The sequence below is a fragment of the Salminus brasiliensis genome, chromosome 2 (assembly GCF_030463535.1).
Source record: "Salminus brasiliensis chromosome 2, fSalBra1.hap2, whole genome shotgun sequence".
Classification (NCBI taxonomy): Eukaryota; Metazoa; Chordata; class Actinopteri; order Characiformes; family Bryconidae; genus Salminus; species Salminus brasiliensis.
The window spans coordinates 35,269,802-35,406,104 of record NC_132879.1 but is presented as its reverse complement, the minus strand read 5'-3'; the positions used below and the strand labels follow the sequence as shown (position 1 = coordinate 35,406,104).

At 40.7% G+C, this 136,303-nt stretch overlaps 7 protein-coding genes across 7 annotated transcripts in view; 6 read left to right on the top strand and 1 right to left on the bottom strand.

The window, feature by feature from the left end:
• The first annotated feature begins 3,293 nt into the window (after nt 1–3,293).
• Nucleotides 3,294–7,511, top strand: dnajb9b (DnaJ heat shock protein family (Hsp40) member B9b). The gene is made up of 3 exons (XM_072673828.1): nt 3,294–3,368; nt 3,792–4,022; nt 5,018–7,511. Exons 2-3 carry the CDS (start codon nt 3,806–3,808, stop codon nt 5,434–5,436), a joined length of 636 nt encoding a protein of 211 aa, XP_072529929.1. The 5' UTR covers nt 3,294–3,368; nt 3,792–3,805; the 3' UTR covers nt 5,437–7,511.
• An 11,870-nt stretch (nt 7,512–19,381) lies between these two features.
• Nucleotides 19,382–21,705, top strand: spic (Spi-C transcription factor (Spi-1/PU.1 related)). Its single transcript, XM_072673431.1, has 5 exons — nt 19,382–19,426; nt 20,017–20,104; nt 20,548–20,675; nt 20,804–20,894; nt 21,221–21,705. Exons 1-5 carry the CDS (start codon nt 19,382–19,384, stop codon nt 21,703–21,705), a joined length of 837 nt encoding a protein of 278 aa, XP_072529532.1.
• A 1,064-nt stretch (nt 21,706–22,769) lies between these two features.
• Nucleotides 22,770–27,112, top strand: spi2 (Spi-2 proto-oncogene). Its single transcript, XM_072673430.1, has 5 exons — nt 22,770–22,781; nt 23,965–24,064; nt 25,310–25,410; nt 25,514–25,712; nt 26,796–27,112. Exons 1-5 carry the CDS (start codon nt 22,770–22,772, stop codon nt 27,110–27,112), a joined length of 729 nt encoding a protein of 242 aa, XP_072529531.1.
• An 8,360-nt stretch (nt 27,113–35,472) lies between these two features.
• On the top strand, nt 35,473–79,058 carry mybpc1 (myosin binding protein C1). Its single transcript, XM_072672497.1, has 34 exons — nt 35,473–35,497; nt 42,337–42,354; nt 45,493–45,561; nt 47,361–47,618; nt 49,580–49,663; nt 51,166–51,216; nt 51,899–51,940; nt 54,108–54,149; nt 54,935–55,045; nt 56,342–56,490; nt 56,576–56,693; nt 56,803–56,854; nt 57,559–57,615; nt 60,213–60,376; nt 60,525–60,657; nt 61,933–61,941; nt 63,109–63,233; nt 63,413–63,518; nt 63,643–63,809; nt 64,737–64,902; nt 65,331–65,437; nt 65,613–65,749; nt 65,901–66,060; nt 66,365–66,469; nt 66,978–67,166; nt 68,306–68,440; nt 68,665–68,832; nt 69,013–69,101; nt 69,196–69,391; nt 70,080–70,219; nt 70,326–70,485; nt 71,153–71,289; nt 73,165–73,351; nt 78,334–79,058. The coding sequence occupies exons 1-34, from the start codon at nt 35,476–35,478 to the stop codon at nt 78,441–78,443; spliced, it is 3,963 nt and encodes a 1,320-aa protein (XP_072528598.1). The 5' UTR covers nt 35,473–35,475; the 3' UTR covers nt 78,444–79,058.
• Nucleotides 79,059–79,972: 914 nt separating this feature from the next.
• Nucleotides 79,973–93,960, top strand: chpt1 (choline phosphotransferase 1). Its single transcript, XM_072673827.1, has 8 exons — nt 79,973–80,302; nt 86,782–86,929; nt 87,554–87,695; nt 88,446–88,530; nt 89,460–89,591; nt 89,770–89,928; nt 90,318–90,443; nt 92,568–93,960. Exons 1-8 carry the CDS (start codon nt 80,063–80,065, stop codon nt 92,682–92,684), a joined length of 1,149 nt encoding a protein of 382 aa, XP_072529928.1. The 5' UTR covers nt 79,973–80,062; the 3' UTR covers nt 92,685–93,960.
• Nucleotides 93,961–97,780: 3,820 nt separating this feature from the next.
• Nucleotides 97,781–125,814, bottom strand: gnptab (N-acetylglucosamine-1-phosphate transferase subunits alpha and beta). Its single transcript, XM_072672495.1, has 21 exons — nt 125,548–125,814; nt 124,363–124,448; nt 123,948–124,067; nt 122,123–122,173; nt 120,633–120,829; nt 119,278–119,342; nt 118,963–119,097; nt 114,110–114,271; nt 113,781–113,960; nt 110,996–111,166; nt 110,485–110,608; nt 110,073–110,285; nt 108,110–109,137; nt 107,043–107,242; nt 106,555–106,774; nt 106,136–106,249; nt 105,717–105,802; nt 105,535–105,633; nt 105,188–105,355; nt 102,174–102,264; nt 97,781–100,385 (listed from the first exon to the last, which is right to left on the bottom strand). Exons 1-21 carry the CDS (start codon nt 125,677–125,679, stop codon nt 100,314–100,316), a joined length of 3,714 nt encoding a protein of 1,237 aa, XP_072528596.1. The 5' UTR covers nt 125,680–125,814; the 3' UTR covers nt 97,781–100,313.
• A 7,232-nt stretch (nt 125,815–133,046) lies between these two features.
• Nucleotides 133,047–136,303, top strand: part of dram1 (DNA-damage regulated autophagy modulator 1) — an 8,755-nt gene continuing 5,498 nt past the window's right edge. Inside the window, exons 1-2 of the mRNA XM_072672492.1 lie at nt 133,047–133,442; nt 134,009–134,076. Of these exons, the coding sequence (XP_072528593.1) occupies nt 133,312–133,442; nt 134,009–134,076 (199 nt within the window). The 5' untranslated portion in view covers nt 133,047–133,311. The remainder of the gene's footprint in view (nt 133,443–134,008; nt 134,077–136,303) is intronic.

Genomic DNA, 136,303 nt, shown 5'->3' with positions numbered 1-136,303 from the left:
ATATTCGAGCTAATTTTAAGCGATCAGCAATATACAAACTGTACAGCGAATATGTACAACAGCACTTTTAGGATTTTCCAAATTTCTCATACTATATCGTGTGATACATATGTAATATGTCATTCTGACTATGGTAAAGTAAGTAACTCACTTTGGAACAAACCTGTACACATATCAAATAAATGATTAAAGTATTATAATAAATATTTATTTAGTTCCCAATAATGTCCAATATTAAAAACAAAGAACTTGATGGTATGTAATCATGTCACTCCCCAGTTCCCCAGTTTTTACACTCCATATATGGGTACTTCCAAACTGCTGCCAAACGAGTGAATGTTTTTTGTGATGTCACAACTAATACATTACATATACATATAGCTACATATATTTTTTAAAACTTACAACCCCCCCCCCCAAATACAACACAGAAAAGGAAAGCCAGTCAGAGCTCATATCAGTCCTAAAGGCATTAGTCTATGTTTTAATTCTAAGACAAAAAAGAGGCTCAGAAATGGCCATGTAAACATTTTGTTTCTGATAAAGAACATCACACATTAATATAATAATCACAGGCATTTCACAAAAATTCAATACAAGAAAAATGCAGGAAGTGGGACCTTTAAAAAGGCTGCTAGCACAATGATGCTGTATTCTGTAGTATTAGGTTATTCTGTATAAGGTCAAATAATATTCTGTGCTCAATCTGGGTTTAATTTTTTATCATAGTATTAACTCATAACACTCATAACATACCTGACATGACAGAATTCAGTCAATTAGCTAGATAACTTCTCAGCACAACTTTGGCCCCACAATACGTGTCTATTACATCGAGTTATGGCACTTTACCTTACCTGTCCCGGCACTGTTTTTACGTCAGAGGGTCTAGTCCCAGTTCAGAGTCAGCCCTGATTTAATACAGTTGAATGAATTCATCCACTAAGACTTTTTTTAATCTGTTGCTAGTGTTAGAGTCCTGAATTAATACTGTAATGTCGCGGGTCTTGAGACTTGAGTGAACACCCAGTTTTACATGCAGCCTAAGTGAAACTGAATTTGAGATATCGAGATAACTGTGACTCAGATATCAGACGAGTACCACCAGTCTGAGCTACTGCACGACGTGAAAACAACAGGAGAGAGAAATACTCACAGGCTTCTTATTCTACACATGATCCTGTATTGAGGAACGGCTGTTGGGCTGTTGTTGTTCCGCTGTTAATGTTGTAGTTTAATCAGACTCGCTGTTTCACTTTGTTTTTGTGTTGACAGGTTTCCTTGTTCTTGACAAAAACAACTTCCCCGGGGCCTACCAGCCAATAGGAACGCACAGTGGTGGTCACGTGGCGGGATGAGCTCACGCCAAGAGTAACTGGGCAGAGAGCGCACACTGCAGCTTCAGGGCCGCTGTTATTGGTCGTTATGCTGTTTATGATTTATGTATTATTTTACATTTTATATTTATGGATTTATACTTTATGAGTGAAAATATGAACTAGTTCTAAAAGTCATAACATTTAGATTTAGACAAAAGATTTACGTAAGTTTATGTACCATTTTAAGATTCACAATTTATTGTGTCCAAATAATAAAAGAAAAGCAGAAGTTTTCGTTTGGGGGATTTTTGCATATTTTTCCTTTCAATAGGCTTCTAGTTCTTGTCGTATTCTTGGGCCATCTTACAAACACTGTTCATTTTATTCAGTTGGATTGTTTACCAGTATTGTTTCCGTGACTGCGTGTGTATACATTGAATATTGAATCATCCTGTGCTTCACTACGTTGCGAATTGATAGCAATTGAGTTTAGTCTGATGTGTCAGTTTTAACAATCATTAATTAAATTCATAAAAGTGTACATGTGTATAGATAAGACATGAAGAATGACTTTACCATAGTGCCATCATGTGGACACCTGTGTGAAATGCTAACCCTTCATTTATTTGAGCAACAAGGGCGTCATTAGACACAATTTCTTGGTCCACGTGTCCTAGTAAAATGTTGCTGTGCCCCACTAAAATCACGGCGGTAAAAAGTAATGTTTATCTTAAACTGATGAAAAGAACTACAAGACACGCCACACAAAATCATTACAGATACTACATTTCCCATAATGCTCCACTGTCTTTCCACATACTTAAACAGCTAATGCTTCAGTCAGAGTCATTTTTTTTATTTTCGCAGTTATATCAGTAACGAACATTGTAGATATTTAAAATAGTAAATAATTTTAACCAAGCATATTTTTCGTCAATGCCACTGCTAACCGTATAATCACCAAAAATACATATTACACCACTGAAGCGTAAAGCTTTTATGCAGCGAGGAAAATATTTATTAATGTGCATGACAGTAAAATTACCAAATAATATATAATAATACTAATACTGATATTAATACTACTAATAATAATAATCACTAGTATTACTATCATGGCAAGTGGGGGTACAGCGCGTGCCCCCATTACAACGGGTAGTCTAGAAACTCGAGCAGCAAAAAGCTGCCCACCACTCCTTCATATTTAGCATTAATGGTAGCTAATACTTTTAGATTTTGGCAAACTCAGATTTGTATCAGTCCAAGTCCAGTGATTGTTAGCAATGTTAGTCCGGCATGTTCTGTTCTAAACTAAAGAGGCAAACATGTGATATGAACCATGGCAAATCTACTGCATCTGTGGTGAAGTAATACATCTTGTTAGTGTGATATTACGCTAAATTATCTCTATAAATTAGCTGTCACAAGTCTCCAGTTGTACAATTTAGCTAACCCACATTTGCTCTAATGAACGAAGGCTTATTCCTAAACTGTCTTTTGAACGTGTTTCCTCAACACTGCATGTTTTGGCTTGGGTACCGGGTCATCCTGTGATGTTAAATCGACAGCGGATCTGTCTCAAATCGAGTCCTTATTCCCTATGTAGTGAAGTTAACCAGGAAATGCCCTGTTCTGGCAGTGTACAGTTGTAGAGCGCGTCTCCTTAAAAAAAAAAACAGAGTCCGCCTTATAATATTTATGACAATATTACTGTCGTGTGACTAACGTGCCTTATGATGTACTATACATCTTATTTACAACAACACTGACACCTGAATGATAAGATCAGTTCAATGGGTGAGGCAGTGTGGGTCGGTTTGTGTCACAGCCAACATTTCCCCGGCGGCGCGAAAAGCACAGGCGCGCTCACGGCCTCAACCAATCACAGTGCAGCTCGTCACCTCTTCTGAGATGCGACCAATAGGATTACGCGTCGTGGTGCAGAAGTTTCGCAGCGTCACGCAGAGAATGTTGTTCGACCAAAAAAGTATCAGCTGTTCTGTCAACCGTCAGATGCAGCCGGAGGAGAGCGACCATACTTGCGCTTGGGTAAGTCTTAATAACCACCTTTTATATGTTGGGTCCGCCGTAACTACAGCGTTTGCTGTTCTTCTGTATATATACGTTATTTCAAAGTAAAAATAAACGCTAGCTATGTCATGAGAGAAAATCTAATCGTTGGTCCACCGACGCCTGACGTATTCGCTCTTGTTGTCATAGCTAGCTATAGCTCTCCTAGCTAAGCTACGAACAACGTTAGCGCCAGTTCTTGATTAACGGTTATTTCCTTAAACGTTTGTAACCGACAGCTCGAGCAGTAGTCTCTGTTTATTGAACCAAAACTCTGTGAGAAGTCTCTCTAAACAAACTGTCAAGCTGTCAGAGCAGACGCCACAGAGCAACTGCTCAAGAGCTTGGTTGAGAAAATGTGTGAATTGGTGTGAACAGCCGCTGTTTCCTTCCTGTCTACAGGACTGACCGCAGCCATGGCCACAGCTCAGTCCGTGTTTACTGTAGCTGTGTGCATTCTGATGATCACAGAGCTCATCCTGGCTGAGGAAGACTACTATGAGATCTTGGGAGTGCCCAAAGATGCCTCTGAACGTCAGATCAAGAAAGCCTTCCACAAATTGGCCATGAAGTACCACCCGGACAAGAACAAGAGCCCAGATGCAGAGGCAAAGTTCAGGGAGATTGCTGAAGGTACTCTCACTGCTCTGCTGGCATTACAGATGGTTACATGAGCGGCACAACCTGTGATTACTCACCACAAGAGCCACGTTTCTGATCCATAATTTGTTAGCTAGAGATTTTCAGTCACAGAGTGAAGTGAAGAAAAGCAGGAGACAGGAGAAACACTGATGGTTGTGAACGCATAGATTCTTAACCAATTCAAGCAGCGCATCTCACTCAAAGCTTGGATTACTACAGCCTTAAAAAATAAGAGTTCTTCGAGGGTTTAGTTTTTTAGGAAAGGCAGTGGTTTTATGTAGTAACCAGGACAACTCCAGGAGGATGCATTTGAATGCATGGTTCTTTGTATGTTTACATTGTTCTTGGTGGAAAGCCTCTAGTAAATGGTTGTTTATAGAAGACCCAAAAAGTAGACAGGATGTTGAAGAGAAACACTGTACCCTGTGGGATTGCCAGCAACCTGAGTCAAATTGTGAGCTCATTATCTCACATTAATTAAGCCTCCACAAACACTGCAAGCAGAACACTCTTACTGTCTCTCTATCTCACACACACACACACACACACCATTTGTCCACTGACAAACACCTTTTTTGAGTTAGACAAGACAATCATTCACCATTTGTGTTGGACACAGAAGGAATTTGGCCTCCGCCTTCATCCCATCCGCACAGTGAACACACATGCACTAGTGATCAAACACACACATTGACAGTGAGCACACGTGGCCAAAGCGGCACCCGGGGACCTAAGAATCCTATTAATTCTTCACAAAATATTAAAATTAAACTTGGGCAGGCTTCTCAACGTTATCTCCTCAGCTAATGTCAGAATGTATGCTGAATAAGGTGCCAAAAACGTAATGATAGCTAAGTTGTCAGACAGACACTGAGTAGATGAAGAGCACATCCTTCAGGAACTGAAGCACATGTGTAGGAGCAGGAAAACAAATCGACTACAGGAATGACTGATTCTTTTTTCATGTCCCTTGTTGTTTTCCTCAGCATATGAAACGCTGTCCGACAGCAAAAGGAGGCAAGAGTATGATCAGATGAGGAGTGGCCCTTTCAACAGAAAGAGCACAAAAGCCAGCGGCAGCCAGTTTCACCAACCCTTCAGCTTTAACTTTGAGGACATTTTCAGAGACTTTGATGTTTTTGGACAACCGGCACACTCCCAGCATAAGAGGCACTTTGAAAGTCACTTTCAGTCCCACGAGGAGGCACACAGAAGACACAGGAGGCACTTTCAGAGTTCTTTCGGCGGTGGCATGTTTGATGACATGTTTGCAGATATGTTCTCTTTCGACGGACACTCTGGTAACACTGGCAGTGGCTTTCAGGGTTCTGCCAGACAGCAGCACTGCAGGACAGTCACTCAGCGCAGGGGAAACATGGTGACCACATACACAGAGTGCTCCTGATCCAAACTCAGATTATGTTAACTGGGGAATTCCAGCAGTAATTTCATTTTGTATTTTTAATTTTGCACAATTCAGTTGCTGACATGTGGTTGAATGTCACATGGTGCAGTGTAGAGAAACTTCCCAGCTTGGATTTCATCACAGTGGTGGTGATTGGAACCAGAGGCCTGGTAAAAAAGGGGGTGAATCTACAGTCTTTTCTGACTTTTCTACATATAATGTCAGTGATGGTTAAATGAGTGTATTGCATGTACCTCTCCACCACTTATTAGTTAAACAAGAATAGGGCAGGAGTTTATCCCAGCACTACACTAATACAGTGTCTTGAGCATCTTGCAGTGTATTCTTAACCATTTCATGTAATAGCTTTTTGTGATGTAGCTTTAAACTCCTCTTCAGACATCTGGTTCCATTCATCACTATAGCGAAAAGTTAAGGCTCCGAAAGTTTCTCTTCAATGAACCTCTTCATGTCAAAACCACAAATTTGAAATTTTGGTGGAGTTCCCTTTTAATTAGAGCTTTGGTTTGATGTTAATTTAATTCCTTGCTGTTGCTCACTATGCCTTGATTTGAAACAGTATTGGTAACATTTATGAGAGTATTATACATAGTAATGCGGGTAATGCAACAAACACTTAGCCGAAGGGGTTACGTGCAGGGTTAAAGCTATTTACAGTAACTTGCAGCCCTTCAGTGTAGGTGTTGAGCATTTCATTTTAGTACAAGGTTAAAAGAATAGTTTAATTTAAAAGCATTTTCATGATTAAGGCATGGCTTCATATAGTTGTTTTAAAAAGCAAAATGCCTAGTGATGCAATACCACTTTTTTTTTTTTTTTTTTTTTTTAGATCATTCTGCCAATGTACTAAACTTTAATGATAGTTATCAGTATTTGAAAAGTTGCTATTTGAGTACATGTGAGGCCAGCGTATAGTAAATGCTTTCCTAGTTAAACTTTTCACTCTTTATCAATCATAACTCTTTTTTTTTTTTTTTTTTTTTGGTCATTGTTTTGTTGTTTGTTGCGCAGCGCTTTCAAAAGAGGAACTTGTTTACAGCGATCTGTCCAATAGATATGCCAGTTCCTGTATCTTCCCTCTTCCTTGCACAGTAGGGGCTCTGAGCAGCCCATGCTCTTCTCAGTTCAGGGGTGAGATGTAGTGGAGTGGAGTGGGGGCTACAAAACACACCTATATAGAAGCCAATCAGCCGGCATGTGCGTTTTGAGTCAACACTGTTTCTTTTCTGATGCAGGTAAATAATCAGAAATAATTGTTTGTGGTAATCAGCCACACCGCACATATGCGGCAGATAGCCTACGTTGGCCTACTGCACTTGAGGTTGAACCTGTCTCCTTTATGTTCCAGTTTTTCCAGGGTGGAGCTCTGGCCTGCTGAGCCATCACCAGCCATTATTCATTCTTCAGCTCCTAATTCTCAGACTGGGGGGAATCCCCCACGAGTGCAATAATTATCTGGAACTTCTTAGCTGCCTGGGAATCCTGTTTGTTAACATCAGTAATAATATATGACCTTTCCATACCCTCAGGCCTAACAGCAGCTTCCATGGGGGGGTTTTGGACAAGTACTGTATTTGCATTTGGTGGGAGGTGGAAAAAAAATTGCATAGTGTAATTAAACATGACTTGCTCTGACATGTGAAATTATTGAATTGAAAAATCTGTCATTCCTCTTGAAAATAGTGAAACGGGTTTATGTGGGTCACCACATGAATTGTGATGAAGCCTTCCATTTATATCAGCAATAGATGATGATGATGATGATGATGACAGTTTTTCACAGGATTACCCTCCTTTCTTTCTTTAGCTTCACCAACTGTTACCTCATGTCATAGCTTTGATGACGTACAGAATAATGTGCAATATTGGAACGAGCACTTCATGTGCTTGTTTGTTTGTTTGTTCGTTTGTTTGTTTTTGTTATGTCCTGTTAAAAAAACATGGTAATAATTTATGACCGTGCATGAATACCTTCTATACCTTCAGGGTTCCTGTGGGTGTATCGATCAAATACTCTTCTTTTGTTGCTTTGATTCCATTAAATATGCCCTGCATACAGATGTTTTGAGACTGTGTTCATGAGGTACTTTCAGACACCGAGCACATACACATACGGTAGCCTTGGCCGATTGGCATGTTCATTAGGTGTGGACAGATAAGCGTAGCTGTTAATAACATGAATGTGTCCATGGTTTTGGAGATTGTTGAGAGACTGGTACTTTGTGAAACACCACAATAGCCTGCTTTATGGTCTATCATGTCTGGTTGCCTTTTTTTCAGGCCAGGAGGCTGAGAAAAGAGAGCTACTCTGCTTGTCTAAAGCCTTCACTAGCGTTCACACTGTATGAACCAGGAGCAGAGCAGTACATGGTTAATGTAGGTGGTTATAATAATTATAGGCCTGATTTATGAAAGGCTGGCGAATATGAAGAAACCCAAGGAATAAGGCTTATTTACCATACATTTGAATATGAAATTTCCAGAATAGTTGAACGAGTGCATGAAGCCCAGTGTTCTTAAATGAAATGATGCAAAAAAAGAGACTTAAATAAGCTTAAATATATGAATTCTAAAATTGATCATTAATATATTCATTCATCTTCTTAGCCACTTCCTCCTGATCAAGGCCACAGTGGGTTCAGAGACTACCCAGGGTGATCACAGGATGCAAGGCCAGCAATTGTTTTTAGTTAATTAGAAATAAATATAAGCATTTATTATCATTTTCACTATACGTCAATATACCGATGTGGGGTTGGTCTGATTTGCTGGTGTATGCATTGTTTTCTAGCAGATATATAAGTTTTAGCTCACAGGTTACTGCGACTAATGCTATTACTGCTAAACTGTCACAATAAAAAACCTATACACTTGTTCAGCACAACACAGTGTCCAGCTGTCCGCTAATCATACAGCAGTGCTAGCTCGTCTAGCTACACTCTTAAAAATAAAGATGCTACAAATGTTTTTTGAGCCAAAATTGAGCGATTTCAAGATCACATCTCTAGTATAAACGTGTTTTTTATGGAACCAAAAGTGGTTCTTCTATGGTGTCGCTCAAAAAACACATGTACATGGATTCATGGTGAGTTTTATACCTTCAAATGTTCCTTTAAAGCTGAGGGGATATTTACTGATGGAAGGCAGAATTTACACTGGACAGTAATATTCTTTTCCTTTTTGCTTAAATTTTTTTTTTTTTTTAGCACAGCGCACATGGAAGGCAAGGCCAAGGTTCTCCACCGGGGGGCGTTATTTGTGTCATTAAATACAGAAAGAAAAAGTCACGACGAACAACAACAGTAGCTTCTCACAATCACTCGATTAGAAACAAACACGGTAAAATCAGTGATCCTGATTAGGCTGTAGTGTAATCCTGTTGGTAATCTCTCTGTTTTTAAAATGTACCTGTAATCCAATTACTCACTTTTTTTACTGTAACTGTAGGGTTTTTTTTTTTTGGTATCCTGATCAGCGTTCCATGTAAAGGTAAAGGTAATGGTGCACGTATTTGTCACTGTACAGTGTACACTGTGGTAGTGAACACACACACACACACACACTAGTGAACTAGGGGCAGTGAGTACACACACACCCAGAGCGGTGGGCAGCCAACTCCAGCGCCCGGGGAGCAGAGAGGGTAAAGGGCCTTGTTCAAGGGCCCAACAGTTGCAGCTTGCCAAGCCCGGGTTATCAATAGCCCGCGCTCTAACCGCTGAGCCACCACTGTATTACTTTACTAACCATCCCTGAAGGTACATGGTATGTAGTGCCATATAAAAAGTGTTATTCTAAAAAAATAATGCTGTATATTTATTCATATCAATTTTGGATATAGTGTTTTACAAAACTTTTCACTAAAAATATTTAAGTCTCTAATGTAAATTCTCGCAAAATTACAAAAATAATTATATATATATATATATGATAATTAAAGTGATGTTCAATGTGTTTTAGAACAAAATTTTATTTTTATTTATTTTTATTTCATTTTTATTGCATTTTAATTTTATGTGTGCTTAAAACATACACTTGTTGGGTCGTGAAATTAGTGAGCTTGTTCGAATTTAGTGGACCTATGATCTTGCTGAAAATTTGCCGTAAGGCTCTTTGGCCCGTGTATTAGTTAGAATATAGATATTTTAATCAACATTAGCAAGTAAAAAGCATAAATACATCTGTTATTTAAAATATAAGTATAGAAGTTCAGTCATCAAAAATTCTTGCTTTAAATGGTTCTTTGAATGAAGCCAATGAAGAACCACTTTTGATTCTATGACTACCCATGTTTGTAATAGAGATGTGTGTGTGTGTGAAGAACCTTTAAACTGGTGAAGAACCTTTACATCAAGTTTTTTAGACCTTTAAATCATTCTTCACCCTCTCTGTTCTCTATTTTGTCACTATTACACACCAAAAGTGGTTCTTTTATGGCATCATTTAAGGAACCATGTGAAGCCATTTTTCTTTTTAAGAGGGTAAATGAGGAAATCTGAGTTATAAACTAAAAATGAATGAAAGTGGAATAGAACTCGAAAAGGGTAAAGCACAGTTTTCCATAAAGATACACAAATGAGATATGCTTCCTCCATGGCGTCCTTCATCAACTGTAACGGCCCAGCCATAATCTCACCCACAAACTGTAAGCCATATGCAGTCAAAGGTATAATTTTTACTGGTAAAGCTAAAGCCCATTCACTGATACAGGCATGAGGTGTGCTGGGCACTTTGGGAACTTCTTGTATTTTCACAGGGCAGCAGTAAATAAAGAAGTTGAACATGGGGGTGTATTGTGGTTACACAGACCTTCCCACATTGGCTTTGGTATTAATAGGCCTTTTGAATAGAGCTCGCAAAGAAAGGGAAGGAAAGCGGTTCTTTGTTTGAGGAGATAAAATGCTCACTCCAGCCTGGCCTGGAAAATGTAAATACTTTTGGCAGGATGAAAGCCGCACACATACGCACACACACACACACACCCCACACATGTGTGTGTGAGCACTCACTCACATACAAAAACAACATACACAATCTGCAAATATGGATAATCGCTGTGAAATAGTACTCAATGCAAATGCGTGTCTGTAGGACAGGTGTTCAAGGAAAAAAACACAGAAAGGAAATGTAGCTGGCCGATAGTTGTTGGTGTATCTTTGCATTCTAGACCATAAATAAGTTTTTCATGGCAAAAAAAGAGGTTTGTGGTTCAAGGAATGATAATGCCTTTATTGTTACCTACGCCAAAGAACCACAACATTATTATCTCATACCAACGATGCATGTCAGGGTCTGGGATATACAGCTGTGCTTGAACAATTGTGAACCCTTTGAAATGTTTTATATTTCTGCAAAAATTGGACCTAAAACTCCTATGAGAAGGGAATCAAACACATATATAAATAAAAAACACATATGGAAATAATCACATAAATGAAAATATTATTATTTTGTGATTCAATATTAAATATCTGTAAGTTACCATTATCAGATCATTTGTAGGTCGGGTCATGTGTTTTCAATCAATGGAATGACAATCAGGTATAAGTGGGGGGCATGAACAAATTTCTGAGGCCCTCAGAAGGAGGGTTGTTGGGGCACATCAGGCTGGTAAAGGTTATAAAACCATCTCTAAAGAGTATGGACTCCACCTATCTACAGTCAGACAGACCATTCAAGACCATTATGACCCTCCCTGGAGTGGCTGACCAACAAAGATCACGCCAAGAGCACAGCATGTAACACTTTGCGGTAACTTCTAAGCAACTAAAGACCTCTCTCACATTGGCTAATTCTAATGTTCCTGAGGATCAGGAGAACACTGAACAGCAACGGTGTGCATGGCAGGGTTTCAAGGAGACAGCTGCTGCTCTCCAAAAAGAACACCAATCACACGGACAGCCCAGAAGGCTACTGGAATAATGTTTTGTGAACAGATGAGACCAAAATAAATCATTTTGGTTCACACAAAAAGTGTTATGTTTGCTGAAAGGAAAACACTGCATTCCAGCATAAAAGCCTTATCCCATCTGTAAAACACGGTGGTGGTAGTATCATGATTTGGGCCTCTTTTGCTGCATCTGGGCCAGAACAGCTTGTCATTATTGAAGGAACAATGAATTCTAAATTATTTCAGCAAATACTAAAAGAAAATGTCTGGGCATGAATCTGAATTTCAAGATAATGTGGGTCATGCAGCAAGACAATGACCCTAAGCACCCAAATTGTTCTATCAAAGAACAGTTAGAGAAGAGTTGAAAAGTTTGTGTTTTGGAATGGCCAAGTCAAAGTCCTGACCTTAGTCCAATGGAAACGCTGTGTAAGGATCTGAAGCAAGCAGTTAATTAGAGGAAACGCACACAAACGTTGCACAGTACGAGATGTTTTATACAGATGAATGGGCTAAAATCCCTCCAAGCTGATGTGCAGGACTAATCAACAGTTACCGGAAACATTTAGTTTAGGGACTCACACCATATACTGTTTATATACACAGGGCGGTCACACACTCACAGCACATATATGTAATACTGGATCATTTTCAAGTAAATATTTTTGTCTTGTTTGTTTGATTTGGTTCCCCTAATCCACTTTTAGGACTTTTAGAAAATTCTGATAATGTTTTAGGTCACATTTATGCAGAAATATACAAAATTCTAAAGAGTTTGCAAACTTTTAAGCACCACAGTATGTTAGATAGTACTTTTTGAGGACACTTCGACACTTTACCCATACACTTGGACACTTTATTATGCTAGTGCTATTAATTCATTCATGCTGCTACACTCATCTCATATTGTTATTACATTGGTGCTACTGTTTTTTTATTTCTCTGCTCTTCCATTTTTTTCCTATTTATGTCTATCCTTCTTATACTCTAGATTTTTAAAATTATTATTATTTTATTTATTCAGTAATTGCTCTTTGGGTGTAACTGAGACCTTGAGATCTTAATTTCATTCCACCCCATGTACCACATGTGATGTGAATAACAATAGTCTCCCTGAATCCTTAAAAAAAAATTAGGAAAGCGTAAAGACCTGAGTGACTTTGACAAGGCCCAAATTATTTTGGCTACACAACTGTGTTTGAGCATCAAGAAGGATTCTGGTGTACTCCAGGTCAGCAGTGGTACCACACGAACAAACCACAAACTTGTGGTCCCCGGAGTGTTGGGGACCTGAGGCTTATTAATGCAATCGTCAAAAGGGCTACTGTGTCAGAGTGCCCATGCTAACCCTTGTCCACTGACGCAAACACCTACAAGTATACATGCAATTGCCAGAACTGGACCTTGGAGTAATGGAAAAAGGTCACCTGGCCCAATGAGTCCCATTTTCCTAAACATCACATAGACGCCTATGTATGTCTGTACTGTTTAGCTTGGCACCAGGATGCATAATGGACAAAAGGAAAGCCAGCAGAGGCTGTGTGATGCTTGTGGCAAGTTTGGCATTAATATAGATGTGCCACCCACCTTAACATCGTTGTGAACCAGGTAAACCACCTTATCTCAGTGGTATGTCCCGATAGCAGTGGCTTATTTTAGCTGGATAATGCACACTGTCAAACTGTATAAAGACTTTGATCATAGTTTGAGAAACAGAACAAAAAGGTCAAGGTAGTGCCCTGGCCTCCAAACCCCCCCCCCCCTAATCTTAATCCACATGAGAATCCAATCATGTGCTGTTATTGCTTTTGTGCCTGAGACCACTGGGCATCTTTAGATATCTTGTGTAGTTCATGCCTAGTTGGGTTGGGGAGTTCTGTTGACAGACATCATTTTTGGCCCATCAGTGTGTATCAAGTTAGGAGTCCAGCAGAGCTTGGTGATCTCCCTGCTTAAAATTGTCTTCCAAACCTGGGAAATAGCTTCTGAGATCATGGAGATTTGAGCAGGAAAATAATCAAACTGTGTGGGAGTCTGACAGGGAATTTCCCACCTCTGTTGAATGAATAGAGAAAAGGTTAAAAAGCCCCGAGCGTAGGTCTTCAGGGATCAGGTGATAGGGGAGTCTCATCAGCAAACATCACACAGATAATATTAACACCAACATCTGCTAAGTCACATGGCTTCAACTGAACTAAACTTTGTGATCACATTTGTGTATTTCTATACAAGCTAAACCACATTAGAAATAACAAGCTGGAATCAATTAGAAAAAGCAACAGAAAGTAATCTCATAACAGATCAATTGCCAGTGTGGCAAGTATTAATAACACCTGTCTGAAACTTATTAGACTTTCAGCAAACATGGAATGGCTTTTTAAATGTAAATTGAAATTTAATTTGGTATGATTTATTTTATTTTTATTTTTTTATTTAATCAAATGTATTTTTATTTTATTTATTTTAAGCATATGAGCCCAGCTGAGACCAGAGCATCACTGTCAGGAAAAATGCTTTTTAAATTTAAATTTAAATGTAATTTGGTATGTTTTCTTTTATTTTAATTTTTTATTTAATCAAATGTATTTTTATTTTATGTATTTTAAGCATATGAGCCCAGCTGAGACCAGAGCATCACTATCAGGAAAAATGCTTTTTAAATTTTAATTTTAATTTAATTTGGTATGATTTCTTTTATTTGTATTTTTTATTTAATCAAATTTATTTTTATTTTATGTATTTTAAGCATATGAGCCCTGCTGAGACCAGAGCATCGCTGCCAGAAAAAAATGCATGTTAAATTTAAGTTTTAATTTAATTTGATATGATTTCTTTTCTTTTCTTTTTTTTTTATTTAATACAATTTATTTTTATTTTATTTATTTTAAGGATATGAGCCCAGCTGAGACCAGAGCATCAGTGCCAGGAAGACACTTCTGAAGGCAATAAAACTATAATATCTAATGAAACCAACAACTAACTGAAAATTGAGTAATTAAAAAACAGTTAACAATTTTTTAAATAGAAAAATATAATGATATTAAATCCAAAATAAAAAAGGTCAAATTGTAAATAACATATTTCAATAAATGTGTTCTGTGTTCTGAATTTTGTTTCACTGGTGTGCACAAGGATCGCAGAAGTGCAGAGCTATCAGAGAACTGTGATACAGCATGTAAAATGTTAATAATGAACATAATACAGTACTTTCTCATAGGTCAAATTCAGTCCTCAACAGTAAGCATAACAATTCTTATTAAATAAGGTACATCATAATGTATTAAAATAGATACCACAGTAACTTCTATGTACCAAATCAAATACTACTACCAAAACAAGTACAAAAAGTACAAAAGTACTTAATGGAAGCATGAATTCTGTGTCTACTTTTCTGTGTTTACTAAATGTACCAATCTTTATAACCATTGCATTGCACCTCGTTGAAGTGCCGACGTCTGTGAGTCCTTTGCACAGCATTAATGAAAGAGACAACAGAGCTGTCCTTCCTTTTTCTGAAATGGCCTGATCTGTGGAGTGAACACAAGCGTAAGGTACAGCATCCTCCACATACAAATATAGACTGCGCTTCATGATCCCCGACGCAGTGTTATTTATGTATATAGAAGAAGAAGGCAGGATTGGGCCTAGCATTGACCCTTGTGGGATGCCACTCGTAAGCTTTACAAAACCTAACTGTACACCACAGTCCTTCCTGTGTGTTAACTCGGAATCCAGTTATAGGCAGTATGAAAGTAATTGCTGTTGAGTCAGAAGCATTTGATGTATCTGTAAAAATGGCAGCTCATGCTCTACGTGAGGAGCCATATAAATCCTGACTGGCAAATAGACACAACAAAAATGTGGCTAGATTAAAAAAAAAAGGCCGCACCGTCCTTGTGCAGAGAATGCACACGAGCTGATTACCACACTTTGGACAGAACTGACAGATAGACTTTTACTGATCTGCAAACGCAATTTGCAAGGGATTTCCAAAAGATTCGCACTGAACAAAACACCTAAATAATTACAACTATTGAAAACACTGAAAATGACATTCTTACTACTGTCTAGACCAGACAATAACTGATAGGCTATACGTTGTGATGAGCTGGTATGCTATTTAAAGAAGTGGAATTGTTACCTCTGGCTTCCAGCTTGAACAAATAAAAGTCTTTAGTCTTATTTCTACTGCTAATTTGATTGATTTCTGCGATGACTAAAGGGCCAGTGTCGCACAGAAGTCAGAGATCTAGCCTGTCTTTTATACTAATTGTGAATTTCATAAGGCAGACTGGAGATGTTTATCATTCTGCTTTATTAGCAACCTTACCAACTGACAAACTCTCACTCCTGGATCAGAGTAAAGATCAGGATCAGGTCACATATAAAAGACATTTACATTATTTTTTAAACGTCTTGGCATCACATATGCAGACCTTTCCAGGCGACAATCTCTAAAAGAATGCCACCCGTCCGTAGAGCTCTTTCGTTCCACAGCCGGTACCCCCCGTTGGTTGCTCTCTCTCTACTCTGAACTCTGAATATTCTTGTAAGTTTCAAGAATATCGTTACAAGCAATCTGGCCAACACTGAATAATGCTGTGGCTTTAAGCTAAGCTGTCTGATTTATGGTTTCATCTGATCATGAGGGAGCACACTGTGAGGAAAGGGAAAGTTTTACAATGCCCCACAAACCCCACATTTTATCACAGAGTGCAGGCAGGAAACAATACCAGTGTCACACATACACACACACACAAGCACACACACACACATACACATACACACACACACACACACACTTTTTGGTTTTGGTGACTTACAGTATAGCAGCACACTGTATAAGTCCCAGAACGCTGTGTTATGCCATACAGTACAGGGTTTCTAACTGTCTTCTCCTGACAGACTGCCCACTCTTAGTGACTGTTGTCCATTGTGAGTTCCTGTCAGTCACTGGTGCTGAATGCCAGTAATCTCAGCGTGCTTCTCTAATCTTGCTCTGCCCCTTTTATCGCGGCTCATCTACTCTTTTACACTCTGCAAACCTGAAAGGGGAACTTCCCCAGTCAGTCAGTTGATATTTAAAACTCATGTATTGATAGCTTGAAATAAATTGAGCGGTATCTTCTTAAAGTGTTAGATTACATAGGGTAAACAATCGGCCTCTGAAATGTCAGTCACGTATTAACTTGACGGACCGATGACTGGAGGACAGAAGGATCGCTATCTTTTATCGCGGCCAGTGGAGACCTGCCTGGTGTTGAACGCACTAAAAAGAAAAGTTGTTGTTCGTGGTGTAAATAGTGATTACGTTCAACCATCGCGATGAAACCACTTCCCAAGGAATTACATTACAATTGCTGCTTGTTTAAGGATAAACAAGAAGGAAGCTTAACTGCAGTCTTGCAATCCTGAGAGACAAACACAGACGGCCAAGGACGATAGGCCCGCATTTCTAGGAAGCACTAGACACTCTCACTAGCCCAAGGGGTTTCATACAGCACTGTACATACTGTACATTTATTAGTAATACGAAAAAAAAGGAAAAGCATGTAAAGCACTGTCTGTTAGAATGTCAGAATGTCTGTTACTGTGAGAAGCTAAGTGAGGACAAATATGACGTAATTTCCAAAAAGCATTACATTAGATATTCTTTTTATTATCATCCTTATTATTATAGTATATAAAAAATAAGAATTCTATTTTTACGGGGCTTGTTTCCAAAAATCCACCAGACTTGTTTGGATGTTCCTTTGAAACTTTCTGATGAAATTTGAGGTAAGGAGACAGCAAAGGGTTTCTTCTAATGGTTCTTTCATGAAGTTCAGGCACTGCACAGTAGAACAGTGCACCAGCACCCCTTTCTGAAGGTCTTTTGACCTCAAGCATGGGGTTTGATGAGCCTTTTTCAGCAGGATTCTGGAGGGTGGAGTATACAACCCATGTAAATCGTTTATATAATTGTCTCCAGTCTGTTAGTCAGTAGGTAAAATAACTAATAATGGACCAATTTTATATATTCTGCCTGTTTTCCATCAATGACAACTGCAACTTCAAAAGATGTATTTAAGAAGAGGATCTATCACAAGATTTGTAGTCTGTGTGCTTCTGTATTAAACTAGGACTAGTTAATAAGATGTGGACGAGGACGGTATCTGGATAAATGAACTTGGTAGCTAGATAAGGCATTTTGCTAGCAAGCTACCTGAATGTGTGGATGCTAAAGTTGTGCTAATGTTAAAGCAGCTAATGTTAGCTAGCTAACACGTGTGGGAATGAGGACTAGTGAGGGTGAAGACCAACACACTCCCCTTCCGACACGTGTGCAGTCAGCCAACTCTTCTTTTACAAACTGCAGGAAGCCAGTGGTCAATTGCGCTCTCTCGGGTCCATCTGTTTCTCTGCATACTTTATTACCTTCATTTCACCCTGTTCTTCAATGGTCAGGACCCCACAGGACTGACCACCACAAAGCAGGTATGAATAACTAGAGGATAATCATCGCAAACTGTGCAGCAACAGATGAGCGTGTGTCTCTGACTTTACATCTAGAAGAATTAGGTAGGAGTGTCTAACAGAGTGGACAGTGAGTGGACACAGTGTTTAAAAACTCCAGCAGCACTGCTGTGTTTAAACCACTTGTACCAGCGCAACACACACTAACACCCCACCACCATGTCAGTATCACTGCAGTGCTGAGAATGACCCACCACCCAGATACTACCTGCTCTGTGGTGTGGTGGTCAGTCCTGTGGGGTCCTGCCCATTGAAGAACAGGGTGAAGGGAGGCTAGCAGAGTATGCAGAGTCTGTAATTATAGAACTGCACAGTGCTCCTGTGTGGCTATTAGAGTGTAGGAATAAAGAGGCGTTGTTAATGAAGTGGCTGGTTGGTGTATACATTGCAAATAGACACGTAGTTTAAAATTTGCATATAGTTGTGATGCCTCTTTATGTTTGTTGCCTTTTATAATCATTGATTATTATTCATTCAGCAATCTTAAATACCCCAGACTTAAGAGTAGTAGAAAGGGTTAGTGTGATGTAGTTGTTAAAGAACCTCTTCAAAGTTAATGGCATTAGACAGTGATTGGGAGGTGGGGTGAGGGGTGATGTCCTTTTGTACCTCCTGTCGTCATTTTTTTCTTTTGTGTCTGACACCATTTTTAAAGTAAAGCAAACCTTTTCCGAATAGGTAATGTTTAATTAGTCTTATATATTAATAATAAATACGAAATAGATAAGAAATTAAAAGTTATATTGTTGTCATTACATTTCTATAAGCAATTAGCTGTGTAATATATTGAAAAAAGGTTAGGTAGACTTTCCCTTATTTATTTTAGTGTGTTATCGCTGTCAAATTTAGTTAGTTTAGTAGATTCTATTGGGTGTTTTTTTTTTTTTTTTTTAACAGTGTACAAGCACTTTCTCACAGACAGTTTCTTGGTCCGGTCCTCTTAGACCTCGGATAATAGAATCAGAAATACTTTATTGACCCTAGAGGGAAATTGCAGTTGTAACAGTTACAACTGTTGGAGTAAGAATAAACACTGTATAAAATGAAATACTTCTAGCATTCTCTTGCTTTGTGGGTGTCAAGTTTTTTTATGTTCAGGGAGCGAGGCAGCTGCTCAGGGACAATTGGGACAAGGTTAAGGGTATTTTACTGTATTTCTAAAACCTTTACATTTGCATCACCTGGCCTTTCCTAATGATGAATTTGAACAAGCCATAGCACAAACAAGCTAATTAAGTTCTGAGACCATTTGGAGATCAGTTCATTATTTGTGTACTTATCTGTTCACAGTAACATGACTTTATGCCTGGGGTGCCCAAACTTTTGCATGCAATGCATACTAGTATTGGGCTCTGCAATGGCTTTATTTCAGCAGCAACAAAGTGCAGTTGCATTCCTACAGAGAAAACCTGTGACTTTAGTTGCGTCCAGGGCTTGTGTCCAACAGTTAGGGTCACTTAGATAAACAATATGAGCTCTACTAACTCTACTCTACTAACTCTACGCTACTAATGTGCGAAAATGTGCAAGATTATTTTCACAGTTAATGAGATTGCACTGGAACAGGTAATCACAGCAGTTGTTGCTCGACAGCTCATGCAGCATTTTACAGTAGTGATAAACACAAGTGCCCTAAAGCATCTAACCAGAAATGCAAATACGATTCCTGAACAAACTAATGGCTTGGAAGCTTTGCTTTTTTTTATCGATGGAGATTTAGAGATAATGTGATAGAGCAATTGTGGGAGTCCTGCGTGGTCTACATTTCCAAAAAGAGAAGTACCATAGAGAATGGTTTGCACGAGGAGCGGTCTGACGTTGCAGCATTTAAATGGGCCTACATTTAAATGGACCCAAGTCTGTGGCACGCCATTTGTTTGGGTAGGCTATAAAATCAGCCGCTGTTCTGAAATCTCGGTTATACCTGTTTGAATATTATCTGCTGGATCACACCTGGACCTAACACTCATCCAGCGACACGTACTCAACAGGCAACATGGTGAGTTTTCAAAATGTAGAGGCATCAGTGCTGTGAATTGTAATAGCTGCAGTAGGAGTAATGACATTCGCTAAAGATAGCATTAAAATGATTTGTTGTATATATATATATATTTTTTATTTTTTTTTTTATTTATTTTTTTTTATTTATTTTGCAGGGATCTCTGGATAATGACATCAATCAAGACTTTCAAGATGCCATTGATGTGATGCAACGACACTCTGAAATACTTTATTATGACCCAGGTAAAAGGCTATTAAAAACAAAAACAAAACAAAAAAACAGCAACAAAAAAGTTTAACTGATTTGGTTGCTTTTTCCACCAGAAATATAGATATTAGTATATGAATATAAAAGCACACATAGGACATATAAAAAACAATGAACAAAGAAATACAAATAAATTAATAAAATATATAATATTTGAATCTAATAAATGTCAATAAGTAAAACATTACATTACATATAGATAATGCACTTGAAAAAACAATTGTTTGTAATAATGCTGCAACAAATATAATAAAAATGTATTTACCTGATATTAAAGTTCTGTTAACTTACTGTTAGAAGTAAATATACTAAATATTTTATAACAGCACAATTACTAATCTTTTTTAACATTGGCTTATTATTGTAATAATTATTGAATTACTTAAAGTTTTTAATTATTAATCTTTCTTTTTTTTAGACAGTAAATACTATGAGACACTGAGGAGTCACGACTCTTCAGTGACACACCCTGCTTCCTGCTACCATTCCTGTTACACCCCCCACAGTGGGACTCCAGGAGCCACATGCGAGTGGGGTGAAGTATCAGTAAGTACACAGCGCTTTTTACTTAATATCTGCAACCCAGAAAACGGCGTATTGCATACATTACCTTATATCCTTAGGCACGATTGGTCCTGTTTTTTGATTCAGGTCTTTTCTCTTATCTTTTTCAGCAGTGGTCTCATGTTGTGCCAGAGGTGTCTCCATGGGGGACGGCTGAGCCCCCGACACTTTATCCGGTCCTACGAGAACGCCTCCCAAAAGGTGAGAAAGGTGAGAGAATGTGCTGCATTACCAGTTAGAACTGGTAACTGTACATGTTGGGCTTTCTCCTTTTTTTAATGGCTGAGCTGAAAAACTGACAGACATAAAATTATAACTAACTGTATCAATGTTTTTGTATTTAATCTAATGATTGCAGTTTCCAAACAAGATCATTAGATTAAATAATAATAACAAGAAAAATAATTAAAGCATATATATATATATATACACTCTTTAATAAAAAAAAAGTTAGTAGTAAAAGTAAGTAAAAACAGAACTCGCTTGAGCTTTGGGTTTGACGTGTCCTCTTTTTTTCCCCCGGTCAGGCCGCAAGAAGCTGCGTCTGTACGAATACCTGCATGAAGCACTCCATGATGCCAGCATGGGCGATTCCATCCAGTGGACAGACCGTGGGAGCGGCACTTTCCACTTCATCTCCAAAAACAAAGAGAAGCTGGCCGAGTGCTGGGGCCAACGTAAGGGCAACCGCAAAGCCATGACCTACCAGAAAATGGCACGAGCCCTCCGCAACTACAGCCGCACTGGTGAGATCATCAAGGTGCGGCGCAAACTCACCTACCAGTTTAACCCTCTGATCCTGCAGAGACTGGGCACCATGCCAGCCTCCAGCTCTGGGCCCTCAGTTCAAGAGCTGCTCCCTCATCAGCAAGTCCCTGCTGACCAGGGATATTACTGCTCAGCAGGACCTGACTGGCACAGCTGGTATGGGCAGTACCCTTACCAAGGGGAGTACGACCTCACTGCTGTCCTGACATCACCAGACGCCCTAAAAACACATGTTCAATTGTAGTGAGCTGTTCCCAACTGCACTTTCTACATGTGAACTGTGGGACTGTCAATGTTTTGAAGAAAACTCATCCTAAAAACCATATGTGAATTACTCTCTGGTCACTGATACTAAAATATGAAGTAGACTGAACTCTTAAACACTAATATGTTAACTGTTGTGATGCAACCCATGCTGTAAATAATCCAAATCAAAAAATGATGCGTTGTACAGTCCTCTTATTGTGTGGTATATAACTAATTTGTGAAATAAACCTGACTGAAAAATTATGTGATGTTTTAATGCTTTAAGTACAGTGATGTAAATATTATGATATATGACAATATGTAGTTCTTTATTTGTGTAGTTGTTGTATAGAATGACCCAATAAACTTTTTTGCCCTCTTTTACTTTAGTGTGCCTGCTCTTGTTTTTCACAATGCTCTATACATATCCCCAGTGTCACATTGTCCTGAAAAAGTAAACAGTAGCTGATTTTACATACACATATATACATATACATATACATATATATCGTTATTGTCCAATGAAAACCACATATCTATATGCATCTATCCATTTTTAGTTTTCTCAATGTTTTGAACTCTGTAAATGTTCTATGCACCATGTTAATAATTCTGAATAAATTGACCAATACAAATACTTGGAATAAACTCTTTACATCGACTTCCATTCCATCCGGTTCTGGGCATTTTTGCCTTCACCATTTTATATGCATATATAATTCATATATATATATATATATATATATATATATACACACACACACACACACACACAGAGGCTGGCACCCTGTCCAGGGGGAATGCCTTGAACCCAATAATTTAATTTGCCCAGGTCTGGGCTTGGTAATTGTACATATTGTACACCTGTGTTCCCACTTTCTTTATTATCTTTATTATTATTATTATTATTATTATTTTGTTTGATCATGCACTATCCACTCATCCTTCAGTTTTAACAAGTCCCAGTCCTTGTCGAGAAAGCCATTCCCCAGAACACAATGCTGCCACCCCCATATTTCACTATTGAAATGGTGTTGGTTTAGGAATAGCAATTATATAGGAATGCAGTGTTATGTCTGTGCTAATGTGACAAAAAATTGTCGCATTGTGATACATTCTGTTACCGCCATACACAATATGCTTTTCTGAGTATGTTGTGGATATCAGAGAGTGTAATTAGTGCTGTTTAAATGGATGAGGGGAGGAGATAAAATGATAAATCACTGTTTTCAGTATGGGAGAGTGTTGGAATAGCAGTTCTTAAGAATCTGCAACTGCTGATGCATTTGGTTGGCGTGTTATAAGTGTTGCGATACATATTGTGTATCGTTAAATATATTGGAATATATTGTCATGATGTAATATTTATGAGTTTGTGCAACATGTGGTGTTTTATATTTTTGCCAGAAAGCTGAATTTGGGTCTCATCCGACCATTAACCTACACAATACATTGACCTGCCTGGATCTACTAAATAGTATTGAATAATATTCTGAAACATTAACTTTTCAAGGTAAAAGTACTCAAAAACAAAGTAAAACCCATCTTGAGGAAGATAGACTACATAGATTGTGTTTTTTCAAAGGCTTTTGTCTTGAATTGCTTGGCATCTGACAGGTACAGATGTGTGGTCTGTTACTAAACTCTGTGGTTATGTGTGACTAAAAAAAAGATCTTTAAAGCGTTCTAAGCTAAGTGACTGTGTGAGCTGTTTTTCTGCTACGGGATATGAGAATTAGGGTTTTACTGTGGCTGGGCTCTCCTTATCTTGCTCAGTTAGGAGGTGGATGTGGTCAAGGCAGTACATAATGTTTACAAAGCCAGAGAGGTGTGTGTTGGGGAGATCTGGAGCTGTTGCTGCTGTTAGGGTCGTTGTGGCTTTTTGTGTGTGTCGAGTGTTTTGGGATCTCAGAGACCCCCTCTTGTCATACGGGTCGTAGATCACGTTAGTGAGGCCTGTCCAACCCCCTAGCAGAGAGCTTATTAAGAGTGAGTCAGAAACACCATGGGTCATTAGCACTGCTGAGTTACAACAAGGTTATCCAATCTGTGTCATTATATATAGCATGTCTGTTTTCAGTGTTTACAAAAAGTGTTTTCTTTTTACGTTAGCAGAGAACGTGTGACGGCGCCGCCTGAAGTGAAGGGGACAGAACATTATGGTAAATATCGTTTTATTTTCCAGAATAGAACAATATTATTATGACAGAGCCTTAATCCATGCCTGAGAGATAAGGTTGTGTGCATTCTTGGACAGAATATCTCACAGGCCTGTCAGACAGATTTGGAAGTCATCTTGGAGTTCCTTGAAGAGCACTGGAGACAGGAGACTAGAAGAGGGAGCTCATGGGAAAGCCGTGAGTAACGGCATCTTAAAAGACTTGTAGCCACTGAAAAAAGTAATGCATTCAATGGAGAAAATATAGTCTGTCTTTTACTTTCCGTTTCTTAGCAATGGCTGTGTTTTTGCATTTATGTGGAAGTTAAATCAAGTAAATTCAGTGCATCATTCAGTGCATTTCTGTAATTACAATTCAGTGGCTACACAAAAGTTGGCAAATGGCCTCTTTGCACAAGGCCACAGAACAACCACTTTTGCATGAACCTTTTGGAAGTTTCATGTACCTCCATATAACAGCAAGATTCTAAGAGAAGAACCTATAGTTTCTTGTAGAACCTTTTCATTAAGCAAAAGTTATTTACGCAGCACATGGCTATAGGGAACCAAAAGTGTTAATTCTATAACATTATGCAAAGAACCAGGAGTAGCACCTATACCTGTCTCTTTTCCTGGATTCATACCTCATGGCTTTTAGCTCATGGCCTAAACCTGACACTTACATTAACAGTTAATGGGCTTTTTAAAGCTCAAACTAATTATGACTTAAAGATTTTCAGGTAAAAAATGCATGCTGGACATCGATGCTGGACATTCAACCGAATACACATTTAAAATGTATGACCGTATGTGGATGTTGAACGTATCCACATGGCTACCAGATCAGGCAAATATCTAGGAAAGGATGCTTCAGTAAAGTATTTGGACACATTTGGCTATCAGGGGTAATTTTATGTTTTCAGATCAGTTTGTGCAGAAATGTGGTTTATTTAGGAGTTAAACACTCAAATTGGCCATCAGGGGTTTGCTCTAGTAGCCTGACCTACTGGAGAAAACATATAATAATTCATCATTTGAATTATATATATTATAAAACATGCCTTTACTCACATATTTACTGTTGGAAATATGATTTAAAATGTCATTTTAAAAATATCCCTGTAACTTAGCACAGAGCAGCAGATCTCCTCTTTATCTCCAATAAATGTTATAAATATATCATAATATATATTTATAATGCATATACGAACTTAGACATCCCTCACACATGATTTTCATGGGTTTTCACTATAACCCAAACAGAAAATCTATCATGTATAATAAAATGGAGCTTTACGAAACTTACATATTAAACATAACGGTCAGGTTAAGGCCATGCCAAGTTCTGGTTGTAGTCCAGATTCTGAGCACTAAACAGACACCAATGCATATATCATAATTGCCATTGTGTTACACACATAGTATTACTGTACTTTGCCAACAGCTGAATCCCAGGACAATCCCCAATTTGTTGGAGAGGGCTATAGCGATGCAACAGACCACTCGGATTCTCTGCAGCTGCTTTCTGCACCAAAAGCTCAACAGGTAAAGCAAGTTCATCATGTCTCAACTCAAAAGGTTGATATGATTATTTTTCTACATTGCAAGCTTCCCAGTTGAAATTGCCTTGTTTTTTTGCACTTTAAAGGATGCAGGACAACAGATAAAGATAAATGGATTTGATCCAGGCACGGAGTTTGGGATGAGGGAATCAGTAATCCAGAGTGTTTGCACTGAGCCGGCTTTAAACCCCCTGGCTGGTCCAGAGAAGCCTTTAACTCCACGTGTAAAACCTGAGCGGAGTTGGAGTGCTGAATCATTGCCCAGCTCTACACCTGCAGGCAGAGGTAAGTTCTGCTTTTGTGGTTTGACAGATAATATCTGAGCAGCTAAGCATTGCATTATGGAACAATAGTTTAGGAGTGGCCAGTCCTGCCCATAACTGCCACCACACAATCTACTATTCTTCTTTATCTCTCATCTGTGTCTCATTGCCACAAAATAGTTATGATTGCCTATAATGCGGTGTGGAAGGGGATCGTTATCCTAGTCTTTTTTCCAGAAAGACCCCTTTCGTTTCTTTTAGGAGAAATGCTTAGCCTTTGCCAAGAAAGTCACACCCTTCCCACTAGAGATGGCTTTACAATGAGCTGTTTTAAATTTTTTGACATGCTCCAACTACTCAAACTACTCAAGCTACACCACAGGAAGAAAACACATAGCTGACAGTTTTCCTTGTTTTTGTGCTATGGTCTCTTTGCATAATGCCACAGAACAACCACTTTTGCTTGCGTGTGCTATGCGATCTTCTGTATATACACATATAACGGAATGCATGCAAAATATAAACAGTGTATATAATTGTTTTTTGACAAACATCAGGTTCTTGCATGCACATACACATCGTCACTCATCCACGCACACACACATCACACATGTCACCTAACTGCACCCTGACTTCCCGACTGTTTTTACAACCCGATTCATATGATTAACTGGGCTGCTGCTGCAGCCCATCAATTAAATCATGTGTGTTAGAGCTGGGGCATACCTAAACATGTAAGGCAGGGGGTCCCCAGGAGCAGATTTGAGAACCGCTGCTTTTGCATGAGTACCTTAACAAAAGTTGTCTAACTGCATAGTGCTGCCCTGAGGCTACGAATGAAAAAACAGTAAAGTAAATGAAGTCTTTAAATAACACATATACATATTCTTATTATTTTCATTTTTATTTTTTCACTTTCACTTTTCACAGATTTTATTACTAATAGCTGGCACTGCATCCAATGTGGCTTTGGTTCCTAAACAGACTGCTTCACCGCTAGATGAAATATCACACTTCTAACCCCATTTTTGTGCCATTATATATAAAAACAGGGCTACACCATGTCATATAGAGCTAACACACTCCCTAACATCTGTGATTTCAGGGAAAAAGGTGCGCCTCTTCCACTTCCTGTTTGAGATGCTAGAAGACCCCGGAATGGCGCACTGTGTGTCATGGGTTCCTTCATCAGCAGGGGTTTTCCGGTTCTCCTCCACACACAAGGAGCGTGTGGCAGAACTCTGGGGCCAGCGCAAGGGCAACAGGCGGCCCATGACCTACCAGAAGATGTCCCGCGCCCTGAGAAACTACACCCACTCGGGGGAAATCATCAAAGTGAGGAAAAAACTGACCTACCAGTTCAGCAGAGACACCCTCACCACATTAAGGAGTCAGCAGCGAGTGAAGAATACCCTACACTGACATAAGTGTATCTTTGGGCACGTTCTGCAATCACACAGGAACAAGTATGGTAGTACTCACCTGTGGCTTGGGTTGGGTTAGCAGTGGAAGCATCTGTACTTTAACCATTTCCCAAGGTCTATCAGAACCCAACAGCTACTGATTTGCATTGTTTAGTGAGGGGTTTCTTTAAAATATGTACAGTAATGGATATATGTGGTTATGGCTTGTTGATTCATATGACTTTAATAACAATAATAACCATAAAAAAGAAGTGAAAGACTGTCATACATAGGCCTACACAACATAGGCCTACACACACAATGTACAATAAAAAGTACTATGGGCTGCCTCTTCCACAGGCATTCTATTCCAGGATACTACTAAATGATGGTGCACAGTATGTGTGTTCCTCCCAGGACCTTTATTCTCATTTCTCTCCTTCCATAAGAGACAAAAGATGCTATCTAGCTAGCTGCAAGTATACTGTGCTCTGTCAAAATAGGGGGGGGGGGTCAACCATTCTGAGAATACTTATTGGAACTGACATTTTGTATAGCTGTGTGTGAATACAACATTTACATTTATGGCATTTAGCTGACGCTCTTATCCAGATTCAGGAGGTTACTCGTATTACAGAGGTGGGCTAATGTAGTGTTAGGAGTCTTGCCCAAGGACTCTTATTGGTGTGGCGCAGCATAGTCACCCAGACCGGGAATTGAACCCCAGTCTTCCACATGGTGTGGTAGCTCTGGGGCAGGTAGTGATGTTATCTGTTGCCAGTACCATAGGCCATGATGAGGATGGCTTCTTGTTCAAATGTTGAGTTTCTTCATAAATGGTGCAGAAGTTACAGTGTCAGAATGTAACTACTGTGGCATCTAAATACAAAGAGAACAAGAAGCCACCTTCTGAAGCTTCCTTCATAGCTGAAGGAATGGCCTTCAGTGTTTTCACTATTCTGTCTTTACACTGTCTATGTGTGTAAAAACTAGGCTTTTGTAGAGTTACCCATTCATCTAATGTCTGTGAAATTGTTGTTCACATTAAAAAGGAAGAAATGTTTTCTGTCTGATTACTCTCACTCCGTTTTTAGGTTTATGGACTTTGGACCTCCCTAAAATTGCTTTCAGCCCCTCTGAGAATAAGTAAATAAATAATAATAAAATAAGAAAGTTCCCATTAAGTTTGTGCATGTTAGCACTCCTGGACCAAAAGCCAAAAGCTTACCATAGGATTCTTTAAAATAATGTAATTTGTTATTACATGTAATTATAACATAATTATATACTATATATAAGTATGTGTTATACAATAATGTGGCTTATTTGTATCTGTCTATAGTGTCTTGTGGTTGTATACAGAATCTAGTATGCAACAATCGCATGCACTGAATGTGTATACAATAGTACAGTGATGTCCAGACAGTTACATCCACACTTCTGACTTCCTTACCTGGCAGGGGTGACACCATAATAACAAAGGTGGTTTGCCCAGGGTGAGGCTCCACCATTGCACTTGGGTTGTGCTGACATTTACATTTAAAGCATTTAGCAAACGCTTTTATCCAGAGCAACTTACAAAAGTGCTTTGCTATTCACCCAAAGATAACCTCAGTTTGAATAGGCTAATAGTTCAAAGATACCTCTAAGTTTAGACACTACTAAACACAAATCAATAAGGTGACCATAGTACTACTACTCGTCCAAGTAGTCTTGGAAGAGGTGGGTCTTCAGTCTGCGTTTGAAGACCTTGAGTGACTCTGCTGTTCGGACACCCAGGGGAAGCTCGTTCCACCACTTTGGTGCAGGACAGAAAAAAGCCTGGATGTTTGTCTTCCGTGGATTTTGAGGGATGGCGGATCGAGCTGAGCCGTATTTGAAGCTCAAAGGCCTCTTGGTGCGGATCGGCTTTTGACCATTGCCATCAAATACAGAGGGGCTGGCTGGTCCATTCTTGGCTTTGTAGGCCAGCGTCAGGGTTTTGAATCTGATGTGGGCAGCAGCTACAGGAAGCCAGTGAAGAGAACACAGCAGTGGAGTGACATGGCTGAATTTAGAAACGTAGAAGACGACCCGTGCCGCTGCATTCTGGATAAGTTGCAGGGGCCTGATGGTGAGCAAAAGGGAGAGCAGTAGTCTAGTAGTCAAGTCTGGAAGTGACGAGAGATTGAACGAGCACCTGGGCGGCCTCTCTAGAGAGGAAGGGTCGAATTCTCCAGATGTTGTACAGACGAAATCTGCAGGATTGAGTTACGTTTGCAACATGACTTGAGAACGATAACTTATCATCCATGACTGCACCAAGGCTTCGAGCTTCTGTAGAAGGAGTGACCAGTGAGTTCTCAAAGGAGATGACCCTTGCGAATCCCCCACATGCGAGAATCTCAACTGCATAATTTCTGGTAGTGGGGGACTGCATTTGTGCTCTCCCCTGTTATGTGTTTTGTGGGCAGTGGTGGCTCAGCGGTTTGAGCTCCGGGCTTTTGATGACAGGGTTGTGGGTTTGATATGTGGGCTTTGCAAGCTGACACTGTTGGACCCCTTGAGCAAGGCCCTTCGCCCTCTCTGCTCCCTGGGCGCCGCAGGTGTGTATGTGTGTGTTCACTGCATGGATGGTACAGAATTTTGGGCTCAATAGTCATGTGTCATTCTATAGAGTGCTCAATGAGTGCTCTGTGTCTAAGCAGCTTTTCTCTGTATGAAAATGGACAATGTTTTTTGGTGACAAGATTGGTGCCATTGTGTCCTGTGGTTAAAACAAATGTTCCAAACATGACATTTTGTCCTGTCTAATTTTTTTCCCTCCTCAAATGTCGCTGCCCTGCTCAAAAAAACAAAGACTGGCCAGCACAAGCTGGTCAAGCTGGTTGAGCAGCTTGGCTCTTGACCAGCATAGGGTATAGGGTTTGCATTTGAGTTTGATAGTTTAGCTGGTCTACAAGCATGATCAACCAGACCAAGATAGACCACATGGTCTGGTGGACCAGCATTAGAAAGCTGGTCGTAAAGTATGACCAGCACAACCAAGCTGGACAACATACGCTATGGTGGTCAAGAGTTGGTTAACCAGCCTGTTTACCAGCATATGGGATGACCAGCTTTTCAACCACATTGACCATCAAAGACCAGCTTAGACCATCTGAAACCACCTACCATCCTGAGCTGGATTTTAGCAGGGTCAAAAAGCTGAAATATGAACATCTGTATCATATCTGTTTATCTGCAGTTTCGTGCACATTCTGTCCCCTGTGAGCTCTTATAGAATGTCATTCTAAACATAAAAACACTTTTGGAATACAAGATAAAACAGAACAGAAAAGGTACCACTTTACAACAGATTCGTGAGTATTATTAATATCATAGGGCACACATATAGAGGTAGCGTTGGCTGAATGACAGGGAGTTGATTTATGCAGGCTGCAGCACTGACTGTATACAGAAGTGCACAGAGTGCAATGTGATAAGATGAAATACCTCAGATAGCAATCAGTCATTGAATAGGTGTTAAACTGTCAACATTAACTTCACTGAATCAACGGTTCAGTCTTTCTGATGTTGATTTGTTTGTCAGTCACTTTTGCCACCTGAATTAATACTGAAACAACTGTGAAATTTTAACAAAAATTTAACAAAAAAACATCAACAGAAACCTACACTACCTATATCAACCTTACACCTATTAAAAACACTATTACTGCAGTAAAATATGGTAAATCAACCCTGCTTTATGTGCAGTAAGGGTCATTTTGTGGAATGCAGGAAGGGAAAGAAAGTGAAAAGAGACATCAGCACAGTGAAATAGAAGTACATTTGCTTAAATATATTCAGAAATAGATCTGCATTAATAAATGCATGCAGTTATGCTTACAAACTTTAAACCTTGAACTTTTCCTTTTTTCATGTAAAAATATATTTATGCAAAATGTGAATATTGTGAATTAGAACCTCTAATCCTGAGGGGATATAAGATATGATCCAAATCACAATCACATGCTGATCCACATAAAATATCCATATTATATTTATCTGCATGAGCTTGTTGCTCACTCTCCTCAATGTTAATGTTCATGCCTTCGGTTCATCTTCCAAATCAAGAGGTGCAACACTCCTATGGCGCCTTTTCCGCAATTATTGTATTACAAAGTTCCAGAAGAGATCCAAAAAGCTTGGAAATATGAGAAGGTTGGAAGATTTTACAATTCAGCTAGTGCTAGATGGCGTGAATCTTTAGTCACAACCAGGCATTTTGCCACAATAATGTAAAGGTCATTTAGTTCATGCTTCAAAACAATCAGAAATCCGTTAGAACTGATATGCATAACCAATAATTACTCAGAAACTGAGCATTTTTGCGTTATTAAATGTTTTCTCCTTAACTGAGAGGCAGCGGTTTACTGTAAACGTCCATTTTGGTCTGTTGAAGTAAAGTCAATGTAGTGTATTCAATGTCGTTGCTGCAAACGTGAGGAAATGCGACTTCCATCAATACTTTACTGTAGATCCAACATAGTACTGATATTAAAATTTCAAGCTTAACCTTCATTTCAAACATCACCTTGCTATTTAGGAAGATGCCTAGAATTTCATGAATTCGAGGACTATGAGTCTGAATAAACTGGTAACGCTATAGCCTATATGCAGCATTCTTAATATTAATATCCAGTAATAAGTGTTTAATCACTCTATTGATACTAAAACGACCTGCTTGTATTTGCTTGACTGTTATGTAGGCCTTCAGTAGAGGATGGCTTGGTTGGGGATGGAGGCATTAATGCAGATGGCCTCCAGGTGGCGATGTTGCCCCAGATTTTGGACTTGCATGAACAAAGCGCGTCCTGCACAGTCCTGCTCATGTAAGCCTTGCAGAATAAACCCCTGTATGCAGGTGATAGAGAGACAGTATCCAGTAAACACTGCCATAGTTCACTAAGTCTTAGTGCCACTAATGTCACAGTGAGATCTTTGCAGTAGCTGTCAGTCTTATCAAAAACTGTAATCTGTAAGCTGACTCAATAGTTTAACTTGACCAACTTTTAGTCCTTACAGCAACTACGAGAGCTGGGGAAAGCTGGGAGATATACCATTATAACAGAATGAAATTCATCCCATTAGAGATGCTGCATACTGGTGATGTAAGTGCTCTATAAACAGCTCCACAGCTGCTCCAGGATTAGCTCCTGCAGAGCATGTAGTTTGATTTTCTAGCTAGAGTCTCCTGCGTTTTTCCTTTCCCCCCTTTTTTTTTCACTCTGATGGACATGGTTGCCCTGTCGGTTCTCCTCCACTCTCTTCCTGAGCCACTCAAATAAAGGGTTTCCGCCATACCCCACTGAGTTCCACAAGTAAGAGCTGGGAGTGGCTTTTCCATTCCCATCTTCCTAGAGACAAGGTTCTCTATTAATACCTTTTACATTACCGCTATTTCACAATAGGCTGGCCATTTCAGGCTTCATGGAGGCTGCAGAGATTAGGTTCAGTTAGGTCTGTTTGCGCCTACGTGTATGAGGACATGCTCAAACATGCAAGCAGATGGCACTGTGGCTGCCCGTTCCATTCTTTTCTAGCTGTAGGTGGGTGACCTCATAGCCAAAGCCTTAGTGAGATGTGAACCCTTGCCCAGCCCGAGCCACCCCAAATGGTTTTGTTTGCTCTTTGTAGCGTGCCCACATGATACTGCACATAAGCCCAGCATTTACCACTGGAGCCTACTCAGGGTTATAAATGGGCCAGCTAACAGGAGTGCCTGTCACCAATAAAGGCCACATACTTTCGACTCGTCCAGTCACCCAACACTGCAGCAGGAGGGTCCACTGAACGCTGGGCTGTCAGCAACCCAGCGAAGCATCCCCCTGTCAATGAGGTAGGATCTCATAATGCAGTAATTAAGCCAATTGAGATAACTGGTGGACCATTTATTGGCTTTACTGTCCTCTTTCCAGTCTCCCGTGCTTTATATAGCGTCCATTATTGCCAAATGCAGAACCGTGGCTCTGGATAGAATGACACTTACCATTTGGCTTAAATGCCTATTTGATTCCCACATGACTTCAGGATAAGTCTTTAATTGCTGGGGGGTTGGGGGGAAGTGCCTAAAAATGTGATACACTGAAGAGAAAAACTGGGGGAGACCAGTTCATTTATTTCAATTTGGCTTCTTTGACCTCTATGTCAGCAACCTTCCATCTATGGCACAAGTGATAGTTCCTACAACAAATCTCTGTGCTTTATTCATGCAGTAGCGACTGCTGTGTTTGAACATTGCCACTTTTGGCCACTCTTCCAGTGGCTAATAAAGAACCCTTTGCAAACCAAGTTCTCTAGCCTCTACAGCCTTAAGCCTTGTTGAGAGAATCTTCACTCTGTCTATGGGGCCGGTTTAACGTAGAAGCAGGTTGTTAACAGCTTAATTAGCATGGCAGCAACACCAACCATCAAAAACAAATGTCAAGGTTTATCATGACTTTCTATGTATAGACTGTAAAAACATCGCCCAGGCATCTCATCAGAATTTACAGCCAGAATTGTTTAGTTAACCACTTTTGGTTGGCCTCCAACTGGGATTAAGCTGATCTCTGATGCTTGGCAGAAAGATAGAGAAAAGCTTTCCGTTTTCGCTCACTGCTCACTAAAAACACCAGGCCGCCTTCTAGTGAAATGGTGGAGCTTCAGCTCTCGGAACCCTAGAGAACCAGAGACACACCCACTAATAGCCAGTGAGTGTCGAGGTATATGCTAAACATGCCTGGACCAGAGAATCCACACAAGTACAAATATGATTGCTTGGGAACTGGGAACCCAGTTCTTAGAGATGTTCAACAGCACAATGAACAAGGGATTGCTTTCCGTGCTTGTCCTCTTTTTAAGGTGCCTTAGAATGGAAAACTGTTATCTTGGCATAGCCGACTAATGAAAGTTATATGGTTACATTGAAAGTGACATAACATTCTCATCCAGTGACAACCTCAATCACTGCTTTCTCTTAATTGAAAAGTAAGCCTCAAATGGTCTATTTCTAATGACATCTACATACAATGACTAATCTACATACACCTAGCCCACTAGTCTTTCAATAACTAAGGCTGCGATGCAGGAAAATGCAACAGCACCTTTGCACATCTAGCAGCACAGCATCACCAGACTGCTAGAGAAAAGCTGGTTCCTACATAAATCAGGCCTTGTTCCTGTGCCAGTGTCTGATTAACGGTAACTCAAACTTGGTGAGCGAGGAACCTAAAGCCGGAGGAGTGAGCAGTGTGCTTGGTTGAAAACTAACACCAGCTAACCAGCTTTTGCCATATCTTCTCTACAGCGTCTGCTCCTTATAAAAAAACAAGATGGGCTACCTCAGACTAGAGCTAACCACCCATCAGAAGAGGAACTCAAAAGCACTACACCACACCAGGAATCCAGACCCGGATTGAGCGACCAGTCAGTAAGCGATCCCTTCAGATAGATCCCTTTGCACACTGTGCCAACGAGGATAGCCACACCAACTGGTAGGTCTTAGAAATAATCACAATTTAAAAAAAAAAAAGAAAAAGAAAAAGTGACATAACCCAGCCAAGCAAAGCAGAACAGAAATTACAAAAAAAATATTTTATTCTGAATTCTTTTTTATTCTTAATTCTTGCTTATTTTTATTTATTTAGATAATTATTTTTTTCTGAAGTAAAATAACACTATTATATAGGTATCTAAAACTGCTTCAGGACATAATTTATTAGTCGTTTATTGTTGATGGGCATTATTTTAATTTATAATTATTTAAGCAACAAAGAAGAACTATGGCTACCTTTAAACCAAGTGTTTTTGTGTCACTGAAAACGATTGAAATGATTGACTCTCCTCGCCTTTTTTTAAAGGTGCTTGGGGTATTCAGATCCTCCATCCCTGCTTAGGATAGTACACTGAATCCAAAGCCCCTCCTCTGCCAGACCCCTGGCTGTCCCTCCACAACGGCATGGAGGAGACAGGCTAGAGAGCCACCCCTAATCCCCTGTGCTGTGCGAGGTGGGGGCAGGGTGGGGGATAGTGAGGGGACAGGGATGCTTTTGGGCCCCATGACCAAATGGAGGAGTGGCCCTGGACCAGTGCTATATAAACCCGCTAAGTTCATCTCCCCCAGTTCTGTCACTTTGTCCGTCACTGTCCTCTCACCAAGGGACTGTCACAGACTGGCCGTCTCCTCTCATCATCATTAGCTCCGCTCTCGTTTGCAGCCTTCTCCTTCTCCTCCCTTCTTCCTCTTCGTTCTTCCTTACAGTCCACAGGCCGACGGACCAGAGCGCCACCTCTAATCCCGCATTCTAACTTAGGGCAGAGGGCCCCAACTTGTGCCTGTACCCCTCATCTGGTGACACCTCTAGTGGAGCACAGCTCAAGATGCCTGAGCCCACAAAGAAAGGTATGGGTGGCTAACAGTATATGCAACATATTTTCCCTCCCTGACTTTTTTTTTTTTTTTTTTTTTAAGAAATAAAGGGGTAATAAAGTTTTTTTTTATGAAGAAATTCATTCGTACAAAGACATAGATCATATAAGAATGTGATGCAACTGCCTGTTTTGTGGGTTAGATGTTACATGATATTATATATGTATTATCTGGTGTGATAAATGAAGTAATCAGTGATGCTAAGACTATAAACTAAGTGACATATTTCCATTTTTAATGAAGAAACTGTCATTTGTCTCATTTTGTTTCCTTTCTGAAATGGTTAGCTGCGGTCCCGTGGAAATAATGTGGACAAAGCAATCTTAACGCCATCCAGAGCTTTGAGATCAACTCTTTGGAATTCAGAAAGTGACTTTGGCATTGGTATTGTATTACCCAGTGCTGGCCCTTTGGGGGGTGAGACGAGAGAGGAGATCCACAGAGAGCTTTATAAAAAGCTGCTATTGTTGTGGGTACCGGCTTGATGGATAGGGTGCAGTCAAGGTGATTAGGAGCGTGGCGGCAGCAGAGCAATGCGTTTCGCCTGAGGAAGGAATGGTGCTGAGTCCCGGGCCTATGAGAGGAGACATGGTGCTCAGCTTTGCTGTGCTACCTGGGCCATTTGTGATAGACGATGCAACGCTAGTGACCTGGCATGGGCTGAGTGTGTGCTTGGGATGGGATGGATATGTCAGAGGTGATGATGTGTAGGTCAGATGGCATCAGCTGCTGATGGCTGATGGACGGAGGAGTAACAGGACACACCATCATGGCATTATGTGGAGGAACACTAGGAGAGCTGGCCTTCTTCCTGATCTGTTTCTTAATTACAGTGGCTCCCAGTCCTGGTTCTGGAGCACTGCTGGCCTGTGAGCTTTCCTTGTATTTTTCTTTGTTCCAAAAAATCCACTTTAACTTGGTAAGAGCTTCTTAATGAGATGAATCATGCCCTTTTTTTAGAAATCAGAGAAAATCTATTAAAAAAACATTGGGATATGCTATTATCAGTGCCTTGGTATACTGCTTTCAGTTGATCATTGAGAGTTTACATATTTGACCTTGAGAGATGAGGTCATTCCCAGATTCCATGCATTTGTCATCGATGAGAGCTATCAGTGAGCTTAATAGTTTTATTAAGAGACATGTTGTCTCCCTGGTAATGCACATAGTTTATGCTGCCCTTCTGCTCATAATACCTTACAATGGAGGTAGCAAATCTAGAGCTTGCTCCATCTCAGGACAATAGGGATTATTGGTGGTATGAGGGGGGATTTGCAGGACTGCATGGCAGTCAGTTATTTTGATGATGCCCACAAACATGGCCAAAACCAGCGGCAGCATGCAAGGTCCAGAGTTTTTGTAGAAGACAATGTTGGAAAGCACAGCTGTCATGCCCATCAAAAGGCTTTTCATAAGGTCTGACACTTTCTCAATGGAGGGAGAAAGTCTAGTATAGTGTAGTAAGCAAGCAAGTCACAAAACCTTTGGATTATGCTAAATTACCATTAGCTGTTCAAAGGACAAGTGGCACTGTGATCGGAAGGAGAGCGAGCCTGATCCCAAGGCTCAGTAACAGGGCCTGGGTGCCTTTCCTCAAAACCATCTTCTCTAAATAGCTCTCATGGACAATGCAAGGAATACCTAATGGTCATGGCTGTTTGGGCAAGTGTTACATTCTTATAAATGTAGGGGCTCTTGGAGGTTTAAATTGCTGTAGATTGCCAGGGCCAGGCTTTAAAAGGCAAGATGATGATGAGATGAGTATCGGGCCCTCGGGAACTGAATTCCTGTACCCGGGAATAGTTCAGAATGAGCAGACTTTTAATCCCCATTCCTCTCTTCTCTCTCTCTCCCTCTCTCTCTCTCTCACTGTTTGTCGCTAGCTATTTTGCTCTCCTCCAGTTACTCAGTGCTAAGAATTTTATGCTCTTCTTTGTTTGAACTCTGACTCTTGTGGCATTCCCAGGATGGGTGACAGATTCCATGTCTGCAGCAGTGATGTACAGCTACCTAGAAGCCAGAGAAAGAAATGAAAATAGTGAACCATGCTCTAGCCCTGTAGTGAAAGCCATGTGTACAGATGCTCTGCTCTTGAGCACCGTCTAACCTCTAAGACCACTCTCTCTTTCCTTGCTAGGGTCACAGACTGGGGAAAGCCCATGTCTACACCTCTCTCTATTTACAGTCAGCCATCACTCTCGCTCGTTGCCCTGCCACAGACAGCATTATCCTCTCATGCCATACTTCTGCTCCTCATAATTCACTCCAAACATAAACAACACTTCAACACTTCTGCCTAGCCTTCTTTTGCCAGGCTTCTTCTTATCCGTACTGGCCCATAGGCCAGCAGTGCGGTCTCCTAGTTTCTTACTACTCACAAATAAGCATTCCTGTATTTTTCTATATGTTCTTGGCTTTTTCTGGGGAAGCATTGGTTTGAAAAAGAACTAACCACCCTCCCAGCTTCAAAATCTTGTTACAGGGCATTAGCATTAGTCCGACATGGAATGACAATAGCATGTGGCTGAAAATGCTCTTTATTAAGTGAGGGTCTGCATTAAAAGGTCTATATTAAGCTGGCGAGGACATGGACAGCAGTTTGGCTCTGAGTGGAGTCAATAAGAGCTTGTCTGTCCTCGCAGCAGTGGCAGTGACAGCTGGACATACCTGCGGGCGGCCCAGCTCCACAGGGATGTAAAACAATACTTTTCTCTGCTCGCATTATTGCTGGGAAGGGGTAGAGGAAGCCTGGGCAGCACGCCACCGCAGAGCGCTCGGCACTGACAACAACATAAATGGCTCTTTGATGGTGGAAGGATCCATATCGCAAACAAATCTCAAATGTAGCTTCCAAAGGGATGAGTCACATGTTGGTGTCATCATTCCACTGGGATGGAACTAGGGAGATGGCAGCCATCTCATTCAGTCCAACTCTTATCTCGTGACATTACCCATATCTCCCACACAGAGAGAGGCTGGTGGTCAATAAGTGGAACAGTAAACAGGTCCTAAAGCACCTCTTGCCATTGTATATGGTATAGCTTGGTGTGCTTACCCAGATGGGGAATTGAACCTCAATGATAAACAGGTTCAAATAGTGTGTTATAGTTTTATATATACAGTTTATATATAGTTTTTTATAAATAGTTTTTGGCTTCTCATATCTTCTCATATTCTCATACCAGCATCATCTATGACATTTGGCAGTCTTTTAGTTTTTAAGAAACAGCCCCTCCTCCCAAAAAGAACAGATGGAAGACATCCATATCTCTTCTTTAAGTTCAGAAAAATGTTTGCAAGGTTGTGTCCACCAATGCTGTTCTATTTTGTGGTCAAAAATACATTTGGCATGGTTGAAACAGACCATTTTTTCTGATAATCTTTATTTTGATGGAGATATCTAGGTTGGAAATCTCATTTGGCTCAAACAACATGGTATTATAATTAATTGTATTTATATCAATTTCCCAGGCTTACTGGCATATATTACATTAAAACCCACCTAGAGTTTGAGTTTGAGCAGTTGGGGCTATGAACATCAAATAAGCTCTTATCCAGAGCGACTTACATTTCTCACACTGGTAGGCACCAAGGACTCTTACTGGTGTAGTGTGTACTTGCCCAGCTCCAGAATCACACCCCAGTCTGCTACAGTAAGGGCAGTGTTGTCACCTTGGTGTGAGAACCACTGCAGTATAGGAAAATCACTGTATAACAGCTGAACAGCTCACAAAAACGTGAAGGATACCCAGAAATGAAGCACGCCATGATAGGGAGTCAGAGAAAGATGGCCGGCAAGAGATGAGAGACTTGAAAGCTGAGAGAAGTCAAAAATATCTGATGACTAAAGGAGTAGTGGAGCACAGGTGTCTCTCCTGGCTCTCTCTCAGTAGCAGCCTTCACATGGTCTTTGAGGCGAGGGGACAGAAATGGAACAGTCAGGCTCTGTGTTCCTCCAGGCGCTTGACAAAGGAGCTGCCGCGCTTGGCGCTTCCCTCGCCTGGCGTCCTCCCAGAATTCACAGGAGACTGGGCCAGGGAGTGGGCGAAGTGAACGGGAACCACATGATGTTGGGAGTACAGTCAATAGTGACACCATGTTTTGTGAGTTTCACACGTCCGTGATATGTGTTTCGCACACACAAGCGAGCCTCTTTGGCCTCAGGGTTGCATCCTCTCAGCAGTTCAAACTGGTTAGATGATGAATGGTTAGATCTAGAATGCTTTCAAATGAGCACCAGTGTTATTTCAATGATTTGCCACATATTTGAAAGCTGTTGGTTTCTAGGGGACCCGCAGATGGTCCATGTTTTTGTTCCTATGTTCCTATTCCTATGTGTTGCCAGTTGGGTTGGAGCAAAAATCTGGACCTGGAAATCTGGGGGTCCATGAGGACTGGTTGGAGAACCACTGCTCTAAAATAGTTGTAAATGGAAGTTCTTCAAGGGTTCTTTAGTAAAGGCAACGCATCTATATAGAACATTCGCAGCCACGGTTCTTCAAATACAAAGAAAACGTGCTGTAGATGGTTCTTTTTAGTGTAGTTTTGTGAGCATTTCAAATGCCAGTGAAAGTTATTTGTGGTTGCTTCAGCTTTGTCTTACGTAAAAAGACCTTATGTAGTTGCTTGATGAAGCCATCTTTCCAAAACCAGATTAAGCAAGTCTAATGCTATTTGTTCTCTGGTGCTTCTCGTGGATAAAAATCTTCTCAGGGATTTACTGTGGAGCATGAAGAAGCACTCACAGTTCTAAAACCATGGCTTTATAGGTGTGAAGATCAGTCATCATTGTCCTCAGAAGGAAGAGTCAGGTGCTCTCTCACGTGTCCATGCTCTGCTATCTTAAAAATAACACAGTAGTTTTATTTTAAACCCCTCCAGGCTTGACCATATGAGAGATGTAGGGTCTCATTGATCCAGAAGGGCCAATGCCTAAGTCCTCTAATCGGTTTGGGGTTGTGTGGAGGCCGTATCTGCCCTTTCATCTCAACACTCTCAGCATGCTTCAGTATAATAGTGTGTCAACAAGAGTCTCTGTTGGCAGTTTAGATTTATTGGGTGTCTAGACATATGAGCCGATGCAGACTAATTCTGCAGGGGTGAGCAATGACTCAATGCTTTAAAAGATGATGTAGTATTTCCTAGATATTTCTCAAATCTGGGCTGTCCTGCTGGAACCACTAAACGCAAACCAGCTAGTGGTTAAGGGAGAGTCGAAAGGCAGAATTTATGGACTTGCTTGTAAACTTTCCTTGTTAGGCATGAAAGAAATGTATTGTATGGTCAGTCCTGGCCATATAGAATTAGGCTGCTGTTTTCCAAAGCATTCTAATCACAAACAGCAGTATTTGTGTAGTCAGGCTGATTTATTAACTGATGCCATGCGTATATGCATGAGAATGAGATGTATGAGATTCTGTTGACACTGTACTATACAAGTATTTGGGCAGTGACACAATCTTCCTTCTGTACACCACCTCAGTGGATTTGACATAAATGAATCAAGATGTGATTAAAGTGTGGACTTTCAGCTTTATTTCTAAGAAAAAGGCTCAAAGGCTCATTGTCCAAAGTAATTGGACAGTTTAACATCATCATGAATAGAAGTATTATTTTTAACACTTGGATGAAAGTCATTTGCAGTCAATGACTGCCTGAATTCTGGAACCAATGGACATCATCCTTGAGATACTTTCTCCCTTGCCAGGTCTTTACTGCAGCTGTCTTCAGTTGCTGATTGTTTGTGGATCTTTCTGCCTTTAGTTTCGTCTTCAGCAAGCATGCTCAATCGAAGTTAGATGACTGACCATTTGACTGGCCATTTAAGAACATTTGTCTGTCTGTACTGTGAAGCATGACCCCATTAGTTAACCCAATTTGACTGAATCCGAGCAGAAGTTATCACTCAATAGTCCTCAGAATGCATTCTGCAATGTCTATCAGCATCACCAGAGGCCCAGTTCCACTGACAGCCATACATGCCAATGCCATAAGACCATGGTCACGGTTATTGTGCCGCCATGTTTTACAGTTGATGTATTTTATGCTTGAGATCATGAACTCATAAATTTAACTTCTGACTAACAGGAATCTTGTTCCTGAACTGGTCTGGCTTTTTTTTAACATGGTTTCTATCAGTCTAACATTTTTCTTCTGGTCTGGAGTGTAACCAGAGGTTTGCATCTTGCAGAAAACACTCTGTACTTACACTCATGAATGCAGCTCTCAATTGCAGACTTTGAGAAAGTCTACCTTGTTAAGAGGGTTCCAGACTTGACTAAATGTCGTGGTGGGTTTTTCTTTCACCAAGTGAAGAATTCCTTATTCTAAGAGTGTACCATGTTGTTGATTTGGCCACTCATAAAGTATTTGCTATCTCTCTGATGGTTTCTCTTGTTTCGTCAGCTTAATGATGGCCTCCTTCACTTGCATCTCAACACCTGTTTGAACCACACATTAAGAGGTCCCATATACGACATAAATGCAATATTTTTGTTAAGCCCATTAAATTAAAGCTGAAAGTCTGCACTTCAATCACATCTTGATTGCTTCATCTCAAATCCACTATGGTGATGTACAGAGGCCACTGTCCAAATATTTATGGAGTGATTAAAAAATTGTAAAGATTCTACTTCCAGGAACTTGACATGGCACCATTGTTAAGTAGATGATCCATCTATGGTAAAATGAAGTGTCAACAATTTTTGTACTGGACACTGAGAATGCTATAGAATTAAGATGACCATTCCATCTGTTGGAACAAATAGTCTGATCTTAACGACTGCTTCTTTTTTTCTTTTGTTTTTCTACAGATGATGGTCAACCTGAAGGTGAGTAATAGAATGATTTCTACAAATGCTTTCATTGACATGGCATAACAGGGTAATGTAAGCATGTGAATGAAAGATAGGGACGAAATTTAGGAGTGCTCTTATTGGGAAGACTGGTACTGTGGCTCTCAGGTTCAGTTTAAACCAACTGCTGCTCTGCTTAATCACTTGGATCACAGTAAGATCAGTACCAGGGTCTTCCAAAACTGCTGTTCTAACTGAAATTAATGTGGCAAAATGATGCCAAAACCACAATTTCTCACACAGTGCAGCATAAACCAAGAATCTACTCTTGTACCACTGCATAAATAAATGATAAAAGATATTAGTTTATTTTGAGTTATAATGTTTTAACTGAAAGACAAGGTGATGAAATGAGAGAGGTGTTTGTTATGGTACAGTTTTCTTTTTTCCAGTTACTTTAACGTTAACCTTTTTATAGTTACCAAGGACCAAGAACCAACTTACAGGGTATTATGTTCAATAAACTGTTGGCACATGATTGATTAATTCAGCTATAACTGGTGCCAGACAACAACTCATTTTCATAACTCATATTACTGTTGACAGTTATTCAAAATTAAGTGGATTTCCTTCTTTATAGTGCAATATAGTAGCCATTATAGATGATATAGGTGGTCTCCTGTACTTTCTGTAGTTTAATGTAATCTGTGTATCGAACATGGTTTTCACATAAACACAGTGCCGATTTTTCAGTCTACATTTTTATAAGTACTATTCAGACCTTTTTGGGCCACCTGATATTCTGATGTCCATAATTCTGCCCCGTCCACTGTGAGATGGCAGAATCTGACACTCCTTCTAAGAATACGAAAACACATGTCCCCGGACAGACACTATGTTTATCTAACTTGAGCAGCTAGTTCACCTTTGAAAGCAGTCAGACAGGTCAATCCCTGTTCACACTGAATGGCTAATCAAGCCAATCCCCATTACTTTGCCAGTATTAATCATAGCAGAGCCGCAACTCTAGTGCTTAATATAAGCCCTGTGAATGCCACTCTTAGTCCAGGAGCAGCTGGAACAGGAGCTCCACACAAACCGCGCAGCAAATAAATGCAAATGAAAGTGTGGGCATGGGACATCCTTGGGGTGTACACATATGGTCATAACTGATTGGTTTGCAGTGTAAATGTGCAAACACAGCCACTGTAGTGGTGCTGCTCAGGCCAGCCGTGAGTGTAAATGTGCCTAGTTTGCCCTGTGATGATGAAGTTTCACTGCTGTTCTGAAGTCAGTGGTCATGGTCAGAAGCTTTGCATTCCATTGGCCCACCACCTGATTGTGGGTTGTTGATTCAGCTGACCCTCTGGAGCCCATGTGACCCAGCCGCTGGCGTTTGATGGTGCACCCTAGCGCCACGTTTTTACACTGCCATTCAAATGTTTGGAATCACCTGTAGTATTCACAATGGCTTGTTTTATTTAGCAATCCAGTGTACAGTGTACATTTAGACATGATAAGCTGGACACCAGAAGGTACTTTAAAAATTTCATATTTCAATTTGTGGAAAAGCAGTTTAGTTCCGGCTAATTCATGTTGTTTGCAAGTAACGACCAACATTGCTTTTTGAATGAGGCACAATACAGAGCAGCCAGTCATAACAGCAATTATTGACATGTGTCTTAAAGGTGAAGTAGCAAAACAGCCTGGTTTTGTCTAAGGGATATAAAAAATGAATAGCAACAGTTTCTAGTACGTCAATTCACACCAATATTAGAGGTGGGCTTTAAGGACAACAGTAAAATAGAAGAAAAGAGTAGGATATGGGTTCTTTAAACTACTTAAAAAGTTTTATTTGTAATTTTTCACTCATCACATTCTAAACACAAGGCATTCTGGATGCTTAACTCTATTCTAACTTCAAGAAATGATACATAATAAACTGTACTTGTCTACCATAGAAATTTCTAATATATTCAAATACCCGATTTCAGTTTGGCCCGAAGGTTGTCGGTTTAAATCACGAGCCATGCTGCTTTACCATCGGCAGCCAGAGTCTAAAAGAGCACAACTGGCCGTACTCTCCCCAGGTGGATACATAGTAGATGCTGGTGCTCTCTCCGGGTGGGTAGTAGACGCTGTCTCCCCTCATCTCTCTTAATGTTGGCCATGTTGGCCAGCACAGGCGTCTGTTAGATGATGCGGTGGAGCTGGGGACCCGGCATTTTCCTCTGAGTGTGTCAGCTGCCTGAAAAGAGGCAACGGCTGGCTTTGCATGTATCAGAAGAGACATGTGTTAAGTCCTTACCCTCCTAGTGTCGGCAGCTATGAATAGGTGGCTTAATAGGCAGTACCAACTTGGGAGAAAAAAGGGGAGAAATTCAGTAAAAACATTTGATACAGTATGAATCAATCTGGTCTCAGGATCTCTAGTGCTTTTTGGATCATCTAGAAGTATGTTCATCATTTTATATTTGAATTATTTTAATATGGTCTAACACAGTGATTCCAGACTTTTGAACAGTAGTGTATGTTCTGCTATAGAGCAGATAGTCATGTGGGAGCAGAGCATGTCTTTCTACCCTCAACCGATCGGGGCCTTGTTTCCCAAAAGCCCCACTTTCTGGTAATACTGTCTTAAATGATTTAGAGAGAGTGTTCAGTGTGAGGCTTGTGCTACCTGGTGAATAAGTATTCTTCTTTGTGCCAAGACGCATTTGGGAAACCCATCCCAGTTTGAGAGCTTCATGTCGGCCAGTTCTGAAGGTCTTGCCATTAAGATGAGTTGCTTGTATGACTTTATATAGCTACAGGACAGTAGCCATCTTTCATTAGACTTAGAGGCCTTTTTCCACGTGATCTTTTTCCATCATCATCTTTATGCTGAACTCATGTCAGCTCCCTTCTTGTGAAAGTGAAGTGGCCTTCACTTTCTGACATTCCTCTTAATTCCTGCCCTTTACTGATGGTGTGTAGATGTGTGTGTGGGGGTTAGTGTGCTATACTGAATGGTGTTGTGTTTTGTATATCAGTGTATGTGTGTTTATCAGTGTCAGTATATCTCCCACGTGTCCTGTGTGTGTGTGTGTGTGGATGTGTCGGAGCTTGTGTGTGCTGATGCTTCACGCTGTGAAAGTGGCGCTTGCATTCCCGCTGTGTTTGTCACACACTCAGAGAATGTTACGCCAGGCACTGGGGAGGCCCTGCCCCCAGCCGAGATTTCTCTTGAGGTGTCTCCACCAGGTAGGTCTCCTTCTTTCTCTGATCTCTCTTCCTCTCCACCTCTTTCCGGCTCACCTTAACGTTCACCCGCAGCACTTTTCCTTCACGTGTGCAAGGGTGTCTTGGGGTTCCACTTTGTTTCTTCACACTGCGTGTTCAGCACAACTGACCGGAGAAAATACAGCCGTACAAACCCCTACTACCATTCACACACATTCACAGACCTACTCACACAAACACACACACACACACACATGCACAAAAAGGCTTTTTTTTTTTTACCTTGTTAGCTCTAATCCCCACCTGAGCGCTACACGCTGATGCTTGCTTTGCTTCATGGATGGCAAGCTGGCCTGCCTTACTTCTGCTTACTCTGTCCGCCTTGGACACGGTGGTAGCGTAATGTGCAAAGAATGGAGAGTGAGAAATTACACCAAATAAAAGGTATAGTATGAACCAGTAAGAACACTGGACCTTATTTACCAATACCTTCTTAAGAATTCTTGACAAAAGCCCAAACAAAAGGTCTATTTCAGCAGAACAACAGCTCTGCTCTTATAATGGTGAATCCCATTATCCTCATAAATTGAATGAATCCCTCATAAGAAAACATTAGTGAATATCAGAGTCTTCATCAGAATCTTAAGAATTGTTGGTGAATAAGGCCCAATATTCCCAAACCTAGACAGATGACCTATGTGGGTGCATGTAACAGATACACTAGTGGAAATGATTGGAATAGCCACCCTAAATAACTTTAATATTCACAATTGCAATAGCAATGAGAAGGGCTTTCATTCTGGCATCTAAAAATGATCACCCCTGGGATGCTTTCTGGGTTTGTGGTGTTTCGCTCTTATATGAGACTCGACGTGTCATAGATGCACACTGGCTATACTTGCAGTGAACAATCAGAGGAATACTAGCCCCAAGCTGTGCAAAAGCACACAATACACAGTTGAGCACATATGGCGTCTGCATTTTCATCCAGGTAAATTAAGAACCTAAACACTGTAAGGTTCTAGTCCCTCTGCATCTATGTCTAGCATGCTGGTTACACCTGCCCTGATAGGCTGCAGGTGTTTGTGTGTGTAGAAGTGCCCGACTGATAATACAGATTTTAAGATCCACGCATCTCTTTAACAAGCATGGTTCTACAGGGAACCAAAATTGGTTCATCTATAACATTGCTCAAAGAAGCTTTTGAGCATTGATTTTAAGATTTTGTTGTTGGGACATCACAAGTTAAAAGTGGAGTGTCATTGTCTGTATTGGCTAATAGGCCAACGGCCAACTGCTGTATCAGTCGGGTATATGATCTTAGCATGCAAAGGGCTGTCAAAAGTCTTAGGCATGAGAAAATGATATACAGCCATTTTTGTGGCAAGTAAGTGATTGAGATTGGTTTAAAACACACTTAGAAAAAGTGCATACTATTTCCAAATAAAGAATACGGTGTAATTTGATGTGTGTATAAGTGCTTGAGTAACTATTTCCAAATCTCTACTCCAGAAAGGCCAGCATTTATAGTTCTAATCAGTACGTAAGTCACAAGGAACTCACCGAATCCATACAGTGTCTGGATTTCACAGAGAAAAACCCAACCCCATGTTCTTCTAACTGCGCTCTTCTAAACTATATGTAGCATATAAAGCATGTTTTAGCCAGTAGTAGGTGTAGATAGTACTCACATAGCACTCACAGCTAAGCCCAGTAGTTTTATCAACAATTTTCACAACTGCCTAAGGCTTTTGGACAGTACTGAAGGTGTGTGCGACCGGGCTGTAGGCTTGCTGCTGTAGTTGGCTGTATTTGTGCAGAGGCTGCAGCGGAGGTCAAAGACCCAGAGCCCATAGTGACTGTGCCAGAGCAAGAACCAGTAGCGCCTGAGGTCCTAGAGCCACAGCCAATAATAACTGAGGTTACCGAGCCACAACCAGTAGTGGCAGAGGTCACAGAGGCGCAGCCAATAGTGACAGAGCCTGTAGAGCATGGACAGGCGGCGCCAGAGCCCACACAAGATGTTAAGGTGGTACAAGTGTCTGAGGGTAAGGAGGAGACTACTGTCCACTCCCCCGGTGAGTACTGCTGAGTCTCTGATCTTAACACATTCAAAGCATGATGCATAACATTGCTGTCACAAAAACTGCGAATAAAAAAAAGATGCAGCATTTGTTTGTGTTTCGGACAGCTTTGAGCGAATCAGCTTTTAGAATGTTAAATGCGCTAGAATGTCAAATTGTTAATTATATATCCCATGGCAGCAATGATATGGCCTTTTGTTGTATATACCCAGATATTCATGCTCACTTGAAAATGTGCAGTGTGTAGATCAGAGCCCTAGTTAACTTTAGGTATCCATTTAGTCCCACATTAACCCTTGTGTTGTCTTAAGGGTTAAAAATCCAATCCCCCCTCCACCATGTTTAACAGTAGAGAATAGCTTTCACTGTTCCTTTCCAACACTAGAGAAAGTTATTTGCATTTGTTCATAGTTCTGTGAAAGTTGTCCATCACCAGGGTATACAGATAATGTCTCTGGGACATTTCTGACCCTTAGGACATAGGGAAAATATACAGAAGGTTAAGACTACCCAAGGGTTAAGATCACTTGTTGGGAATGTGTTGCAGTTGTTTGAATCTTGGCTGCAACCTTGTATGTATTACACTCAGTCGACTCAGTTGCCTCCACCCAGGACCATAACATCTCTCTTTCCCTCTCCCTCTCTCTCTGTCTCTCTTTCTACCTCAGCAGCACATCCGTCTTTACGTTCTTTGATAGTCATACTGTTCATTGTGTCTCCGGTGATCTCTAAAACACGCCTGTTGGATAGTGGCTTTAGTGGATTGGTTGTGGCAGATCATGCTGAAGCAGGTGTTGTGTGGCCCAGTGTTCTGGGACTAACCAAGGAAATCCCGAGCATTGCCTTATGCTTTGCTTGCAGCTAAGACTGGATTCACCTGCTTGACGCACTATTCATTTCTATTCTTTTCCCTATTCAAAACCACTGGACGTCGTTTTTAACATGGATTATCTGTCCAAGCATGTAACTATACGGTATACATTTCCAAAAAGAGATCATGCTCTAAATAATACTTCCTCATTTTTATGAAATGTTCAACACTTTGACATCCTAACAGATTTAAGTTTACTCTTTCTTTCTTTCTTTCTTTCTTTCTTTTTTTATTAGTTATTTGTGTATGGGCAAGTTACGTATCATCAGAAACCTTGTATCTCCAATTTTGCCTTTTTCACTTTTTGACAATTTACATTGGTAGGTGTTCTTACATTGTGGCAGAATTTCATAATAAATGAACCAACAAAAACGCTCAAGAATGAAAAGCTTTTTCACACTGATTGAAAAGTAAGAAGCTTGACCATGTAGGAGAAACAAGGTTCTTGCATGACAGCAGGCACATACAGTTTAAGAGAAATCCTTCCTTTTCTATTCAGTTATGTCTATCAGCAGTATATATGTACAGTACTACTGTGCAAACGTCCCTGACCTTTGTTGATTTCCTTTCCATTGGGGAAAAAAGCAAAAACAAAAGAAACAGTTAATGATGTTGAGGTCTGGACTCTAGGGTGATCTGTCTATTGTTATTCAAACAGCAGCAGCTTCAGCAGTTTGATTTGATCCAATATTATTTTTTCTCAGTAAGCTCCACATTTGTTCAGACTGTGTTGATTGACCATCTCACTGTGGATGGACTGTGAAAAGAGGTCTCATTTTTCTAACAATCAGTTTCAGTTTTTTAATTTAAACTAATTCTCTCAGGTTCAATGAATGAATGAAAGATCTTTGCACAGTATACTAACTTCACACATTTCCACCAGTTCAATTCATCAATTAAACTGAAAAAGTTTCATAATTTAGTCTTTTTTTTTATTAAAAGCCTGGTGTATTTGGTATTTGATGACAATGTGAAGAAACAAGATGATGTTGTGATTTATTGCAACCCTTGTGTGAATGTGTTTATGAGAGCGCAAGCAAGAGATACTAGGAATACTAACACCCACTAGCCTTGTCCCAATCAGCCCCTTCTATGAATGGTGCAGTGAAGGCTGCCGATACGATCCCGATAGTCATGGTGGTCCCCCCTCCTACCCCCATCCTCAAAGGTCTGACTCTGCGTGAAGTATACATGTCTGCCTGAAGTCACTGTGTGTGTGCTTGTGTATCACCATATTTGCACATATGCGCTCACGTCTGTGTGGATTGAACACATGGCTGTAAAGTCAGCTAAGTTTTGGGTCAGTCTATGTATGTGCTTTAATATATCTTGTGTTTATTTGTGTATATTGTACCATTTAAGAGCTGTGTGTGTGTGTGTGTATAGCACCATTCAAGAGCTGTGTGTGTGTATGTGTGGCACCATTTAAGTGTGTGTGGCTCTGCTCTGTTGTTACATTGCTTAAAACCATTATTCGTTTAGGTAGTTTGTTTCATAGACCTCAAATGCATCTTCCTCCATTCACAACGCCTTCACAAAAAACACATGGTTTGCTTTCAGGCCTGGCTGGCCCTTAGACAAGCATGTGTCAGTCGTGAATATAGTGCTACTGTTTCGCAAAAACGCCTCATTTCATACGTCGGCTGCAAATGTGTGGAGAAAGCTCATATTTCTGCTCCATCCAGCATAAGTGTGTCTGTGTATAGAAGCCCATTCCTGACAGGTAGTTTCTTTATCATCTGATTCTGGAAGAGGTATGAGTCAATTTTGACATGACATTTTCATATGATGTTGACTCAACATCTCAAAGCGATTTATTATTGTCTCCAAAACTTTACTTTGTATCTCAGAATAATTTCTTGCTTTCTCTGAATGATAATGATCAACATTTTGTTTCAATAACTCAAAAGTAATTACAAGTATGTACACAATTTTCCAAAACATGACTTTATATCTACATATAATAACTTTTTCTCTCTAAATTATGACCTAATACCTCGAAATAATGGTATCTAACATATAGACTATCTCAAAATAATTTATTTGATCACAATATTGATTTGATATATCAATAAGTTTCTCAAAATTGTACTTTATAATTTTTTTTAACTTCTAATATTCTTGAATAATCTTAAATTAGTTATATTTTATTTTTTATATTTACATTTTTAAAGGTTGACTTTGTATGTTGATATTCTGATTTCTTTGAATTGTTGCTTATAGTATATGTTTTATCTAGTATTCATTTTTTAAATGTAGTATTCAGAAATAATAACTTCCTAAGTAACGCTTCCTAAGTAACGCTTTCTAAAAAGTAAATAAGTTAATAGGTCATTAGGTCATCAGATAGTAGGTCAAAATGTCGACATATTGCTACCGAAAAAAGGAAAAAAAAATTATGGATAATTTTGTTTCTCCTTCACCTGACAGGAATGGACTTCCATAATAGTCACATAAACTGAGTCATGGCAAAGTGTTGGCAAGTGCTATTTCCATTGTTAAAAACGCTGCTGCAGCACCGTCATGTGTGACCCAACCCTGCCAGACAGGGTCACGCCTGTAGAAGCTGTGTCTGTCATTTTGTCTGCAGTTGCATGCTGTGTTGGTGTATTGGTGAACATAGAACTCAATGACAGGTGGGTCTGTGTGTCAATTACACCTTTATTGCAGATAAAGATGATGATATCACTGCCAGCACTCCATCACCTCCTCCCCCATCAGGTTGGTAACCATGACAAGTCATCCGCTTCGCATCACTTCCTCTTTGCTGAGGCTTTCATCATGGAAACAGTAGTGCTGCTCTGATGGATCTGGTGTCGCAGAGAGCATCGGTAACAGGCCTCGATTTATCAAACAGAGGAGGGATAGGAGAGAAGAACATGAGAGGCTGTTGAGGGGAAAATAATAGCTCTTGGTTCTGACTGCTTAAAGTACTTAATGTATGTATTCAGGCATACATTCAGTACATGTCTGTCATATTATACACATTGTCAGAAATTCCTACAAGCACTACCTTTATATATGTATATATATATATATAAATATTGCATATATATATATAAAGTTCCAGATGTGGAAAACATCATACATAATAATACATATTGCTTACACATATACACATACCAAAATATTCATAGTGGATGAATATGCGTTTATGTATGTGTAATTATACACATATTTATAAGTGGTATGTGTATGTGCGTTTTGTCACCGCAGAGCACTTCAACGCTTACCACACTCGTTTAGGTCTTTGTCACACTTTGATAATGGTCAGGTGACAGGTGAAAGTGTTCGAATTCGTAGTCAGGTGCAGTTGGTGTAACTGAATGCTGAAGCCAATGGAATTCATGATCTGTGAAAACAGAAGCAGATGCCAATTAACAACACTGTGTTTCCTTTCCAGAGGATGGCAGTACACACAAGAAACTGTCTGTTGATCTACCTAGTAAGAATTCTCTCATCCCTTAACATCTGACATTTAAAACAGTGAGACGCTTATTGAAAGCAATGCCTGGAAGTGTAAACCTTCAGAGGTGTTAAAGGTTATGTGTGGTTCTTAATTAAGTTTGATTAAGGAGTAGATGAGACTATTTGGGGAGCGCTTTCTTTGAATGCCATGTCCATAAGGAACTCACACACTCAGAATGTGGGTGTAATCTTGTAAAATGCATTATACTGTTATTATATATTATGAATTGTTAATGTAGTGCATTAAAACTAGTGGTGTTGATCGATTAAAACGGTTAATGGCGTTAATCACAACACTATTCTGTGACTAATGATTTTAATAAAGTTAAAATGCTAGATAGCACGTCCTTGAATTTTTGGGCGGTAGGACTAATAATGCCTAATAAAATGGCGATTTTTGTTCTTATACTATTACAGTGTTTAGCCTCGAGCTAAGAGAGAAGCAGCTGTGTGTCAGGGAGAGAGATGAAGGAGGGGTAAGAAGTAGAAGGCTCTGTAAAGAGAGTGACTTACAGGTGGAAGTTGGGGTCAAACTTCGTAAGATGATTGATTTGCATAAAAAAGTCAACAGGTTAAAGTTTGAGGATCAATTCTGTGCATCAGTTATAATATTATAACATCATAAATAGCAATTATAATGCATTCATAAGGTGTTATAAGCAGGACTGTGTTTATAAACATGCATTACACTTATCGTGATAACCTAACACTGTATCACTGTAATGTTTACTTGCAAAGACATTACAATACATAAAAAACAATATTATTTATCATTGATAATTTGTTATAAGAAACCACAGCAGAGCTCAGAGCCTGTCTATGACTGGTCAGGTTAGTTGCTCTTAGTGTTACATGTATTATGGCCACTCCTTATAATGCACTGAATTATATTAATAGTTATACAGTAAACCTAATAATTACGACTCTAATGTGTAATGCATATTTAACCCTTACCCATAAATATTCACAATCATGTTTATAAGCCCTTATGATTGCATTATAATGTGCTAGGAATGTGTTCATAGTTTCTTATAGACATGGTATTCATACAAAGAGCTACTTTTATTTCTAATACATGTGTAGCTTAACACTCTATCAGGACGTCGTACCAGCTAGACGTAGTCTTTCTCAACTTGTGTTGACTTTTGAATGTCTGTGCAGCTTCCTCCAACCATTAAAAGTACATTTACAGCTGTGGTCAGAAGTTTATAGACACTGTCATCGTGGAAATAAATGTCATGGCAACATTGAGCTTTCAGTGATTTCTTTAAGCTGTTCAACCTACGTCTTTAATAGGGAAAAATAGAATTCCATCCACTTTGTGCAATGTACCAGTTTCAGCTCTAGAGCATGATGCTGCCTACACCATGCTTAACAGTTGATACAACTGTTGTTCCTCACCCTCTGAACTAGGTTTCTCTTAGTTACGGGTGTCAGTTTTGGTCTTTTCACAGGCCATGGCAAAGTTGCTACACCTCCCCATACATAATCATGTTTGAGCTGATGATCTTGGAATCTGCAGTTGTTTAGACTTTTCTATGTGAGCTCAGGGAAGCTACCAGTTGTAGCCAATCAGGATCATTAACAGGAAGTTAAGAGGCCTTGGTCTAGAGTTTAATGACTTTTATTACCCTCTAAGCTTTACTATTTGGTACATACAAATACTCCACACAAAGCAAAGCACACTAGCTAGGTTAAAACAGTAGGGGTAAAGCCAGGTACCATTGATGATTTCCAGCAGTTTAATAGTTCAAAAGACTCTTTGGACCTTTTAAGTGGGTGTGCATAGATTTTGACCCTGCATGTGTAATCGTGACCCCCAAAATGTAATTATTTCTTTCTATTAATGATGTAGTGTATGTAGTACACTTATTAATCCCCAGAAACAGCTCAAAGACAAAGTTCAAAGAAATCACTGAAAAACCCATGTCCAGGTGGGTGTATGCAAACTATCGACCACAGTTGTACGTGAATGTGAATGCATTATTTCTATGAATAGGACACATGGAGCAAGAGAACTGACAAAGACTGCATCCTTCCCTGACTGCATGCTGTGTGTCAGCATGTCTTAACATGTGTCTGCCGCACTAGATTTCCCAGTAACCGTGATGTGCTGTAAAAAATTTCTCTCTGTCTCTGTTTAGATGATAGCGTCCCTGAGTCAGCCATGGGGAGAAAAGACTCAGGTAATACTTTAGCCGTGAAAGCAGCAGTAAGTCATGGAAGTACACTGGTCTTTGTGGACACTGAGAATGTGTCCATTCAGTGAAACAACTGGCTCCTAGTCCAGAGGATATAATAGCCATGAAGTTCATTTTCCCCAGAGTGGCCGGCTAAATGGAAACCTGACTAATGCACTCTAATGCACCAGGTTCATTTGGCCAAAAGCAGCATATTGTATGGAAAAGAGAGGTCTCCTAAAACACCATAGTGCTGGACCCCACCTTTGCTTGTAGGAAGCTATGGGTCTTTTTGGATATTCTCTGCTTTTTCATAAGCCATGGGAAAATGAACAGAGCTAGATGCAACCTACAAACTTTCAATGACTAGTTACGAGTTACCACACAATTTACGATGTGACTAAGGATTCCCTTGGAAGGAGACCAACCAACCCGAAGGTTTTACAGATCCAAAAAAGCGTCCAAACACGTGACCTTTTTTCCTGCACAGGTTTCACGGTATATCTCTGACTGTGTTAATAATGTCCCTCTCTTTTCCCCCTTTTACAGGTTAATGGTTCATGTTTGCTGCTAGTATCTTTACGCTTTCTGTGTTGCTAAATGCTGTGTTCTCAGCTGGCAGCTGTGTGTGTGGATGTGTATATGTATGACTGAGAATATCTGTGTGAATGATTGAATGAGTTGTGTCTTTGTTATATTATGTGTGTTATGTATGTAAGTATGTGTGTGTGTGTGTCTGTCTTTTGCTAAACATTTCTACTGGTGATGATAATGTCCTACTCTCTGTGTAGTGTGGTCTTTGGGGGACGGGCAGCCTCCTGAGGACCTTGATAAGCAGATAGAAAACCCTCCCCTCTCTACCTTGCTGATCGAGAAGCCTCAGGGTGGTTCCATCACTGTAGGTTGGTAATCACTTTTCATCACTTCATAATTCCACCTTTTTAATATTTTTATACAATGGGTCATCGTGTGTTTTAATGTCCTATCCGGATATACAGTGGCAGGCAAAACGTTTGGGCTCCCCGGTCAAACTTTTTATTGCTGTGAATAGCCTCATGAATAGATGACGAGCTCCAAAAGGCATAAAGTTAGGCATGATAGCGGTGAGAAGCACTATGCATAAGTTTGGGTGCCCCAAGAGCTTTAAGCTCTCCGATCAGTATCACCAAGGTCCCTGACTTTAATGTGAAATCTTGATATGACTTCATTTCGAGTGATGGTCCATGCCTCAAACTCCTCTCACTCCGCCTTATATAAAGCCGCATTCTCCCTCCATCATCATGTCGAACAACTTCGCACCCCCCACCTCCCAGTCTCCTCCCTTCTTGACCTTTTTTCTCACCTTTCGTGGAGGGGTGGGGGGATTTGGCTTCATGCCTCTACTAAGAAGCCGCTCCGAACACCAGCCCAAAAAGTCATCCAAGATCTAGCCCCCCGTTCCAGTCTACGAAGGCCTGGGACATACTGGCAAATAGCTTTTTAGGACTGTGGCTTGTTTACAGTCATCATTAGGAAAGGTCAGGTGATGCAAATTTGAAAGCTTTGTAAATACTCAGGTGTAAGGACTCCTCAAACCTTCTGCCAACAATAAGCAGTCATCGGCTGTAGCTGCCTAGCACTCAAAAAAAGTGATGCCCACTAAGCAGGAAAAGGAAGAAAGCCTTTTTATTGAGCTGTTTCCATAATGAGTCCGTAATGTAATTCCGAGATGGCAGTAAACAGGAAAAGGAATGGTGGAAGACCAAGGAGACTTTTCTGAGAGAACTGCTTGTAAGATTGCTCGAAAGGTACATCAGTGCAAAAGATCTTCAAGAAGATGTGGTGCACTATTCTACTGTGCACTGACATCTGCAAAAATACGACTTTAATGGAAGTCATATTTGGACTCTTCAGAAGTTAACCACACAATTTAGCATCAGAACATCTAGTGATGTTTAAATTATGTACATTCAAAGTGTTCCTTTTTTTTAGTATAGCTGTATGCAGATATAAAAACAAATTAAGCTGTCATGTGATCTGACTCTTCTGTGATCACAACAGTGTGTTTACTCCTGGCTTTTTATATGATTATACAAAATCTGGACACGACTCAATCACTGAAAATACATGTTGATGCAAAGTGTTCCGAGCCTCAAAGACAGACCTTTTTTGGGGCATTTCTAAAGATTCTGATCAAACTAACTGACATGTTTTTAAAGGTGGAGACATTACCTTCATTGCAAAGGTAGAGGCCAAGGACCTGCTCCGTAAACCAACTATCAAATGGTTTAAGGGCAAATGGATGGATCTGGCCAGCAAGACAGGGAAGCACCTGCAGTTGAAGGAGACTTTTGATCGCTTTACCAAGGTAAACATATCTGCAGTTATCTGTTCTGCCCTCAGTCAAAAAACCTCCCACGTCTACAGACATTATCCATTTCTTGCCACTGCAGATTCACACTTTTGAGATGCACATCATCAAGGCGAAGGAGAACTATGCTGGAAACTACAGATGTGAGGTCACCTATAAGGATAAATTTGACAGCTGCTCTTTTGACCTGGAGGTCAAAGGTGTGTCTTCTCCTGCACATTGATTCGTAATTTCAGCTGAGGCAAATAAGGGAGATTATGGTTTTCCAAATGCTTTTTCTTTTTGTATTCGCGCTGTTGTTTGTTACAGATGTTCCAGAGGTGTCTCAGAGTATTGATATTCGATCTGCCTTCAAAAGAAGGTAACAAAAGACCCTTCAACCAACCTCATTCAGTTTTGCTTTGGTAATAAAATGTTTAGACTCTAAAGAAGACTAAAAAGCAAGCCATGCTAGTTCAAGTCCCCTTTTTCTCAAAGCAGTGTTTGACAGTGTTGCATAACTGCTGTCTCAGTTAAGAAGCTGACAGTGCTCTTTCATTTAATATTGAACTTCTGTGCCTGTAATCCTCCACAAACCAATGTTGGACCATGGTTTGATGAAGTTGAGGATTTCCATGTTCATGATTAACCAAATCCAGAGATATGCATCAACAGATCCCTCAAACCGAACAACCGTTGAACTGTTCGAGGCCAACGCTTGCGTTTGAAAACTCCTTCCCATCATGTGTCGGAAAGCAACGCACACTCTCCTGGCTCATAGCGTTCTCACAAAATGCCTGCAAAGCAACATCGATGCATTGGTGTGAGAACGCTATCATGGGTCTCTTGGGACTACTCTTCATTGGCCATGCACAAACCAGTTCGCTCAAAGCTGCAAACGATGCTGTAGGCTAGGCTGCTGGCTACAGAGCGAAAGGCTTTTGCGTATGCCTCAATCAATCATGCGTTTGCTTGGCGCTAATGCATAGATTGCAGGCAGAGGCCCTGGTTGCGTTGTTTTTATTTCTAGTGTTTGTAACTGTCTTTCTAATCGAATCTCCATTAATCTCTTCTTGTTAACAACAGCAGTGAAGGCCAGGAGGATGCAGGGGAGCTTGACTTTAGTGGGCTTCTCAAACATAGGTGAGAACCACAGTCCGCCCCTCAGGGGACCAAGTTTTTCCTTTTTTCTTTTTTTTCTTGCCTTTTTTTTTAAAGCCCTGACTACGATGTCCTCTTCTTAACTCCTTCTTTTCAAATTTACTAAAAACAGAATAGAAAATGATATTTTTTTCATCATTCCAAATTTCATTGATAAGTTTGTTTTGTGTACATATCTTTTTATATATGTACTCTAATGACTTCATGAATATGTTCAGTACTTGTGTATTCACATTATTGTAAGATACCACTGTGAAAATCCCTTGTTTGATCCATTTTTGCATTTTTTAGGTTTTTTTTCCCCTCCTCAAAAGTTTGATTTCTTGGGGTTGTGCTCTTGTTGTTCTGCTGTTTGGTGAACAGCTCATAGGAAAATCCATTTACAGAATCTAAATTCCACATTTATTTTGGCTTGTTTCTTCTTCTTCCCCACATATTCAGAAACGCCAGGTTAGTACAGAAAATAGGTAATTAAGTTAGACCTTATTCTCGGTAAGTATCATAATCCTGTAGCTTACCAAGCATGGATTGTAGCTATCGAAACTGGACAAGCAAGAGTGTTGGCCTACTGTAGTCCGGTAACACTTCATTTAAAGGCAGCATTCATGAAAGCTCCAGAAACACTCAGAAATCATGGAAATTGCCCTTTGTTTTTTTTAGATTTGAACCTTTGAAGCCCTAAAGGAAACCCTAAGGTTTGGAAACTAAATAGGCTTGTACTCTTATTTGCATTCCAAGAGAAAAACTTACTAAACAACCTTTTATTCTTTATTTTTATATTTCATATAGTTCTTTCATTTAATACAGTTCTTATTCATTTAGAACTTGTTACAAATGTCAAAGGCCAGAAGAATATATATATATATATATAATTATTATTATTATTATTATTAATGTCATTTTTTTTGGCCTTTCTTACAAATATATATTTTTTCAAAATCATATCAGTGTTAAATGATACTGCCCATAACTATGTTAAGTAATAAGATAAATATGACCCATCAGTCGCTGCACCCTGCAACTTTTACAAGACTAGGTGGATCAAGTGAACATGCAGGGGTGGGTTACATGCACTGTGGTGAGCACATGCCTAGCGTTATGGTAGTTTGCCTAGCATTATGGCGTTGCACTAAAGAGCTGCGCTATTAAAAGTGAGCCTGAAAAATCTTATGACTGCTTTAGATAGCAAACAATAACAAAAGGAAACAAAGGGCACAATTTTCCACTAATTTATGAGTCGTTGGCGGATCGACTCTAAATGAAGCTGCGAAATAGTGTTATCACTACATTTTAATGTATTACTATCAATTAAAATACAAATACAAAATAAAGTTGCAAGTGTAATCTCCAGTGTTCTTAATACCTGCCTGAGTACGTGCAGATCTCAAACACACATTAGAGGAAATGAAAATACTCATTTCATGCTGTTTGCCTCAAATCTTCCAGACATTCAGGACAATGTCTGTGAAAGAAAGGCATAATTGACACTGACTGCTGACGACTAACTGAACTTACCCCCTTCTGAAAAAAACATTCTCTATAACAATGTTATAACAAATATTAATAAACCCTCACCTCTTATCCTAAAGAGTAAGTTCCTTCTCAGTTTATTTAAATAGGACCTTTGCAAAGGGATGGGCCTTCTTAATCTGTGAAGTAACATAGATAAGATAGCTGGCCATAAACTGAAGTTCATCTTACCCCTCCATCAGTCTTCATTGGCTTCATTCCTTCATCTCCCTTTAGTGGGCTTTCAGCAATTGACAGTGTATTCTTTACAGCAGATTAATAGCAGTTATTAATCTAATTCAGAAAATTCAAATAATCCTTTTATTTCCACTTACACAATCCCTTTGACATCATACTTTAGAATTGACTCTAAATCCAAACAGAAATTTACAATATAAGACATTTGTAAGCGACCAGTAACAAATCCCTGCTCTTTGTCATTGTGCAAACACCCCATGATAGGTTTACCCTCATAGATCTACCATTTCTCCTTTATAACAATTAATCAATGACATCCAAAGAACCAAAGAACAATAGAATAAAGGAGATTAGAATTTTCTTTTGCCCATCTCTTTGTGTGACATGTGCAGAGGAACCAGAGCCGAGAGGCAGTAAAACCTTCAGCAAACCCAAATCATAGAAAAGTAGACTTCATTAATGAGGTAATGCCCTATTCAAAGCCCTATTTCAATTGGGTCACTTTATCAGAGGGACGTCTGCAATAAATTGCACTAGTGAGTTTCTGGCGGGTTGTATTTTTTAATCAGCCTGCAGGATCTTGCTTTTCTGACAGTCTTCTTTTCATTCTCCTCCTGCTAATGCTGACCCAGAGGATGGATATGAAGTTCCACCACCCATGCCAGTGGTTCAGAGTCTGTCCCCAAGCACTGAGCAGACAAAAGACGGCTAGCAACAGCACTCATGAACCCCTTTTATGGAGTTCAGTGAAAAATCAGGCTTCCGATGCATCAAAGTCAGCATCCCTGTTAGCCAACATCCTGGTTCCTCAACACATGTTGCAAGAGCATGATTGTGGCTGCTACTGACACTATTCTACTCTGTGGCATCAGAGAACCCAAGCAGGAGGAGACACCAGAGGTGGATGTGTGGGAGATCCTGAAAAACGCCCGGCCAGACGAGTATGAGAAGATTGCCTTCACCTACGGCATCACCGACCTCCGCGGCCTGCTGAGGAGGTTGAAGAAGACGAAGAAAGAGGAGAAGAAGAGTGAAGGTGCTGAGCATGCTTCCTTCACTAGCTTCACTTGGGTTTCAGAAAGCGAAATTCCATTTAGTAGTTAGAATTTAGTTCATTTGGAATTTAGTTCAAATGTCTACTTCGCAGCTTCCTCTGTCATATAGCTACTTACTGTTTCCTGTAGCTTTTGCCAAGAAGTTAGAACCTGCATATCAGGTGGACAAAGGTGGGAAGATACGATTAGTCGTGGACATGGCTGACCCCACTGTTGATCTGAAATGGTACAAGAACGGACAGGAGATTCGTCCCACTCCTAAGTAAGTCACCCTCTTTTTTTTACCCTTGTGTACCATCTGGTTTTTTTGCACAAATGAAAGGCATTTTTGGGAATCTCCCATAAAATGTGTTTGATTTGTGGGATGGTTTTGCAGAGGCTGTTTACCTGTATCTTGTGCTGCTGCAGGACCCAGATGTAATGGTTCATGTAAGTTAGTCGGTCTCATGTAAAAACCATAAAAGGTTCTAAGAAAGATGCATTTCTGCTTCTATTGTTTTCCAGACCTCCTTGCAGTGAACCATTACATGCAGCCGATGAACAAAATGATTGCTTAAATATTGAAGTTGTCTCATATCAGCTGAATAAATGTCCCATTTGTTCTGCATTTCTAGGCTTTTGTGTGGGTCCTGGGCTACATCTGAAAATATCATGAGAATAATGGTCCTTTGTTATTAACGACAGGTCCTTCCTTGTGCAGGAAAAGGCACTACCTCCTTTACAGGACTTTAATAGAGTCTGGCTTTTCAACAACAACTATTATTTCATCTTCGTTTTTGTTGCATTTTTGAGACTGATGGGAATGGGATGATTCAGTATTAGTTCTGCATTCTGGGGTTCTTAAGTTCCAGGCCTGGAGGGCTGACGTACCACATAGTTTGGGGATTTTCTCTGCTCCTCACCTAAGACAACTTTAGTAGAGGTGTTTAAACAGAGAACCCAGAAAACTGTGATACCAGCCCTCCAGAACCAAAATTAGACAACCCCGTTGTATTCCAATGACCTGTAGCTATTTAAGTCTTAGAAGGCTGATGGCCCAGTAGGTGATTTCCTTGATTCCTCAAATACACCCTCCAAATCTGGTAATTAACAGATGAGCTCTATCAGTGTTTTAAACATCCACCCCAAATTTACGATGTATATGATTTGTCATGGTACAAATTACCAATAAATTCTATCAGTAAATCACTTAAACTCAACTACATCGCTGTGGAAAGCCATACTACACTAAAGCCATCTAGGTGGTCAGTGTATCTTTCTTGCCCTTTACTTCTGATGTTGTGTTGTTGTCTCAGAATTTCCTGTTATTGAGGTGGACAATCTACTTGTCTATTCATCTGTCTATCTATGCGTCTGTATAACCTCTCTATAACAATGGCTCTTATAGCCTGAGTCATTCCAGGCATGATGTCTTTCTGTCCTTCTGTCCTGTCCAATTGTGCCTGTTGTGCCGTGGTGCTTTCATCTGTGCACCATAACCTCCACCTCTTCCATCCTGCTCTCCGGGTTCCTTTCTGGCTCCTCTTTTGGCCTTAAGTAATAGGAAGTAAGTCTGCATGTCAATAAGTCTCCAACTACTTGTGACATTTAACCTCCTGTAAACTTTGACATCACTGGTTGTGGTTGAGTGTGATTGCTGTGTTAGACTGATAAAGCATGCTAGATTATGTAGTGTTTATAGGTGTTTGTGGTCCTTTTTTGTGATTTATCAAAAATGATTAAAAATTAGATTAAAATAGGTTTCATTAGGCGTAAAGCAACATATACAATTTCAGCTTCATTCCACTAAATCTATCAAATTTTAGACCAGACAGAAACTTCACCATGTTGTTTAATACAGTGCACACTGCTAAAAGTATAAGTTCCTTAAGGAACTTTAGGGGAAACTGTGGAGGAACCTCCTGAAGTGCTTTAGGGAACCTTCAAGGAACCTTTTCCTTCTAAAATATTCCACAGGTTCCCCAAGGAACTTATACTTTTAACAGTGTACAGTTCTCCGGGTAAACACAAGAGGCCAGATTCATAAAACTTTAAATGTGCAGCACTAATATTAAGCCATGTTCAAAAGGATGTGTCAAAATCCAGTCAAAATCAACATGTTAATCAGCTGGTGGATACGAACCACTAATGCTCAGCATTTGATTAGCTGTCAAAAGGGTCATCCCTAAAGAAAGAAAACCAAAAGTCTCAGAGCTGTGGATTATAATAAAAGACTATAATGAGTGTTTGTTAAAATACAGCAACCGCATATGTCTGTTTTTTGTTTTCAGTGGCTGAACCACATTCTAAGGCCTAGTAAAGATCTTTGATATTAAAACCCTGAAAAAAATTCTTCTTAACTTCAGCTACCATGTTTGCCACAAGGCTCAGTACAAACAGCTCAACATGTGCCTTTAAATATAACAGTATTCAGCTGAGTGAGTGTCTGTGCATAATCTGCTGATTTGCATGTGTGACCAAACATGTTTGCAGGGTGGTGTTCTGTTATGAATCTTTAATGGCACACACATATGAGAGAAAAGCGAGATAGCACCCCATTTTCAAGATGATAGAACACAACAGTAACATGCGATTCGGAATGAGAAGGTTTTACCGCATCGACCGTTGTTATCATGATAAATCCTGCAAGATGTTTTATGAATCTGGCCCAAGAAGCACTGAATGGTCTACCAGGCGCATTCTCAGTAACTGAAATAATGAATTCATTGGGCAGGTATATCTTTGAGCACAAGGGTACACAGCGGATCCTGGTCATCAACAACTGTCAAATGAACGATGATGCTGCATATTCAGTGAGTGCAGGAGAGGAGAAGTCTACTACAGAACTATTTGTGAAGGGTAGGTCTATGTATGCATCCATCTGCACTAGTTTTTGGAATAAACCATATGTTTACACACTGTTTTTACCATAATTATGTGTTTTATTTATGAGATTGTAAATAAATGTATTGTATATGCTGAGTGCAGATCCTGGGTGTTCATGATGAAATCTGTATCTTTGTCTGGTCCTCCTGCAGAGTTGCCAGTGAAGATCGTCAAAGAGCTGGAACCTCTGAAGACTACAGTTAATGAAAGAATCGAGTTGGAATGTGAAGTGTCAGAGGAAGGAGCACAAGTGAAATGGTGAGTGTGTGTTTGTGTGAGAAAGAAAGCAAAAGAGAAAGATACATTATAGTCCCACAAATAATAATAATATAAAAAATCTCATGTTAAATAATGTTATCACTTTCATATCTGACCATAATAGGATGAAGAATGGGGTGGAGGTCCCGACTGGAGTGCGTTCAAGATATCGTGTGAAAAGTGAAGGCACCAAGCACTGGCTGATTATAGATGATGCTATTAAAGAGGACACAGGCACATACTCCCTCATGGCCACTGGAGGCACCTCTGAGGCCCGTGTCCAGGTTGACTGTGCGTATCATTATCATATTCAAAGCACTGGTCCAATTTTCCTTCCTTTTGTTTAAAGCATTTAGCAGTACAGCAATGTGCAAAATAACATTTCTTCATGCATTTCATTCCCAGTCAAAAAATATTTTATTGTCCATTTACTATAAAAAAAAATAATAATAATAAAAAATATATATATATATATATATATATATATATATATATATATTAAACCGAAGCCAAACAACCAACCATTCTGTTCCCTTTGACTTTAATTACAACTTCTACAACATCTCACCATCCAAGTCTTCTCAAACACATTCAATGATGTTGAGATTTGGACTCTCGGGTGGTCAGTCCCTTATACTAAGGACAGCAGAAGCTTTGGCAGTTTGATTTGATCCAATGTTCTTTTTTCTCATGAAGAGCTCCATACCTTTTTAGATCCAGAGGAGTCTTCTTCTCACACTTGTGGATTTTTTGTTAGATCTGAAGCAAGAGTGGAGCCTGGAGTGGAGTTTGTTCTCTCTCTCAAAGTTGAAAGCTTTAAATGCTGTATATTTGATGGGGCAGTTTTAGTGGTCTACTAGGCCAGACGATTGTTGGGAAACCCATTTTTATGTATCTTTTATGTATCTAAATTGTTTTTTTCTAAATTTTGAACTCATGTCTTGGAAACTCTACCATAGTAAATCTTATGTCTAATTTCTCCATTAATATCTCCTGAAATAAGGAACTGGCACTTGACTGTTTTGACTGGAAATTAAACACAGGAAATGGTATATCCAAAGTTGCTAAGCTATGCATTATTTACAGTTATATTTGTAGAGTCATAAATGAAATTCTCTTGAATTTGACTTTTCTTTGCTCACTTCATCTTTTTGTTTCTCCATTTTTCTTTGATTTTTGTTTTCTCCATTCTGCATCCCATGTTGTTGACTGGTGAAGTGAAACCTCTGAAGATTCTGCAAGACCTGCAGGATGTAACGATAAAATTGGGCCAGCCGCTGAAGTTGCCCTGTGAGATCTTTCCCGGAAATGTTCCTGGGCGCTGGTACAGGAACGGGCAGCTCATCCAGTCCAGTGATCGCATCACCATTATTCACCGAGCCAAGTACAGTCATCCAGCTTTATTCATTCATTCAAACTCTTCCCTGTCCCTGATTTTGCACTTTTTGGGGCATATTTCACTAATAAATATGAGGCTTATTTTACTGTAGACATATTGTCCTCACTGAATGACCTGATGCTGATGCTTCAAATGTTTTTTTTGAGCAAAACCCGTTTTGGTTCCATTAACCATAAAGCCATGTGTGAAGAACCTCTGAATCGTGAAGATTCTTTAAGCCTTTAAAAGCTTCTTCAAATTCAAACATTACTATTACACCAAAGGTGGTTATTCTGTGGCATCGCTTGAAGAACCATTGTGTAGTTCCACCTATAAACTCACACAGTCTGATCAGACCCACTGATGATCTGTCACAGCTACGCAATTGCCACCACCACTCCAACTCTGGCTTTTCCCCTCTGTCTTATTGACAGGAACCACAGGTTGGAAGTTGAGAGCTGCACTCTCCATGATGCTGGAGACTACACTTTTGTGCCAGAAGGGTACTCGCAGAGCCTCTGCGCCAAAGTCCACATCATAGGTACAGACAAAGTCTTGTTGGGAAGACTAACAACACCATCCTGAGCCTAATGTGTTTCAGTTCATTCCAAGTGACCCTTTAATAGGTTTCATTTCATAGATTAACAGAGACAAAGCAAAAAAAAAAAAAACAAGCACTGCTCCAACCCACATTTAAAAGGCTGTGTTTTTTTCAGATCCCCCTAAAGTGCATTTGGATGCTCTGAATGCTCCTGACAACACTGTCACCATAGTGGCTGGGAACAAGCTGCGCTTGGAGATCCCCATCAGTGGAGAGCCTGCTCCCAGAGTAGTGTGGATGAAGGGAGAGAGGGTGAGTGGAACTGGAAAAGATTAAGACTAGTACTGGTACATTATATCTGTCCTTCTGCACCTTTGTGTACTTCAGAAATCAAAACTCGCTCCAGATGTTGAAGTAAAATAGATCTGTTTTCTATTGTACCTTTGGGTGTGTGTTGGTTTAGGTCATTCTAGACACGGGGAGTCGAGTTCGTGCCGAGACGTTTCCAGACCACACCTGCCTCACCATTGACGTCACTGAGAGAGAAGACTCTGGCAATTACAAGATTGTACTGCAGAATGAAGCAGGAGAAGACACAGCCAGTGTCAAGGTCAAGGTTGTGGGTAAGACTGTCGAAAGATTAATTTGCAATATTAATATGCAGCTGATTTTTGGTTTGTTAATAAGAGTAGTAAATCAAATGAGTGTTGTAGAGTACAGTAGAGTATGCCACAGGGAATGCGGCGTTGTCGTCCACTATGCTACACCAGCCTACATTACCTTTTGCTGTGAGCGTTTGACTTTTGATAGCTTTTGATAGTACTGAAGAACAGCTTAAGAAGGTTAAGAGTCATGAGTTGCCCAGTTTATGCAGTTATTAGTTATTTTATACCTCTGCCTCATTAATTGCTGTTCCTTGATCTCTAGATATCCCTGATGCCCCTGGGTCTCCCTTGGTTCCTACGGTGGGTGGAGACTGGTGTTCAATGACATGGGATCCACCCTATTATGATGGTGGTTCTCCAATTCTAGGTAAGGGCACACCAAAAGCACTTCCATATTCTAAGTATCGTAGCTATCACACAAAAACCTTGTATCTCCAAAATGGAAACAACCTTCTTAACTTTTGATAAAAGTCAATGTAAAAATATTTTATTTCAAGTCAGTTTGGTCAGTTTATCATGCAATTTGGACACATTGTCATGAACAACTGCCAGATTCCAATTAGGTCAAAAAGTGTTTGGTGTGGCGCAAAGAATAACACCACTACCTTCCAGTGAGCTATCACACCATGTGGAAAACTGGGTTCAATTCCCAATCTGTGCTACACCAATAACACTAACACTAGGTTGGTCAATCTTTGTAATATGAGTAACCTTGTAATTCGCTCTGGATGAGAGCGTCAGCTAAATGTCAAAAGCAAAATTGGAGATTTAAGGTTTTTGCTTGACAGTGACATTAAAGTGCATTCAATTGCAGCCCCGAAATACTATCTGCAGTGTAGGACTGTCTGTACTGTCTGTGCTGCTCTGTCTCTTAGGATACTTCATTGAGAGGAAAAAGAAGCAGAGCTCTAGATGGATGAGACTAAACTTCGACCTCTGCAAAGAGACCACATTCGAGCCTAAAAAGATGATTGAAGGAGTGCCGTACGAGGTGCGAATCTTTGCCGTCAATGCCATCGGTGTGTCCAAACCCAGTGAACCCTCCAAGCCATTTGTTCCTCTCGGTGAGTACCTCTCTTACACCCCTGCCCCATGCTGTGTCCTGTTGCCTCTAGATGTTCCCTGGCCAGCACTGTCAACACCATCACTGGATTAGTTATGTCAACTCCTTAGAGTGTTGTTGTGTAAGATAATGGTACATAACCTCAGCATATCACATCAAAAGAGATGGCAACACTATAGATACACCATTACTCAGTCGCCATATCTGAGCTTGCCCTTCGGTCTCCCCTTTTGCAGCTGTTGCTGTGCAGACTCCAGCATCCAAAGTATTCTGACTCTGACCTCCACAGACCAAGCCTGAGATTTAGAAGATATTAAATATGTCTTTATGATGGCTGCCAAATCATCGGAGGATTATAGGTTTAGGAGATGAGCTCCTCTCTTGGTCCCAGTCACTCTTTGCACATGATGAGCAGTGGAAGAATAGAGAAAAACAACATAATGAGATCTACAGAAGATGCCAGAGAGATTAATGGAGGATCCCCTCTCACGTGCATGTGTGAGCATGTGTATGGGCATAAGAATGTTTGCGTGGTCACTATTTTGTTTATTATGATCATTATATAGAGACACAATTGTCGCATTTATGTAAATCATTACATTTTTAATTATCTATTTGGATGGCAGGAGATGCACTAGCATTCAAAAATTTTAATGACATTCATTTTCATGTTCATTTATTTGTACATACAATTATATCTTAATTATATCTTAATAAGAATTCATTAAAATAGTTTTAGCATTTTCTACAGTAGTTCAAAATGTATGATCTATGTATCTATTAATTTTTTCAAGTTGTCTGCCTGTGATTTCTACTTGAATTCATCCATAATAAATTCTGGATATTAATTTTATTATAACTAATTAAATTATTGATGATATTGCACTTTTGTGCTCCCCATAACAGTTTTAGGTCAGCCCTGATTGCTTGTATACAAATGGCCCCTTTAGTTATTATTATTTTAATCATTATTATTAATTATTAACTGTGTATTTTTATTATATTGACTTGTATTGTCTTGTATTTTTGTGCATTGTCCCTTTTTCAGTATGGAAGAAGCTAATATAACAAGCTACACTGAAAATAACGCTTTTTTCATGCTGCGACACTAACGGTGACTCTCTCTGTCTCCTCTTTAAGCTGTCACCAGTGAACCCACACTGCTGGTAGTGGATGACGTCACAGACACAACTGTGACGATGAAGTGGCGTCCCCCAGACACCATTGGTGCTGCTGGGTTGGATGGGTACCAAGTGGAGTACTGCATTGAAGGAAGTGAGACAGCTCTCTGGATCTCTGCAGTTTTTATCACATACTCATAGCCTTCCCAGACTGCATATCTGTTTCATGTGTTTGCTAACAAAATGAGATATTTCAAGGTTCCTACACACATTTCATTTTGAGGAAAAGTGTCTTAACTGTGCTTTTAAGAAAAGAAAAGTTTCCTAACTGTGATGCTGATGATGAAGTATCTAAAAACTGAACTGTTGTATGCACAGCGGATGACTGGGTAGTTGCCAACAAGGAACTGATCGAGAAAACCAAGTTCACCATAACAGACCTGCCTCGGGAAGCCAAGATCCTAGTGCGAGTGAAGGCTATAAATGCCGCCGGAGCCAGCCCACCCCGCACCACACAGCACTCCATTTTGGTCAAAGAGGTCATTGGTAAGCCCCTGTAATCAGTGTTTCTAAATATGGTCATTTTTGGCAATAAGGACAAGTAAGATCATTTGTGCAATACCACAACATTTCATAACACAAATTCTTTGAGCTTCATTTTCAGTAGAGCTCTGTAATGACTACCTATAGGTGTATTGCTGCTAACATGAGGCTTATATCTCACAGAGCCTCCTAAGATCCGTATACCTCGCCATTTGAAGCAGACGTACACCCGCATGGTCGGAGAAGTCGTCAACCTTGTTGTGCCCTTCATGGTAAGGCAACAGTCGTTAAACCTTAAAGAAAAATCACAGATTTTTTTTTTATCCAAATTACTTTGACACTTATCGATGTCTGACTGGTTCACAGGGCAAACCTAGGCCAAAGGTCAGTTGGCTGAAAGACGACCAGGCTGTCGAACCCACACAGGTCAGTATTCGCAACTCAGACTGTGACAGCATCATCTTCATTCGCAAAGCTGAGCGTAAGCACTCTGGGAAATATCACATGAGCGTTCAAGTGGAGAATCACGTGGATACAGCTATTCTGGACATCCAGATAGTCGGTGAGTTACCCAGTTTTTGAGGTTGGCAGAGATTCGATCTGACTTTAACATTCCTAATACTAATGTTCTCAACAACTGATCGAGGTAATGGTATATCAGCTATTGTTGAGTGCGCTTACATGAGTACACTTCATAGTCCGATAACAGTAAGGGAATCAGATTTCATGAATAATCTGATGTGTTCACATGCAGTTGAGTACTTACATAATGGAAAAATCTATGTCTGCATGCAGCAGGCAGAAATCAGAGTTCTGCTTTGCAACCAGACAATAGTCTCACAGAATAAGATGTGATGTAAACCAGTACCACAGTCTATTTGCCTATTTTCATAGCCTATTCGGCCTATTTGCCTATGTATCAGAATCATGTAGCAGACTGAGAAATCAGAGAATACACCAGATCCAAGACTATGCGTGTACTGAGATGTCTGATTACTGATTGCTAAAATCCTACTCTCTTTGCTGAATTTCTTAATAGGACTCATAGAGCTTTCTCCTACCCAAAAAATCAGAGTATGCTGTTTACATGACACTCAAGTAATCAGAAAACTGCAGAAATCAGACTATAATGGGATAATGAAGCGCATGTAAACACACTAATTGTTGGATATGAGTGTATAATGTCTACAGCTGTATGTTAACCTAGTTAATGCTGACCAAGTGTCATTCTCTGACAATCTCTCGATCAGACCTTCCTGGTCCTCCCCAGTGTGTTAGAATTGAAGAGGTCTGGGGGGAGAATGTAGCTCTCGACTGGACGCCCCCCAAGGATAACGGCAATGCCCCCATAACAGGATACACCATCCAGAAGGCAGACAAAAAGACAATGGTACAAATAAGCTTCTTTTTTTGGGCGGACTATAGATATATGTATTATGTTATATATGCCATTTAATGTGTGTGTGTGTGTGTGTGTGTGTGCTTGCTCGGAACAGGAGTGGTACACCTGTGTGGAGCACTACCACCGCACTTGCATCACTATTACTGAGCTGGTGGTAGGCAACGAGTACTTCTTCAGGATCTACTCTGAGAACATGGTGGGTTTGAGCGAGAGCGCCACCACCACCAAAGACAGCGCAGTCATTGTGAAGGAGGGTAAGTCCTGACTCTGACTCGTTTGGGCCTGTTTGGGCAGCTCACTGGTGCCATGCTTTGAGGTCGCTGCAAGTTAACTGATGGTTTAAACTTGGTTTAAACGACTTTGCGAAGAATTATCAGCTTAAATCCTGAACTTAACAGATGTCCAGTTTAAACCTAAGTTTATTGAGGAAGGTGTCCAGTTGGTCCCTCCCCCCCAGCTTGAATTAACAAGTCTTAGTCAACTAACCAGTGACTAGTGGTACTTATTGGAAACTAAACAAGTACTGTACATCTGTAACTCAGGTCCTGGGCTTTTCAATATACCCAGATAAGCTCCTAAATTAGGTTTAGGAGTTAATATAGATGTTGGTGTATATATGTTGGTGTTTAATATAGATATAGATGGTGCATATTTCAAAGAATAATGCTACATATTGTCCTTTTGAGGGAGATAATAAATGAAACCGGTGTTGTCTCTTCCTCATCACATAAGGGAATTTCCCCCATGATACAGCGTTTGGCCCGTATCATGCACAGACCCGCTCTCCCTTTCCCCCCTATTCCTCCTCCTCCTCCTCTTCCTTCTCTTCCTCCTCTGCCTCTTCTGCCTCTTCTGCCTTTTCTGCCTCTTCTGCCTTTTCTGGCTCCTCTTCCTCTTCTGCCTCCTTTCGATCTCGTTCAGGCATGAACCTGAAGAACCCAGAGTACATTGACTACGATTTCACTGAGCCGCCCAAGTTCACCCAGCCTCTTATCAACACCTTCGCCGTCGCTGGCTACAACGCCTCCCTTAACTGCAGTGTACGCGCCAACCCGCGGGTAAGAAAAAGCTCCCCCTATCCACCTTTTTAAGACTCCTTTTATACAATCACTCAGTAGTTTGGATGGAGGTGATGTGTTGGGTCAGTGCCTTCTGATGTGGCTTCTTGCTCTGCCCAAATTTGACTAAAACCAGACGTTCAGGGTGGTCAAGAGCATTTGTTTTCGCTGTCCAAAAAAACTCTCTTAAAAATAAAGGCTTCTTAAAGGTCCATTAAGTATTAAATGTTCTGTACTAACTCATAAAATGATCAAATATTAAAGAACCATGCAAGTTTAAGCACTAGCAGTTTTTGACTGCAGTTTTTTAGCCTGCATTTTTGTCCTTGAATGGTCAGATACGGTGCGGAAATCTGTTCGTGTTGTACCTGTATATCCTGCCCATTGCCCACTCCCCAGTCCTACTGCCACACCCCGGGTTGCCAGGTACGGAACACAACAGCAAGGAATCCCAGGGTGCTGCAGCCATGGAAGCGAGCAAGCGACCTGGATCCGCAAAATCAGCATTAGGTGCTACTCAACCTAAAAAGCTTTGGAATCCATCTAAAAAGCTCAGTGACCAGAGACAGGGTAAAACAAGAGTAAATATCGGCAATACATTGGATAGATGAAGGCAGCTTAGAGCCCAGAAGGACATCAAGACAGTTGCCGAAGTGCAACATAATGTGCAGACAGTAAAAACATATCAAACAGATACATTTGCTGGTCAGCTTACAGAGTATGACTCGCCGCTTGCCATTCTAAAACTCGTCTTGCGCTCCTTTCTGCAGGTTCAGTGTCCTCAACCTGGCAACCCGCTTGAGCTGCGGGTCTTGGGAGGCGGGGGCGGGGCAGACAACTCTCCCAAGTGTTTTGAAATTGGACTGCAGGAGCCATTTTAAATCATTGCTGTCAATTAGTACTTAATGGGCCTTTAAGCGTTTCCATAGAAGAACCATTTTTGGGAGTTGAGTTAGGAGTGTGAATTGGTAAAGAACCTTTAATCCTTTAAATGGTTCTCCATACTCACATCTCTATTTCTAAAGTGGTTCTTTATGGAAACAAAAATGGTTCTTCCATGGCATCATAGAACATTTATTATGCGTATATGTACATTTCTTCATTCAAACACCCCTCTCTCCCAATAGATCATTATAGTTTTTTGGGCAATGGCAATATGAAAGAATACTGACACTCAGAAGGCAAACAAAACATATACTGTATATTTCCAGCTCCCCTAGACATTTACCTTTCAGCAATGTTCACTTTTTTACTAAGGCAATATGATATTTCTTGTTATTGTGACAAATGACATGATAGTATGTCTCATTTCATCAGTTCTTTTAGAACAGTGACCAATTCCATGCTTCATTAGAAATTAAGCATAAGTAGTCTTGTTGTTAAATGCATTTAAAGGGCCCTATCCTACATTTTTTTTGTATTTTATATTTTTCATTGAGGTCCACTTACATCGTTTGTGTGGCTTTATGTTCCAAAATTGGCCATCCACCACTGTTACACAACCAGTATTTTAAACTCTGTTTATTCCTTACAATTCAACAGACTTTTTGATCCTGTTACTGTGCCTTTAAGACTGATATAAGATAAATGAGCTTTGTTCTGACTGGCCGTCCTGTATTGTGCCTCATTCAAAAAGCACTTTGAAACACTCCTGAGAGCTGTAGTATAATTGGGCGGGACTAAACTACAGTGCCAAGACTTTTCTTTTGTTGTCCATTGTGCATTCCAACGTCACACCCCTACCACCCACCCATATCTAACATATGCCTTTCAGCTAATCCATCATGTCTGAGGGCAGCTTGGTCGCCCTATTTAAAAATATTTATGAAAATCTTAAAAATCTTTAACCTTTTTCTATGAATATTGTTCTACTAGCCAAAAGTAATCTGGATGAAGAATAAGATTATCATCTTAGACGACCCGCGCTACCGCATGTTCAGCAACCAGGGTGTGTGTACCCTGGAAATCCGGAAGCCCAGCCCATTTGATGGAGGTGTGTACACTTGCAAGGCCATCAACGACCTTGGTGAGGCACAGGTGGACTGCAAACTGGAGGTGAAAGGTAAGTCCATGGCATAGTCCAGTTACACTATGCACTGTAACACTGGGCAACACAGATTAAGGAGTTCTATATTAAGTTATTGTTAAATTTTTTAATTTATATTATACAAAAGTATACACTGTCTCACAGGAGTGAGTGAAATCCACCACTATCAACATCGCCATGGTCCGCATTCATTCTCCATTTGACGTTAACACATCAATAGTATTAGTATCATTATCAGCATCATGTACCTTAGAGCTTGTGTCAGACTGCAGGCCTCACAGGCCACAGACTCCAGCGTTCTGCCTCATTTACACCTGAAGCAACTCATCAGCCATCAGCTACAAAGATCGTTAGACGAGCCACCACACTGCTGAGATTAGCATTCTGTCTCACTGAACTGTGCCTGATTCAATGCATTAGCTCATTAGCAAGGAGTTCAAGGGTTGAATTAAGAGAGCTAAGGCCACATCAGTGCTGGGCAACCTCCAGCACTGATCAGTTTCTCTAAGCACCACAACCCGCCACTCAGCATTTTGCCATTCAATTACAAATGACCATAAAAAATCAACTGTAGGTCAAATGTGACTTGGCATTTACACAGAGAAAGCCAGTCATTCTAAAGCCTGTAAGACAGACACATGCTAATCAGCATAATCAGTTAATCAGCTGATACCAAACATGATCAATCAACAATGCTACCTAACGCTGGACAATGCTGATCTCTGCAAAGCTATGGCCCACCAAGAACCAATAAATAGCACTGCCTTAAAGTCAACACATGCTGTTTTAACTTCCAGACACAGGAGTTCGCTTTTTGCTGTGACATGTATCTGACTTCCCGATTTAGTTGTTCTTTTGCAAAAGGTCCAGGTGTCACCTATCCTTTGATATGATTTGAGAACGGAGTGTGTTACATTCTGCTGCATCTACAAAAAGGAGAGCATGACCCACTCAGGATTCGCCACCTCGACTGGACAACAATTTCCACGATATGAAAGAGGATAAAGGAAAAATTGTGCAAGTGGGACTGTTGCCCTAATGTAAAGTGTGTTTACCTTCATCGTATACATTCTATTACTCTTATGTACTGCCCTACATTTCCTCATCACCAGCAGATGGAGATGTTCCCTGCAGTCTGTGCTTTAATCCTCCATGTTAAATCTGTAATGACTAAGTCAGTGGGCTGGACACACACATATAACTCCCTCATGTAAACACTGGGTTTAACCCCTCTTCTCTTCTCTCCCCCAGTCACCACTCAGGAATAGTGAATGTGTTATTCTCATCCAAGGTAAGCTTTCATATGGTTTCGAGCATATGAAGCTTATTTATGTCATTCATTCTGCACCTCTCGATAATCCTCCTTTCACTCTATTGCTGATTAATTATGCCATGACTTCGAAGTCTAACTTTTTCCTCCATTAGTGACCTTAGAACGATAGTCTAGAGAGTTCTAGACTCTCAGAATCTTCTCTTTGGATGGGTAGTTGAGTCAAGGACTTAGTTCAGAACCTTATGTTAAGCGTGAGCTCAGTGTTCGTCCCTGCATGCTGATGAAGCTGCAAGCTCTGACAGCTGTAGGCTGATGTGTGCGTCTGAGGAACCACATCCTCTGTCTCTAATCACCTGGAAGCCAGGGTGTGTCTCGGCTACTGTCTCAGAAGACAATCTCCTGCTTGTGTGATCCCTGTTTCCATAGTAACTGTGCCTGTTGCTTCAATAACCCACAAAGAGGGTGAGTAACCTCGTCCTGACTAGACTCAGCAGAGAGTCAAGACTTTCCGTCCGTTTGCACCTGCAGTCCAGTGGCTTTAGTTTAGCATAGAGTAGCTGAATGTTATTAGAGATTACACGACAAGCACAGAGGAGACACTGAGGGCCCTGTTTTCGAGTTAGTTCAAAGGTAGTCTATTAGTATATGCTGCTATATTCCGAATTTGGTTGGACACAAATACGTTTATATTCCCTTTTGGGCCCCAAATGCTATTTTAGTGGCTTGAAATGAACGTGCTTGCATCAGCTTGGGTGAAGTGGCATATCAGGGGGTATGGCATTTATCATAGTTCGTCAGTGCAGTATGAGAAATCCAAAAAGGCACTCATCCAGTGCCATTTTTGGTGGAACATAAATCAGCTTTAGCTTCATCATGTTCTCAAAAGTCTCAAAAGCACTCTCTCACAAATACACTCTGTGTCTGTCGCACAGAGCATAGACAGAGCATAGACATAGACATCAATAACGTATAAGTTATGATAAATGGGCTTTGGTAAAGCTTTGTGCAATACAGCTATGTTGACAGAGTGCCAGTGTCAGAATGCTCAGTTTGCTCATTGTATATAGGTAGACAAAATCAGACTACCGTTACTAGACGAAATACAAAATACGCACTCACATTTACATCCATGCCAGGTGATGGAGGCTGTGCTAGCTTCTCACCAATACAGGAAGGATGTGGAGAAAACCTCACAACTAGGGTTATTAGAGCGTTGAGCACATTATAATAAACCTAGAGTACAATCCCTGGCAAAGCCAGAGCTGCACATGGCCTGGAGTTTAGTAGAGCACTCTAATAGTCGACGTTGGCCTGGCACAGGCGTCTGTGAGCTGGTTCGGCAGAACTGGGGACCCGACACTTTCCTCTGGCTGCCTGCCGATGTTCAAAAAGAGACGTGAAGTGTCTGAAGCATTGCTAGTTCTAAGGGAAGGGGGAATTGCCACCAGATGTATTATACTGGAGTTATTCAGCATTAACCCTCTGTTCTAGAGCTCTCGGGCATGAACGCTCAATATCGTCGCTATCCATAAAGTAATGCAGTTAATTAAGCAGAGCGAATTTGACTGACTGTTGTTGCATCATGCCTAACCCCTGCTTTTAATAATATTTCCAATCTAAAGGCCTTTACACACCAAGTGCAACATTCACACTTGTATGATAAGCTGCACACTAAACACAGTTCACTTTTCCCAGTGATGTGACTCACTCAACTAATCATGACTGTCTGGCATAGACATGGTCAGTAACCAAAAGGATAGATCGGTTGTGTGCCGGACATTGGACGTTTTTAACTGTTTACAAAGAAAATGATTGGATTCACCTCATTGAGCATATGGTGCTCCTTCTTATTTGCTTTACTTGATTTTGCCTGATCTGGTTGCCCTGGCCTCGCTTAATACTAGCCTGCCACTGCGACCTGCCTAATGACTATGTTAAAAATGTACATGCACTCTGTGTCCACTGTTATTATTACCACCATTAACCATCATTACTCTCATTACTCTTACCTATCTACTATGATTATATTAGTTATACTATATTATGATTATGTTGCACACTTTGAGCAGTAGAACTTACAGTCTTATGTGGTAGTACAGTGACTTTTTATTAATAATTTATAAACAATTATGGCCAGAGGAGGATGGGTCGTAGTCCACGTTGGTTCCTCCCAAGATTTTTTCCTCCAGCCACTGTCGCCTTTGGCTTGCTCACAGGGGGTCTTAGGGGTTTGTGTCTTGTTGATCTCTTGTCTTTTTACTGATTACTGACTCTGTAAAGTTTTTTGATAATCTTTTGATAATATCAGGATAATGGACATGTGGAGCTGCATGGCTGCCTGATCAGGTACAATTAAAGACGTAGACAGGAAAGAAATGTTATTCGGCTATTCAGAGGCAGCACCTCCTCTTTATGGTTTTTCAAATGGAAAGTAGCCTAATACTTTTCAGTCTCAATGTTTGCCTGTTTTGTATGATATCTTTTTGTATTTAACCCCCTGTAACACAGCAAGGCTTTTCACACGCTAAAGTGTATTACTCATTTAACATTTACATTTAAGGCATTTAGCAGATGCTCTTATCCAGAGTGACTTACAAAAATACTTTTTTCCCCAAGAATAACCTCAGCTAGTTTGAATAGGCTAAAAATTCAAGTGTAGACACTACTAAACACAAGTCAATAGGGTGACCATGGTACTCTACTATTCGCCCAAGTACTTTCGGAAGAGGTGGGTTAAGAAAAAGCCTGGACGCTTGTCTTCCGTGGATTTTGAAGGATGGCGGGTCGAGCCGAGCCGTACTTGAAGCTAGAAGGGCTCTTGGTGCGGATCGGCTTTTGACCATTGCCATCAAGTACGGAGGGGCTGGTCTGTTCTTGGCTTTGTAGGCCAGCATCAAGGTTTTGAATCTGATGCGGGAAGCAGTTACAGGAAGCCAGTGAAGAGAACGCAGAAGTGGAGTGACATGACTGAATTTAGTCAGTAACTACAGGGACTTCTGTACAAACTGGTGGGGCTATTCTTTAGTAATAGAAGTGAGTATAAAACTCTTTTATAGGCTGTTTAAGGGGTAAAAGACATTGTGCCCATTTGTTTGTTTTATTTATGGCATGGATACCAAGGAATTTCTCAAAATGTTGTGTCTGCTGTATGCTGTGTAGCTGCTAAAAACATTTGTGCCTGAATATTTGGCATGTTTGTGTCATTTGTGTGTGTTTGGTGTGTAACAGCCTCAACTCGGCCTGTTTACAGTTGTCCCTCAACACCAAAAATGTCTCTGCCACACCCAAATATGCAAGCGCCGCAAATGTATATCTTATTTATGTGCTAGTGTAATGAGCACGAACGCCAGTCTCCGAATGATAAAACATTCCGCTGTCTTCTAGACTAAACACACGCCAAATAATTTGTTACCTGATAAGAGTGCAGACATGAGATGCGATACGGTAGCTATGATTATACTCACAGCTTCAGCATTTGTGCAGCGCCTGCCCAGTACTGACGACTTCTTGTCCTGATGTTGCTCCTGCTCCCTTTCTCTGTCTTTATGTCTCCCTGTCCTTCCCTAGCTATTCTTTATAAAGCTGCAGCCTTGATATGTGGGAGACCCATTTTGGGCGCTGCACACCCGGCCTTCTGCATACTGCAGTCTGTCAGTCTATATCTCTCTCCTCTTTTCCTTCTCTCTGTCCTGCTCTTTAATCTGTGTGTCTTTTTCCCCCTCAGGAGGTTTTACGTTCTTTGAGCTGATGAAGCGTGGCGTTCCCTTACATCTAATTGATAAGTACATGAGTGAGACAAAGCCCTCGGAGTCTGAGAAGAAGGGATCTGACTGATGGCTGATTCACCCAGAGCTTTCCCAGTACTTCCCCAGAGTCCCCATCAACAACGTGTGCGTCCAGTCTTTGGCATGGCATGCAGTGTTCGGACCTATGGACCTATAGTTCCCATAGTCAAGCCTGTTCATAGTCCAGTTGTTTACGTCTACCCTGCTTTCATGAGAGACCGCTTTTCCCGAAGCCCCACTGAAGCTCAGATGCATGTCTACATTTGAACCGGACAGTTCATTTTAGTGTGCGTAAACTGTTGTAGCATGAAAGTGGTGAGGCAGGCAAGCTTTCAGTTTCTTCCGGGTTCAGGAAGAAGGCCTAGTAGCTTCCACTAAACAGGATTTAGAGGTTTAAATTATGTTTTTTTTGTTCTGTTTTACTCTGTTTTTCCCAGATCTCTTGCCCTTCCCCTAGTATACTGCAGTATATGTGATGAAGTAATTCTCTATGCGTTGTAGTAACAGCGTAACTCTCTGGCCATCAGTGTGTTAAGAGGTTTCAAGTGCTTAGCCTGTTTCCATCTAAACAGGGCAGAAGATGAAAATATTCATCTAATGTGTTGAACCAGATACATTGTTTCATTGAGCATGGTTGAGCTGAATAAATGTCACTGTATGAAAACGATGCTTTGTGGTTTGATTTATTTGGCTTGTGCTATGAATAAATAATGGGTTAAAAAATAAAATAAAATTGTATGGCAGTTACAGAGGCAAAATTAACACCTAGAAGAAGACAACTGTAAGCGATCATGTTGGACAAAGATTTATCATGTTGATTGATTTTGTAATTAGCCAGTAATTGAAGTAAAGTTTACTGGCTAATATCTTATTAATTATTTTACTTTTTTATCATTTTAATTATTTTATTTTACTTAATTAATTTTACTATTATTTATACAGTGATACATTAGCTAGATTTTAATTGATTTTTTGTTTACGCTGATTGGCTGATTAGTACTACTATACTATAAACTATTTTTAATAAAACGTACTAGTCACTGTGATTTTTCAAATGTAGTCTGCTAGCTAGTGTTATTATTAAAATGTACAATTTTATTTACTATTAAAAAGTACTAGGCACTGTGCTTATTAAAATGTAGTCTGCTAGAAGGTGTTAGTAATAAAATGTACTGTTTTATTTTTTTTTATTAAAATGTAGTCTACTAGCTAGTGTTATTATTAAAATGTAAAACAAAATTACTAAAAAAAAGAACTAGACATTGTGCTTATTAAAATGTAGTCTGCTAGCTAGTGTTATTAATGTGTAGCTACTAATGTTTTTACTAAATTGTACTAGGCATTGTCTTTACTAAAATGTAGTCTGCTAGCTAGCTAGGTTTCTTATTAAGTAGACTACTCAGGGTTGTGTATACTGGCTAGTGTTCTAGTACACAGTGCTGCACTCCTGTAATTGGAGCACAGCCCTGGCTGCGTCCACTTCCGGGCCGCAGCTTCCTGCTCTTGTGGCTCGTCTCGCCAGCTCCCCGGAGGAGGGGAAAGTGCCGCTGCGCTCTTCGGCATGTCTGCGCACCCGTAGCCTTCGCGGAACCCTTTCCTCGGTGGACACTCGGAGCGACCTCGACCCCGCTTGGTTTTGGCTGGGTGTGTGCGCTGGCTCCGGGCGCCATGCCGCGGTGGCCGTGGCCGGAGCCCCTGTCCGCCGCTCAGCTCCGGCGGCTGGAGGAGCACAAGTACAGCGCGGCCGGCCGCTCTCTGTTTGAGCCGCCCTGCCAGATCTACTGGAACTGGCTGGTCCTGCAGGTCCCCACATGGGTCGCGCCCAACACGCTCACCATTACAGGACTTGTCATCAACATCATCACGACTGTCATCCTGGTGTACTACTGCCCTACCGGGACGGAGGAGGTAAGAGCAGGGGCGCTGCTGAACCCCGCTTCCCGGCTCTCTGGCTCGGCCTGTTTGAGCTCTGCTGGGCTGTGTAAACAAAGCAGGGGCAGGAGTCTGCTAGTGTGCCAGCCTGGCTCTACTGAGCCCTGTTATCTCCACAGAGCAGAAGCGCTGAGGCAGGAGCAGTAAACAAGTGCCTCTGTTCTTCAGCCTGTGGTGGGGTCTGTTTATCACAGCTAACTGAGTACTGGTCAGACACGTACCCTCAACACCTGTGATTAGGAAAACCATTACACACTCCTCACTTGTGGTCAGAAACCCACTGACCGTCATTACAGCTCATTAGGAGGATCATGTCAGTCATCGTATGCACAACCAAAAAAACCTGTGGTCATCATACAGCATTTCGTCTGTCATGCAAATGCCTTGTAGATCCATTTAGGATGTTTTTCACTTTTTTACCTCATTTGAATCTAAAAATTTATGATGAATGGACCGATAGAAATGCTCTAAAAGGACCTTTACATTGACTAATGTGGAGATATGAGTTTTTTGCTTGACAGCGATGATATAGTGACATTATTGTTATACACTGACGTTCATAAAAAGAACCCCCTGAGGTGTACAGATGTCATACACGGATGCTTATCAGCGTTGGTGGAGGTATTTGCTGGATAATTACACAGATTGACTTGATGTGTCAACAAGACAATGCAGAACTAATCCAGACCGCTCATCAGGTGTAGTGAGGAAGGTCAGGTGAAGTCATGAACAACACAGTCCCCAGATTTAGGCAGCCTTAAGAACTTGAGGGACTGTGTTGAGAAATGTGTGGAGAAGAAAAAAACACCCACTATAACCTGAGGTCTGTGGACAGCGGTGAAGAAAATGTGGCCTGACGATTTGACCTGTCAGTAAGTGGCCTAAACTCTGACTCCCCCATTCAGTGAGAGAACACATTTGTTATACAGCCTACGTTTATAATATAATCATATGTGATATACAACAATACAGATGTAGCAAGCAGTTACAAGGTAAAGGAGAGTAACAAGCAGTGTTGGAGATTTGGAGGCCTTTTGCTGTCCACTGAAAAACATGTAGCTCCATTTTTGTCCGTTTTTAGTTTCTCCATGGTTTGAACCCTGTAGCTGCTTCTGTACACCGTGTTAATAATTCTCGATGAAGAGATCAATAGAAATTCTTACTACTTGAATCCAAAATACTTGGAATAATCCTACTTTACATTAGTTAAGCACAATTTAGTCTTCTTCTGTGTTGGAAATACGTGTTTTTCTCATTGAACAGCGACAATCTTCTGGCAAAGTGTGAAAACATAAGGGCAAGGAGTTGCTAGCTGATAGCTGCTAGTCAGCTTGGCCCTCTGCCCCTTAACCCACCACAAGCATTACACTGTGGTCTCTTGAGACAAATAGTTTGGTCATCCATGATTAAGATCAAGTAGGGGTGCATCAGAATTACCATATTTTTGCCTCTAAACAAGCAATCCAACCACTTATTATGTTGATTTTGAGCAGATGTGTGTTGACTGTGGGCGACTGAGCTTCTATTTAGAAGTTGAAATGGCAGTTTGGCTCTATTAAAGAGTTAATAATGTTGTTTAAATGATCATCAGCCAATTTGGTAGTATAGAAATTGTAATCCGTCATTTGGGGAGGAACGGTAGACACTGTATCATGAGTTTTAAGAAAACACTGTGAAAAACTACCGAAATGGTGTGGGGCAAGAGGAGGCCAGAGGAGGACCAACTAAAAACTGATAGACACCATTTGAGCTGTTCTTCTAGACCCTCTGTGAATGCCAGTGCATTAACAAATAATATGCTAGTCCAGTGCTACTCAAGCCTGGTCCTGGAAGCTCCCTGCTTCAACCCCTTATCACAGCAAGGCTAGGGTGTATTACTCAGTAACTACAGTGACTTCTGTACAAACTGGCAGGGCTATTCTCTGCTAATAGAAGTTTCTAATAACACTTTCAGCCCGCCGGAAGGCCAAAGACTGTTTAAGGGGTTAACACACCCCCTGCAACTTTAAAGGGCTTGTTAATAAAAAAGCTGGTTAGTTGAATCAGACGTTGGTGTTGGGAGCAGGTAGGGCCTCCAGGACCGGAGTTTAGAAATACTCACTATGCTAGTCATGCCGTCGTCACTTGTAGAAGTGAAAAGTGTTATCACTTCCTAAAACCTGTAAAAAAAAAATCCCTTGTCATCATTTCTCACATGAACATTGTTCTACCCAGAATACGCACAACACTACATGAATCACGGCTTGCCGGCAGACAGTCGAATGATCAACAGGAACATTACGTTAAATAGCAGCCTTGATAGTGTATTCTCTGTCCAGCACAAATCAGCTACCGCAAACAGGCTTTATCTGTCCTGCTTCTTTATCTGTCACTCGACCTTTGACATTTTCCACACGCAGTGACCTGGGTTCAGTCTAACCCATGTTAGTTAGTAGTGTGTGTGTGTATGGACATAACCCCTTGCTTATATCAGGATCTGCCTACTGCGGCCTTCAGGCAAAGTCCGGATTCCGCTGCTCCTAGTTTATTGCCACCAGGATCAGCAAGTCCCTATCAGAGGTGAACCCACCTGTTACTGCAGTGGAGCAATGTAAGATAAAGCCTCACCTTTGTCCCTGTTGGCAAAAGGTCTGCGGAATTCTGTAGCCAAACAAAGGAATGAGGTCAGCTCTTGTCTAACTAACAATAGCTCTGCTATGAGGTGAGGTGGTCACTAAATGCATTGGCTGGTTGAGCATAAATGCTACATACAGTGTAGTGAAGTGTTAAGTAAGTATTACTTACTAATAAATATAGACATAATATAATTGTAATTATAAAAGTGTGTTGATATGGCTGTGGCTAAAATGCAGGTTATTGTAACGACATGTTTGATTGATTGGACCTGAAGATATTAAGCATTCATTTGCTAGACTATTTGTCTGTAGTGCCATCCTTCACAAAGTTGCTGGTAAACGATACAGGATCACTTCCGGAGGAACCTACAGTAGATAAGAACGCAATGGCAGCTTTCCCTAAGGTGAAGCGAAAATGGCAATTGCGCAACACGCCGCTCAGATTAGCTGCGTGGACTGAAAAGGTTGTATTGGTGTTTGTGAAAATGTGAAGTACTGACGCGCCTCAGAGTCCTAACAGTCAGTGTAAAATGTGGTCTCTCTAATAAAAGTCAGGTGTGTTTGGTCACACTTCGGAAGGTTCTTTAAATTCACACTTGTGGATGAGCGATCGCAGAGCTATCAGATAATGTAAAAGACTCAGCTGACATGTAGTCATTAGAGGTGGCTCGGTGCCATTTTAAATACCAGCTAGGATCAAATTTGACGTACCTGCAAATAGGAATGCCACAAAACCAGATACTTGGTAGTCTGCATCAATTACACTGAAAATATAAAGCAATTAATTTAATGTATTTGAACAGGAACAGGGTTTGAAAAATAGCCTAGGTGTAATAAATAACACAAATACGCCACAAAATACTATTATTACAAAAGAAAAACAGTGGCATGAAGCCTTTGAGTCTTTTAAACAGACTATATGCTCTAAAACTCTTAAAACTGTAATGGCACAACAGTCCACAGTGGTACCCAGCCTGGGCATTAAACACAAGCAGGTAAAACTGGGATGTTTTTGATTGGAACAAGAAGAGCACTGACCCGCTTCATAGTATCAAGTTTACCTCTTTGTGTTTAATGCTCAGGCTGGGTACCACTGTAGACTGCTGTGCCATGACCTGGAAGCTGTAAATGACCCATCATGATCACTAGATCACACTTCATGGTTAAAAGCCTATGCTGGACTTGAGGCTAGGAACCAGGTCAGTGCTCTCGTTGATCGGAACAAGAGCACTGACCTGGTTCCTACTGTCAAGTCCAGCATAGGCTATGAGTCGCAGTTTCCTCACCTGCCCTTACCCACACACTTGTTTTTGTAGTACCTTTCTTCCGCACTTTGCATCAGATGCCGCCCCTCGTCAGTTCAGGAGAAATCACACGTTAGAATTTTTGGTATTGGCTCCAAAGTCTTATTAAGTTCTCCTGACATCCCTATCAGACAACATCCATACTGATACACATCTAGTATTTCATCTTTGATTCCCAGTGATGCCACAGCCACCTGTTTGGCCTCTCTCTGGATGGCTAAAATGTTACCAGGACTGGCAGTTAGCTCTCGCTGATTGGATGGCGGAAGCACTTGCTAACCTTCACCCCGCCACTGCTGGTAGCATCATATGAGGGGGGTACGAACTACCCAAACACTCGACTGCTCCACAGTAAGAACCCAATACAGTATCCCAATGCATCACCTCCAGCAAGAGCGTCTCCAGATACGCAGCTACAGAAAGCCAGACACTTTGGTACTGTATGTATCTCGTGAATCATACCCCATACCCCAGAAGACAGGCTGCTGCTGAGCACTGAGCTCTGATCCTATCTTAGCCAAAGCTAAACTTCAAGTAAGGAAGTTGCTTTTGTTCAGGTCATACAAGGAACTCAGAGGAATACCATGATGCATTGGGATACTGTCAACCTGTCAGACTTGTTTGTGTTGTTCCAGAGTCATTTTTTCTTTCTGTACCACTTCTTGAATATTCATATTCATCTGTACCAACTCCTAAAATGCCTTTACATCACATTAGCAGCAACTAGCAGAAACAGTGTTGTTATGCTGGAAAAAAACAACAATAGAAAAAAAGAGAACGGAAAATAGATGAATAAGAGCTTTTGTATGAACCCTGATAACCTGTCCAACCTCCAGGAAACGAGTGGAGGATTCTAGCTGACGTGCAAACATGCATACATACTTGTCAGAACTCCCTCAGAGTCTCCCTCCCTCCCTCCCTCTCTCTCTCCCTCTTTCACACACATACAAATGACTGAAATTATTTCATCACAGGACACTAGGGATGACCAGATGTGGGAATGGGAATGGGCCTGATGCCATTTTCTGATATTTTTCATGTCCGTGTTTGCTCATGCTGATACATTAACATGTAGGAACTGGGACTACACACCGGTCAGCCATAACATTAACTCCACCTCATTTGGTAGTTAGGGGGTAATGTTTCTTTACTCAGTGTCCACTTTATCAGCTCCGCTGACCATATGGGAGCACTTATATTATAGCACACTATAATTGCAGACCGTAGTCAGTATGTTTCTTTGCATACTCTGTTAGCCTCCCTTCACCCTGTTCTTCAATGGGCAGGACCCCACAGGACTGACCACCACACCACAGAGCAGGTAGTATTTGGGTGGTGGGTCATTCTCAGCACTCCAGTGGTGGTGTGTTAGTAGTGTGTGTTGCGCTGATATGAGTGGATCAGTGCAGCAGTGCTGCTGGAGTTTTTAAACACATTACCGTCAATGCTGGACAAAGAACTGGTCTGCCAACCAGAAATATCCAGCCAGCAGCTTCCTGTGACCACTGATGAAGGACTAGTGGATGACTAACACAAACTGTGTAGCAACAGATGAGTCTCTGACCCAGCTAGGTTTGAGTGTCCAACAGAGTACACCATGTCAGTATCACTGCAGTGTTGAGAATGCATAGAAACAGATGGACTACAGAATTATAGAACTACACAGTGCTCCTGTGTGGTAAGGTGAGCTGATTTAATGGACGAATGAGTGTAGGAGGTTGGAGGAGGTATTAATGTTATGGCTGATTGATGTGTATGTAGCTGGATTTGTTAACCAGTCACACAGAGATGTTGCAGGACTGTTAATGCAGTAGTCCAGCTTCACCTAAACATTCTGCTAATTTCCTCCAATGCTGTTTCAGTGAACCGAAATGAGCTCCTCACTGCGTCCTCCCATTCACAGATTCAGCGTTATTTTGAGATGATAACTGATTGTGTGATTCACCCCGTACAGAGAGTGTGTCTTTGTGCTTGTATTTGATTTGGCTAGGGAGCATCAGCACGGACTGGTAAACAAGTCAGCTGCTTTTCATAAAACTGCTTTGTGTTTATGTTGTGCCGGGCTCTGTTCCAGTACTCCAGTACAGCGGCCCCTTCTCCTCTCAGTGCTTAACCCCTGCACAGCACCCTGCTTTCAGCCCATCAGTTGTTGGGTTCTTACAAAGCCTTTTATGAGCAGAATTGTGCATGTGTGTGTGTGTGCGTGTCTGTGCAACCTTTAATTAATAAAAATTTGTACATAAAACGGATAGTTAAAGTAATAAAATTTTATTAGCTGGCACATGCTATAGAATACACACACACACAAACAAATGGCCATGTAGCTGAACTGATAGCTGTATTAATGTGTCCTCATGTCAGAGGCTGTGTTTACTACTTGTCAATTGAAAGAACAAAACCCAGAATGTGTCATTTTGTGTCAGGAGTGCCCACACTTTTGCATAACACTGTACTTTCAGCTGTATCTGATGTAGGTATACACCAGTCCTTTGGTTTTTACAGTAATCTCTGTTCATGTCTCCCTTTGTCTCTCTAGGCTCCAGCATGGGCCTTTATTCTCAGCGCCTTAGGCCTCTTTATCTACCAATCACTGGATGCCATAGACGGAAAGCAAGCGCGGAGAACCAACAGTAGCTCCGCACTGGGGGAGCTCTTTGACCACGGCTGTGATGCTGTCTCTACAGGTACAAACTACTTTTTAAAATCTCTTTAAGTATCTCTGTCTCTTTCTCTCAGGCTTTCGTGCTCAGAGTGTTTTGTTTGTTGACCATTTATGATGCAGACCCTGTTTCTGTTTTTGAACCGTCGCATCATATTCATGTTTCATCTCGACAAAAACACTGTGGTGAGGTTAGACAGCTTTTAAGGAAAATACGGTTAAGCCAAAAACAGATGAGGAAAACCTGATCCATGAGGTAGAGAACAGACAGCCATATGGTCCTTCCTTTGCAGACCTGTTTTTTTTCTTGTTAATTAGTTTTTTTTAGTGTCTTGGTTGCCTCAAAATCTAATAATAAATATCAGTAATGAACCCCCACTGTTTATATTAAGCTATTATTGCATAGTTACTTTATTATAGCAAAGTTATGTACAGTAGAAGATTCAGTAACTACAAACGATGAAACAGATATGTGAGGTTTGTAGTTATGAGTAGGAGAAGAAAGGGTTTGAACTGAGGCCGACCTCAATATACCAGCTTGAAAATACTTTTTTTTCCAAATTGTGTGCAGCCTGTTTGTAGGTAGGCTTCTTTGGATGTTGCTCTTTACCTGTGATTTGTTCTCAGTCTTCTTTTGTCCTCTTTGCAGTGTTTGTTGCTGTGGGGACATGTATATCTGCTGGAATCGGTGCTCACCCAAACTGGATGTTCTTTTGCGGCTTCGTGGGCATGTTCATGTTCTTCTGTGCACACTGGCAGACGTATGTGTCTGGAACACTCCGTTTCGGCATGTGAGTACATAAGAAGTGAAAATACAGTACACAGTGTTCAGTTTCAAACCTCAGACACAACACTGAATACAGTGCCCCCACACAGTTCTATAGAACTGTAGGAAGGTGGTGTTGCTACCCACTAATCTCCAAAAACATAAAAGGTTTAACATTCATTTACTTGATAAATTACTCAAGGTTTTGTTATCCATATATCGCTGCTGTCCAATGAAAAACGTGGCTCCATTTATGTCCGTTTTTAGTTTTCTCCAAGCTATAACATCTCTGTACACTGTGTAAGTAAGTCTGGATGAATGGACCAATAGAAATGCTCTAAATTTCTTGGCATAAACTCTTATTTCACATTGACTCATTCAAAGTTAAGAGCATTTTTACATTCTCCTGTAAGCTCACCATTTTGCAGATGCATGTATTTTTTTTTGCATTGGACAGCGATAACATTCATATACCCCCGAACTACCAGGGTGATCCTCCAATTTGCTTCAGACCTGTGGGAACACTGTAATAAACTTTAGCCTTATATTAGTACATATGTCAAATAGGTGAGTATGTGGAACAAAAACAAAGAAAGGCCAAACTGAGATCTTAATATTTTAAGCAGATGTAGTGCCGAAGTTATAGTTGTAAGTTATAGTGCTGACTTATGTTCATGTGTGAATTAGCTTGTGTATTATAATTACTTAATCTCCAAGATTTGTGTAGAGATAAAATAAATGTTCAGTGTTTTACCTTACTTTGTTTTTTCCCCAGTGTTGATGTGACAGAGGTTCAGATTGCCATCATAATTATGTATGTGATGTCAGCCTTTGGAGGAGTGAGTCTTTGGGAGACCACGGTATGTACACATATGTATACTATTACTTTATGCAGTCTGCAGGTCTGTTAAACGCACTCGCAGACACTCTTGTGATCTTATGAAAAAGCATTAACCAATAAGCATGCAATCAGAAAGCATATCTTGCCTGGGAAGATCCTTTTATTTTATTCCTTGAATTTGCTTAGAAATGAGCACATAACACACTAAACATTGTACTAGCTACTCTGTGTCGGATTCACCAGATAGCTGTAAACGTCTGTATCAGCTGTAGACATAAAAATAGAGAAGTTTCGAGCGCAACTGATGAGTCATTTTTAGTGTGCAGAAAAGTGTCTGCTCGCAAGTTCCTCATTAACACACTGTTTGCACATGTCATGCGTCAAATCCTTTATTTGCATGTAATCTACAGGAGGCAAGCTGCAATTTGTGCACATCCTGCAAAAAGAGGCTCACTTGTGGGTTAAAAAACATAGTGTGTCCTGCAAGAACATAAATCTTGTACTTATCTTTTATACAGCAATACAATAAGGTAGCTCCCAGACAGCACTGTTTCTGCATGCACATATACATGTCTGTATGTACACAAAAAAAATATTGACAGTGATTTTGATGGGTTAACTGCAGATGAAGTGTTACACACAGTTTGACTTGGATGTGAGTTTGAATGCTATAGATGAAATTCCTGAATAACAAAAAAATTTTACTCTAAGCTACTTGATGAATGAAGGTCAGTGTGAAAATGAGTGTTTAAGGCTTTGCCTACGGCATCCTATCAGGCCCCCTCACTGCATCAGTTAACCTGAACCTCTCTCTTATTGCTCACACTCCAAGACGTCTGGTTGATGACGGAACCATTACCTCTTTTCACAGCTTTAGAGATGAGAAACTAGAAAGAGGGGTTGTTTAAACTGTCTTTCCAATGAAATGTTTTGTTTACTTGGTTGTAGTTGCCTGTGCTCGGCATTAGGTTGCAGACCTTGCCAATTATGGGCATCATCGGAGGATTTCTGCTTTCAACCTTCAACTACTTCTCTGTCATCCTGAGTGGTGGAGTGGGCAAAAATGGCTCTACTGTGGCAGTAAGTGGTCTTGATATCGCTAATGTAATTGGACTAGGACATTGGATTCGACCACTCCAGTGTGAAATTATTGTGATCTCATTTTTCCCATGTGGAGATGAAGATCTTGACACATCTTGACGGATGACCAGCTATACGTTACTCTGTTTGTGACTGTGTGTACTCTGATTTCCTGTAGGACACCAGCGTGTTGTCACCTGGCTTGCACATTGGCCTTATCCTCACATTGGCCTTCATGATCTTTAAGAAGTCCTCCAGCCAACTGTTTGAGCATCACCCATGCCTCTACATCCTCACCTTCGGCATGGTCATTGCCAAGATCTCCAACAAGCTGGTGGTGAGTGCTACTGCTGTCCTCCTTGCTGAGGTTCTCTGAGGTCCTTTGACTTATCCAGACTTCAGTCATTTGGCTCAGCCACTTGCAGTGCTTGCCGCTAGTTCGTGTTGTGGTTCTTAAGTCAAATATCCCCTTGAAATAATATATGAGGAATCTGAGAAATTGATATCGCAGGGTTATGAGGTGAGCCTCATTGGCAAACCGTGAATGTCCTATTGGGGTAGGAAGGGTTTCCTGACGATGGACTGGTTACTCCTGAGTATCGCTTAGTTCAGTACAGTTCAAAGCAATAGACAAACATACTGTTCTGTTCAGTGAGCTGCATACAGAGCTGCTTTAAGCTAACCATTAACAGTTCACTTGCTAACAGTTTTGTGTGCACTCCCCAGGTGGCCCACATGACCAGGAGTGAACTTCACCTGCATGACACAGCCTTCATTGGCCCTGGACTGCTTTTCCTCAACCAGTACTTCAACAGCTTTATTGATGAACATGTTGTCCTCTGGATTGCACTGGTGAGTCGCTGTAATCTGAAGCTGCCTGGGAGCCACTGAGCTTCGTCTGAGCTGCTGAAAAAGCCCATAGCTGATGAACAGGGATATATTTTATAAAGACACAGCTTAAGGTCACAATAATGGAGTCAGGAGTCAGTGTTCTCACAGTGTTTTGAACCAAATTTGAATGAAGAAAATATGCAGTTAATGAGACTAGAGCTGAGATGAGGGAGAAGTGTGACGCATGTCGTGACTGGGCTGGAGTGGGCTGTTTATTAGTGCTGCTTGTTTGCTAACTTTGCCATACGTGTACTTAATTAGTATCAATTATTATTATTATTATTATTATATTACCATATTTATATACTGAGTGTATTAGAAATGTGCTTTAATATACTTTAATATACTACAACATTTACATTAAGACTGTCAGTCCAGGTTTCAGTCCTGGATTTTTTTCTTGCGCTAGTTAATGCAGTTGTTTGGATGGATTCCACGTCCAGGTTTGAAAACCTCTTGTAGATTTTACCTATCATATTAACATTTACAATTTTTACAAATGCTGATGGCATAATTCTGCTTTGGTGGTCACTATAGCATCCAGCCAATATGAAACCACATTTAGCAGCTACAACACTATATAGATTACAGGTGAACATATAGAGTAAGGTAGCCCTGGGGGGATCACAACACCAAGTATGCAAATAGTTGGTGCCAGGAGCCAATGGAAAAGTTGTGAGTTTTACTTAAATAGGTTGTATTCCACACACAAGCCCACTGTATATTAGTGAACCAGCACAGCTAACTCAGTTACTGGACTTCAGAAACATCAGTATGGGAGAAATGGCAACAGAATAATTATTAAAAGGTGATTTGAATCAAATATCTGTAAAACGATCAGAATGGGATACCAAACTCAAATAATGTGGGATATATTCAGTTTTACGTACCACAGACTTCATTTATTCGGGTCAAAACAACTTTTGGGATTGTAGTAAACTTTTTTTTATGTAGTAAAATTGTATATAATCATTTTATGTGACATTTTAGGTTATTGACAGAAAATTATTGTAGTAAATTTGTTTTAATATACTTTGCAAAATGTCCAAGTATTTCAACCTAACCCAAGTATTAAACAGATATTACATTAAATTAGCTGAGAAATATTTTTTTTTATTAAAAGTACACTTCATAGTAATATATTTATAAAAAATATACTATAAAAATATTAAATATTAAGTCTTTTAAATAATTATTATTTTTAATTTGTTTATTTAGTTAGTTTTAAATGTGTACTTTAATCACGTCTGATTGGTTTGATTTTAAAGGATAAACTGTAAAGCAGAGGGACATATCAATAAAAAATAATGGAGGGCATATATATTATGTGTCCTGGCGCCCAAGAGACTTGTGTGTGTGTGTGTATTTCTGAATTATTGCCTGAACCAAAGAGGTCACATCTTGCAGGCCCATCAGTAATATCAGGAGCTTTGTTTATAGACTGCCTGCAGGATATTTATTAGGGTAATAAGAAAGGAGCAATGGCTGTACTTGTGAAAGACCAAAGATTTGGAAGTAACATTACCATTGATTGTTTTTTGGCAGCCACTCTTATTACTGTCATATTAAACTTTCATTCTAAGTCAGTATTAAGCCAACACCAGTGGCTTGCGGATGGCAGGCAGCTGTAAGAGTCATTTCATTTGGTTCATATCATACCAAAACCACCAGCAATTTCCACTCAAATAACATGTAATATAATACGCAGAACAGGTTTGATTTAGGTTCTGTTTTGTGTTCAATTCAGCTCTAAAGTTAGCAGTAATATCGCCGCTGTATCTTTCTTTCCTTTTTGGCAGAATTTGAATCTGGCAGTTTTTATTTACATTATGTAGATTTAATGATGAATGGAACAATATAAATGCTCCAAAATGACTTATCTTACAGTTGTTTTAGATTGACATCTGTTTAATGTTACAAACACATTTTTGGAGATAAAGTGATAAAGAAAACTGTAAAATACTGCAACTTTAGAAAGTACACAAACATACTGTTTACAGTTGTGTTTTTAAGTGCGCCAGATCGAACCTTGCTGCCTTGTGAATCTGGTCTAACTCACTGCTTTTGTGTGTGTGTGTTAAACAGATCCTGTCGCTGGTGGACCTGACGCGATACTGCACCGGTGTGTGCCTGCAGATTGCTTCCCACCTTCGCATCCAGGTCTTCAGCATCACCCCACAGGGCAACGCCCATAAAGACTGACGTTTTGCCCGGCGGGAGGAGGAAGAGGGGCCAGCCGAAGACAGCGCCCCGCTTCTGGAACCAGAGCAGGAGAGCCAAAACCACAGCAGCCTTGACAGTGTGAAGACCGTTGACTAAATGACCTGAACCGTATCACACTTTCACTCGATCCGCTTCGAGTGGACCACTCGCATCTGCCACACTGGATGAGAACTAAAAAACACTTCCCCAAGTTTCTAAAATGTGATCCTACTAGGGCGTTCTGAAGCTTAGCATAATTTAAAAATGGTGCAATCCATCAAAATTTAAAACCGAAAATTATGTTTTAGGAAGATTTCACAGAATCTTTTTTTTTATTTAAAAAATACGAGCTAATGAGATACTCGTCATTGTTAACCTGTTTTAAGTGATGCCATTTCTTTCACCTGTTGTCTAACAGTGTTGATTTATAGAGCATGCTATTACAATTTAAGCCAAAAAGTCCAAAGCTTTTTAAAGCTCCAATTTTATAATGTAAAAAATCACAGTAGTTGTAAAAAAAAAAAGCTACTGTTGCATTTTGGGTATCATGAGGTGCCTGGTGTAATACAAACTATCTGCCACCACATTAGTTATATTTTGTAGCGTTTCCATCATGTTGTCCTACCCATGTATTTTCTTTAATGCAGCATTTCTATGCATTTTATACCCAAACAGAGCAGGAAGGTTTTCTAACATTCCGTAGCAGTGGTGCTGCCCATTTTGTACTTCCACAAAAAAAGTTGTATCTACATCCCTCCCAAAAGCAACGGTAGCTTTTAAAAAACAAAAAAAAAGAAAAAGAATAATAATATTCTCGTGATTTTCCAGTGATTAAAGCATTTGTGTTTACTTATTCTAACAAATTGACTGGATATGGTGTGAAATTGAGTCAGGTCTTGGTTGTAATTGTCAGGGGCTGTGGATACTGGCACCAGGATTGTGTGTTTGTGCTAAGAAAAATAGAACAAAACAAAACAGCGAGGACCCTCGTTTTGAGGACCACCCTGCCGTACCAACCTAAATGTTTGCATTCACTGTTTGTTGTATCTCCAGTTCCTTCCTTACTGAACTCTCTGAGGTCAGAGGAGCAAGCAGCAAGAGTGCTGAAGCCTGCTCTGAAGCGCTGGTGGGATGGATGGATGGATGACGAACATTCAGGGTGCTCCTGTGCCTGTTTGATGATGCACTTACTCTCACAACACTGCCTGCTTTCAATATCTCCTCCCAAAGGGCTAATCTACAAAATAAATTTTATGTGATTTTATGTGTAATTGAGCATTCCGGTGTGTTGCGTTATTCTTTGTGAATGAAACTCGTTCTGCAGTTCTGTGGAGCTTGGCATTGTGTACCTTTTGGAGATGCTGATGGATGCTGCTCTCGAATCTAAACCTCCCCACAAATCTGGTTAGTGCTCAAGTGCAGATAGCTTTCACAAGGCCATTCTGTTCCACTAAACACTGGGGGGAGTTGAGGGAACAGCTCAGCTACTCATATAAGGTGTATACACCAGTACAGGTGTGATCAGATACAGAAGGATGAACGTGTAGACCGTTAGACTGTTCCTCTGTATCAGATATACAGTGGCATGCAAAAGTAAGCCCTGGCTACCCCTGCTCAAAATTTACATAACTGAACAGTTCAGTGCATAGAAGATGAACTGGTCTCTAAAGATCACAAAGAACTAGTCTATTATTATTACAATTTCACAGTAAAAAAAAAAAAAAGTGCAGAAGTTAGGGCACCCCAAAAATAAATATTTGAGGTCTTAGTCCTATTTGTTTAACTAGGTGCTGTCGACCAGAGGAGGATGCTTCCCCTTTTGAGTCCTGCTTCCTCTCAGGGTTTCTTCCTCCTGATCTGAGGGAGATTTTTATGTCTTGCCACTGTTGCCATTCCCTTGACTACTTGGTGCTAAGACATGGAGAACTGCTTGTAGGGTTGCTAAGATGGCAAATTAAAGCCCATGTTTGTCTCCAATAGATTTAACAAACTCTGCAGTGATGGTGAACTTTTCTACTGTGCAGTGACACCTATACAAATATGGCCTTCATGGAAGAGTCATCAGAAGAAAACCCATCCCTGTGTCTTTCCCATTCAAATTCTGAAACATTTCAACAAGCTCGATACATTTTGGAAGCAAGTCCTGTGCTGGTGGATTGATTGTGCTTTGGGTTTGTGTTGCAGCCAGTGAAACAGGGAACAATTCACTGGTAGAGGGAGGAATGGGCTCAATTGAATACCAGCAAATTATGGAAGGGAACAGCAAACCCATCTAGGTGGGTAAAAGACGATGAAAAAACTTAAAAATCATGAAAACTCTTTGTATAGACCTCAAAAGAGCAAGACTGCAAGACTTTTCCAATAAAGAATGACCAAAAATCCCCCCCAAAAGAACTGAAAGAACTTTATTTGGCTACAAAAAGCACTTGCTGCAACTGCAACACTAGTCTAACTAGACTAATGATGATGCAGGGTGCCCACACTTCTGCTTCTGGCCCTTTCTCTTTTTGTTTTATAAAATAAGAGTAAAATTGCTTACAATTTTAAAATATAAAAAAATTGTCATCTTCAACTTTAGGTCTTGAAACACTACTGATCATAAAGTGATAAAAAGTGACTCACAACACAAGTGAAACACAAGGGTTCAAACAGCATCAATTAAATTGCATTTGTTTTTATTCTAAAGCAATCAGATATCATATATCATTTTCATTCATTAATTTTTATTTATTTATTTATTTTTTAAAAATACATTAAAAGAGCCCAAACGTCTGACACCTTCTAAACTGAAAGTGAGCAACCTGGGGAGCCTGATTCCTGCATGATTTTGTATTTTCTCTGCTCAAGCACAACTGATTCAACTTGCACATCGCTTGCCAGGTATCGTAGGTATGTTGGAGCAGAGCAATCTCCAAACTATGCCACACTCTGGCCCTCGGTTCCCCACCTCAAGCTATGATGGACTTTTCATAACATTCCCCCAAATATTTTCTAAAAGTTTCATTGTAAATGACTTACAACACTATTCCAAATTTCTGTTGATCTATGTACAATAACTTTATGTAGATTTACAGATCATCCAAAAGTATCTCCAAGGTGGTAACTTGACCGGGACAAGCAAAAGCATTCTTTAAATAACATATATATATATATATATACAGTGAGTCCAAGAAGTATTTGATCCCTTGCTGATTTTCTTCGTTGGCCCACTAATAAAGACATGATCATTCTATACTTTTAATGGTAGATGTATTCTTACATGGAGAGACAGAATATTAAAAAGAAAATCCAGAAAATAAATCTAAGGAATATATATTAATTGATTTGTATTTCATGGAGTGAAATAAGTATTTGATCCCTTAGTATTCATTAGCAGTTCTGGCTTTTACAGACCAATTAGACACTCCCAATCAACTTGTTACCTGACCTGAAGCCACCTGTTCTCACTAATCACTTGTGTGAAAAACACCTGTCCACAGAATCAGACAGATCACACAGATTTCAAGTCTCCAACATGGGTAAAACCAAAGAGCTGTCACAGGACCACAGGAGAATTGTTGACCTTCACAAAGCTGGAATGGGCTACAAAAAGATTAGTAAGGTGTTGGATGTGAAAGTAACAACTATTGGTGCAATTATCAGAAAGTTTAAAGAGTATAACATGACAATCAACAGACCTCGGCCCGGTGCTCCAAAGAAGATTTCGCCTCGTGGGGTGGCAATGATGCTGAGAACAGTCAGAAATCGTCCTGCAACCACTCGGCAGGAGTTAGCAAATGACCTGAAGGCAGCTGGGACCACAGTTTGCAAGGAAACAATTGGCAACACTTTGCGCAACAATGGATTCACATCCTGCAGTGCCCGAAAGGTACCCCTGCTGAAGAGAGCACATGTGGAGGCGCGCCTCAAGTATGCCAATGATCATTTGAAAGATGAACCAAGTTATTGGGAGAAGGTTTTGTGGTCAGACGAGACCAAAATTGAACTTTTTGGCCTCAACTCCACCCGCCATGTGTGGAGGAAGAAAAATGCTGCCTATGACCCCAAGAACACTGTGCCCACCGTCAAGCATGGAGGTGGAAGCATAATGTTTTGGGGGTGTTTCTCTGCCAAGGGTACAGGGCTACTTCACCGCATCACTGGGAAGATGGATGGAGCCATGTACCGCACAATCCTGAGGGACAACCTCCTCCCCTCTGCCAGGGATCTGAAAATGGGCCGTGGTTGGGTCTTCCAACATGATAACGACCCTAAACATACAGCAAAGGCAACAAAGGATTGGCTCAAGAAAAATCACATTAAGGTCATGGAGTGGCCCAGCCAGTCGCCAGACCTCAATCCGATCGAAAATCTATGGAGGGAGCTGAAGGTCAGAGTTGCCAAGCGACAGCCCACCAACCTTCATGATTTAGAGAGGATCTGCAAAGAAGAGTGGGCCAAAATTCCCCCTGGTGTGTGTGCTAAACTTGTGGTTAACTACAACAAACGTCTCACCGCTGTGCTTGCAAACAAAGGCTTTGCCACTAAGTATTGAGTGTGTTTGGCAAGAGGGATCAAATACTTATTTTCCTCATTGAAATACAAATTAATTAAAATATATTCTTTAAAATTATATTCTGGATTTTTGTCTTGATATTCTGTTTCTCCATGTTAGAATATATCTACCATTAAAAGTGCAGAAGGATAGTGTCTTTATTAGTGGGCAAACAAAGAAAATCAGCAAGGGATCAAATACTTCTTGGACTCACTGTATATATATATATATATAAATAAATAAAAGCTGTACTTGTTAAAATCAAATAAATAAAAAGATAATCAATAAGATCATCAATATTACATGCACTTAAGGGTATTTTTATTTTTTTTAAATATTCAATAGAGTATAGAAGTATGGACCAATAATTGCCAAAACAACAACAAGAGTGGTCTCAAAAAGAATGTGATAAATAATAAACAATATTTTGTTATTTTTAAATAACAAATGTTTTGTTATTATTAATTGTATTCATTCTGCTCATACCTTTGTTAAAAAAACAAAACTATTACCTGTTAGCTGAGAAGTGGCACAGGACTTTCCTACAGAATCATTTTACACCTTTTTTCTGCAACCAAATAGTTTTTATTTTATTGAAAAACATGAATTAAAATTTTTTTCAAACAGTGATTCCAACCTGAATGGCATGATGAATTCAGAACTTACAGATCTCATTACTTGTGACATGCTTAGAAACTAATGGTGCAAGATTACACTGACAGTTTACTCAGACATTCTCAATCACATCCAGAAATTCATTCCTAATGTCCAGTGGGGAGTCTGCCTGAACAGCACAGGACAGCAGGTTGTGTACACAGGGGGGAAAAAAGGTGGCAGATGTCCAGCCAGTGACCAGCAAATGTTTTATTCTATACATTATAGGTTGCACTGAGAGCGTTCCTCTAGTTAAAAAAAAAAAAAAACATGGCACATTAACTGTCAGTAGAGAAGTGTATCAGTCCTTTCATCTATACACATCTGAATACTTAATGCTTAATGGATCTGCTCCCTTTTTAAAACCTGAGGGAGAAGAAGAGCAAGAGGATAAGAAAACACTTAACCACGCTAGACACCGTTAACATGGAGTAAACGATCAGTATATCAGATGAAACACCTCTGAAAACGTCCATCAATAAAATGTTGGACTGAATACTATTCAGTGCGTACCCATTCAGTTCACTTCACAGTTCATTTCAATGAAACAACAAAAAAACAAAAAATACTTATTATGTACCTTTTCCTACAAATGCTTTTCAAAAAAAAAGAAAATTTTTTTTTAGCAAGCATTAAAGTTTGTATGGCCTCAATATGAGCAGTGGAGGTGCATTTGCGTTAGACGGAGTTGTGCAGATCTGGACAGAGTCTGCGCTACTTGGCCACACAGAGTGATCGCTGGTCACGGCGGGCATTCATTCTTTATAATACAAGCTTTATAAGGGAGGAGCTGACAGAGCTGAGAACAGTAGCAAAGTAGCAAAGTGAGTTAATCAGGCCTGATCTGCAGGATCATGTCTTTCCCCAGGGTTCATTCAGACACAGAAACAGAGGAATGTAGTTCAACTTGAACTTAAAACGTCTACATTCCCCAATTCAAAAAGACCCACATTCCTTTCATTGATCTTTAAACAAAAAGGAAAAAAAATAAAAATCAGACGTTCTTGTGAAAGTAGCACACAGGCTGAGGTGGAGATACAGAATCAAGTGCCGGCATGCGATGAGAACTTTCTAATTTCAGTCCTGATACAAACACACGCACACACACAGATTCAGGCTACAATCATGGACCTCATCAACATGCAGTTAAGAGAATGACAGAAGGACAGAAAGGAGGACAAGAAGCGAAGGGAAGGAAGAAAAACAGATGTACAGAAAGACAGAAGGAAAGGAAAGAACAAGAGGGAAACAAAAACAAGAAAAAATTTAGGAAACGAAAAAGATGTACATTACAGTATGTAATGTACAGTATGACAAATGGACTGAAAACGAAAGCAGGAAAGAAAGGACAGGAAGACAAAAAGACTAAGAACGGAAAGAAGAAAAGGACAGAGCAACAGAAGGACGGAAAATGAATAAAGGAAAGAAAGAACAACAAAAAGAAGGAAAGAAAGACAAAGAAAAAGGCCAGAAGGACTGAAGGACTGAAAAGAAGGAAAGAGAGGACTGAAAATAAAATAAACAAAAGGACAAAAAAGATGAACAGGAAGGGACAGAAAGAAGGAGAGAGCAAGAGGGAAAGACAAAGAGGGAAAGAAGTAATTAGAAAGTGAGAAAGACAGACAGACAGACAGACAGAGAGACAGTTAGCCACATGGCTTAGTGGGCAGTCAGTGATGCTCCCTCACATTCCAGTTGTGCTGTATTTGTATCTTGTGTTCTATAAAAAGGCAGAGGGACAGACCAGGACGGTTAAAGACAGGTAGAAATAGAAGACTTCCAGAAGAGTTCAAGCAGTGCAACAAAGTGAACCGTGTTCATCTGTACTAGAGACAAGGCACTGATATTCAGTATTGGGGAGAGGGCCGGGGGCGGGGGGCGTGGACAGTGAGTAACAGCAACAGTAAATAAAAAGACAGGAATCATCTAAAGCTCAGTCTCCATAATCTGAACCCCTTCTCCATTTAAAATACTATCATTAATGCAGTGTCTGACATTCAGTACACAACAACTGCTCTGCTCTCAGGAGTTCACCGAGTCCAAAACAGTAAATCAGTCCCAACTGGAGTGTTTCTGTTTGTGCTGCGGCTCAGCGAAGCTAGCTGGTCACGTTGTCCGGTCTTTGAATGTCAGCAGGGTCACAGCAGTGTCTCACTGTCACCCTCTTGTGGAGGAAGCATGCAAGGTCCCAGTCCTTTCCTTTCCAGTCTCTCACAATAAAATCCAGCAGGAAACCTCTCCTATTAGTCTCTGTGCTTCGGCCCCTTGGTGACCGTTATGTCGTAGGACAGGGGTGAGCGTGCCACACCAGGGAAAATAAGGTTTGCTCTTAGTCCACAACACACACACACCGACCTCCTTCTCGGTTCTCCAGCCCCTCAAAGAGAGAAGGAAAAGGAAGGCGGAAACCAGTGAGCGTGTATCAGACCTCGCTCTCGTCTTCATACTCGCTCAGAGCTGCTCTCCTTGCTGACCCTGCGTCTGGGGAAGAGCCGGCGCTTAAGCACGATCAGCTGCAGGGATGGGAAAAGAAAATGACATCACATTGGGAATCCACTTAGCTTTTATCACTGCCATTAAAACGCGTATTTACGGCGCATTTGGTGCATTCCCAACTCATAAACTTGCGAATTTACGAGCTGACCGCAAGAGAGCTGCGCTTGAATGGCTGCGAATGTGCTAAGGTGTAAGTGCTAGTGGTAAACCTCAGGCAAGTTCCATGTTACCCAAGTTTACAAGCTGTGAAGTAGCACCAGCCACTATGTTCTCCGATACCACAGAACCTAAGCAGGCATACGTTTTCACAAAAGCCACTGGTAGCTACAAAACAATCGTGACATGGCAATTTCACGACCCCCCCAAAAAAAGCCCAATTAGTGCACATTATACTGAACTTAAAAGCAAGCTGCAGTGTAAACCCGTGGAGGTTAACAGGACTCAAAATAATTAGGGTACGAGTCAGGAGCTTGTAGGTTAGGGTTAGTTACACACACACACACACACACACACACACACACACACACACACACACACACACACACACACACACACGTCTGGCCGCCTACCAGGCCAAGCTTCTGTAGCTGTGAACAGTTTAGTGAGTAGAAGATTAACTGATTTCCAAGAGGTTTCAAGTTTATGATGATATTCTTTTCAACATTTGAAGCTAAATTAGTGGATTCATTTTATTTTGTAATGTTAAAAAAAAAAAAAGGGCACCAAAAGATTCAAGCCCTCAGGTACCTCAAACCAAGGTCTCTGAATTTTACGCACTCGGACTCCACAAACCCTAAGCAGCTGGATTATAGGACTTTCTTAGGAACACTAAGCAGACTCTGCAGTGGTGGTGTGCCGTCCTACTGTGCAGTGACACCTACACAAATATGAGCACATGGAGGAGTTAGATTGGAACTTTCTGATATGGTGGCTCATCCCAAAGGCAGTTCAGGCTAAAACACCCCTTAGAAGTTCAGCGTGAATGGCTGGCGCTGAACTGCTGCATGCTGAAAATACAGCTAATGTAAATGCGTTGGTTTTTTAATGACCTCATAAAAACTTCCCATACAGGACCTGCATGGCCTAAAGAGAGAGCCTTCGGACAAGCAAGGAAAATGTTGTTTGTCACTTTCAGCTTTCTTTACTCCGTTCACTTCATGCATTGTGAGTCTTCTTCTTTACGCTACAACAAGGAGCACTCATAGATTGCACTCATGGTGCTGTAAATCTAAGCCTTGGAGTTTTAGCAAAAGCTGCTAATGCGTCAGGTCATTAAGGAACACATCTGTCATCATGCTTTCTGCTATGTGTGTCTGTCGGTCTGTGTGTGTGTCCATGTATGCAGGGGCCAGGGGTTGAGAGGAAGAAATACAGAACCTCAATGGAGGACCTTGTGACAATGAATCATCTCCAGCTCCGTATTAAGAGTGAGTGTTCCAATTCCTTTCCTGTCACAGCAGACGGAGTAAGACGTTCTGTCCACTAAAAGGTCAGTGGGCTAATTAACCTTTCCCAGGATCAACAAGTGAGGAACATGACCCCTCTGCCAAAGATCAAATCACAATGCAGCCGTTCCCTGCATGCCTCACGAGTGTGCTTGGCACATGTCAATCAGGCATTTCCCCTGACCTCATTATTAATAAAACTGCCCCGACTGTCACACAACCATACAACCACAGATAACGCCATGTATGACAACGGCGTTCTTTTAGAAGGAACGGAATTAGAACCCTATTACTGCATACTGTTACTGATTTGGACCAACCGTCTGAGCACGGGAAGGCATGCGAAGAAATGACACTGACCTGTTCGGCAAAGAAGGAGATGACGGTGAAAACGACTAGCGTCACCAGTACACAATGCGTCCAGAACTTCAGCTTGTCCCTGTAAATTCTCCTGGAAAACAGAGGACAAACATAATTTTATAATACTTTACTTTTATTATCTAACCTCCTTTCCTTGACACGATTGCGGGTCTGAAACCTAGCCAGAAACACTGGGCACATGGCAAGAATACTCCCTGGATAGGGTGCCAGTCTGTTGCAGGGTAACACTTTCACAAGTTTCACTGAGGAGCAAATTTAGCATAGCAGATTTACTTACTATGTGTTTTTTGGGAGTTGGATGGAAACCAGAGTACCTAGAGGAACCCATGCAGGGGAGAACCCAGATAGTGACCGAAACAAGAAATGAACCCACAAGCCTAGGCCTCTGGAGTAGCTAATTTTACCTCTAGTTTAGTCGTATCATACCCATTAGCTGGATCTCCCCCATCACCACAGCATCTTTTTTTAAGTTGCCACCATTACTGGACAGCTGAAGATGCTTGGAGGAGAACATTAACTGCTAGATCTTGTGTTCATAGTGAGTGATGTAGTAAAAAGGAGGGCCACAACACAGAAAGGGCAAGGCCAACTTGACTCGTGCCACAGATCGAACTCACAATCTCCTGAAGTCAGGACCCACCCATAAAAAGTAAAGTATTCTTTTAATTAGTGGAGCAATTAACCTGCTTATGTGGTTTCTGCCTAAAATTAGGCACAATTGAGGCATCATGATTTTCAGCCATATGCCAAGCTATGTCCATTTTTATACATAAATCTATATTGATTTTATCTATTAAATATAATCTACATAGAAACATTGCATGTTTAAGTTGGTATTCTCATGCAGACCTGAGCAAAGGTCTCTCGCGTAGCACCTTGCTCCATGTTATGCAGTTCCCTGTGAAGTTTTTTAGTTTTTCCCAGAAACTGGTGAGAAGGACCTGCATTGTCTTCTAGAAGCAGATCTTACCTGGAAGCAAAGGGATTTTCATCAACAAGCCAAATATCAAATATGCTGCTGGTCCCTGTCCGTCAGTTGCGCCTTTTGGTCACAATTCTGACAAGAACTTTCTGCTGCCTGAGATTTTTTTTGCCACTACTGGTAGGCCCGTATGACTGTACGCTTTGATAGACCTGTAAGTTCAGCTACACACTACACACTATGGCCTTTTGGACACCCCAATGCAATCACTCCTTTTTGCCAATCATTAACATCTGCTATGTGACCCATTTTCCACACATCCAACGAGACATTCACTGCACCCCCTCTTCCCAATCTATGAATCCAGTTGCACACCCCACAGGTCTTCATAGCCTGATCATCCTGTGCCTGAAGTTACAACCACCTTAAAACACGCAAAGGGGACTTTTTTTTTTTTTTTTTTTTTTGGTCCGGGAAGCTTAGTCAATCAATTTAGCTAGCTTAACCCCGTATCTCCAGAGAAACTAAAGAAGTAAAGTTCCGACACTAAACATGTCTTGGTTGATTAACTACAGTTGGGACAAGAAGAAATCTGAAGATTTGAATTTCCTTCGACATCTCAGTCATCTTTCAGCGCAGGGTGTAGCTATGTAGCACTGGCTGCTATCCAATTCAGTGACTTTAGCGCTACGCCTGGCAGCGACCGTCCCTTTGGCCTGAACATGATGTCATGCAGCAGCCCAGCAGAGGCGAGAGGGTGACCGGCTGACATCATCGGCTCCCTGGAATGCTGCCACCTGCTCGTCGTTCTCCTGTCACCACCTTGTAGGTGTGTGTGTGTGTGTGTGGAGGTGTGCAGGCTGGAAACTATGACCACTGCACATCACCATTCATAACTGGGAAGCCAAGCGGCTCTGTTACAGCGAAGCCGCCTCAGCACCATGTGATCTGCCCGGCTGCACCGCAGGACGCCCCGGCTATTTCGGGGTCTCTGCCCGGCTCACCCAAAACCTGGGACACATTTCAAAAGTTCGAGGTCTTAACCAGCTGGTCTCCACAGAGACACCCACACACACAAACACATACATTACTGGAAAACTATACCTTGAAGGAGCAAACATTGCATAATCATTTATTCTAGTGTACCTAAAGCTAATTCTAAACATCTCCCAATGTCTCATTTTAACCCATAGGTTTCATGTATATCATCATAAAAACCATCAGTGTGAACAATGCTATGGGCGAGGGCATTTGACCCTCACTAGTACAAAAATACAAGCATACATGCCCACACATAAACACAGCCTGAACTACCTAGTCATTCCCAGAATTCCTCCTAGTGATGACAGCTATTGGCCATCCTTTCTGCTGTGATGACAGGAATAGCAATCCCCTGTCGCTCAACATGATGGACAAACAAAGCTATTAATCACACACTGCAAGAGTAAGCTTACCCAATAGGTAATAAATAGACACTTTAATAATGCATTTTTAGCTTCCATTCATATGGACGCTATATTTGACGTGAGTGTTAGGCACCTACAGAGCGCCCTCTTTTGTTAAAAAAAACAACAATCCATTTCTGGGAATTGAATTCTCCAGCATTTTTTTAACCTTTAGAGACCTAGGGTGCAATCAAATAATTGCAGTACTGGGCAAAAGTCATCTAAAAATGACGTACAGAGCTATTTCTCGCAACAGTAAGCATTTATTAGTTAAGAAAAAAACTATATAAGAATAAACAAAAATAAACTTTGTGATTCTATATGTAACCATTTGAGGAAGGCTTTGCTTAATAACTAATCCGCCCTTCAACAAAGTAAATCACATGAGCTGCTGGTGGAACTGAATAAATCCACACAGTGGCTGGAGCTCAAGGAGAAGAACCAATTCTGGCTTCTGACCTCTGTGTCATCAATGTTATGCCTGGGAGTCCCTGAGAGTTCCACCACTATCTGACTGATGTCGCAATAAACAAGCTGCATTCTAGGTATCATCACTTTTTCCATGCAGTGCTCTTTCATTTTCTGGTCTCTGCCTGAGAGGCTAACGTCATGGCTAAAGCTCTCACCACTCCTGTAGCTCTCCCATGTGGAGGAAGCGGTTGCGGTACTCTCGGGGCAGCTCAAACTGCGAGGGCAGCGGGAACATGGACTCGTAGAAGTCCCTCAGGACGGCTTTCACTGTGCTGGCATCCTTATGACTGTGGTCAATGTTGTCATTCAAGCAGATGAACTTCCTACAGGGAAAAGCGGAATGGTAAACTGCCTGCAGCCTTAATAAATGGTGACAGGTTTTCATGTTCACAGTGGTATACTTGTGGGGCAGGCTTCACATGTAGACAGACAGACAGACAGACAGACAGACACACACACACATCTCTAAGACTAAAGAACTTCAAAAGTATTGGAAACACACCTTGGGTTCTTCCTTATGTCATCCAGCTGCCCGACCACATGTGAGACGTTGGTTCGTACCATTTTAAAGGCAATCTCCTCCTCCCCCATGATCTCAAATCTAATTTAGAGAATAGTTAAGCATTAAATGAAGAGCAATTGGAAATGTCAGCTGTGATCCATAATGCTTTGCACTGGACCTACTTGTATTTGTTCTGGTCTTTGAAGGCTTTCTGGATTTTCTCTGCAATTGGATTGCAGTGAATGACCAGACCTTTGGTAACTGGAGGCTGCAGACAAGAAGTAAAAGGTCCAGTATTATACACAAGCCCTCTCCGACAGAATAACAGAAGGAGAGCAAGTATACAGCGTGCGTTAATCAGCAGGATGTTACAGGACCCACGTTTGTGGTCAGGGCTGTTCTATATGCCCAAAATACCACATTTCAATTCCGTTGTTACATTTCATAATTGTGATACACCTGGTGATGTAATAAAACTAGGACAGTCAAAGAGACCTTGGGCATTAAAATGGACATTCTCAAATTGAATGGACATTCTTAGCTGAAAGGTGGTACATATAAAGCTGACCATGCAGAAAAAGGCTCTCATCAGCTCACTCACCATGCTGGGGTCGTAGTAGGCCTCCTGAGTAGGGTTCACTATGTGGAGCAGAGTCTGGTTGGTGGGGAGAGTCTTGGAGCAGTTAATCAGCATCTGCTCCAGACCGGTCAGGTCCTGCTCACAACCACACAGACAAGGAATTTAACTCATTAGCATCCATCAAACATCCTCACAGACGTTACAGAAGCACAGGCTCTTATACTCTTTCCCTGAGGCATGGTGGATGTGTTTTCAGAGCTGTTCTGAATCTATTCCTTGCTTTATACACAGTAAAGGTGCTTACTGAACAAATACGGGAAAGAAATATGAATGACAACTGCTACATTTGAAAGGTAGCGTATTGATAATGCTACTAACAAGACATAGTACAGGCTCGCACTATCATTTCCTCCCATCCAGCACTGGCTGCAAGTAAGTACCTGCAGACTGAGGGGGAGCTCGTGAATGCGCGTGGCGAGCGTGCGGATTTCTCGGTCGGAGAGAACGCCAGAGTGGTCCGTGTCGATCTCGTCAAAGACCTGCGAAACGTTGAGTTGCTGCAGAGCACTCATCAGGAAGTAGAAATAAGAGAAAGCGAACTGCATGTCCTCCGAATGTCGCACGCGATGGCAGGAAGTCTTATCAAATTCCTCTGGGAAGCTGAGAAACAGACAGAAAGACATGATGGCTTGGTCAAAAATGCCTTGGAAAGACATGATTTATCTTAACATTAACAATGAACATTTTACAGCCTTAATATGACTGAAATAGCACAAACAACAACCATAAGAATTCACTCCCCCCTTCCTTAATGGTGACTGCCTAAAGTAACCATTAATCATAACACTGTCCATTCAAGAGTAGAGAATATTTAGTGTGTGTGTGTGTGTGTGTGTGTGTGTGTGAGAGCGGGTGTTGCGATTCTTACGTGTCCTGTAGCTCCTGCATGACAAGCCTGTCGATCATGTGTGGCATGTGAGCGGGCACTTTGCGGGATGTGAAGCCGAACTGGCCGTTTAGAAGCTTGTTGACGTAGCGGAGCGAATCAGCAAAGGTGTCTTTCAGCCTCCGGCCAGTAGCAGTGCTGTCTGCTTTATACTCCAGCTCTCTCTCCAGACGTTCCACTTCCTGTGAATGTTCCAGAATGTTTTGGTGCAGCTTCCATTAGTCACTGGTCACTCAGGGTCACTTTCAAGGGATAAACTGGATCAATCAATTTTACTGGCTAGTAATTCATGAGGCAAACTACGGAAATATCACTGCTGATCAGTTATTTATCTCAGTGTTACTGAGCTCTACTAAAGTCTGAGTAGACTGATAAATCACTGTGCTGATCAGTTATTTATCTCAGTGTTACTGAGCTCTACTAAAGCATGAGTAGACTGATAAATCACTGTGCTGATCAGTTATTTATCTCAGTGTTACTGAGCTCTACTAAAGTCTGAGTAGACTGATACATCACTGTGCTGATCAGTTATTTATCTCAGTGTTACTGAGCTCTACTAAAGCCTGAGTAGACTGATAAATCACAGTGCTGATCAATTATTTATCTGTGTTACTGAGCTCTACTAAAGCATGAGTAAACTGATAAATCACTACGCTGATCAGTTATTTATCTCCGTGTTACTGAGCTCTACTAAAGCATGAGTAGACTGATAAATCACTGTGCTGATCAGTTATTTATCTCAGTGTTACTGAGCTCTACTAAAGCATGAGTAGACTGATAAATCACTGTGCTGATCAGTTATTTATCTCAGTGTTACTGAGCTCTACTAAAGCATGAGTAGACTGATAAATCACTGTGCTGATCAGTTATTTATCTCAGTGTTACTGAGCTCTACTAAAGCCTGAGTAGACTGATAAATCACTGTGCTAATTTACTGTTCAAATAAATAACTTCAATTTGTTAGAGGATTCATTTTTAATATAGGGCCAAAAATTAAATTCATTTAATAAATTGTACATTATTTACCTCCAACTTTAATGACAACTCACCTCCAGAAGGTCTTGAAAATATTTGCTCTTTTCCCATGGCAGGAAGCTCCATTCAGGGCCTGTATAGTGCTGGAGCTTACGACCCACAGGTGGCCCGAACTCAGCCATTCCATCCTCAGCCTGAGGTTTTTGTTCATGGGCCTGGGCCTCTGTACTCTTGCCTTTAGACATGCTTCCCACCAGTGAATCAAGCAGTTTGGATGCAGGAGGCTTGTCTGTGCCCACAAGTCGTGACTGGTCAGAGAAAGCCTGGTCATTTGCAGGGTCATTGTCAATCTTAACTGGGATGAGAGAAACTCTCTTTTCCAACTGGCTTTGTTTATCATGAGATTTGGATGCATCACCGTTTCTATCCGCTGCTGCATCTCTCTCTTCTGCATTGCCTGCTCTGTTGTTTTCCCTACTCTCAGATGGTGCCCTGTCCTGGAACGACCTCAGCAACGTGGCTTTGGTCAAATTGTAGCCTTTCATGGTGATGTCCCCTAGCAGTAGCTTCTCATCCAGCTTCTGCAGCTCACGCTTCACGTCCTCAGGTAGAAGAGAGGTGTTTAATGCAGGGACCTCCACAACTGCATGCATGTCTTCAGGAGTCTTCTTTTTCAGTTTGGGTGCTTGCTTCTCGGCTGGGACATCCGTAAACAAAACCTCCAGTTCTGGGGTGGCTACAGTGGGTTTGTGTTCTTCGGGCCCTTTCTCCTGCACAGATTCTGTTATGTTGGGCTTGGGAAGCTCACGGGTGTCCAAAGCCACACTGAAGCTCATGGTAAACTCCTGGTCAGCTGTACCCTGAAATGTAAGGTTGTAGTGGATCTGGGTGGCGTTGTAGCCCGGCAGCAGCAGCAGGTGGATGGTCTTCCACTTGTTGGCGACAGATGTGTGACGCACCACAGGGTTATCGCTGACCTGGGCCTCAGAGACACGGTTAACAAAATCAGAGAAGCTAAAGTAGGGCCTCAGCTCTCCCTGAGGAATAGTGTAATGTGTCTTGTTCCTCTGCAGGACAACACGGTGGAGCTGGCCAAAGTTATCTAATAAAAACAGACACACAGCGAGGGCATTACGTTAGCACTGAAACATACAAAGTACATCAAATACAACTATAAAAGTGATTCCTGATGAAAACAGAGAAGGGCTGCATAGCTTAAGTGGTCCCCATTTCCAGGCAGTAATTGGGTTGTCTATGTGTTCACTACCCTGTTAAGTTCCTTAAGGAACTTTTGGAGGTTCTTCAATATGCAACAGTGAGCAACAGCTTAAGGTGATTTCATGATTGCTATGATTTTACTAGGTGGTTGTTTTGTATCCCTAGTGGTTGCAATAAGGTTGCAAGGCGGTTTCTACAGTATCTCCGGTGGTTACCACGGTGTTGCTAATGGGTAGATATGGTATCCCAGGTGTTTGCTACAGTGTTTCTAAATGGTTGTGCGTGTTTACTTTGGTGTATCTGGGTGGTTTCTACAGTGCTAATGTATTAGCTTGTGGCTGGACTGTTAAACACTATAAAGCAATCCTGTACTTCATGATCTATTATTACTTTTTTTTGTTTGTTTATTTGTTTTTTCTTTTTAGATTTAATGGTTAGCTGTTTCATCACTTAACATTCACCCTTTGGTTGAATATAATTACAATTTTGCTAATAATAATAATTTGCTACTAGTTTCCTACAAAATACATTTTTCTCAAATGTATTACTAATTAATACATTTCTACTACTGACCTAAAGTACCAGTAAAAATTTTAACCGTACAATTGCCCTCTTACCCCACATGTTGCTGGTCAACAAAGACATGTTTGGTATTAAAGATTCTTATTTAGAGCTAAATGGCTATGTAGCTAACAAGTACGGGACCAATTCGCACTGGGGAAACCGCATGCCTAAATGACCTAATTCCGCTGTGCATTCTTATGTTCTTAACTTCGGATCATGTGTATAGACATTGCCCACCACATTTCTCTCTCTCACCTTGTCCGCAATCTCCCACATCAAAGCCACAGGTCAAGACGTTACACGCCTGGTCACAAAACTTGTCAGCTAACCAGGAGTTCGCACAGCCCTGGTTGCAGAAGGACACGCCCCCCAGACCTCCTAACCCCCCTGCGAACTGCCAGGGCTGTCCACCTCCGACAACTGAGCCTCCAGGACCACCACCACCGAAACGACTACCTCCTGCCGTACCTGCAGGATCACACACACACACACACACACACACACACACAGGATGAAGGCAGTGAGGCTAAACCAAGGTCTTAACCAACCCTGCATGGCCAGCAGACAGTCAAAGTTAACCTGACTTTAGGTTGTGTGCTTTAGAAATGTACAGAAGAGACAAAGACAATCAAAAATAAGAGACAGTAAAGAGGAGATTAATGCTCACCCAGGCAGTCTCCACCATCCCAGTCACAGGCAGAGTTGTTACAGGCTTTGTCGCAGTAGCCATCTTTGATCCATGAGCCTGGGCAGCCTTCAGCACAGTTAGGAACAGGCCAGGTGAGGTATACCTACAATGGGTGAGAGAAAGAAATTTACAAGAAATTGGCTGTAGTACATTCTAGCTGTACCGTCTTTCGACCACCTCTAGGCAGGGTTGGGATTACATTTTAAAGCCATATAATCAAATTCTAAACAAACAACAAATGGGTATTCGGATAGGTATTGTCTCAGAGGTTAACTGTCTGTTGTCTCACCCCCAGCTGAAATCGAGATTTTGATCTGTTCTGCTGTAGAGTTTGGCTGAGTGGTTGAATGGTAAATTAAACATCGTTCACTGCTGAGAACATGGATTTGGGGCCGGATTAGAACCATAATCAGGCCGTATGTTTGACACCCTTGCTGCTCCGTAATCCCTGCTTGTACCTTTTTAAATAGAAAACCATGTGCCCTCAAACCTTTTGGCCCTTCGAATGACTGTAGAAATCATCAGGCCACACATCCTTTCCGAACATGACATCATCGTTGAGGTAGATGAACTTCTGTGAGAGGCCCGGGATGCGATGGATGTGGGTCTCAATGGCTGGAGAACTGAACGTGGGCAGGTGCGACTGATTCTGGAAGATTTCCTGGGAGGGTATACACACACACACACACACACACACACACACACACACACACACACACACACACACACGGTGAGCCTGGTTAAATGGGACATAATAGTGGGATAATGTGAATTAATTCCATTAACTCCATTAAACTCTTAAGAGCTTATCCAGTATTGGACAAAAGTATTGGGACACCTGCTTATTCAGCATTTCTTCCAAAATCAAGGCTGTTAAAAAATAATAAATAACTATAACATAGAAAATAATAATAATAATAATCCTGTTTTTGTAGGAGTAACTATCTCTACTGTCCACGAAAGACCTTCTTTCCTTCTGTCCTTCTTTCTACTGGATTTTGGAGCACTGCTGTGAGGATTTGACTGCATTCAGCGACAAGATCGTTAGTGAGGTCAGATGACAAAATCTTAACACACTTACTCTGTAAGGTGCCCAAATGTTTACAAAATCTATACACGTTTGCATAATGAAAGACAGGAGTCTGGAGTCAGGACTTAGTAACATCCCCTTTGGCAAAAATTACAGCTTGCAAACACTTTCTGTCTCAGCTACACGACTTTCCATTTTTGTTTTTTTGCCCCACTCTTCTTTACAAAAGGACAGTTTTGCATACAAAGCTTGTTTGAGGTTGATTCCCAAATTTTCTATGTTTGGGTCAGAGGACTTCTTAGGCCTTCCAGATCTTGACTGCCACAGTTCCCCTAAACTGCAATTTTTTTAATGTTCTGAACTGGAGAATTTATTTTCTTTCATTTTTAATTTTAAATAAAAAAAAAAACAAAAAAACACATATACATACATACACACACAGTGCCCTCCATAATTATTGGCACCCCTGGTTAAGATGTGTTCTTTAACTTCTAATAAATTGAGTTTTTTTCTAAATAATATAGGACCACGATTGGAAAAATCCAACCTTTAACTCCCTTATTCTAATCCCTTATTCTTCATAAAATCACCTGTTCCACAATTATTGGCACCCCTAACATTTCTTAGGAAATAAATGTAATTAAAGTATTTCTGTCAATTCTACAGCAGTTTATGAAGTTGATCAGTGTATGTAGGAACATTTAATTAGTAATTCACAACTTCCTGTTTCCCTGGGGTATAAATATGATGTGACACAGAGGCCATTTCTCTTCAACATGGGAAAGACAAAGGAACATACCATTCAAGTAAGGCAGATGTGTGTTGACCTCCACAAGTCAGGCAATGGCTACAAGAAAATAGCCACTCACCTACACCTGTCCATATCTACTTTCAGAGGAATTATTAATTCGTTTAAAACAACTGGAACAGTGGTAAACAAGCCTGGACGAGGACGAAGTTTATTTTGCCACCACGCAGAAATAAAAAGGTCTCCAAAGCTCACTGTTACAGAATTGCAACAAACGGTAGCTTCTTGGGGTCACAAAGTCTCCAAAACAACCATCAGGCGCTATCTGCATGCCAACAAGCTGTTTGGGAGGCATGCACGGAAAAAGCCTTTTCTCACTCACAATCATAAACGCAAACGTTTGGAGTTTGCTAAGCAGTACTGGAACTTCAACTGGGACCGTGTGCTTTGGTCAGATGAAACTAAGATAGAGCTTTTTGGCAACAAATGCTCTAAGTGGGTCTGGCGTAACACAAGAGTTGAGAATGCAGAAAGGCACCTCATGCCCACTGTGAAATATGGGGGAGGATCAGTGATGCTGTGGGCCTGTTTCTCTTCCAAAAGCCCTGGGAACCTTGTTAGGGTGCATGGCATCATGAATGCTTTGAAATACCAGGACATTTTAAAACAAAATCTGGTGGCTTCTGCCCAAAAGCTGAAGATGGGTCGTCACTGGGTCTTTCAGCAAGATAATGACTCAACACATATGGCCAAATCTAGAAATGGTTCACCACACACAGAATCAAGCTCCTCCCATGGCCATCTCAGTCCCCAAACCTCAACCCCATTGAAAACCTGTGGGGTAAGCTGAAGAGGAGAGTGCAGAGGAGAGGACCCAGGTCGCTGGATGATTTAGAGAGATTGTGCAAAGAGGAATGGTCAAAGATCCCTCTATTTGTATTGAAGATATTCTCTATCTCCATCTTGTGAAACATTATAAGAGAAGATTAGGTGCTGTTTTGTTGGCAAAAGGGGGTTGTACAAAGTATTAACATCAGGGGTGCCAATAATTGTGGCACACATGATTTGATGTTAAACAATTATTTCTTAATGTAGGATTTTTTTCCTACTGAATAAATTCACTTGAGTTAAAGGTTGGATTTTACTCTTTTTTCCATCGGGGTCCTATATTATTTAGAAAAAAAACTTTATTAGAAGCTGAAGAACACATTTTAACCAGGGGTGCCAATAATTATGGAGGGCACTATATATATATATTTATTTATTTATTTATTTTATGTATGATTGGCTACAGAGACCTACAGAGGCTTACTACTATTCAAAATTACAAAATGTGTAATTTAGTCAGGGTGCCCTAACTTTTGCACAAGACTGTTCATTTTAGTTATATGTTCATTTTGAAGTAATCAGTTGATTGTAGTGGACTATGTTTTTAAGTAACTTTGAGATAATGTTGTTAAGAGCTCCAACAACAAAAAAAAGTGACAGGTAGCTCACCTCATGGGTAACCACGGTAACACGGGGATTGTCCAGGTTCAGCCAGGAAGGGATCTGCCCATTGGTGACGATGAAGATATGCCGCACCCACGGGGCATGTTTCTCCACTGACCGTAGCGAATAGCGAAGCTCCTCGTTGTCCTCAAAGCGGCTGGCTGACACATCCTCGTCCTGCTTCGACTGGAGACGTAAAGCAGTTAAGGCATGCATTGATCTCTCAATTCTGACATTCATCCATCCATTTTATCACTCCCTCAGCTCTAATCCACTTCAATTTGATTACAGGAGGTGAGGTATGCTAATACACAGTGTGCAATGCCTGCTGTTACCTGTGAGACAGCGCTGATGTCCCAGAACAGATACGCCGGGCTAACGGTGAGCTCTTTGCCATCCAGGGTCAGGTTCTTCTTTGCCTGCTGGAGCAGGTCTGTAAAGTCCTGCGCTGTGTTCAGGTGGAGGAGGGCAATGCTGGCCTCAGAGTAAAGCTGCAGCTGCAGGACGAGTTAGAGCTCTTAGAACAGTAACATCATCACACCTGAAGCATCAATGATTAACAGACTTTAATACAACATGAACAGCTCCTGTACTGAGGTATGACGATTCGAAGCTTAAAAGTGACTTATGAAAGTTAAGATCCTGGTGGCTGGAGTATGCTGAAGTGCTAGCTTTAACCAGCCTTTAACAGCAACAGGTATCGCTAATAATTATCTTTGCCTTTAACCAGCAACAGGCATTGCTGATGATAACCCAACCCTAATTAGGCATAATGCATCATACTTAGGGGTTGGGGCGACGTGTTGACGCAATCCATTACAAAATTATGACGATTTGCATAATGTGCATCGATGCATCACATCATTGTTGGTTCTGAAATGGCTCTCTGTCAACATATATAGTCCAAAAAATGTCAGATTTCTTGTCCGAGAGGTGTATAGGCTACGTCTCTAAAAGTCTGATCAGAGTGTAGTCTGTGAGTCTTTTTAACCATTTATAGATCACATGCGTTTATGTGTGTGTTTGTGTGTGTGTGTGTATATATATATATATACACACACACACACACATACACACATATAGATATACATATACATACACATATATATATATATATATATATATGAGAGAGATAGAGAGAGACATGTACTGTTTGTTACATAAATGATTTGATTTCTGCACTACTGTGAATTATTTTTGAGTTAACTTTTGCTGAAACTTGCTCTAGTGTTCCTCTGGGAAGTGACTTGAATTTATTCAATAATTTATTTATTTTGTTAGACTGTTAAACGTGTTGCACTTTCTTTTTTGTTAGAGAATAGTGCCCTGTGTGCTTTCTATAAGTTTAAGAAAAGACAATTAACAAAAATATTGCAATATTAAATTTTTTTTTTTTTTCATTATTTTAATTCCTTAGATTTTTGGTTTACACTATGTAATGCAGATACTGTAACAAACACAACCAAGGAATGCAACAATCATCGTTTCCAATATAAACCACTCCAACTCTTTCAGCTTCTGCTACTGTTTTCCAGACACAGATGTTGCCTATTCCTGGACTTTGGCATTCCCCAGTAAAAAAGAAAAAAAGTCTTGGCTTAAAGCAGTATTATGCAAGAACTATGGCTATTTTTGCAGCTGGGCTCCCCCTACAGTTTGAAGGTGTAACCCACTTTTACGCCACTGCTGAAAAACATGCCATGAGCCCCCCCTCATGGACAGCTGTAAGCATGCATCTTTTAACAAGCTGAGAGACACAGAACCAGCACTGTGGTTAGTGGAAGAAGCATGTGGACTGATAATTTTATATAAATATGACTTGGGTTACACGGCAGCACACAGTTCTCCAACTTGGTGCAGCAGCACTTCAGGCATTTCAGGCCCGGAACAGGAATGACAGATGCCATTCTCGCTATTACAGGTCAGTGGAGCATCAAAACCATAATAATAATGTTTCCAAAAAGTAAAATCATGTAATTCGGGGCATTACACTATAACATGCATGCATCCTCTGTAAATACAAGTTAGAGAGTGAAAAGGGGAATGTGGGACTGGGTGATGAGTGGTTAAGCACAGAGGGCCAACAGAATACAATGACCAGCTGTAATGGACACATCAGTTCCCAAAATGAGCCTGTCTGCCCAGCTGCGGCCCTGTTCCCCAACCACATGGGAATTTAGGGGGGAAAAAAAGGAAGGAGCTAAGAATAAACACAAAAAGGAATGACTCCACTGCTGAGAATAAACAAGAGTAAACAACGATTGTAAATAAATAAATAAATAAATAATAACATGTCTCCTAGACATTCCATTACCGTGTGTATTTTGTCTGTTCTGCCATGTCTTTGATTAATGTGACCTGAGTGACCAACAAACACACATCAAACCTCTGATGTGGGACATGATGACATGGTTTCAGTAACATAGTCAACGACTGGATCTAATCACACTGGATCCAATAACCAGCAAATTCTTGGTCCAATCAGTGGCCATGGTGCTGCTTTCACACATGCTAAAGATCCTGTCTAATGCCTTTGGCAAACTTCATGCATCTCACGGCTTGTGTGTACTACTGGGAACAGTATCCTCTCAAATGACTTCATTAACCGAACACACACACACACACACACACACACACACACACACACACACACACACACACACACACACACACACACACCTTACAGTCTAAAACCAATCTACACATCATCTGTCCACCTCCAGCCTCAATCCACAGCAGCACAGATCTACAGTTACTCCTCCTTTCATCCCTCTCTCCTCTCTTCTCCTGGAATAGTTCAGGCAGATTAGCGCACTCCAGGGCCAAGTCAAGGTCCTCCAATGATGAGTGTGTTCACAGGATCAGGTTCTCCCTCTTAAACACTTTTTATCACCTCTTGTAATGCCGTTTACACACACAGACACACACACACACACACGCAAGCGCATCCCCGTGGCTGACATTCTTCCATACATGCCTCCTTTAATCCCCACATGGACAGAACAGAGCACAGAAGGCTGCCGGTCTATCAATAGCTTTTACTCAGTAGCTCTGTTTCCAAGAACGTTTGTATGGTTACTCACATCCAAGCCACATATTTCACACATGACAAAGGCTGGAAGGCTGCGCCACTGAATGTGCCATGTCATCATGGTAGAGGAGGAAAATGTGTAGGTGTTGGTGTGAGCGAGTGTGTGCTCACATTTGCCTAACTTTAAAAATGCATGAAAATACACTGTAACAACACTAGTGTGGCACTATACAATATTATAACATGTATTATAATAGTGACTAACCCATTAAACTCATTCAGTTTCTGCTATAGCTCATTCAGTTTCGGCTATAGCTCATTCAGCTTCGGCTATAGCTCATTCAGCTTCGGCTATAGCTCATTCAGCATCCGCTATAATGAACCAAATCCATTCTTTCCTCTACCAGTGATGCCACTGGCTGCAACACAAGCCCAAAGCATGATCAATCCACCTTATAGGAAACATCTGAATGCAAATGACATTACCTGTCAGCAAAAGTCAGCAAAGTAACATGCAAACTTGAGATGCTGTTACTGATGGGGGTAACACGTTTCTGATTGTTTACATGCCTATAGACACTTCTACATATACATACACATACACTTCTCCTATCATTTTCTTCTCTCTCAACACACACTCTCTCTATGTATCTAATAATCTCTTATCTCTCACAAATTCACTCTCTCCCCGTCTCACTCATTTTCAGTCTCTCTGACACACAGAGCTTCACACACAATCACTGTCCATTACGCTCTTAAAACACGCACAGAAACATACACAAGGATGATAGGGGTCAAGGGACAGCTTTCACCAACATAGCAGTCAGTCTAAAAGGAGCTATAAATACACACCACCTCTCAACACTTTACTCCACTCCTCTCTCACTTTCCCTCACCTTCTCAAGCTTTCTCTCTCTCTCGCTCTCACTCTCGCTCTCCCTCCCATTTCTTTCTCTGTCCCTATCTCTTTCTTTTGCCTGGATCATTCTCCGTCTCTCTCCCCCTATCTATCTCTTGTTACGGCATGACAAAAATCATACTGAATTCACACCAAAACACTACAGACAACCCCGTCCTCATAACCCCCTACACCACACATCCACACACCCACACCCAACTCGGTGAAATAGTGCACCACCTTGTGGGACTAGCAAAAGCAGCACTGTAGAATGACTCCGCTTCAGAATGGGAATGAAAAGAAAAGATGGAACGAGAAGACTCTCGGACAAAGAAGAGAAAAACAGTGTTATTGAGCTTTCAGAGTAACAGAGCAAATGGTACAGTGTGTATAAACATCAGCAAACACCAACATCTACAGCAGGAGAAGAAAAAAAAAATCAGAGTCTGCAGGTGAGACACAACAAAAGACACAGGTGTTAGTCATCAGGGTTAGCGAAAAGAAAAAGAACAGCCTTTAAGGTCCTAAGAGGAAGAAAAGATGCCAGAAATGGAGGGTTAGCTAACCCCTCTTTTTATGTAGACACTGGCATTGTTCCATTTTAAACAGGTGTTATAACATTATCCCTCCCACCACTACTACCCCAGCTAGAGTTACACTTCACCAGCCAAAGCCCAACAGAGCAAGCTCTTACATTCACTACTCTTAAATCAAATAAAATCCATATAAAATAGTGACTGCTTAAAAAAACTATTTTATAGTCTATTAATATAATTAATTTCTATTAATTATATTATTAATGATATTAATTTGGTTGCGGTTTTTTATACCATAGTCATATTTCTTGACACTTTCTCCTGCTTCCAACAGATCAGTTTCAAGAACTGCCTATTCACTTGCTGATAAGATAATCTATAGTATTTACTTCACCGGTTTTAATGTTATGGCTGATCGGTATATGTCTATGCCTACAAATGATGACGTTCAAAATAGTGAATAGTTTAAAAAAACAATAGTATTAGCAATGGCTGTCATTATAGACTTCATACAGATCTTTGTAACATCACTATTAATGTTTACAAAACACAGACACATACACATACACATACACACACACCACTGCAAAAGACCAGCTGCCTCTAAAAATCAAAGGGGGGGGGGGGGGGGGGGGGGGCAACAACAGTTGTACAAAGGCTCTTGTGTGACACCTTGTGGTCTTTCCCACTATCTATCTCCTCTAATCCAGCATCAGTTCTCACCTGTTTGATTTTGCTGGTCACCACAGATGGCAGCTTGACCCTCAGCTGCTCAGTCTCTTTAAAAGATGCAGGGAAGCCACTCAGGTAGGCCAGCGTCTGAATCCGTACCAGGCTAGGGGCATCCTTATCTGTTGTCTATAGAGAGATAACACACAAACAGACAGACAGACAGATGCAAACAAGTCAATACATGACAGGCTTGCTTAAAAGTGTTCTGAGCTTGAGGCGAAAGAATGTTATACAGGTTGAACTGACAGGATCACTGGGTATTAAAATTGTACTGTTTTCACATGTCAGAAATGTAGGACTTCTCACCAGATAGGCTCTGGAGACGGAGTGCTTCGGAATGTCCTTCGGTGCGTCTAAATAAGCGGAATCCGCTGAAGAAACAAAAGGACACAAAATGAATTAAAAGACAAGGCCACTCTGCTATCAACTCACATTCATTTTAACACCTGCATCGCACCAGATCTAGCCGATGAACGCTATCAGCATGCAGTCTGCATCATAACACAGAGGAAATAAAGATGTGCACGTTTTCCATATTCATCTTATTCCAGCTTCCATGCCTGAGAATCACAATCTAATGTTCCCCCCCCCGAGAACGTGTCAAATTAAATCTCTGGTCAATCAACGCCTCAGCTTTCATACTCTGACCATATTATTGTGAAACTCAAATGATTTATACAAACGAGAAGCTCTCAAACATTGGAATTAGCTGCAGAGTTGTGTGATGCATGATTGTGTTCTCTTTTCCCCTTTGCTGGAGTTTTTGAGTCAGCAAGGGTTGCTGCTGGTTTTACTTTCTTAACAGTTTTTGTTTTTTTCTCTCCCAATTTTCACTGATCGCTAGTGGTAATTCTGAGAAATCACCCCAATCACAGGAATTCTGGCAACACTGGGAGCATGTAATTCATCCGAGACTCTACTTCTTTCCAAACTGCTGCTATATTCAATGACATTGGACAGCTCTACAGCTCTACAGCTAAATGCCATAAATGTACATGCTTGGAGGAGAGCACCACAGCAAACAGTGACGGGAGCAGCGAGCATCACACCGAGCAGTGGAGGGAGTGGCGAGCACCACACCGAGCAGTGGAGGGAGCGGCAAGCATCACACCGAGCAGTGGAGGGAGTGTTTAGCATCACACTGAGTGGTGAAGGGTGAGGCGAGCATCACACTGAGCGAAGAGCATCACACTGAGCGGTGGAGGGGGAGGCGAGCATCACACTGAGCGGTGGAGGGGAGGCGAGCATCACACTGAGCGGTGGAAGAATTATGCTCTCCCATAGTCCAAAAACAACGTGATCAGGAGAATTGGTTACTCTATAATTGCTCTGGTGTGTGAATGAATGAGTGTACGTCTATATGCCAAGTTATGGATTGGCACTCTGTCCTGGGTCAACAACCCTAGTACTCAATGCAGCCGTCTCAGTGGAAGGTCGAGTGTAAAGGACTGTGCAGAGTCCACACAAGTGTACTACACAACTGTAACTTTCATTTAATGTACTACTATTCCTGCATTGTCTAAGATTTGGACTGGTATCAGCAGAAAGCTGAGGGCTTCCTCTCTTTCACCTGTTTCAACTGTTTCAAAGTGATTTAGAACCTGAAAAGACACAAAATGATGTTGCACCCAACAAACATGCATGTGTAGAAGTGACAGCACCTTCACTCTGAGAGTGGAAGAGGAGAACAGAGACGCTCGTTGAAGGGTGCAGGGGTTTGGCCACCTGCAGGAGCTGCTTGGTGGAGGACAGCGCTGCTGAGAGAGAGGGCAGCTCCTTCAGGGTGATGTTTGGCAGAAGTGCTGGGTCCAGCACCAGGGCAGGAGCCATGATGCAGTGGGACAGCAGGCATTCAGGCCTAACAGAAGACACACACACACACACACACACACACACACACACACACACACACACACACACACACACAGTAAATCACAAATATGCACAGTGATCTATTCAAAAGTTTTGAATGTATTATTTTATATTTAATAACCTAGACCATCTGTGCTTAAATATATGGTTAACCTGTACTCCAAGGCAATCAGAGTGATTTGGTGAGTTTCACCAAGTGGTTAGAAATACAATGCCTGATGCCAGATCCATTATTTAACAGCGTTATTTGGCCTAAATGTATTTCTTAACATACATTAATGCCAGATATACACAGGTTGTTGTGAGGCAAAATAGTCCCCAAACAGTTGTATTTAGATTAATCATTTGTGTTCATTAACACTGCATATAATACTTAAATACATACTCGGGTGACTTAATAAAAAAATTATAAAATAATAATCATAATTTTTCAGAATAATTTTTGTCACATTCTGGATATTTATTGCTTTACTTTATCTTGACGTCTGAGTCGTGTTATTATTTTTGAACCCCATGTAGGATAGCTGCTGTACAACCAGGAGTTAATGGGACTCCTAACAAAACATAACATTTAAAAGTTGTGAAAGTTCTCAAAACTATCATATTCATATTATTTGCTAGACTATTTTATCTCCAATCCAGTGAGATATATTTTTCTGAAAACACTAACTTTTAAACTATAGTGTGTCAAAACCATAAAAGCCCTGTGCACAAAGCATGAGAGAAGTTATTTTGGGCTGATAATGACTAGGAAGATTAAAAAGGGACCTAGTCAAACACCAGCGGTCCTAATCTAATATAAGGGAACAGTGATGACACTTGATCATAATCTGCTTAATTCATTCACAAGAACTGATCACTTGAGGAAACTGAGAATGTCTGACCTTGACAAATACATGCCAAGACCTTAAAAAAAAAAAAAACAAACAAAACACACACAACACTAATCCAACTTTCATCTCAAAATGCTGAAGACCACACAGAAATCAATAGTGCACCACTGACCGAGTACTCAAATCTTAAGACAGTCATGACTGATAGTAAGTCAGTGAATGGCTGTAACTAGGCCATTAGATAACATGCAATCTCTAGTCATTCTAGTCATTCAATACACAGTGGTCTAAAACTGAAGAAAGATGGCTGCTGCACTTCAAACCCCACCAGAAGAGTTTACACAGGAAGTAATCACACTTAGACCACAGCCTCGCTAACTCAAGCACCACTCTGCAGAATCATGGCTGATGAAACACAAATCTGAAATTCCTCTGTCTTCCCCCACCTTCCTTTGGGTGCCTCAGTCGTGTCACTTGCATTCTTCCCCAGCTTCTCCCTAAGTGAGACACAACATATTATTTAATGCACAGTCAATGGAACCACCAAAGTGCCCAACCATTCCCTAATACATACAGTAAGTAGTATGTGGGGCAGTGAGGCATATGTTGCAACTAACCCCATATATATGTATCATTAGAATTAGGGGTGGGTGATTTGATAAAAGTATTATATCATTATATTTAAATACATTTTCACAACACATGACATTAGACACAATTCATTGACATACAGACACAATGCACCAGTAGTGGCAGAATGTGAGGCCTGCTATACAGATTTCCTCCTTTAACAATTTTAAGAGTTAATTATGCTCATTGTAATGAAACATGCAGTTGGTCTGTGTTCTTAAACACTGATGATATCCACAATATGCACAGAAAAATCACAATAACAAACTTCATCATATGACAAATTAGTCATTTTGCCCACCTCTAGTTATAATTGTAACTAAAGAAAAAACTGATACCACTTTTTCCTTTCTTATACCGATATCGTTCCCAGACTTAAATACACGATAGCTGGCTATAAATCCTGATATTTACAGTGTTACACTATTTATAGGTTGTATTTTTAGATCCTATCCTAAATAAGATCTAATGAGCTTGAAAGAACAGCAGTTACTGGTTGAGTAACTGCACATTTGAACAGTTTTAGAGCTATGGGAAAATAAAAACTGTCACAATACAGGAACACGTGCAAGTAGGGAAGTGCAATCTTGCTAAGCTCCACCAAACAACTTTTTTTAACGTGTTTAAAATTCATATTTCAGAGCAATAGAGCAATAAAATATGAAAATACCAGTTTAGAAACAGCAAGTTCACATTCAAGTACACGTCTAATACTTTAAATCAATTCAAAATAAAAAAAAAACAAAAAAAAAACACCACATACAAAAAGTGCTATTGTTAAAGTTCCATTAAATGTCTGTTTAAGGGTAATAACAGAGGGTTACGGTTGCTAAAATCTCTGGTGTATTGAGCACAATTAATTCAATACTTGAATTCATTCACTTGAATTGTTGCTTAAACCAAGAGTTTTCCATCCTAAACAAAGCAAGGACAAATACATTTAGTTCAGAACAATATGAGGGCTGTGCGGCCAAGTTAATTGTGCTCAAACCAGGCCCTCTATGTGGAGTTATATATGATTCCATATGCCCCTGTTACAATCGGTACAACTGTAATGAGCAGAAAAGCATCTCAGAATGCACAACACATCCAGCACTTGAGCCAGATGGGCTACAACAGCAGAAGAGAAGACCACATCAGGCCCCACTTCTGTCAGCCAAAAACTGAAAGCTGGGGCTGCAGTGGGCACAGGCTCATCTAAACTGGATAATTAAAGACTGGGGCAATGCAGCCTGGTCTGACGCATCGTAATTGCTGCAGAGGCACACAGATGGTAGGGTCAGATTTTGGAGCCATGGATGCAACCTGCCGTGTGTCAACAGTTCAGGCTGATTGAGGAGGAGCATTGGGGTGGTGAGGAGAGTTTTCTTCAAACTTGGACCAGTTAATAAAAAAATAAATGAATGTGGCCATGTGCATCCCTTCAAGATCTTCTAATGGCTACTTCCAACATGATAATGCACCATATCACAAAGCAAAAGTTGCCTCAAATGTGGACCAGAATCTCAAAGGAATGCTTGTGAAATCGATGCAACGAAGAACTGAGACGTTTTAAGAGGGGAAAAAGGAGGCCATTCCTATGTAGTGCCCCAAATGAATTGCTAGGTGAGTATCTACAGCTATTGTGTGTGTTTGCATCACCTCAGTTTTTTCTGGTCCTCCTCCAACTGTTGCCTCACCGCACGGAGGTCCTTCATCAAATCAGTATCCGTACCATTCACCCAGGTGTAAACCACATCAATGGGCATTGGCAAACACAGCCTAAAAGACAAGAAGCATTAATACTCAGCAATATACATGGATCAAGAGGTGGAAAAGCATCTCTTTTATAAAAGGGCTTCATGCAAAAGAGTGTGAGAAAGCTTCAGCTACTTTCTACTGCGATGGCAATGATGGTTAGAGTGGTCAGACAGCAAGAGGAAGATTACTCAACCACACGACAGCTGTTAAACATTCACAGAGATCAAACTCTAAAGCTTTCCTCAAGACTTCTATACTGTGTATCAACACAGTCCCCGTGTGCCGAATCGAAGGCCAAAACAGAAGAGATACTCACCGTGTCTGGAAGGACTTCCCAGCCACATTGTCTCTGTAGGAGTCAAAAAGGACATGATACTGGTCCCGACTCCACTCCACCACCACCTGCCAGGAGACAACACAATCACGACATGCTCCTTTATGCTCCTCCATTTAGTGCACTATACCGGGATCTATCAGAGATTCAGCCATTGGCTCAGAACCACCAATCAAAGCCTATGTATTGGCTTTACAAGGGTATAAACCAACGACAAGGAGTGTACACCTACTCAAAGATCACTGGTGGGTGTAAGAGCATACACACCTCTGACAAGGAGTATACATTACCAATCAAAGACCAGTGGAGGCTTTACGAAGGTATAACCAATGACAAGGAGTATACACCACCCATCAGATACAAGACCAGTCTTGTCATTGGTTATACCTTCGTATACACCACCAATCAAAGACCAGTAAAGCCTTTACGAAGGTATAACCAATGACAAGGAGTATACACCACCCATCAGATACAAGACCAGTCTTGTCATTGGTTATACCTTCGTATACACCACCAATCAAAGACCAGTGGACACTTTACGAAGGTATAACCAATGACAAGGAGTATACACCACCCATCAGATACAAGACCAGTCTTGTCATTGGTATATCTTCGTATACACCACCAATCAAAGACCAGTGGACACTTTACGAAGGTATAACCAATGACAAGGAGTATACACCACCCATCAGATACAAGACCAGTCTTGTCATTGTTTATACCTTCATATACACCACCAATCAAAGACCAGTAAACACTTTACAAAGGTATAACCAATGACAAGGAGTATACACCACCCATCAGAGACCAGTGAAGCCTTTACGAGGCTAAATACCAACAAAGAGTACTGGTAAGACCCCTGGAGGCTTCAAGAGAGTACACATCTGGGACAGGGTATCTACTTAAGACTAGTGGAGGTGCATACGTCACTACCCGTACTACAGTGAGCATATGTCACTAGGAGGGGGCTGCACAAATCTAATGAATATGAGACCATATGACCACGCCAGGCTGAAAGAAGGCTCATAAGAGAATACACACAGCAGCACAGAAGGTGTAGACATAAGCAGTAGACACTTAAGTATCTTGCAGAGTCCTAAATTCTCCGAGCTATGAGGGAACATTCAGGAGGACTGCTCTCTCGCGCGGTCCTCTCGGTAAACTGACCTCCCCGAACTGAAAGGCGGACACGATCATGAGGACGATTCCTCCGAAGCACAGGTAGAGTCCATATCGGTGGGACAGGCAGGTGTAGGTCTGCCTCTGCAGCACTTTCAGTACTGAGCTGATCATCACCATGGCTTCGCTCGGAGATCCGCATCTCTCCCTGTGCTCCTGCTGAGTGTTAGTCACTGCAGGGTCCTGGGAGACAGGACGACCATCCTCACGCGGAGAGAGAAGAGCCGGAGAGCGGAGCAGTTCTCATGTTCACACCGATCACGACCCAAACACACTGAGCTTCCTCATTGGCGCTGCTGACGAAACCACGCGTGTCACAAGACTCTCCGGAGGACAGGCGCGCGGACTGCCTCTAGCGGTGGATGTATAACACTGCAGATCAACCCGCCATCGCTTTCGGTTTGGTCATGATCCAGCATGAGTTGACTGATTGGTCCTGCAGAGGCAAAAGAAGCCAATCACAAATCACTTGACGTCTATTATAGGCTGAAATCTGACCAATCAGGCCGCGTTCTCCGCGCGCTTTTAACGATTAGTGTTAAAAATAAGTATTAATAGGTTTTAACGCATTAATATCGTTTAGTCGTGCCGATTATTGCGATGATGTGTATTGCTGTACATCCACACGTCGTGCTGTGCGCGTGATTATAAAGTATGTGAAGTTTCTGCTGTGTTTCTAATTTGCGCACATGTTTACAGACAGCCTGGTTAGCTAGCGGTTAGCCAGCACTGCAGTTCGGGAAGCACGCCTGCTCACCAGTGTACTCATGAACAGTGGAAGACTGTCAGATGCGGCTGTGTTGGCACTGTGCTGAGGTCGCCATATATGCTCTACACGTCTGCAGATGGGCTTAACTGATAAACAAATGTACTGTTTAGTTTGACGCTACAAGTGGCCATGCGTAGTGTCTCGTGCTGCGTTACCGCCCCCACGTGGCCAGTTATATTTAGCTCATATTATTATTATTATTAGCCTGGTGTGTCTGTCTTAATCTCAGTGCTGTCATTTCTAGACTGTAATGCTGCCGTCGTTGCCTTTGTACTTTACATGGTAGCTACTTTTGTATTTCTTCTTATAGAACCACACGTTTCCACAAGTACTCAGCCAAACAGGTCAACTTCACTGGAATCTGGAGTTCACGATTTACCCTTCAAATAAGACGACAGCTAGCAGTTCTGACCGACTGTCTGACCAACAGGCTCGAACCATAGTTCCTTTAAAGCACCGGCATGCTTTATTAATTAATTTAGCAAAAAAAGACAGAAAGAAATAAAGCAAAATATTTTTAAAATGTAATAAATTTTTTTAAAAAGCTGTTCAAAATTACATTTACAAAATGAAATGTGCCACAGAGATTATTATTATTATTATTATTATTATTAGTAGTAGTAGTAGTAGTATTAATCATAATCATAATAATAATAAAAGTTGTTCTTTGCTGTATAAATACTAAGTATGTGACTTTGGGGGAGAAAAGGCTCAGGTGTGGTTTTGCATGGTTATTTACAACCCTGTTCCTTTGTCTCAGAATGCAAAATGTTGATTTTCCATGCCAAAAATTATCAGCTCTGTCTTTTTGGTAGGTTTACATCACAGCAATAAATCACCAGAGTCACCTTGCCTGGTTTAAAAAAAAAAGATAAAAAAAAACAATTATTAAATACATACAATGTATTTTTGTAATTATTTGTATCATATGGCTTGAGGCAGGCTGAATGTGCAGAGGGATTTTATTAGGGCTACAGCAATACACGTCATCAGGACAGGGAGAAAATGTCAGAAAATCCATACTTAAGTTAACAGAACTAAGCAGAAGGTCAAAACCAAAAGAAACAACAAAGTAACATGACCACGTCAAGGACTGGTAAAGAAACTGTGACTTCACCAAGAACCCTCCATACTGAGATGCTTAAGAGGAGTCCTCATCAGTAAAGTCATGAACAGCACCTGTGCGCTGAAGATGAGCCTCAGGTGAAGGACAGGGCTTAGCCTTTGCACATGACCTGTGCATGAGCTCCCTGCTGAGGCCAGCAGAGGTAAACATTACATCATTCTTGTGTCTAATCAGTGTTGCTGTCCTCTCCGTGTCCTCTCTGTGTCCAGTCGCTATTAGCTAGCTAAAGACAATTTCGATTTTTAGCCTTTTACCAGAACCAGAGCGTTGGTTGTGCCGATTGGCCTAGCTTTTAGACTTCTTAGCCTCACTTCCATATTCTCCTGAAGCAAATTTTGCTAGTGGGCTGGGTGTATGTACATTATTGGGGTGTGAATAAAAGCCCAGACGTAACAGTTTTGCAGGTTTGCAATTGGCCCGATTTACAGCTCTGTTTTTACCATCTGTCCACTGTGTAGAAAAGAACTGTCTGTCTCAAAGCATACTTGAACCTTGTCCCATTTGTCAAGGGATTCTCATTTACGCATGCCCACAAGGACCACTAGGCTGTAAGATGCTTTATGTCTCATTTTGGTGTTTAAAGTGGGGTTCACAAGCTCCCTCTATGTGCCCTCAATGCACACTGTTCTGCAGCCTCTAACCCAGAATTTCTTTACACACAGACTGGAGCTGTTTGTTAACAGATGCCTGACTAACACAGCAGAGCAGAAAAGATTCAGGTGCGAGTTAAAATGCATTTGTGTATTCATTTGTCATATTGAGTCGTGTCCTGTGTGTGTAGCCTGGATTAAGCTGGTACAGATAAGAAAATTAGGTCATTTAAAAAACAAATAAGATAAATTCACCGGGTACAGCGCATGTGAGTCAGCAGTCTCTTCCAAATGCACACTTACAATGGCTTCAGCACCTGCCCATTAACCACCTTTGTAAGTGTGCTTCTTTTTTTCTTTTCACTTAAACTTTGGCCAGACACTAGAGGGTGCTGCTGACATCAGTATGACATGGATGTGCAGTCAGTTTTTTTACAGTTTGCACTTGGAATTATTCAACCCACATTGTCAAAAGCAAAAGTCACCCATCCAAATCATTGAATTCAGATGTTCCAATCAATAACATGACCACAGGTGTAAAAAACCAAGCACCTAGGCATGCAGACTGCTTCTACAAACATTTGGAAAATAATCTCAGGAGTTCAGTGAAGTCCAGTCGTGAAATTTTCTCACTACTAAATATTCCACAGTCAACTGTCAGTGGTATTATAACAAAGTGGAAGCAATTGGGAACGACAGCCATGAAGTGGTTGGCCACATAAAATGACTGAGTGGGGTCAGCGGATGCTGAGTGTGCAGAGTCAATAGCTACAGACCTCCAAACTTCATGTGGCCTTCAGATTAGCTCAAGAATTGTGCGTGCCTACATCACCAAGCGCAATGCAAAGCATAGAGATGTGTTCTCTGGAGTAATGAATCATACTTCTCCGTCTGGCAATCCGACGGACGAGTCTGTGATTGGCGGTTGCCAGAGGAACAGCACTTGTCTGACTGCATTGTGCCAAGTGTAGAGTTTGGTGGAGGGGGGATTATGGTGTGGGGTTGTTTTTCAGGAGTTAGCTTCAGTGAAAGAAACTCTTAATGCTTTAGCATGCCAAGAGACTTTGGTCAATTTCATGCTCCCAAATTTGCGGGAACAGTTTGGGAATGGTCCCTTCCTGTTCCAACTTGACTGCACACCAATGCACAAAGCAAGGTTCATAAAGACATGGATGAGCATGTTTGGTGTAGAAGAACAAAGAACTGGCCTGCACAGAGTCCTGACCTCAACCCAATAGAACACCTTTGGGATGAATTAGAGCAGCGACTGCAAGCCAGGCCTTCTCGTCCAACATCAGTGTCTCACCTGGAAGAGTGGTCAAAAACTTCCATGAATACACTCCTAAACCTTGTGGAAAGCCTTCCCAGAAGAGTTGAAGCCGTTATAGCTGCAAAGGGTGGCCCAACATCATATTAAACCCTATGGATTAGGAATGGGATGTTACTTAAGTTCATATGCATGCAAAGGCAGGCGAGCGAATACTTTTGGCAATATAGTGTAGGTTTATAAGCAACATTTGAAATCTGTTTGCAATAAACCAATGAAACAGGACCAATGTACATATCTCAACAAAGCTAATATAACAAGTGCTTTCTCCAAACCTAACACTAAATGCCACTTTTAATGACTACTGTACTGAATTATTTAACCCCTCAAATAAAATACATCATTTCCATATCAGGTGGCAAATCATGGATTTCATTAGTTGCATCACATGTGCTTGAGATAAAACACAGCAAATCCTGGACTGGCTTGGGGTTTGATGACTGTGACACATGTTAGAAATAAGTCAAGAGAATGTTCAGAGAAGGGATCAAAAAAAGAAAAGGATACAGAAAGAAAGCAACGGCACTGAATGTTCCTTAGTATACAGTTCGGAAGTTCAAGTTAAAGGAATACTGGCTACACTTCCTGGATGTGGCAGAAAGACTGCCACCAGATTCCTGAGGAGGCAGGTGGTCAAAAACCCTCAAGTGGCTGCAAAAGACATGCAAAGACCTGTTTGTTCAGTAAGGTGCATACTAGACACTGATGGTATCTATGCCCAGGGAATGCCATCTCCAATGCACTCAAAATCAGATAAATAAGCCACGGAAGTTGCTTAAGAAGATTCTGTTCTGTGGAGCGATGAAACTGGAACTTTTCAAGCCAATGGACACCCTGCCTACAGTGAAGTGTGGTGGTGGCTAGGTGATTCTCTGTGGCTGCTTTGCTTCCTCTGCCGCTGCTGGAAACCTGCAGCATGTGGAGGGCAGAATGGATTCAATAAAGGAAACCCTAGGACAAAACTCCATGCCTTCTGTGAGGAAGCTGAAACTTGGGCGTCATTGGATTTTCCAACAGGATAATGATCTCCAGCATACCTCAAAGTCCACCAAGGCTTGGTTTCAGAAGAAGTCCTGGAAGATTCTGGAGTGGCCGTTACAGTCGCACAACTTGAACCCCATAGAAAATCTATGGTGGAATTTGAAGAAGACGGTTGCAGCACAAAAAGCCAAGAATACTATTGAACTAAAGGTCATTGGCCATGAGGAATGGGCAAAGACTCCTCAGGAATGCTGCTAGAAGCTGGAGTCTGGCTGTGCTTCTGTGTGCTGTTTTGCAGCAGGTCATAACAGCAAAAGTTATAATTGTAGACTAATAACTGAGGCTGTAGTAGTCATTAAAAGTGGCATTTAGCATTGAATGTGGAGAAAGCACTTGTTCTATTAGTTGCATTGAGATTTTTTAATTGGTCTTGTTTGATTGGTTTATTGCAAACAGTTAAAAGTTTGTAGATTTTAACAATAAACATAATTTGCAACTGCCATATATAACTTGATAAGCTTTGTCATTTTTGCAAATCCTTTGTCTGAAGTCTTTGGGTTTCTAGTCGTTTCCAGTTTTTTGTGCATTCTTTTGCTTGTTTCATTATCTTCAGAAAGTGAAACTGCTGTTTATGTCATCTAAAAACTCCGTATTTGCAGCAATGTTTCAGGTGATTCTGATGTGCCGTGACGCTGCATTTCCTGGATTTTGAGGCTTTTGGTTAGATCTAAGCAGCTGATCATATTCTGTGAACTTCAGAATTCACCCTGCTGCTACTGGCAGTTACATAATCAATAAGACAAGAGAACTAGACAAAGAAAGCCAACTATACCACAGCCATGGCACGACTTCCTTTGTGCTTTATAGATGAAGTTATGCTGGATCATAAACAGTTCCGTTTTCTCCCCTTATTTCCCTCTTCCAATCATTTAGGTTAATGGCCATCTGTGAATGTTCTACAGGTCTTTTTATGTACTTAATGTACTTTATGTACTTAATAACTTGTTCCCTGGCCCTTGTACTCTTGAACCTTGGTGAACCCTATGACATCATGCTAATGTCTTCTTTACCTTGGGGTAGTATTGAAGCAGGAAACCTTATGCTGTCATAGCGTTGTATTGTCATTGTCTCTGATGTATCTGCATTAAAATAACTTTTTCTAAATCATTTTTTTTTTTGAATACTGAATAAGTGGTACTACTCTGAACACAGTGTACAGATACGTCCTGCATAGAGATGGAATCGTTGCAATCTATTGTGATCATCTAGATTTATAACTGTAATGGTATTCTAATCACAACTGGTTTTAGTACACCTCTCGGTGCAACTTAGACACATCATCAGTGATGTTACCTTGGCTCATTGGGTGTTTGTAACTATAATAGAATTTGAACCACTACCAACTTTCTGTAATTTAACTAAAACTAGCTATGTTAGAATTTAACTAATATTAGTGATAATAAAATGTAACTATTACTAGCGCTACAAATTTGAACCACTACCAACTTTTATGGAATTGAACTATTACTAGCTATAATAGAAATTAGCTATTACTAGCGATAATACAATTTAAACTACCCTTTACAATTATTATGGAATTTAACTATTACTAGCTATAATAGAATAAACATTTTACTAGTGATAATAATAATTGGAACCACTACCAACTCTATGGAATTTAACTATTACTAGCTATAACAGAATTGAACTATTACTAGTGATAACAGAATTTGAACCACTACCAACTTTCATGGAATTTAACTATTACAAGTGATAATAAAATTTAAATATTACTAGCGATAATACAATTTGAATCATCACCAACTCTAATGGAATGTAACTATTACTAACAATAATAAAATTTGGAATTTTAATTTTACTAGCTATAATAGAATTTTAACCACTACCAACTTTTATGGAATTTAACTATTACTAGCTATAATAAAATTGTAATCACCACCAACTTTTATGGAATTTAACTATTACTAACAATAATAAAATTTAACTATTACTAGCGATAATAAAATTGTAATCACCACCAACTTTTATGGAATTGAACTATTACTAACAATAATAAAATGTAACTATTACTAACGATAATAAAATTTGGATCACTACCAACTTTTATGGAATTGAACTATTACTAGCTATAATAAAATTGTAATCACCACCAACTTTTATGGAATTGAACTATTACTAGCTATAATAGAATTGAACTATTACTAGCTATAATAACATTGTAATCACCACCAACTTTTATGGAATTGAACTATAATAAAATGTAACTATTACTAATGCTAACAAAATCTGAACCACTACCATCTTTATGTAATTGTATTCACTGTTAACTATAATGTCAGTCTAATCACTGCTGACTATAACAGAATTCCAACTACTACAAACGCCAGTGAAACTCGGTAGTTTAAGCTAGCTATAGCTGAATTCTAATGATTACTAACTATAATGTTGTTCTGATTATTAGTAAATAAGGAAAGTGGAGTTCTTAAAGATAACTATAATATAATCTCTGATCAGACACCTCTACTAAAGTAGGACTGTAACGATCGAGTACAGCAGAGGAGCGTTTCTGGGAAGGCAGGGCGTAGAATATCCAGCAGTCATTGCTTAGTAAAATCCTCAGCCTCTTCGTGAGAACTCATGGAAAAAGGGAAAAAGGAGAGTGAAAGCAAGGCAGACACGACCGCACTGGTGATCGCAGCCTGCAGCCCGGGCTAACGGTAAAGAGCTGCTGGGAAACACAATGAGGAAGAGACGCTTGAAGCTGAAGTCCCTGGTGAACACGTGACCCGCGAACTTTTAAGAGCCAGGTTAGTCAGAGTCGCAGTTAGTTTACTGGGGCTGATCACAGACAATGGCAGCTCAGACCACATGAGCATCTTCCTTGGTCAGCTTTAGCGCAACTGTGGCGTTGTGGTGATGCAGATACACCTAAAGCACGATGGTTTGGTTTCTGGAAGGACTTTGCTTCTTACCAACGTTTTTGGTCGTTTGGTCATCAAGCACTTTTATAGTGAACTATCTGATCGCACTGTACCGTCGAGATGTCGATGTGATCTTCCCGTACATAAGGTAAGCAGTCCAGCTTCTCTTACAGGGGAAGGGAAGCGACTCGTCTGGGATGGGTAGAGCACGTCGAAGCTGAATGAGCTCGAAGGAGCAATCAAGGCCGGGGCAATCGCCTCCTCTACACAGGGGCTATTCTCATTTTAACCACTGCACAATGCAGTCGTGTGCACTGACTGTTTATACAGCACTTTGGTCGTGCGCTCCTTTAGTTTCGTTTTAGCATGAACACTCTTGCATGTCTGGCGTGCAGTCTACGCTGCCACCCACTGTACGATCCATTGTCTAAAACGGCTTGATCTTGCCAGCCCAGGCTGCAGATGTGGATGAAAGAGTCTGAAAGAAACTTAGAAAAGTAAAACTTTGAAAAGTGGAAACGCAAAGCTCTTTCCAGGACACGTGTGGACGTTTATGTGTAGGAGGCTAGTCATCAAAACCTGGAAAGCAGCCACTAAAGGACAGAGCAGAGAGTGGACTGCATGTACATGATGGATATGCTTTAATAGAGACAGAGTGTCTGCTGTTAGTCTTACTTCAGTAAGTGGTGAAAAAGCTGCTGTGTTGTTTTTCAGTGATACTGGGGCCAGGCCTCCAGAGAGCTGCATATTTGGCCTGATGTCAACAATCACAGCCTTTGCAGGTAGGAGGGAGTTGTGTGCCATTCCATACATAGTCTTTTCTAGTGCTTTCACTACACACTTTACCCACAGAGCTATTCAAACCACGCACAGCTAAATGATCAACCTGCTTACTTTATTTTGGTACCACTAGAATAAGTATTTCCCATATCTGTACGTTTCATTTACTGTAAATAATGACAGATATTCCATCTACTGCACATTCAACAATAGCAACAGTTCAAATCAATGTCTGCTGGGTTCCCGTATTCACAGTGTAGTTCTCTGCTGGATCGCCTCGGTGTTGAAAATCCCTTTAAACCGACGGCGTTCTCTTGCATGAGAGGTAAAAAAGAGAGGAACAAAAGTAAAAGCTGTCTACAGGAAGTTTATATGCAAAACCGTTTCAGGACAATGGATTTCCACTTTTTGACTTACACTTTCCTGCTACGACTTGAGTCATAGTGTTAGTATTTCAAAAAGAATCTTGTAAACTTGTCTAGTTTTGCTATGATGTCTTTTATACATTTATTAAGTGACTTATGCCATGTCAACCCCTTAATTACTCTAAGGTGTATTACTCAGTAAATGCAAGGACTTCAGTAGAATCTGGTAGGGCTATTCTTTGGTAATAGAAGTTTGTAATAACACTTTCAGCCCACTGCTGGGTCTAAGGGCTGTTTAAGGGGTTCATATGACTGTGTCTAAAATAACAAATGTAATAACATGGGTATAGAAATAATGTAATAATGGGTTTAGTCAATTATATATATATGTGTGTGTGTGTGTGTGTGTGTATGTATTCAAAGTCATTTTGGAGCTATTGGTCTATTCCTCATGACATTTTCACACAATGTAAGGAAGAACTGCGAGATTCCCATAAAAATGCAGATGCAAAGTCTTTGCGTGACGGCGGCAAAAACCTTGCATCAAAGTTTTGCACCAAAATGCCACCAATATATTATGACCTGATGGCCGTCTGCCTCCCACAAAAACTGCTCACTTTACAAGGCCTGAGAAAGTGCCACGGGGTGAGTGGTATCACTGTGACTACCTTTGACAGTGGACAGAGTTTAGCATGGGCACTCTGGCAGCAGGGTAGTGACACATTCCTTCTTTAACTACCATTAAATTCCTTAACTACCATTAAATCCTCTCAGACAGGATAGCCTTTACTGATCTTGTACATTGATGAGCCAAACCCTGTTGCTGGTTCATGCTATGTCCCTCTCTCCACCACTGTTGGTAGGTACTTACTACTAAACCAGGGAGTACCCCGCAAGCCTTGCTGTTTTGGAGATGGTCAAACCCAGTCAACTGTCCATAACGATTTGGCCCTTTTCAGATTTGCTCAGGTCTTCACGCTTTTCTTTTCACTACAGTCTAACATACAGCCTAAATTTTCACTGGCATCGTTAATACAGGATAAACAGTGTTATAAAAAAAATGTTTTGGCTCATCTGTGTATCTAAAAACAGGTTAGGTCCAGAAGTCTGGAAATGCTTCTATTCTGCATTCCTTTGTAATTTAATAAAGTGTTTGTTTGTTTTTTATTCATTGCAAATGATAGTATTGTCATAATAATTTAGACTAAGTTAACACCTTTGTTTCTTCAGAAATGTGCAGAGACAGGCCTCAGATTCTGTGTTTTACAGAAGGAGCCACTGTTATCCTGCAACAAAAACAGTAAAGAAAGTTTGGATGGCCGGATGGCTGTTAAAAGCTTCGAATGGCTGTTTGTAGGCTGGACTTCCAGTAATAGTAAAAAACCTAGTGCAAGATTACAGCTAGCTTGCATTATCATCATGACACTCCCTGTTGAGTGATCCCACTTTGGACACATAATACAATCGTGATATATATAATAAAAATGGCCATTAAGAAGTTTAAGAATTGACTAAAATGACACTGATTTCAGCTTACTGACAATATATTGAAATCAATTTAATTTTAGTCAATACCTAAACTTATTAAAGGCCAATTGGCAACAATTTCAAGAAAGCTTTGGTTTCAGTCTATATATAAATAATTGTTTTATCACATGTTTTTGTTTACATCACGCTATTGATTTGTACCTAATTTACTTTACTTTGCAAAAAGCTATATTACAGAAGTTTTACCATTTCTGCATAGCTATAGTAGTGAGAACCTAACATCTGACAAGTTAAGGAAACCCCTTTCCATCACCTGATCTCCATGGGTGTTGGGAAATGACACATGACAGCTTATTTATTTTCATTTTGTTATTTG

Coding starts and splice junctions, on each gene's coding strand:
- dnajb9b (XM_072673828.1), top strand. CDS start 3,806: ATGGCCACAGCTCAGTCCGTGTTTACTGTAGCTGTGTGCATTCTGATG. Junction 4,023..5,017: donor GTTCAGGGAGATTGCTGAAG/GTACTCTCACTG, acceptor TGTTTTCCTCAG/CATATGAAACGCTGTCCGAC.
- spic (XM_072673431.1), top strand. CDS start 19,382: ATGTGCAAGATTATTTTCACAGTTAATGAGATTGCACTGGAACAG. Junction 20,105..20,547: donor AATACTTTATTATGACCCAG/GTAAAAGGCTAT, acceptor TCTTTTTTTTAG/ACAGTAAATACTATGAGACA. Junction 20,676..20,803: donor GCGAGTGGGGTGAAGTATCA/GTAAGTACACAG, acceptor TATCTTTTTCAG/CAGTGGTCTCATGTTGTGCC.
- spi2 (XM_072673430.1), top strand. Junction 24,065..25,309: donor AGGGAGCTCATGGGAAAGCC/GTGAGTAACGGC, acceptor CTTTGCCAACAG/CTGAATCCCAGGACAATCCC. Junction 25,411..25,513: donor CTGCACCAAAAGCTCAACAG/GTAAAGCAAGTT, acceptor TGCACTTTAAAG/GATGCAGGACAACAGATAAA.
- mybpc1 (XM_072672497.1), top strand. CDS start 35,476: ATGCCTGAGCCCACAAAGAAAG. Junction 69,102..69,195: donor ACCTTGTTGTGCCCTTCATG/GTAAGGCAACAG, acceptor ACTGGTTCACAG/GGCAAACCTAGGCCAAAGGT. Junction 70,220..70,325: donor AGGCAGACAAAAAGACAATG/GTACAAATAAGC, acceptor TGCTCGGAACAG/GAGTGGTACACCTGTGTGGA.
- chpt1 (XM_072673827.1), top strand. CDS start 80,063: ATGCCGCGGTGGCCGTGGCCGGAGCCCCTGTCCGCCGCTCAGCTCCGG. Junction 80,303..86,781: donor GCCCTACCGGGACGGAGGAG/GTAAGAGCAGGG, acceptor TTGTCTCTCTAG/GCTCCAGCATGGGCCTTTAT. Junction 86,930..87,553: donor CTGTGATGCTGTCTCTACAG/GTACAAACTACT, acceptor TCCTCTTTGCAG/TGTTTGTTGCTGTGGGGACA.
- gnptab (XM_072672495.1), bottom strand. CDS start 125,679: ATGGTGATGATCAGCTCAGTACTGAAAGTGCTGCAGAGGCAGACCTAC. Junction 124,068..124,362: donor GGGAAGTCCTTCCAGACACG/GTGAGTATCTCT, acceptor CTTGTCTTTTAG/GCTGTGTTTGCCAATGCCCA. Junction 120,830..122,122: donor ACTGAGGCACCCAAAGGAAG/GTGGGGGAAGAC, acceptor GTCTTCTGTTAG/GCCTGAATGCCTGCTGTCCC.